At 39.9% G+C, this 144,179-nt stretch overlaps 5 protein-coding genes across 5 annotated transcripts; 2 read left to right on the top strand and 3 right to left on the bottom strand.

Moving 5' to 3' along the window:
- Positions 1-3,316: 3,316 nt before the first annotated feature.
- On the top strand, positions 3,317-22,822 carry LOC306957922 (trifunctional purine biosynthetic protein adenosine-3-like; the record flags this gene model as incomplete). The annotated part of the gene is made up of 21 exons (XM_079549272.1): positions 3,317-3,461; positions 4,242-4,337; positions 4,953-5,127; positions 6,812-6,923; positions 7,463-7,522; positions 8,357-8,482; positions 9,324-9,408; positions 10,816-10,901; positions 11,395-11,563; positions 13,393-13,624; positions 13,762-13,856; positions 14,505-14,614; positions 15,676-15,874; positions 16,415-16,666; positions 16,967-17,119; positions 17,574-17,780; positions 18,727-18,870; positions 19,195-19,325; positions 21,073-21,214; positions 21,762-21,877; positions 22,550-22,822. 21 exons carry the CDS (start codon positions 3,317-3,319, stop codon positions 22,820-22,822), a joined length of 3,108 nt encoding a protein of 1,035 aa, XP_079405398.1.
- A 3,538-nt stretch (positions 22,823-26,360) lies between these two features.
- On the bottom strand, positions 26,361-54,824 carry GART (phosphoribosylglycinamide formyltransferase, phosphoribosylglycinamide synthetase, phosphoribosylaminoimidazole synthetase; the record flags this gene model as incomplete). The annotated part of the gene is made up of 21 exons (XM_079549494.1): positions 26,361-26,543; positions 27,909-28,024; positions 30,929-31,070; positions 32,460-32,590; positions 33,204-33,335; positions 33,644-33,847; positions 34,738-34,890; positions 35,239-35,487; positions 38,984-39,182; positions 39,708-39,817; positions 40,989-41,083; positions 43,225-43,456; positions 43,983-44,151; positions 44,765-44,850; positions 45,181-45,268; positions 45,836-45,961; positions 48,021-48,089; positions 48,816-48,927; positions 49,598-49,772; positions 50,501-50,596; positions 54,680-54,824. 21 exons carry the CDS (start codon positions 54,822-54,824, stop codon positions 26,361-26,363), a joined length of 3,012 nt encoding a protein of 1,003 aa, XP_079405620.1.
- A 9,489-nt stretch (positions 54,825-64,313) lies between these two features.
- On the top strand, positions 64,314-99,673 carry SON (SON DNA and RNA binding protein; the record flags this gene model as incomplete). The annotated part of the gene is made up of 12 exons (XM_079544683.1): positions 64,314-64,449; positions 65,173-65,339; positions 67,603-77,304; positions 78,697-78,857; positions 80,983-81,123; positions 82,300-82,488; positions 86,571-86,681; positions 87,053-87,169; positions 94,592-94,739; positions 98,777-98,845; positions 98,935-99,050; positions 99,515-99,673. The coding sequence occupies exons 1-12, from the start codon at positions 64,361-64,363 to the stop codon at positions 99,671-99,673; spliced, it is 11,169 nt and encodes a 3,722-aa protein (XP_079400809.1). The 5' UTR covers positions 64,314-64,360.
- A 4,010-nt stretch (positions 99,674-103,683) lies between these two features.
- Positions 103,684-108,887, bottom strand: DONSON (DNA replication fork stabilization factor DONSON; the record flags this gene model as incomplete). Its single annotated transcript, XM_079549070.1, has 10 exons — positions 103,684-103,821; positions 104,076-104,291; positions 104,919-105,117; positions 105,605-105,709; positions 105,823-105,946; positions 106,047-106,225; positions 106,740-106,918; positions 107,308-107,511; positions 108,461-108,541; positions 108,633-108,887. 10 exons carry the CDS (start codon positions 108,885-108,887, stop codon positions 103,684-103,686), a joined length of 1,680 nt encoding a protein of 559 aa, XP_079405196.1.
- Positions 108,888-110,510: 1,623 nt separating this feature from the next.
- On the bottom strand, positions 110,511-129,233 carry CRYZL1 (crystallin zeta like 1; the record flags this gene model as incomplete). The annotated part of the gene is made up of 12 exons (XM_079538073.1): positions 110,511-110,610; positions 111,258-111,294; positions 112,890-113,019; positions 113,342-113,463; positions 114,111-114,209; positions 117,833-117,944; positions 118,725-118,858; positions 120,393-120,461; positions 124,932-124,976; positions 125,598-125,670; positions 126,211-126,288; positions 129,168-129,233. The coding sequence occupies 12 exons, from the start codon at positions 129,231-129,233 to the stop codon at positions 110,511-110,513; spliced, it is 1,065 nt and encodes a 354-aa protein (XP_079394199.1).
- Between the last annotated feature and the right edge of the window lie 14,946 nt (positions 129,234-144,179).

The following is a 144,179-nucleotide window of genomic DNA, read 5'->3' as shown; positions in this document are numbered from 1 at the left end:
CTCCAGGGACGGTGACTGCACCACCTCCCTGGGCAGCCTGTGCCACGGCATCACCGCTCTTGCTGAACAGAAATTGTTCCTAATACCCAACCTGAACCTCCCGTGGCACAACTTGAATTCGTTCCTTCTTGTCCTAAGAAAAATGTGGAATGCTTCATGAATCTGTGGAATGTTTCGGGACTGTGGGAATTTTGTTCCTGACTTAATTTTTCACACATCCTGGCTATTACAAGAAATCCTGGAAAGAAAGAGACAGAAGTGTTATTCTTTCATTTTATGAGAGATAAGACTCTTATTCTGGCAGTTTGCTGTTCAGTCATGGATAGAAAATGTGAAATAATCCACAAAACTAAAGAAAAGGGTCTAGAAATAGTTGTTAAGCAATGCTTTAGGTTTTTATGTGGCATGCGTGTCCACAAACCACAGCATTCCAGGACAGTGTCTGTCCAGCATACACCAACCATTAATTGCGTGGAATTTTTGAACAAACTTGGTGGGTTTACTTTGAAAACTGCTCTAGTGGTGTGAAAACAACATGCTTGTGTTAGTGTATTCTTTTGTTCACTGCCTGACTTCAAGAGGCAGAGGTATTGTCCAGCATTATGCTGGCATGCGCTAATTTGGTTTTCAGTGCTGACTGAGCTGTAACACGGCAAGCTTGGTTGTTGCTAACCAAATGGTTTCAGGTACTGTCATGACAGGACTAGGATGCTGAAGAGAACAGCATAGGACTTGGTGGAAAATAACACTACATGTTATCCTTGATGATGTCTATATTAAGTTCCTTCTGAAGGTAAAACATGTATTAATCAAGGGGGGGCCATGATTCATGTACATGCAAGACATGAAGGTAATTTTTGTGTATAAATCTAAGGATATATTTCATTACACTAAACAGAGATGTGAGAGTTTGGTGGGTTGTTTTTAACGTAAATAGTTCTGTTTAGACCACGAGTGCTGTTTTTTATTTTTACACACTGCCTTTGAGAATCCTCTCTTGTTAGAAGATGTAATATTGCTGTGAACAGCATGGAAACTGAGTGATCCCGCCTTTTTCATGTCTCATTGTAGCTCTTTTTTTTTTTTTTTTTTTTTTTTTTTTTTAGGATTGAATACTGTTAACATTGTAGGACTGATTGGTTGGGAAGAGTTGTTTCATCATTAGCTAAGGAAAAATGGAAAGAAGGAAGAGCAGTGCACACTACTGAAGTTTTTGGGGAGGTCTGTTTCGTACAGCAGGAGGCACTAAGGTGATGCTGCCAGCTACCATCAGACACGATAAGGGGACAGGACAGCATGCATGTCTGTCTGCTTCTTTCAGGCTCTCATCCTTATCTCTGGCTTTAGGGGATCAGAAGTCATTTGGATCTGAAGCAGGAGCAGAAGGAAAACTAGAATTCATCAGGAGGATTCCTCAACCTTTTGTGTGAACAAGCTGCAGGGTCTGATGTGGTAAGAAAAGATGCTCCAAAAGAGATACCCCTCTGCAGAGCCCTTCCCCTAGGACTGGCTCTCTTATGGCTTTCTTTTCATCCAGTATGCATGCAAGTTGCTTTGCAAAAAAAAAAAAAAAAGGGGGGGGGGGGTTTGTGTCCTCACTGTGTTGTAAAATGGACAACAAACAAATGGAAATGTTTTTTCTTTTTCTTCTTTTTTTTCCCCACAGAATAGGAGGCATTGCTTGGTCTCACTCTGTTCCCAGTTAGCAATTTGAATTTATTCTGCCTTCTAAAACTTTGGTGAATTGTGAAATGATGATTAAGAGAAAAACTATTTGGCTTTTGAAGACACTTGGCTTTTTATTAATTACCACTGAAGCTTTGTAGAGTGCATCTTTGCTATAGATACAGCAGTTCTTACTCCTTACTTTTAAGCTTACAGCACCTTCCTTGTGATTACAGAAATATTTGTCAAGCAGTGAAAAAAGAAAAGACAAAGGCTGACATACAGGACACTTGCACAGTATGAAGGAAAAGGAAAGAAAATTCTTTTGCCAGGAAATGGGTCTGGTGATTGATAGAGCATTAAGCACACTCTCCCTGTTTATGTGCATGAAGTACAGTACTTAAAATTTAAAATCTCTCTTAGATAATTTGCAGCAGGACAAGGCACCTAAAGTACTTATATTACACTTGGACAATTTAATAACTATGAAAATATATAGTTAAATTTTAGTTTGTTGATATTAGGTGAAGACATCTTAATGCTGTCTCGGGAATTAGGAACGTGATTATTGTTATATCACAATAATAACTCAGTGTCACATATTTAACTTTTGTTAACCTTTGGAAGCTACGTAATGAACTCAGACCAACAGTCATGATTTCTTTTGAAAAGGCTGACAACGTTGCCTACAAAGCAGTTGTTTTATGGTAACTTTAATTTATTATGTATTTCCTGGGTAAGGACTGCTTTATGCCAATAGCGTCTTCCTTAAAGGTCATGCTCTGAGATTATTTTTCTTTCTGACATTTGTCCACATTCAGCACATATGGAAAAATTAAATTTGCAGATGTTGGTATGATAATATTTCTGAAATAGATCAAAACTAATTTGCCTAGAAATATTATCGAGGAACTGTTGTAAATGTCAGTCTGGTAGTGAAATTAACAGTTATTCTTTTATTGAGCATGCTATTCTGCTCAAGTTACCCTCCTAGCAGTTGTCAAAGTATTAAACCTGTCTGAAAACTGTCTTCGCTATTTATTATTGAAGGTGTTTACACTCACGGGAAGTTCCCAGGTTGACCACAGTGTTCAGTTTGAGATACCCGCTAAATTACCTGGAGCATTTGTATGAAGCTTCCTGTCCTGTCTTCTTCAGTTGTGTGAAGGATTTGGTGAGACCTAGATGTTAGATTATTTCAGCCTGACTGCTCAAGAGAGGAAATATTGACAGTGCTGAAACAAGTGGAAGAATTCTCTGTGATTTCACCGTGTTTAAATCAGAGTGCGAATGATGCAACTATCCACTGTCACTACTGATACAGTCCTGGGCTCTCTGTTCCAAGGCTAGGTTGGATAGGGCCCTGGACAGCCTGATCTAGTGCCTGAACTAATGATTGGCAATCCTGCCCATGGCAAAGTTTTGGAACTAGATTATTTCTGAGGTCCCTTCCAAACAAAGCCATTCTGTGATTCTATGATTCCACGAGTCTGTGATTATATAATTGCAATGTCTTGTAGATATCTTTCTGATAAGAACTGGATTGCTATTACTTAAGGGATGTAACGCAATTTCTTTTGCTTATTTTTACTTGAGTTTCTGGAATAACTAGATAGTAATCAACATAATGACTCTGGGTTTGCACAGGCTAATGGCTGATCGAGTGCTTGTGATTGGCAGTGGAGGCAGAGAGCATGCATTGGCCTGGAAGCTGGCCCAGTCCCCACATGTAAAACAAGTGTTTGTTGCTCCTGGAAACGCAGGGACAGCCAACAGTGGAAAAATTTCAAATTCAGGTAAAAAGAGGGGAAAAAGTCAAATACTGTGGCAAGCAGTTGGCCATATGGATGTGGGAATTGAAACGGAACTGACCACATTTGTATTCAGTTAGTAGAATACAACGGTTCTTTTCTGTTAGCGGCACTACAAATTATTTAAGTCATGCCTTTTTTCCAGTATGTTTTGTTTCTGTATATTAGAACTGCCTAATAAAACATCATATTGTATCTATTTTTATCCTAACTTCTTAAGATAGTGAGGATTATATGAGACTGTGTATTTCTATACCTCGTCTCTTTCCTCCTATTGTTTGCTATGCTTGACAAATTTCATTCCAGCTTAACAGTGGAAGAGAAGGCTCAAAGATACTACCTTCTTATGGACAAATACTTCAGTGTCTGCCTAGGCTGCTCAGCTAAATGTAGTTAACTCATTCACTAACACTGATTAAATTTTAGCTCAGATCTTAAGCCTGAGTTTTCTTATGAACTTCAGGTTTCATTTTTAAAGTTTTTAGTCTGCTATGATTAGTAACTTCAAAAAGTTTGTACTGATTATATATATGAAATGGAAGGCAGGTAATAAGATAGTAAATGTATAATAAAGAGAACAATGTAAACTGGAAGTGTTTTAATAACTCTGTTATTATTGTATTATGTTTCATTTTGCCCTTCATGGGCTGCTAACTCAGTTTTTTAATCATACTTTTAAGGGAGATTGAACACTGAATCTCCTATCTTCCATTTCTTATTTAGGCTTTGTAGCAGTGTTTTCTTATATATCCTTTTCCTTTTCAGCTGTTTTAGTGAGCAATCACACTATTGTTACCCAGTTCTGCAAAGATCATAACATTGGACTTGTAGTAGTTGGACAAGAAACTCTTTTGGCAGCTGGTAAGGCTGGAGTAAATTATCTTGACAGTAAAAATCAGCACCTTGAATCTTGCTTCAAAATGATGTCTTTGGGATTTGAAGGCACACACTGACTGGATTAAAGTAAAGTGCAAGAAAATTTGGAGCATCTTGTAGATGCGAGTTGCAGCCACCTGAAATTTTTGGCTCAATAGCTGTATGCTGCTTTTTGTATGTTACAAATTGACTGGGGAAATCATGCAGGACTACAAGTCAATGATGGTTACAGGTATTCTTGTGTCTTCTGCTGTGTTTTTTGCTATAAAGATTTTCTTGCAATAGTCCCAACATTGCTGCTTTATGTAGCAGTACCAAAACCATTGCTGACATTTATTGTAATGTGATATTTAAGATCTCCGTGTCATAAACAGTGAGCAGAAGTATCCAACAGTCATATAGCCACGAGTTGGTAACTGTGACACTTCTTAGTAATAGGAAACAAAATTACTGGATATTCAGAACCTTGTTTTAAGGATGGATTAGTTGTTTGAAACAATGAGAAGTGTTAGCAAAATGCTGGAATGGCTACGTGGCTTTCATTTTGTCAGAATGTTTCTAGAGAGATGACTTGATTCTTTTGCTATTTTTGATAACTAGGTATTGTTGATGACTTACAAGCAGCTGGAGTAAGATGTTTTGGACCATCAGCAAAAGCAGCTCAGCTAGCATCCAACACCAGTTTTGCCAAAGCTTTTCTGGATCGACATGGGATCCCAACAGCAAGATGGAAAGCTTTTACCAATCCCCAGGAAGCCTGTAGGTTTATTATCAGGTAAATGCTTTGGTACAGGAAACACCTTCTTTGTTGGGTTATTTATGTGCTTGGCCTTTGCCCATAATAGTTATGTAGAACTAGTGAGTTAGTGTTTTGTTTTCAAATGTTCATCTTTTCAAGTGGTTACTGAATATTGTTGAACCAATTTTATAACCAGAGACAGGAAGGTGAAGGAGCAGGGCACTTAAACAGATTAATTTTTCTGTTTTTCTGTTGATTTTTCTGTTTTCTGGTCCTCTTCCCTTTAATCATCCTCATCAGGATGGTGCTAGTTAGCCATTTATAAGAAAAAATGTGGCAGAGAAAAAGACTGCAGTAAATTTTTGTGTAAGGGTAAGAAGGGATAAAAATCATTTCTATGCAGACAGATAACAGCAGTATCTCTATAGTGTGATTTGGGAGGAACTGGCTAAATACTGATAATTTAAAGAATCTTCATTTGTCATCTGCACAGTATCTCTCTCTACATGTGAGAGAGAAGTGACTGCAGATCTCTGCAATTGCTTTGATCAGTAATACCTCAGAAATCATGGGGGATCATATGGGAGAATAACTTTTTGCTGTGGCTATTTTGGTCCTGGGTCACAGCAGTGGCTGTATTCAGCTACATTGGACTGTGCTGGTGTCACATACTCTTTGTCATTGCTGTCACATAGTTCATGTGGTATATTCTGGCAGAACTTCCCCCCCCCCCCCAAAACAAAACAAAACAAAACAAAACAAAACAAAACAAAACACAACTACATTTTTATGGACTTTGTCCAGGCTTGTCCTGTGACAGCATTGTATGTATCATGGTCACCTAGAGAAACAAGCCAACTTCTATGTCTGTAACTGTGCCTAAGGCTTCAAAAGCCAAACAGTACCACAGTTCTGCGTATTAAGCTGCAGAGAAAAGGAGCTCTGTGTGAGCCTACTTTGGCTGCTTGTAAAAATCTAGAGTTGTGGTTTATCCTAGTATAAATTATAACATGAAAAAGAGGAGTGAGGTATTTCAGGAAGTATACTAGTGTGATGAATCAGCTCTTTCAAAGGGCCATTCCGTTTGACCACAAACTGGAGAGAAATGAATGGATAAAGCTGTAGTTAAAATAAGCTGCGCTGTCTTTTTGTTCTGTTTATTTTTTATTATTTTTTTCTCTTTCCAGATTTTGTTTGTGTTCAAAAGTATGCAGAACAATTCTGGGGATACAGTGTTAATACCCTAGTTCTAGCATAGCCTTGATACGTAAGACATAAGTCAACCTTAACCTTACAACCCTAGTCAGAATTTCCATGGTGGTTAATAGGTTTCTGTAGTACATTCAAGTGTTATTAGCCTACAAATCACCAATGAATTCATCTTTACAACCCTGCGACACAAACAAAATAGTAACCCAAATCAGGGAAAAGAGGAAGACACTGCACACAGTATTAATTGACATGTCCAAGTGTATACAGTGAGGTGGTATCAGAACCAATAACAGAATTCGCGGGTTTCCAATTCACAGTCCTATATCAATGACTACAAAAGCCTGTTCACCTCCATGATAGGATAGACTGGCTACTGGAATGCATTTTTTTGATGTGTTATTCCTTAAACATTTATAAAAAGGGAAGAACATGGGAAGCATTCATCTTAAAAATGTACCTTTCATGGGATGCAGTAGAGATGCCTGAATCTTTTGCTTTCCTTTTAAAGCACAGACTTTCCTGCTCGAGTGGTACGGGCAAGGGGCCCTGCAGCTAGAAAGGAAGTGACTATTGCAGCCAGCAAAGAGGAAGCCTGCAAAGCTGTCCAAGAGATTATGCAGGTGGTGAAGTCTTTAATTAAATAGTGGGAATGCAGTTCATGTCCTTGACTAAGAACAAGAGGAACCTCAAAATTGCATCTATCAGCTTGCACATTAAGGCTGGAAATTAGCACTGCTGCTACCTAGCTGCATGTATTCGTTAGGTTTGGTGCTTCAATCTGCATGTCTGATGTATTTGATCACTGTGGGACTTTCTCCTTGTTCCTCATCCTTGTGGGTACTGGGGAATTTCTCTTAGGTTGGCTCACAGATGGTGGGCACTCAGCAGGGCTCTGTGGAGTTTGTGGCTGAACTCTCATTCCAGCACTAGGTCCCACGTTACCAAACCCCCAGCTTTTCCATTTCCCTTTTGCTCCTGGTGCCTGACAGTGTCTCTTCCTTATCTCTGAATGAGATTCTAGAAGTTTTGCCCAGCATCCCAGGATTCAGACAAGCTGCAGCTTTGCATATCCATTGTGTTTTCCGATGAAAGAAAATAAATAGAGGATTTAGTAATTAGGTGCTATGTTTATTGACTGATGACTTTTTTGTGTGTGCAGGACAGAATGTTTGGAGAGATCGTTGTCATTGAAGAACTTCTTCAAGGGGAAGAACTTTCTGTATGTGATCAATTTCATAGTTATGTGCTTTTATTCCTTGGCATTATTGCTATGTTTTGTGCATAACCACACATTTATTGTTTCAAATAGTTTTGTATGTTTGTTTTATTTGACAAATAAATAAATACGCAAGCTAAGCAATTTGATGTCATACTAACCAATTATGATGTCAGCAGAATTTTTCCTACATTATGGTGCAATTATGGTGATCTTTTTATGTGGAAATTTATCTTTTTTTTTTCCCCTATGGTCACCTAAAACATTTTTATATAGACCTTATCTTGGTAATTCTTGTTACATCATTAATTTTGTGCTAACACTTAGTGCCCATCTTAGCACGTCTTCTACTGTGGGTTATTATTATTCAATGGCAAGATAAAACTTAATAATATGTGTGTTATCTGCTATGTGACTACTGAAAAAAAAAATATTTGTGAAAAGTTTGTTTTGCATTGAGAATACCTCACACTCATTCAGGCCTTGGATTTGCAAGAAAAGATGTTAAACTTCGAACATACAAGTAATTCCATTAAGCCTTACAGTAAGCACATGTCCAGTTATTCATGGATAGTTCAAGATCTGGTTCATCAGAAAGTCATTCTTATGAGGGCCATCATTTATCTTCATCATTTAAAAACAAGAAAAAGAAAGTTCATTGAATTCTTTGTGTCATCAGCCTTGCAGCGCAATGAATGGATCCCATGACTTTTTAGCTTGAATTCCTGACTTTTCCTGACAGACTCCTAAATTAACTTCAGCCTGTGACCAGTAGTGTTAACTTCCCATGGCACAGGATGTTGTCACTGTTCCTATGTCTTGTGCCTTTCTTAACAGTGCCTGTGTTTCACGGATGGTGTCACTGTTGCCTCAATGCCCCTAGCCCAAGCCCACAAACGATTATTGGATGGTGACCAGGGTCCAAATACTGAAGGAATGGGAGCCTACTGCCCGGTTCCTCAGGTACAGCAGTCTTCCTTGGCCTGCAGTAAAGCTGATCACACTTCTGGTTAATGCATCTTTAAGGCTCAACCTTGTTACTATCACATAGGCTGAATTTCTTGTGGAGTTGATTGATACTGTGCTTGTGTAAGAGCAACACAGGGTTGAAGCTTTATCAGTCCTTCTGTAGGATTTCTTTCGCCTGTGCTCTGAGGAATAGTCTCTTTTATCTTTCACATTATTCCTAAACTCAGTATTTTCCTTCTCTATAAACTTGGAGTTTATCTTTTCCTTCTTTCCAAACTTGGTATTTACCTTTTACAGGAAGCACCTGGATGAGGAGCTATGAGATACGGTTTAGTTTGTGGTAGCAATGATATTGAGAAGATGGTTGGATTAGATGATCTTATAGGTCGTTTCCAACCTTGTGATTCTATGATTTTATGATTACTTCTAAGCTTTGTCTTGTTTTGCTCCTATTAACATCATTTGAAATGTTCCAGCAAAATTTCCACGTGCCTGAAGTCTTTGTCTTGAACATAATCTTGCATTTATTGTTAATAGTATATGCTGCTCAAGTACATTATTGGTGTGTTTTTTACAAGTACAGAAACAATCTTACTTGTATAGCCTAGGTTTTCAGTGTCTCAAACCTCCTTAAAGTTGGCCCTGTAAAGAAAGAAGGAAACAGAAAAAATTGTGTGAGATAGAGCATCAGTATATCTGTCCTTCAGGGCAGTAACACCGTAATGTGAGGAGCATACTGGGTGGGACTGGCAGTTGAGGCATTCACTTACCCCGGTCCTTTCAGGACCAAGAGCTGGTTCAGCAAATGTCATTACTGTTTGATGTTGATTATCAGGTACCAGAAGTTCTAGAGAAAATCAATGATGCTATTCTTCAACATGTGATTGATAGTCTGAGACAAGAAGGAGCAGCATATGTAGGTAAGTATGCATTCAACTGAAAATGAAGGTAAAGTTCTATCAAGATTAATTTCATTGTTTGGGATTGCTCTTGAATTCTAAATGATCTTTATCCAAAAAAAAAAAAAAAAAAAAGTGAAAAAGGTTTACTTTTCGTGGAGTATTAAGCCTTACTGATTTGGTTTATAGCTCTTCCTTTGGAGAGAACTTTCTTCTTCAGATGGCATTTCAGGAGATGTATTGTGCCTCATTTTTTATTTTTTATTTATTGATTTATTTTGTGCAGTACAGGCTAACAGATGCATTTCTTATTAGTTATAAAAAACAAAAACTTCAGCCAGAATGTGGGAAACTTCTGAACTATGTGGGCCGTTGCATCTGATTTTTACAACTGTAACATTTCAACTTCACTAGCTTGAAAATACTCAATCTGAATAATGTTGGACTATAGAACATACCCTATTTTTATGAAATTAAAACGTTTTATAACAGTTGCAAGCAGATTCTTTGTAAATTGAGGTATAATCAGTCATACTGTTCACTTCTGTGTACAGCAATTTAAGTTTTCTTAAGATCTTTGTCTTAAGAACTTTTGGAAAAGGAAAGGGGATGCTCACTGCTGTCACTGTAGGCCAACAGCTGCTCTAGGTAACAACAGCCAAGATTACATACGAGAAAATAATTTTTTTCTACTCTTGAGAGATGCAATGTGTTCTCAGCTATTTGGTAACTTTTTTTTATCATGCTCAGTAAGATTTTACAGTGCTGCAGTAAGAAATGAATGTGTGTTGAGCATTTTCAGGATGATGCTGGAGGACCTGATGCTTTGTGGGGATTAATATTTAACACTTGTTACTCTCTGGGCATGACACAATGAAAGGCCCACTCCAGATTGCTGTATGCACATGTGTGTAGCAGTAGAAATAACAGAATACCAACTTCAGAAAATGTTTGTTTCTGTCTATTAGTAATGGTCACAAGTTTTGGTTTGTTTATTTTGCCTGAAATGCAGAGTAACCTTTATATTTATGGATAACAGTACTACACTCAAGAAAATTGCAAGATCTGCATCACAATGTTTTATGGAAATTGTTTCATTGTGGAGTTTCTGTTGTTTTTTCCTTTTTCATCCTATCTATTCCATTGGATCTTTGGATACCTACAATTAGAGGGCTGTAGCAGAAGGTTGCTTTCCATTGTATTCAGTCTAAAATGAGATGCAATATTTGTCATGTTGCTGCAAGCCACTTCAGTGGTTACTGTAGAACTATTACAACTTGTGTACAACTGCTTGCTGAATCCCTGCTTCTAATTTCTTACAGTTCACAGAAATGCTTCCCTCATTCCAAAGTTTCAGGTTGCATTTTAAAAAGTTGTTGAAAAATACACATTTAAATTCATTTTCCTGATTGTGTTCTTTCTTCTCAGGTGTGCTGCAGATGGGGTTAATGCTTACCAAAGATGGTGTGAAAATTTTAAACTTTAAATGTCAGTTTGGTGACCCCCAGTGCCAGGTGAGTGACAGACACTGAGAACTTACATGTGCTTCCTTTAACTCTGACTGTTACATCACACGCCTTGGGAAATTTGCACAGTATATTTGGATTTCTGTCTTTCTTCCCCTCGATGTCCAGATCTGAATGAGAATGTCTTAGACAGTGCATGAGGTAACTTAAAATTTTAGCTGGTAAGCTTCTGTGAATTATTAGTTAAAGAATTTAAGTTAAAGAGCTGCTCCTTCCATTTTATTCTTCTGGACATAAACATAGTAGGAGGGGCATGAATTCATGTCTCTTCATAATCTCTTGTTATGAATTTCTGCTGTTTCAAAAAGCTGCTGCAAATTAGTGTTCATTACTGCTTTCCATTCTACAGATACAGGGAAATACAGTGTTTTTGGTTTGGCAGGTACAGATTTTACTCTGTTACTTGAATTTTCCCTACATTCATTTTCAGTAAGTCAGCAAAAGAAGAATTAACTTCTATCACTACGAAAATTTTATGCAGGTAATTCTTCCACTGCTTAAAAATGATTTTTATGAAGTGATTCAAGCAGCAATTGATGGCAAACTCTGCAGCTTCATGCCAGCCTGGTCAGAAAACAGTACAGCTGTGTGTGTGGTCATGGCAAGTCTGGGATACCCAGGAGACTATGACAAAGGCATGGAAGTAACAGGTAACTTGAGCAGATTATTTACTATTTTCTCTAGCCCGGTACTTGGGAAGGCTTGCATTTACCTCTTCTCCCAGAATGTTGTCCTGCTTTCCTCCATCCCACTCCTCAGCTCTTCAGAATCTACCTTCATCTGTCACTGCTTGTCCATGTAGAAGAAATAACTGATCAGTAGGATTGTTTATCTGGAAAGCTTGCCTGTCCAAAGTGGCATAGGGCCTAAGTGTTTAACAGTGTACCATTCTTTGAAGTCTGTAACTGGTTGAGATAAGGTGATAGAGTGTTATAACCTCTTGGAAAAACTCTGGTGCATCCACATGGAGTATTTCCACAAACTGCGTTGGAAATGGGGACCACAGCATTATCTGGTCATGACTGCTTTGTGCTAGCTTTTGCTTTTGCCAGAGTCACATTATGTTAGGTAAGTGTGGAGATCTGAGGACCTTTACAACAGAAGTGGTTCATTCCTCCACTGTTAATTTGTTTCCTTGCTTTGTGCCAGCCAGTCTGGGTCACTGCTGTGTAACACATAAAAGCCCCTCTTTTTCATAGAGGTTGTAGGGTTTTTGGAAAGGTGGGCATGTGGGCTTTTAGATCAATACACATTTTCTTTGTTAACTTTATCATGTTTCAATGTTACCTTAAGATTTTTTTTTTTAAATGAAAAAAAAAAAAAGAAAAGAAAACAGAGGGAATTGTTGCAGAACTATTTCTTTCCCCCTTTGCTTCTACTTTGCCAGGCCAACACAGAGAGGTGATCTTGTATCAAGGACATTTCTTTTTCAGAACTCCTGTTATCCTACATCAGCCACGCAGGATGTCGTGTTATCTTGTTTTTTCTCTTTTCAAGATTTCTGCTGCCATGTTGTCATTGCTCACCCTCCCATTCCAGTTCAGCCATTACATTAACTTTGTTTTATGAGCAGTGTTCTGGAAAACTCTGCATTTCTGTAAGTGTGAAAATGCAAACCATATAACTGAACAAATCCCCCTGCTAGGTGAGTTTTCTTTCAGTAGTCAGGCTCTGGAACTCACATTGAATCTTGCATTTTAATAGCTTAACAAACACTTTATTCCTTAGGACACAAGGAGAGGGCACTAGATTTCCATTGTGGCAAAGCCAGCTTGGGCTCAGCTTGCCCCACAGTGCTGTGGTGGTGCAACAGAATTCCAGCAAGTTTAAAGGTTACTTTTACTCACTTATAAATCCCTCTAGGCAAAAGGAAAAGTGTGTTTTGCTTTGCTTTCTCCAGGTGATGGCAGCAGTTCCTCCTCTTCCCTTATTCTCTCCTCAAAATACTATCTTCCAAAAAATCCTCTAGCAGGAAAATACACAGACACAAAATAACAAAATGCAAACCTGCAGATATTTATAAAGCATGGATTGCAAATGTGGCAGGGTATTGTGTGAAGTGGTCATAACAGTGTGGATGGGGCAGTGCCATTAACGTTAATAATTTAATATCAGGGGGAGTCCAAGTAATAAATTGCTATGAATTGTGGAATGGTTTCATCTGGAAAACCGTGCAGAAATTATTCCCAGTTACAGTACAGCTTTTCCCTGGCACAGCGTAGCTGTATGTCCTGCAGTGGTATCTAGATCCCCTTTTTTTGTTCCTGTGTGATCTGTGTCCTTACCAGCTCTCTGAAAAGGGAATCTTTGGGCCAATGGGGAGTGATGCCCATCACTGGTGATGCTGTTTCTCATAAGAAAGGTAAAGTGGGAAGCCTTGTTGTTCTTCTCCCTTGACTGAAGAAAGGACTTCAATCTTCACTGCTTTACCAACGTAGTATCTGATTTAAAATACTCAGTGTTCCTTTTGCTTTTGTAGGGCTCCTTCCAGCCAAAGAGTTAGGGCTGCAGGTGTTCCACGCTGGCACAACAGTGAAGGATGGCAGAGTGGTTACAAGTGGTGGCAGAGTCCTCTCCGTTACTGCTGTTAAGGAGGATCTGATGACAGCACTGGGAGAAGCCAACAGGGGAGTAGCAGCCATATGTTTCAAGGGTGCCACATACAGGAGGGACATTGGCCATCGGGGCATTCGACTTCTCAAACAGTCTCTGTATGTAAGCAAAGGCACTAGTAGAAGTTGATGCTAGCCCAAAGTTATATCTGTTGTTACCCTTCGTACGATGAATGATGATGATCTATGCAGAAAATGTAGCTATTGCTGCTAGCATGTCCTTTTCTTCCCTGCAGGGGTTTGATATACAAAGAGAGATGTGTGGAAGCTGTAACCAGTGATGTTTTGTTTTACCAGCTGAAAAGATCAATTGTAAGTCGTACCAGATCAGGTAAGATTAGGAAAAAGAATATTTGAATTTCCTCAGTATAGCAAATGAGACCAGAACTTTTTTTTCCCCAAGAGTTGAGTAGACAGCCTCTTGGCACTGAAACTGAGTTTGAGATATTGGGCTGGTGTCACCATGAAAAATGAAAACTCATTTCTTTCTCATTCCTCCTTATATCTTACTGAAAAGATAGTTGGCTTATCATGAGAATGATTGCACTTCTTCAAGGGTAGCTTAGTGAGCAGAATAACTCTTGGATTCATTGAATGATTTTGGACAGAAGTCATCCTACCAGCTGTATGTATGAGCACAAAACCCAAACAATTTTTAGGATGTGGCAGACAGTTACTGAACTTGTTTGCCTTTCAGAACTCTATTTGCCTCTTTACTCTCAGTAGTGATCTGTTGAGGAAAATTTCTTCTTTTTTTTTTAGCCCTTAGAAAAAGAGAAGGAAAAAAAAGAAAAAGAGCTGTTAAAATTCAACAGCACCATGAAATATATGACTTTAGGGTCCAAGCTTCATAAAGCTATCTATGATTTGTCTGTTTTGTCTTGTCCAAGAAATCATAATCTGCAATACTTGCTTGGTGCATGCTTTAGGTCTTTTTATTTCCCTTAAAAACAATCCTTTACATATTTGTATTTGGCAGGCAGTCATTCAGAAGTAAGAGGCTTTGCTGGTTTCTTTGATTTAAAAGCATCTGGTTATGATGATCCTATCCTGGTATCTCAAACTAAAGGCCTTGGACCTAAACTTCAGGTAATTTGCAACTTGACTGTAGCAAAACTCATGTTATCTCCCAAGACTGTTTTAAGTGCCACAGTCAGTTGCACCATCTGCACCCTTCTGAGCATTACAAATATATCCCAAATCCACTGCAGTAGTCAATTGAGCTTTATAGATGATCACTTGAGCAAAGTGTGCACATGTGCCATTGAGAATGTGGAGATTTGGGATATTTTGTGATGATAATAAAACATTTAGTCATGCACTTGAGGAACTAAGAATTAGAATTTCTGCTGGGAAATCCAGTGGCTTTGAGAAAGATCAGTTCAGAGAGAAACTGGTACAGAAAAGTGCTGAAATTATTACTGTCAGTCTGAGTTTAATAAATTATATGCAGAGGTAGCCTGATTATTTCTGTCAGGCCACTGGGTGAAAAAAGGATTTCTGTATTTTTTAAATTCAATAGAAGCCTTCTTGAGGTTTGATAACATTTTACTCTATAGAAGAGCTGCTTATCAAGGAAGTTATAAACCAGGCCTGTGTTCTCCATGTAATGAGGTAGCTGGACCAAAAGACTCCTTGTGGAGGGTGGGAGTGGAGAATCTCATTCCTTGTCAACTTGCAGATGAACAAAACACTGTTTAACGAAATTGCTTCCATTTTGCTGTGTAGCCCAGGGAAATCAGCGGGCATTGCAGAACAGACAGTAATGTTTAAGCAATCTAGTATTATTTATGGAAATTGCTAAGGTGTTCTGTAGGTTGGATGTCCCAAGAATTCGTAATTGACTTAAGGTACCTCTTATGCCCTATTTGACATAGTATTCCAAAATAAACAAACAAACAACCCCAAATAACAATTTATGAGTAGCATAGTTAGAATTTGAAAGAATGCTTTTAAAATATATATTTATTTTCTCTTGAAGAAAATTATCTGATTTCTCTTAATTTAAACTAGATTATCTACTAGATGTCTTCCACCTGTATCTTCTGTTGTGATGTTTATCAAGGAAATGAAGATTTCTGCTTATTTGATTACCATTTGAGTTTTCTGTATCTCCCGTCAGCACTGCTGGTTCCTACCATGTTTTGCAGATTGCACAAGCGTGTAAGAGACACGACACCATAGGACAGGACCTGGTTGCCTTGTGTGTTAATGACATCCTGGCTCAAGGGGCAGAGCCCCTCTTCTTTCTCACCTATTTTTCCTGTGGCAAACTTGATGTCAAAGTGACTGAAGCAATCAAAGAAGGAATAGCTGACGCATGCAGAAATGCAGGATGTGCTTTCCTAGGTATGGACACACCTCTTCTTTGGTATTTGAAGATTCTGATGTTAAAATGATGATTAGTGAATAGAGTTTATAGGCAGCTCTATTATATAGCATTAGAACATTTGGTTTCTTTTTCGGGGGGAAAAAAAGGGCACAAAATCTTCTTGATTTATGAAACAAGTCAGCATGGAAGCATGATTTTTGCTTTTTGGATCTTGGGTCTCATCTATTCTTGTACAAAGAAAAAAATTGCCCATGCCTTACACTCTTGAGGTGCAAATGTTTTCATTCCCACTCTGATGTTCCTCATAGCAGAGAAGTGTCAGGTAAGTAGTGCAAAATGCAAAAAAACACTTTTCTTCTTTCAATAACTTAATGAAGCTTTGTTTTGTTGAAGCTATGAGGTAAGAAACAATGAACTTTTAAAAAGTGTCTGAATATGCTGTTTAGGCTGTAGACAGCTACAGCTGTCCTGGATATGTTACCTATTTTAAGAGATGCTATGGATTTAAAGTGAATATGCTGACTGCTCGTGCTGACTGCTTTTTATCCCCCATTTAGGCAGGGAGATTGCTGAGGTGACTAGCATGTATTCTTCTGGAGAGTATGACTTGGCTGGCTTTGTGGTTGGTGCAGTGGAGCGAGGACAGATGCTTTTGGGTCTGCAGAGAGCTGATGAGGAGGATGTGCTTATTGGACTGGCCTCTTCTGGGATTCACGGCCGAGCCTTTTCCATCATAAGGAAGATACTCTTAATGTCCTCCCTGCACTACTCCTCTCCAGCACCTGGCAGTTGTGGTGACAAGACTCTAGGTAAAATATCTTCCTTCTCTGAAGCAAGCCTCCAAATGGATCTTGCATAGACATTTTCATAACTAGGTGCTGCCAAGGGTTGTTTATTAAAACATGTTTATTAGTGTTAGTCAGTCTTTGAAATAGGTAGGTCTTGCTTTGTTAGTTTTGGAGGAGTGGAGCAGCACTGTTTGCTACTTTACAAATCTTTACTGTTTGCTGCCAGAAAGATCAAGGAGAACCCATTCAGAGAATCATTCCCATCAAAACACCTAATACATTTTTTTTAAAAACTCTTTGAATTGACACTTTTGTTTGCAGGAGATGTATTGCTGACTCCAGCAAAACTGTACAGTCCATCTTTGGTGCCTGTTCTTCGCTCAGGGCATGTGAAGTCTTTTGTCTTTATTGCTGAGGAAGGGTTGCTGGAAGGCATCTCTCGAATCCTGCCAGAACATGTCAGCGCTGTCCTGGGTAAATATCAAATATGGCTCTTTCTATTTGACAAAATTTATATTCCTACTCATTGTTTCTTTCAAAGACAAGAAAGGAAGCTGCTCAAGTAATCCAAAAAAGTCAGAAGTTGTTTTGTCATGTGGCTCCTTTATCTCTCATAGAAGAGGTGTAAGTCATCTGTAACTTTATCCTTATGGCTCATCGAGGATGAGCATGTTTCAATTTGCCATTTCCTATATGTTCTCAGAAAGCCTTGAAAGGCCTTGTCTTGCACAAATTATATCTAGAAACCTCTTACATAAGCAGCACCCATAAGTTGACTGGAAGTTGGATCAGTGTCCTCTTCAGGAAATATTCTTAAAATACCAAGAATTCACATGTATCAGCTCTTGTAATATACATTACTGTATATAATTGCAGGTGGGTAGTGCACATATGCTGATCAAGTATGTTTTTCCTATCTTTTCTTCAGATGCCCTTACCTGGAAGATACCTGAGATCTTCTGCTGGCTCTATAAGGAAGGAAACCTCTCTGAGAAGGAGATGGCCCAGACATTTAATTGTGGGATTGGTGCAGTCTTGGTTGTACAGAAGGAGTTGGCCCAGCATGTTCTCAGGGATGTACAGAGACATGAGGAAGCTTGGCTGATTGGAAAAGTTGTTGCCCCTTGTCACACAGGTAAGCAGATGTCCTAATGGGATATAAAGACACAAAAATCAAATAGTATGGTGTGACTGCATTCACTTCTCCTTCTTCAGAGGGGTTTCCATTTAAGTGCACATTATTTCCTTCTAACTTGATGCAGAATAAGTTGCTGTAGCGTGATTCTGTGAGGTGCCGAGCATCTCCTGGAAGGTTCCCGCTGTCCTTAGTTCTGTAGGAACTGTTCTGTTGCAAATTGTCTGTAGTACACATTTTTCTCTTGTTATGTCACTAGGCTTAAGGCTACTTGATGCTTTCACATCTACATTTCATTATTAAATACCATGAGGAGGCTTGCTGAATGACATTACTTGAACAGTTTCTTACCTGATGACTGTCTGTAAGGACTCTTAACATTATTTAGTCTGTTATATTCTAGAACAATTAAGTAATCAACATACTTCCTTTCCAACCCTTTTCCAACTCACATGGATCCCATGTAAAGACAGAGGATAGGCCACATGTGTGTACAGTCACAGGTTGACAATAATAAGTCTTCATTCTGGTATATATCCAATGATTATGTACAGCAAGACATGAGCTGGAATTCTTCTGGTTTCTGAACAGTTTGGGGAGCAGTTTTGGCAGTCAAAATAAAGTGTCAGCACTGTCACCACCATTGTTGGTTTCATTTCGTAACATGAGAGAAAAGGAGAAGTGTAAAAGATGGGGATAATCCTTGAAAGTACTATGCTATATCTAGCCCTTTGCAGCCCAACGGGTAGAATGAACGCACAACAGTGTGATTTGTTTATTTAATTAGTATCCATTTTTGTAGTTCAGTTGGTGCTAGCATAAATTTATTGCTGATAGGTTTTCTATTAACTGAAATTTATGATTAGTGAGCTATGTGAAGTAATTTTAGAAGGGAAAGTAAGATCAAAAATGTTTTATTTTTAATGTTTTCCGCACATATTTGGAGGAGGTTCTCACATCAAAGTTGAGAATCTTCTTGAAGCTCTGCAGCTGAGCAGCCCCCAGCATCTGCTGAATAACACTGTTGTAGAGAGTCAACAACAACCCAGAAAGAACAAAGTTAAAGTAGCTGTTCTCGTCTCTGGAACAGGTGAGATTTTGTTTATCATCGCACAGAGAAATGTTCGTACAAAGGGAGGTGAATTCAACCCTGGTATAAATGCATCTACCTTGACTTTTTTTGGTAGTCTATGGAGTCTTCTGAGAACAGGCTATATTTTAACTGGCATTCAATAATGTGGTTTTTTGTACTGCTTAACAAATGAGATTTATTAGTGCATAAATTGCTTTGTCCTCTTCAATTTGTGCATTTGTTGCAACTAGAATTTTTATTAGATAAACAAAACTGAGAGTCCTTTCTCAGTAACACAGGTGCTTATCCGTTTCATAAATATTTGCTCTCTTTCCACTTGAGGCACAAATCTTGCTGCTCTCATCAATTACGCAAAAGAACCAGGCAGCTGTGCTCAAGTTGTCCTTGTCATCTCCAGCAAGTCTGGTGTTGAAGAACTACGAAATGCAGCCCGTGCTGGAATTCCCACCAGGGTAAAGGCACCTATTTCCTTTCCTCTATACCACCACCTCACACCTATTGAATCTGTAGGCCTTTAATGTAAAGCTTGGTAAAAATTTGTGTTTCACATTAGTTTCAACCTTTTATGTAGATAAGCGAGTGTAGCACAAATCTATTGAAGTCATCAGCAGGGACAAAGCTGGAGGTTCTGTCGACCTTACACAGCACTCAGTGGAGGCTGTGAGCATGTTTCTTGTCTCTTCAATGGGTACTTCAGTCCGGGTTATGAAGAGATTTAAAATAAGCATGTGCCTGCACTTGAAGGTGTGCTTTAATCTCAGAGAAATTAGTGTGCTTACATTCTACTCTTGCAAGTGCTTTGATGATTTAGATCTAAAACTGTAGCCCAAGCAGCTTACATCTGTAACAGAATCAGCAAGACTTCAGGCTCTGTGAAAAATATAAGCATGTTGTCTCATTGGCTCATCCTTTCTTAGAAAGCCTCATGTGCACAGTCAGTTTCAGTGGCACTATCTAAGAATCTCCTGCTTTTGGTCAGTAAAGTAGTACTGTGTTGTGGAAATTTTCACTGGTTTGTTTCGTAAAACTAAGACACAGAAAGACAATAACATTATGTCATCATATTTTGTCAAGTTTCTTCTCCCAGGTGACAGTGAGAGGCTGAGAGATAATGACCTCAAATTGTGCCAAGGGAGGTTCAGGTTGGATGTTAAGAACAATTTCTGTTCAGCAAGAGCAGTGCTGCAGTGGCACAGGCTGCCCAGGGAGGTGGTGCAGTCACCGTCCCTGGAGGTGTTCAGGAGCCGTGTGGATGTGGCACTGAGGGACGTGGGCAGTGGGAGTGGGGGGGTGTGGGCTGGTGGTTGGACTGGGTCATCCTAGGGGTCTTTTCCAACCTTCATGATTCTATGATTCTATGATAGTGTAGAAAGTAGCTTTTGAAAACACTGAACAACTTGCGATTTCAAATGCAGCCCACCAGGAATTCTTCTGTCTAGTGTTTGATGATTTGGAGCAGTTATCATATTTGTACAGCTATGCACAGATGGCATTAAATGCTGTTAGAGGCTCTCCATCCATTAAAAAGTTTTCAACAACTTCCTCAGCAGCTGAATTGGATCCACATTACTTTTTTTTTCTGGCAGTATAAAGACTCTGGCAAGACAAAGGAGAAAAAAATCTACATGGTGTCAAAAATCATTCACATTTTCCTAGGTAAGAGCATGACAGCTCTGTCAGGACCTTATTTGAATGTCTTTGTGAACAGTCAGGTATAGTCAGGAATCAACACGTATTTGGGGACCCGGAGATAAGTGGTTGAGTAGAATTAAAACTTCACTCCTCTTCTTACATGGAATTTCTGGTCAGCTTGTTGTCTTCTAGATGAATACATTTCCGTATGGAGCTACAGACTGACTAATGGTGATGTTGATTTTACTTCAGTCTTTGGCCAGGCATTCTGGAGATGTCCTCCTTAATTTTGTCTTTTCCCTTGGCTTTTCTTAATGCAGATTTTGTATGTATATTACAGCATGCTGTGAGAAGCAGCCTGTGTTAACTAGCAAGCGATTGGGATGTTTCCAGGAATGCTTGTATAAATCACAAGTATCCAGAATAATGTGCAAGTTCATACCTCATTAAGTCTTCGAGTGAGCTCGAATGAATATGTTTTATTTTTTCTTTGTTGCTCAAGAAAATACTCTCATTCACATGAAGTTACTTCTTTGGTATTCTTGCTGATGTGTTTTAATGTTTTAGGTGATTGATCACAAGTTATATGGGAGTCGCTCTGAATTTGACAGCACAATTGACCGAGTTCTTGAAGAATTTGCTGTTGAACTGATATGTCTTTCAGGATTTATGAGAATATTGTCCAGTCCTTTTCTCAGGAAATGGAAAGGTAAGAAATTACAACTCTGTAAAAAAGAAATTAAAATGAGATGCTTGGGCTTACCAGAATTACACAGTTGCAGTTCTTCGTCTTTGGTTAAATCTCCCTCAGCCTTGATGACACTGAGGATTGGAATGTAAGTCAGTGGGGCTGCCACATGCTTCCTCCATTCATTCCAGCCATCAGCTCTGACTGTGCACTGGCAGTGAAGTGTCCTGTGCCGGCACAATTACTGACAGAGGGACAAAAAGCAATGTCACGGAGTTTGTATATCTTCTTGCTGGGAAGAAGAAATGCCTGTGGAGCAAGCAGAAGTTTTGTTTTCTGTGCAGGTAGTGTAACCATCTTGTTTTCCCAGGAGCTGTGCTGGAGAACCTCTTTTGGCTTTTAAACGTGGAAATGTCCCGCTATGTCGTCCTGACTGCTCTGCTGTCTGCTCTTTGAGCTCCTGAGGTGCTGAATGCTGTTTTGAAGTGGTGGTCACGTCTCACTTTTATTTTCAAAGGAAATTCCATTCAGATTGATTTTTCTTTTCTCCTCTCACCCTGATCTCTAGGGAAAATTCTGAATGCTTCCCCATCACTTTTCCCACCAGTCAAGGCTGGAAACGCGCATCAGCACTCCCTTCCAACTGGATTCAAAGTCACTGGCTGCGCTGTGCATTTTGTCCTGGTGAGTGTCCTCTTTTCTAACAGTGATGAAAAGGAATTTGTTTTTTTTTTTTCCCTCCCCTTTCTGAAGGCAGAAGAATGAAAAAGTGGTAAGAATGTATAGAGGTCTTAGGGTTGTTTCCAGTAAAACGCGAAGTTTGCAGGAATTACTTTGCACAGCTTTACTCTTTGTGGCCCTGCTCCTTCACCACATTTTGCTTCCCTTGTTTTTGTCTTTTCACTCACTTATCTGTGGTTTCTCAAGGTCCTGCCTTTTTCTTTCATATCACGGACATTACTTTTTTCCAGTGTCTCCTCACCACAGCAAGGTGCCCTCCAAGTCTTCTAGCCCATGTCTATCCCCACTCTACTCAGTACATGCAATGTATGCATTCCTAATGGAGGTGGCCCTCTTACGTACTTACAGCCTCTTGCACACAACTGTGGTTGTGCTTACTTGAGGTATCTCATGAGACTTTCTGTGTCCTGTCTTCATCATAGAATCACAAAAAGTTTTGGGTAGGAAGGGATCTTAAAGCCCACCCAGCCCCAACCTACTGCCGTGGGCAGGGCTGCCACCTACCAGCTCAGGCTGCCTAGGCCCCCATCCAACCTGGCCTTGAATATCTTCTATAACCTCACTGACAATGCAAACCAGCCTTTTCTAAGACTTCTTCCAATATCTCTGTTGTAGGAGGAATCTTGTCCAAAAGCAGTAATCCACCAGGAGCCGGTATCTGTGAAGGCAGACGACACTGAGGAGATGCTGTCAGAAAGGGTTAAGGAAGCTGAGTGCCGGGCTTTTCCCATCGCCCTGCATCTAGTGGCCAGTGGGGCAGTGCAACTAGGAGCTGATGGTAAAACCTGCTGGAAACAAGAGAGGCATAGTCTGTGTCTTCAAGAAGAGAAAAATGACTTCACTTCCTCTCTGGTGATGCCAGAGCCACAAGAAAATGATGTGGTGTAGCCAGGTTTTCCTTTCCTCCTTCCTTCCCGCCATGTGCTTCTCTTTGCAGGTGTATTGATGTTTCTGGTTTTCATTCTGAGCTATGATCAGTTTTTCTGGGCTTGCACATTTAGTTACACTTAGTTTTCAAAACTGGCTGTGGGAGCCAAACTCATTTCAGATCGTGAATTTCTATGTTCTGCAGCCAGGGATGGGGCATCCACAACTTCTCTGGGCAACCTGTTCCAGCACCTCACCACCCTCTCAGTAAAAAATTTCCTCCTAACATCTAACCTAAATCTCCCTTCTTTTAATTTAGAGTCATTCCCCCTTGTCCTGTCACTATCACTGTGTAAAGTTGGTCTCCCTCCTGAATATAAGTTCCCTTCAAGTACTGGAAGGGCACAGCCAGGTCTCTCTGAGGCTTCCTCTAGGTTTATCATGCCCAGTTCTCTTAACCTTTCTTCATAGGAGAAGTGCTCCAGTCCTCTGATCATTTTCTGTTGGAAGAGGGTGTGAGATGGTGTTTCAAGCCTCAGAGGAGTCAGTGAGGCCATATAGGAGAGAAGATGCCCTGCTGGTCCCATCCAGTAGGGGCAAGGCCATGCCCACAACTCTCAGACATCTGTGAAGCTGCTGAAGCCTTGTGCTCCCTGAAGCTGTGGCACCACCACCCGCTACTGCCAGTTGGGTTTCTCCTGCAAACTCAGTGTGGCCAGCGGCAAGCACCTCCAGCTGCCACTGCATATGATATGCCTTCACTCTGACCCTGGTGAGGATCGGAGGCAGCTAAGAGCCAAGAATAAAGCAGCAGCACTGGACATCAGTCATATTTTCAGTGTTTGCATTGGGAATAATCTATATTCATATATTCATTCTGGATTACTGTCACCAGCAGGGCCTTTGTGGAAGGGTAATGCAGAGCACATAGCATTCAGTAATTCAGCCTTCAACATGGTGAACTTTGTCCATCATCAGGAGTTCAAAATTACTGCTGCAATCCTTTTGATCTGGTGTTGTGCCTTTAAGTAGGCAAAAGCGAACATGGAAATTACTTTTGAAATGAAAATCTCTTTGTAGGCCCTTTTAACAAACAGATGTGTAGTGAGCTGCCAAACAGAAGAGCCGATGACCAGCAAGGCAGGAGCTCTTCAGAAGGCAAAACAAAGTGAAATAAACCGCCCTTCACGGATTTTATTGCAGTGTAATAGCACACAGCAAACATAAATCTTAACACTTTGCCCTATTCCTGGAAGGCACTGCACACAGATGTTCTCAGAACTTGGTGTTAAAGCCTCTGTATCTGGTGGGGTGGAAAATAGATTAGAAACTGTTAGCAGATTTCAGGCATTTTTTCTTCTTCAATCCATGAAATCAGCAGGACATCCCCAGCCCGACTTGCCATGTAGCCAGAGCTGACTTTCCTGGGGAGAGATCACTAACAACCATTGGATGCAGTGAAAAAAATAAAAGTAGTTGTTCTGGAATTATGCATCCTGTACTAGTAAGGGACATGCTGTGTAACTGCTGCTGGCTGTGGCGGGCTGTTTGAGAGCATGAGCCAGCTCCATTCAGAAACTCCTATTTATTTATTCATTTATTTAATTAGTGTGTATCTCAGTGGTGTTTCAGTGGAGGAGGAGAGAGGAGAAAGGGGAATTCCATTTCTTGCTGCACGCTGTGCATTTATGTACAGTAATCTGTATTTGTCTTTTGCACTTCAGCAGCAGGAGCAAGGAGCTTGATGTAGGAGAAATAGGAAGAACTGTAACGAGGAGAGATGAACAAATCTTTATATATATATAGTATATATATATTTATAGTTAATATTTATGATAAACATGTTGCTTATTTTGCTGTTGGCCTGTAGTTACTTCATGTTGTGTATTGTTTGGAATGCATAGTAAGCATGATGGATCATGTTTCAAACCAAACAAATAAATGGTTATAAGATTATAGAATGCAAGGTATTGTGCTCTGTAGTTCTCCCTGCTATCACCATCGTATCAAACAGCTTTCTCCAGTGGAGTTCATGGCATCCCTCTGAGACTGGGAGTGGTTGGTAGTATTTTAATCTGGTAACTCAGGTCCACTTCACAACAGATTTTCATTTTATGGATTTGTAGAAATGCAGATAAGTGCTTAAATCCCATTTTCATCAGACTTAGACAGCAGAATACCTCAGTCTTGCTCAAGATGTCTCTGATTAATTGGGATTTTGAATTTGGGGTTGCTACACTGTCTGCTTTTGGCTTTCCTGGCACTGATCAAACTGCTTTTACCAATGTTACAATTGTTATCTGTGCAATTAGTGACAGTGATTTCACCCCTTGCAAAACAAGTAGTACCACTGAGAGTTAGAATTTAAGTACGATATCTTAAAAGCTGTGCTGTGTCATGGCTGATGCACTGAGTTTGTGCAGACTGGATCCCAACCGGAGCAGGATGCTCCCTGCACTTTTACCTTCTCTCTGCAACAGGCAGATTTCAATTTTTCAATCCCATTTGCCTGGGGGATGACCCTTCTATGGAAAGGTAGACTCGTACAGATAAATGCCATGCTGAAGCCTCAGCCTTTATTCTTTGTCTTCTGTGGCCAAATTAGATTTGACCATGTAATTTTCCTCTGTATTCACCTGAGTTTTATCTTCAGTGACAAATGATAACAGGAATATTTTGTCAGCAAGTTTCTTTATCACAGACCATCTGCCCATAGCAACAGTAAGGTCACAACACTCTGGAATTTCACCTCAATCCTTGCACGTCTGTAACCTCTGAAACTGATTTACAGTTGTGGCATGGCAGATGAAGACAGATTCTGCTTCATAAATCCCTTCTTCATTTGATACCCTTGGAAGGGAATTCCAAGGAAAAATACTGATACATTCAAATCACTAACATTATTAGACTTTTATTTCAAATCCAAATTGAGATTAGGACACAGAAGAGAAACTGGTTTTCTCCGAGAGTAGTTCTAAAGAGTAGACAAGGAGCTGGAAGCAGATGCTTCTGGTTTATATGGAAGAAAAATGATACTTCTAGCAAAAAAAATTAAAACATTTTCACAGCTATACTAAAAATTAAAAAAGAAAACTGAGTGCATTTTCACAATAATTCAACTGTGAAAAATACTTTACTGTTTTCACTTATAACATTCCCTGGGTTTGCATCAGCATTATTTTAGGTGAAAATATCATTCCTAGAATACAGGCACTTAACTTCAACAGAAGTTTTAAAGAACGTCTCACAAGCAGAGAATGCATTTTGTATCCAGTCCTAATTCCCTTTCTGTTCAGGCCAAAGCAGGCTTTGCTCTTTTGGCTCTGAACAGATCTCTGAGAGGAACTCACATATGGATCGATGGGGGAATCCCTGAAGGCAAATGGTCAGCAGAAGTTTAATTCTATTTTGTGTCTGACTGAGAGCAGATTCAATATTTGAAGTCAGTGGATATGGCCAGAATCTGGGCCTCTTTGTGAAGAGAATACAGCCTGTGTGTTTTTCAACTGTGACCTCCGTTTTGACCAGTGGATGCACTTCAGCTGCCACATCCAAGGATCTACTTCCAGCAGATCTTGCCGGCTTCGCCCACCTGCACAGCCCCGCTGGCAACGAGCTGCAGGGCAGCAGGGAAAGCTCGATGCTCTGCCTCCTTCACCCGCTCAGACAGGGTCTCCACTGTGTCACCAATCTTCACTGGAACTGCCTCTTGGAAAATGATTGCTCCAGCATCAACCTCCTCCTGTAAAAGCAATAACCAGACAGTTGTGCGGTTGGAAGATGAAAAAGAGGAGCATGGATGTGTAACCATTACTGGAATCCAGCTGCTGCAGAGATTTGTTTGTCATTACTTTATTGCAGGAAACATGAAATGAGGCTAAGGTGAGGAGTACAGAGAATATGCTGACACACAGGCCTGTGAGGAACTGCCAGAAGTGTAGGTTGCAAAGAAAAAGGAGAAGTGAATATCAGGTCTGCTCCAGAAAACAAAAGCCGTGTTAACTGAGGACGTGACAGACTGGATATTGGGCCTAGCGATGCCATTTCAATTCAGAAAAGTGAATTAGCCAGCTCTGACATAGAGCTAGACCACAGGACTGGCAGATCTCTCTTTTGCATGTTAACGAGGCAGAGCTTGGCTGTTTGTTTGTGCTTCTCATTGCCACACAGGGAAGAAGCGGTCACGTTATGGAGCAAGGAATGCAATTCTTCTAACTAGAAAATGAGAGAAAAACTTTTTTTTTTTTCCAAGGGAGAGCCAAAGTCATGAAAACAGATACCAGGAACAGTGGAAAAAAGGCTGATAATCTGAAGTATGCAGTTGAAGACTGGAAAAGAGTTACTGTCAACTCTGATAACCAAACAAGATGGAAAAAAATCTCCCAGAACTGATACAAAGTACATCTTCCATGCTGAGAGATCTCTGGCATTTGAATCCTCAGTTTTTGACTTTTATCAGAGGGCTGGAGCACTTTTCCTACGGAGACAAGCAGAGAGAACTGGAGGCGCTCAAGGCCAGGTTGGATGGGGCCCTGGGCAGCCTGAGCTGGTGGGAGGCAACCCTGCCCACAGCAGGGGTTGGGGCTGTGTGGGCTTTGAGGCCCCTACCAGCCCGAACCGTTCTATGATTCTAACATTAAGTTTTTCTGTTTCCACAAACACAGGATTACTTCTTAACAAATCTAAAATTCTTGTGCCGCTTCCAATGTTTTTGTTTTGTTTTCATTTTTCTTCTTCTTGAAGGCAACAAATAAGGAAGGCTGTATGATAAAATATAAGAAGTTAGTACTGTTCTCTAACAAAGATTTTAGGGTTAGTCAAGACATAATACAAACTATTACAGCCTCTGCAACAGCTGAACTGGCAGCAGTGAGATACTTAAGGAAGAAGTTAACTAAGGTAAAGTTTTAACTCCTGTATAGACTATTCATTTCCAGTTCCTTTTCCAGGGACAGCAAATTAAAGCACTGTGTTGCCTAATAATGTTATGAATGAATGAAGGAGAAAAGGCAGTCAAGCAGGATACTGTAAGGAATTTCCACACAAGCTCCAAGGTGAAAATCTTAAGACCTGTCAGTGATGAGGGCTGGAGGAAGGAAATACTTACAGCCACGAAGTGCACAGTACAGCCTGTTACTCGGACTCCAGCTTCCAGCACCAATTTGTGGGCATTTGCTCCCTTAAAAGAGGGCAGTAGGGATGGGTGGATATTCAATATTTTTCCTAGAAAAGAATAAGTGAGGTCATTGCCTTTTAGCATTCAGACTTCCAAGTATATCAATAATCAACAGAGGAACAATACACATCTGCAAAAAAGATTTTTCTACACACTGACTTTTGCACTTATGCTTATTTTTTAATATTACTGCCAGATAACCAACTGAAAGCATTTCAGAATGTGTTGCCATTTCAGAAAATCAAAGACAGCAATCAGTTACAATGAACTCCACAACTAAAGCATAGTTCTCCAGTGACTAATCATCAATATACGTATCTTTTTTTCCATTGTTGTCCTTTCTCTCCTCATGTTGTTCTCCCTCTTCTTTCATCACAAGCACAATCCCTTCTTACAAACTCAATACCCCAAAGAAATTTGGTGCAGCTTGAAACTGAACAGACTCCTATGACAAGGCAAAAATTCTTTAGCTCAGACCTCTCCTTCCCATCTGTTTTGGCTTAATGAAAGACAGCAGCTGCTAACAGAGGAGTCCTTCGCTCTGCCCTTCCGAAAAGCACCTGTCTACCACTACTACTGTCCAGGCACAAAGTTGGCTAGGGGATCCTGAAATGGATAACATAACCTTCAATGCTCAATCAGGTGGGTCTGTGGTTAGAACCCTGGGAAGCTTGTGCCCTAACATTTTCCTTAAATGAGAAAGCATATGCCTTAGCTCCTGCGTTGCTGTACAGTGGGAGACAGTACCTATCCGTGCTTTTAAGGTCTCACTTAGAGCAAGTCATCATTAAACCATCAGAATACCTTATTTCTTCTAGCACACTTTCCCTGTCTGCTTTTAATATGTCTGTGACAACTGTCTTGCCAACTCTGGACTACGATGAAATCAAAAGGTGCTAAGCAGTGCTGGTTCTTCTCTTAGACTCAGTACAAACCCTTGCAAGATTAAAGAAATGACCATCAGCACTATTTATATCACAGTATGCTATGCCCACGCTATCTCCACATGCCTCCTGCTTAGGCTGACTGTGTGTCATCGGGATTCACTGAACACCACCTAAATGCCAAGCAGTAAGGCTGAGCTGACATATGCTGGCGGAGGCAGCAGTGTACTGAAATAGAGGCATGTGGTTTTGTAATGTGAAATGAAGGCCATTGCTGGCAGCGCAATACAAAACCTGCATTCTCACCGCAAGGATTCATGTGGATTTTGACTTGCAAAACATCGAGGCAACCATATCAACTGATCTGTAACAATATCTCAAATGTCTTTTGTATCTCAAAAATACCCCCTTTTAATCATCAGCATCTTGAGCAAAAGAGGATGAGCATTTGCATCTTGAGCAAATAAGTACTGAGGACTCTGAGATAAAAATAACCCTCTGCACTTCTTTTGGAGTTTCCCCAGTTTTTGCTTAGATCAGCAACTAGTGGGCATGGTAGGGATGGGCTGAGGGTTGAACCAGGTGATCTTAGAGGTCTTTTCCAACCTCAATGATTCTGTGATTCTGTGAAGTGCTCTAAAAGAAAGTGGCTTTCTGTTTGTTTATTTCTTTTTATCTGTCTTTTCTGTTAGGATTCAGAATTAACATCTCACTATCATTAAGCAAGAAGAGGAGTTTCACAACTAACTTTACGCCCTATGTGCTTGCAACTGCTGGAGAAAGGGAAATTAACAGCTTTTAGGTGAGCAGCAACAAAAATGGACTGTTTCTGGACAGTTCAGACTAGCAACAGCAGCTGTCTAGAACACAGACACCTGCATCCTGGTCTTCTGGACTCTACACTAGACAGAAACAAAACCAATTGACCCAATTTAAGTTAGTTGACAGCTTTAGTATAACACAAATTGTCTCAGGAATGCTTGTTTTTCAAGAGAGGTTTGAAAAGTAGCTCAGGTGTAAAAGGTGGTGTCACACCCGGAAGAAAACAACAGTCACCATGTGAACAACAGAGGTGGCCCAGAGAGCTGCAGGGTACAGCGTGACCAGCTGGCAACCAGTGTAAACATGCTTAAGTAACCATGACTAAGTCTGAAGTAAAGCAAATAGTGAGAGAAATAGCTGCTGCTGTGTGATTCAGAACTCCCTGCATGAAACTGAAAGAGAAAAGATAAGGAATGTAACAGCTGGAGGAGGCAGAGGCACTGTCAGCCCCTAACAAAGAAGTGCAAAATTGTAAAAGACGACAGAATCACAGAATGGTTTGGGTTGGAAGGGACCTTTAAGATCATCTAGTTCCAATCCCCTACTATAGGCAGGGACTCCTCCATGTAGACCAGGTTGCTCACAGTCCCATCCAGTCTGGCACTGAACACTCCAGGGAGGAGACATTCACAACATCTCTGGGCAACCTGTTCCACTGTGTCATCACACTCACAGTAAAAAATGTCTTTCTAATATGTAGTCCAATAAAAAAAGATGACTAGAATGGAGACACCAAACACCTCTGATGAACAAGAGCCACCCAAAGTTTCACACAGCTCCCAGGATGCCTGACCAAAAGACTATGAGATGTTAACTGGAACTACATATTGCCCTGCAGTTCAGCCTGCAGGCAAAGTTCATCTGGGAGACGAAGGATTTCTCCTTGGCTGAACGCTCTCCTTCCCACAATCAACACTTACTGCTTGGGCAACAATGTGGCCCACATCTCATGTCTGCAGAGGCCAAAAGCCTTCCTTTACAACATTTTCCAATAAATCAAAGACCACCATTTGAAGGTGGCTTCCTCAAGCTTCTGTGAAATGATAACAGAAGGGACTTTTTCTCTTTCACCACTTCCCTTACCAAATGTGAAAAGTCTCGTTTTCTTGCAAACTCAAAATTAATATGGTCTCTTTTCTATGGTTTCCCTTTTTTCCTGATTATAATTTATAAAAATGCTTTTTTTTGCTTTTTTTTTTCTTTTTTTCTTTTCTTAAAATGCATACACAATTATGCAGCACTTACCTTCCCATTTCTTGACAAAAGGACCTGACAGTATTCGCATAAATCCAGCAAGGCAGATCAGCTCAACTGAGAATTCTTCAAGGACTCTGTCAACTGCGCTGTCAAATTCAGTGCGACTTCCATACAGTTTATGGTCAATAACCTGTGACAATCCAAAAAAGGAAGAAACATGAGCATCGAGTTAATTTAATACAAAAGCCATAAAAATAGGATGGAATGGTATTCTGGAGTCATTAGCAAAAAAGAGAAAACAACCAGTAAATCCCCACGTGGCTACAGTTAGATGCCTATACACAGCAAGAACACTTCAAAAATGCATACAGCTAACAGACAAATAACCAGTCTTAATTCCTATAAACACAGGGTAATTATCAGAAAGCCAAGCTTTATCTCATTAGGCCCACAGCTACAGACCCCAGTGTTTGCATACAATTAAGCTATAAATGAAGGTCATTAGGATAATCTAAAGTCTAAGAATGATTTCACCTTAAAATATGATTAGTGTTAAGTAATTTGCCTCAGATTATATCACAAAACATTGAAAGAAAGGTCAATCACGACTATTTAAAAAAGCCCTTACTGCAAAAGGGCAGCATCATTGCATTATTTACTTTCCATCTAATACAGACTAATTAATTTCAACAGGAATAAGGTGTGCTACTTAACTTACTACAATTGTAGTTTTTTAAATAAAAGTACCTGTTAATTCCTACATCACTCACCATGTTGGCACATTTAAGTATCATAAAGTAGACTTGAAAAACCAGAACTAGTGAGCTGAAAAGGTGGCAGGGGGCACTAGGAAGAAAGCCTAGCTCAACCTGGGCTGAACTCTACAATGACACAACTAGGTAATAACTAGCAAACCACGTACAACTCTGTGCCTCTGTTCTGTCACTAGTCTTAACCACTGAGACAGCCCTCCAGGATGAAAGTGTGCACGGGGGCCTAATCTTCCATATCATCTCTAGTTACTGCTGAAAAGCGACTGTAAAATGCTCCTAAGTCAGAACAGTGGCATTTCCTATCTGTAATCAGTGGCATTTCCTATCTGTACACAAATGGCAAAGCAATGCAGTGATGGATCCAATGACACAAAGGGAATCACAGTTTGCTTTGAATGAATCCTGAAAAGCCTGAAGCAATGCCCAGGGAAACAATGAGAGGTCTCATTAAGTTCGACCTCTCTTACTTCATTCAAATGCTTCTTCAACATGTTACTTTAAAAATAAGCTCAGATAAAATACCCTGCTACTTCAGTGCACTTAAATAAATGGTGAAGCTTAAACTGTAAAAGTTTTGCACTGGTTTAATATAGTGACCATTCCCACCCCATCAGCATTAATAGTAGCATCTCTAAGAGTGAGAACAGGAAGTAATTTGCTCCCATGTTAGGTAGTTTGCCCAGGGGCACAAAGATCAAGACAGAACAACAACAAAACATTAAGACTTTTTTTAATCGTTATTTCACAGTACTTTTCTGATGTAGTCAGAGCTAATGAAGGTTAATTTTAAAAAGAGAAATACTTACCCTTGTAGGAATACCAGCTCTTTCAGCTTTCCTTAGCCCCTCCACACCAGCTTTGTTAGAAACAACAAGAACTATTTCTGCAAAACTGGTGGGTTTCTTTGTGCTATTTATGAGGGCTTCCAGGTTTGTGCCTGAGTGAAAAAATAATTCATGAATATCAAGCTGTTCCTAGGGAATAAATATAGTCAACAGCTACAATAGGTTTTAAATAAGTGGCAATGTGAGTGAGACTCAATCAAAAAACCACCAATGTCAACAGTAATCTCTCATTTATTGACATTACTGGAAACTAAATCTGATACCTGCAGTCTACAGGGCTTTTACTTGCAATTAGCTATGTAAACTGTAGTTGCTGAAATTGTCCTGATGGTTTACCTCTTAACAAGTGGAAATACTGGAAACTCTGGAAGTGACTATGGGGCAAGAGGAAACTGATCTGTTTGTAAAATAATGCTGCTGTCTCAATAGCAAAAAACAATAGCTGCTTGAATCTAGAGACAACAGAAATTTGTAGCTAAAATTAATATATGCAATTTATAGTTAGTTTGCTGCAGAGGGTAAAGATAATTTTGTTTCTGAATGAAATTAAGCTAAGGGCAAAATCTATGCTGCCTGTTACTGAGCGCTGAAAGCCTTGTTAGAAAGTGAAGCTTACACAACACAGACTTTCACAGACTTCAAGAGATTCTGATTCTGAGTTGAAGTTCCTTTTTCAATACTCTAGTAAATAATGTAAACTCTCACCTGTTCCAGAGATAAGGACAGCAACCTTCACTTTGTTTGTTTGGATTTTGCCTTGGATATGGCTGTGCACAGACAATGACCTATTTGCTTGCAAAGCTTGAAGCAGGTTATGGACTTTAACATGGGCAGAACCTGAAGACATAGAAGGAAAAAAGAAAGTAAATAAAGGCAGAAACACAGAGAGGAGGAAAATATCCATGAAAAGTCAACAGTGACACTGCTTTACTTCTCAATATTTATTTATAGTTCTGGTGACATTTGACATTGCTAAGCACATGTTCTACAGACTAAGACAGAAATCACTAGGACTGACAATTTAATACTCTGCACAAAAGCCATGGAGGTGCCAATTAAGTGTTTGTCAGTTGAATGGCATGGAGAAGCATCGATGAAATAATTTAGTTTTTCGTTTTTATCAAGGAAAATAAAAATCCAGTAACCTTTTTGTAGAGGGACAACTTTTCCAATCAGCCAGGCTGCCTCGTGTTTCTGCACTTCCTTGAGCACCTGCTGAGCCAGCTCCTTCTGAACGATCAAAACTGCACCGATCCCACAATTAAATGTCCGAGTCATCTCCTCCTCAGAGATGTTGCCTTCCTTATGGAGCCAACAGAAGATTTCAGGAATCCTCCAGCTAAGAGCGTCTGAAGAAAATTGAAAATACAGATGAAGAGTGGAAGGCACTACCTATGCACAAATACTAAAATTATTATAGTACTGAGAGGCAAAATCTAGATGGAAAGCACAGACTAAGTCTCACAGCAGCATTAGTGTGATTGAAATCAGTTTCAGATGCAGAGAAACAGCTTGTTTCTTTCTTTCCTTACTGAACACGACTAGGGAACAGGAATGAAGTTTCACTCAGACAAAATTAATCATACCCCTGCACTTCAAACTATTAATGAATAATCCAAAATGGGTTGTAAGGCAGTCTTTGGAAAATCCTCCTCTCGAAGTTGACAACCCTGCTTCTGGAGAAACTATTGTACAAGAACAATATCCTTAGAACTGTCACAAAACCCACAGTTCTCCCAGTTCTAACAAGATAAGGGTGGATATACAGCATCACAAGAAATGCTTCTGGACTAGTCTCTGTAATGGAACTCCAAAGAAAGTAAGTTTCTTTCTTGTCATGTTACGTTTAGTAACGGAAGCATGTAATGGAAGTAATGGAAGCATGATGTACACACAGTTGTAGAATTCAGAACTCTATGATAGTTACAACCCAACTGAACACTGCATAACTTGTAGTAAGTTGTTTACCTTTCCATATTTCACTTCCCTGTAAAAAGTGAAATAATATTTCTAGAGTATCTGATGAAATTGTGATGAGGATTAACTGAAGTCCACTGAATTGTAGGAGGTCTACTCCAGCTGGTAACCATATGTGAATGCCCATCAATAACATCACTAATGTTATATAATTACAAGTAATATTGCAGGTTTTTGCAAATGATGACAATTCACTTTGGGTTACTTCCACATCTATACATGTTAAGATGCAAATGTTTCTCAGCTTTTCTTTCTATCTTACCTAAAACGACACCAAAGGAGTCTGGGAGAACTCTGGGGATGTTTTCCAGCAAGCCTCCCCCAGTGATGTGTGCATAAGCTTTCACGTGGCCTGAGCGAAGGACAGGCAGCAGAGTCTTACTGTAGATCTTAGTTGGGGTTAACAACAGATCTCCTGTTGATGAAAGAAGATGAATGAAGACAATTACAATGCTGGAAAAAAAAAAAAAAAAAGGGTTACTCAATATAAAACTGGGGAAATCTCAGAATACTAATTTGCTGGATAGAAGTGAGCATTGAATAACAGAGAAAAACAATGCCTACCTTTCAGCATACAATTAGTTATTTAGCTTTGTACTCTTTCCTGCATACATGATTACAGGGAACAAAAAAAGATGAGAATGTGTTTGAGTAACTTTCTCAGTGCCTTAGAAAAATTACAAAAGCAAAGGTACAGACAAGAAAATTGTGTGAATTTTTCTGTTCAGAAGTTCAAGGGAAGAAACTGCATTAGAAACAGCACCTAATGTCTGATCACCAGAGACGCCAACTCGAGAAGAGAAATCCAGCGATGACTTTTCAACAATCCTCCTTACAAGGCTGTACCCATTGCTGTGAACCCCAGAAGAAGCGACTCCAATAACCACATCTCCATCAGCAATTCTCTCTAGCTGGGGCAGCATTTGCCCTCGCTCTACTGCACCGACAGCAAAGCCTGCCAGGTCATACTCGCCGGGTGGATACATGCCTGGCATTTCGGCAGTTTCTCCTCCTGTGAGAACCAAATAAAAGGTGAAGGGACTATTAGAAAACTACTGAAACCTGCAGTGTGTATGCAGGTTTTCAATGTTTTAAACTCTTAAGACACTAATAAACTGATTTTTTTAGTTAGATAAACAAACATTAGAAGTAATTAAAAACACAGCTTTGTCACAGGCCCTTCAATTAAGCTAGCAATAGCAAATTGTGAAAGAACGTTTCCCCTTTCTCTCTGATGAGTATCAGGTTGCTGTATATTCACATTTGAAAACCATAGCATATATTTAGAGCTTCCTATCTCCAAATTCTGCCAGATCTAATATTCCTCATTAAAAACTTACAAGATACGAGAAATTCATAAAAGAACCTCAAAAGCACAACATTTCTATCAGTTTTACTTGCTACCATAAAGATTTTATACATAATATTATTCTGACTTCCAGTCATGCCTACAACCCAGGTATCATTGTCGCCTCAGTTCTACACAACTAAGGTTTATTGACTGTTCTGGGAGAAACCTCTAAAAGACAGGCTTTCTACCCATCCATGCAGCTGAAACAGTAATCCAAGCTATTATCTTATGTTCATTTTTAGGACATCATTTTGTTTTGTTTTTAAAACCATGTTTTGTCTGGATGATGTCATTCAGAATGCAGTTTGAAAAGGTAATTCTCTAGGCTTACATGGAAGTGAGTAACATCACTCAAACATCATTCTCACAATACGCACACCAGCATTGGTTCCCTTAGTGCCCTTTGGGCATAAGCTGATGGTCTTTGCTATTGAAGACCTGTGTTCAGCCTGTCATATCTCATTCAGTCTAGAGAGAGTAAATCACTGTATTTAATGCAGGAAAGAAGCATTTACTGCTCTCTGAAGTTTTCTGAACAGCCACCCTTACACCATTCCATCATTCCAGGGAGGAACTCAAAGCCATATCATTATTATCTTTCAAATTCCTTCACTGGTCCTGATGTCAGCAAGGAAAGAGGTTGAAAATGATTAAGTTGCCATTATATTATGACATCTGCCTAACATATTGACCAGTACTGTTCTTGTTTGCTTGTTTGCTAGATTTCATTAATTCTTCATTTATTCATTTATTCATTTATTTAATTCTTTTTTAATTCAAAAAAGCATCTCTGAAGAGGTTACAAATTGCTCCTGAGCAATGGTGAAGGTGGCCTTCTGCTCAGTGCTTGACTGCTGCTCAATTCTAGATTCCCTCTAACTGTTCCACGTTTTCACAATACACTCCTGTAACCAACTTTAAAAATCAAAGTTCATGCTAAGAAGTGTCATTTGCTTAGAGAACTTTGGTTTTAAACCCCATTGAATAATGTGTGAAACTGAGCATCTAGGTATGTCCGTCAGTACCTCACTAGTAAGAGCTTAAGGTATTTGAGCAAAGTATTCAGCTATTGTAGATATGCATGGAAAGAATTCAGGAACATGCTATAAAACAAGACTCGCCACTTTGCTGATGAAGTGATTCTGTACAAAGACAGATCTACATGCTGCATGCATGCACAGTGACACAAATGTTTTAAGTCAGAGCCCAAACTGAAATTTATTTTAATGATTCTGGAGAAGAGGAAGCTCAGGGGAGACCTCATTGCCCTCCACAACCACCTAATAGGAGGTTACAGACAAGTAGAGTTGGCCCCTCCATTCTGGTAACAGAGATAGGATGAGTGGGAATGGCCTCAAGTTGTGCCAGGGGAAATTCAGGTTGGGTATTAGAACAAATTTATTTTCCAAAAGAGTGATGAGGTATTGCAAACAGGCTGCCCAGGGAATTGGTGCAGTCACTGTCCTGGAGGTGTTCAGGAGCTGTGTGGATGTGGCATTGAGGGACGTGGGCAGTGGGCGTGGGGGGGGTGGCTGATGGTTGGACTGGGGGATCTTAGAGGACTTTTCCAACCTTAATGAGTCTGTGACCCTAAGATTCAGGCTACAGAAAAACATTTCTGCTTTAGATACACAGTTTCTGCATCCTCTTTGTATCTTCCCTTTGGATAGTGTCAGAAATTTGGGGAGTAAATCATGGTTGTTTTATGTACAAGTTTTGACTTCCTTCAATTTCAGCACAAAAAAAGATATTTACTAACCATTTACAAAATTGAGATATTGTTTTCTGGTACTAATTTACAAGTCTTTAAAGCCCTCTGCATTTTGAAAGTCTTCCAATTGGAAATAAAATCTTGAAATTTCAGTAAATGGTTTAATAGCAAGATTTCACCTAGCATGTACTTAAGCTGAAATATGAATGGTTTGATTATATTTGATAACCTGAGAGAACATTTTAAGACAAAACATAGAACTGGCAAACACTTCATGCAGAAAAAAACAAACAGAACATAAATAGCTCCTTCTTCTAAGCTTGTAAACTCCATCAAAATAAGACATACTCATTTAGAAGCTACTCTTATCACCAGCTTTCTTAAAAGAGTCAAAAGAACAAAGTACCAATTATCAGGTGGTACATAAAGCAAGATAATCAAACAGTCACTTTTATTCTCAAATCAAAAGCCTTTTTGAAAAAGTATGGCAGTTCTCCAAAGAATATTTTTATAAAAGAGAAAAAAAAACAAACAACGGCCTTATTATGAAGAAACAATTTTCGGGGTTTCATTGCATTGGAACTTAACCCTGTATTATATTTCTTTCATAAATGAAAGACTTACAGAAAACATGTCTTTCCCACTGACTTAGAAATATTTTTATTGGGTTGAACAGTTTTAAATGTATATTTTTTAGGATTTATAAAGTAAAATTGTGTATTATTTTCCATGGAGAACTAGACTACTGTATACCACAATACATATATCATTTGTTAGTAAAATGTACTACGGACTTGTATCATAGGGCCTAAAAGGAAAATACTTAAATTTGAGTCTTAACAGCTTTAATTTTTTGTTTTGTTTTTCTGTCTTGTGGTTAATATCTGCGTCTTAAGAAGTGAGCTCCAACTCAAGTTTTTCCTGCATTTATAAACACGCTCTCTTGCTTTCCAGTTATATGATCTTGTGAGAATAGACTGAGCTCTATTTTGCTGCCAAATTTGTTTAAAATCAGCCAAGAGGTTCAAAAGGTATTATGTACACATACAGGGAGACATATATGCATAGTAACACATACAAATCTTGTTTCTAGAGGAAAACTCTAAAATTTTCTCTGAGTAAAAGGATAAAAAACAAGCCTATTTGGCATGTTCTCAAATTCATTTGAAGAATACAAAGAATTAAAATACATGAATTGTTAGTTTTCTAGGTACTTGTTATAGTCACAAAGTTAAATAAAAATATATGAATAAGAAAATGTATAATGCAACTTCCTGAGCATTTGTAAAGTACTTTCTTCTCTCAGTAGGCAGAAAACAAAGACGTGACCTTTTTTTCTCGGCTCTAAGATACTTTAGCAGACAAGGAAAACAAGCACATTAAAATCAATTATAAAGAAACTGCATACAATTTTTCACTCCCTTCAAAGAAGAAGTATGTCCATACCCAAAAGAGCACATCCTGCCTTTTGGCATGCTTCAGCTATTCCTGCAATGACACCCTGAGCCACTTCAACATCAAGTTTACCACAAGCAAAATAGTCAAGGAAGAAGAGGGGCTCTGCTCCTTGAGCCAGGATGTCATTGACACACATAGCAACCAGGTCTTGACCTATAGTGTCATGTTTCTTACACACTTGTGCAATCTGCAAAACACAGTGAGAGAACCTGTTGGTTAGATTTCAGAAACTCAAACACAAGCAAAGTCTGCAGTGGCAGGGGACTCATGTTCTTTCTTTAGAAGCTTTTTGAGGAGCAGCTTTAGCTAATAACACTTTTGTGTTTCGCTCCTACAGTTCTATTTTAGGAATTTGTACTTTCTTAGCAAGTACCAAATGAACTTTACTGAAGGAGACTGGAGTGAAAAGGATTTCATCATAGTTTGTGTAAAAGCTATAGCAACCATATAATTAAATGTTTTCTCTGTGAGTAATCTTCTCAAAGATTTTTCTACCTGTAAGAATGAGCTACTTTAAGCTTCTTCTCAAGGATGGCTATTTACATGCCAAAATGCACAGTAAATTATTTGGCATCAAGAAGGCAATTAAGTTTTTCATTTCCTTTCCAGAAATATAAATAGGTATTTTTAAGCACAACCGATCTTTTGTGGTAAAAAACAGATAGCTGTGTGATCAAGCAATTTCCATTCTGTATGTCAATTTTCACATTACCTTGAGTTTTGTGCCAACACCATCAGTTCCAGATACCAAGATAGGATCTTTGTAACCAGCTGCTTTCAAATCAAAGAGGCCAGCAAATCCTCCAAGTTCTGCATTGCAGCCTGCCAGCCAGAAAAAAAGAAAAAAGAGAAAATAAACTTGTATAGGCTTCTTCAGGATCTCTAACATCAGCAAATTCTCTCTGAAGTCTCTCAACATGACTTTGTCACCATGAGACTTTTCTCTGACACTTACAGCATCTTCATAGAGACACAGAATCTCCTAATTCTCTTAAGTTTGCTTTGTTTTTTTTTCAATATTATTATCTAAAGCTAAAAATATAAAACTTTGTGACTGAATATTCAATAATGACAGGGACTGCTGCATTTAGTACTTTTCTGAAATACAGGAAAGGAATTGTTGTGACAGTCCTAAGTCTACTGCTTCATAGGACATGAATACTAAATATTTTCCAATGGAAATCCCCTCTCTCTTTGTTACTAATGCCTATGGTACTTTAAGAATCTCTCATCCAAAGACTGGTTATGACAGGGAAAATACGGTAATCTTAAAACCGAACTTGGTTAAATCCTAAGATTGAAACAAACATGAGTGAAAAATACTATTAATGCTAACAGATGACTACTTCTACTAGTGTGTATCTCCATGTATTTGCCTCTCCACATATAGCTGAAATTATTGGAAGGTTCTCATATAATTTGAATTAAAAGTGATATATCATAAATGATTGATATTTTAATTTTACCATAAGAATTACAAGGACTTAACAGACCAAGATATTACAAAATAGGATAGCTGATATTACAAAAAAGGATGGGCTGATTCTGTTTGGTATAAGCAAAAGATATATGACATCTATCTCAAGAAATAGTATATCTGAAAGTATTGGTGAAGAATTCAATATCTTGTATCACTTGTATTTTTTTCTAAACATTTATCTACAAAAACTGTATAGCTATCTAAGCAGGAATGGATAATCCACATAATCAAAGTAGAATTTTTTGCTTGCATTTGCCTTTTTTGAGTAACAAATCATATTTTCTAATGCCTTTAATACATATGACATTTGGGAGATATATTTTAGAGTCATTTGACAAGAAAATCTGTAATCTTAAGGTGCTACATTTTGAAGAAATCACAGGCATTAGGTTACATACCACTACTATTTCTAGTGTAATCTAGACCTACACAGAATACGTAAGTATTTGGATCAAGATGATAAGCCCTGTTACTGTGAACCAACTGAAAGAGAAATGAAGGTCCATCTCTTACCGGATCTTGATGTGGCTGCAGCTAGAGGTTTAATTTTCTGAACCAAAATATTCCCTGCTGCGATGTCTACCCCACTGTTTTTGTAAGTCAGGCCTCTGAAAGAGTGTTAAAAAACGTTTCAACAACTGATTACTAAATGTAAATACATGTATTTTAAAATAATATGTATGTTTTTGTATCATTGTTTCAACAAGGAGATTAGCCATTCAAAATCCTATACTGCTGCCAGTGAAGCTTTTCAAGTATCACTCTTTTCCTACTTTTACAATAACTTCAATCACAGAAAATGATTTCTAGGTATTGCAGTACTTATTCCACATAGACTCAGTAACTCAAAGGTTAATCTTTTCCTGTTTGGATCCTGACATCACGTATATACCTGAAGAAAGGGACTATTAGACAAAAAATAAAAAAAAATCCCTCAGCCATGATGTAAGTGGATCAGTGGATCCAATTTTGTAGGCTAGCGCCATATAAGATCAATGTCAAGTTAGCTTCTCTAAATGAAAGTATCAAATAAGTTATTTCTCTGTGCCTTCTGGAATTTTACAACTGTGGCTTAAAGCTGCCTCTCCTCATCACCTTGAGTGATACCATCACAAAAACATCTGCACCTCTTTTCTTTTTACATGCATAGTACAAATGGCTGTATGTAACTTATCTGTTCCCGTATTCACAGTGGGACCTTTTCTTTTTGGAGATGATGCAATTAATGACTAATACAGATACAGCAAAGCAACTACTGTAAAAAACAAAGACCTGTGCTACCAAGCAAATACAAAAGTACCTGCACACACATTGTATCACTGCTAAAAATTTGCAAGAAGAAAATTATCATAAGCAGCAGCTGTTCAGTCTGTGAATAAGGCTCAATGAAATATCAGCTTTCAATAACAAGAGACAAAAGTCAGCCCCTTTCAGCCTGAACATAATCAATACTCTACATATTTTCACTTCATTTTGAAAAAGCACGATTCTTTAAAAGGAGAGCAGTTTTTTTTGAAATACTTATTAAATAAATCTTCTGTATATTTTCACAGAGGGAAATGCATAGGACTTAACCCTGCCAAGCTACTGGGGGGGTGGGAGGGGAGGGGAAGCTGCATCCCCAACCTCACAAAGCCAACCATCATGGCCTGTTCTTCCAATTTTAGGAGAGGAAATGATGTTGCAGACTCAAGGACAGTGAAACAAGCACTGACTGTAGGCAGCCTCAAGGAAACTCTTGCATAAGGTAGAGATCATCGGCATAGATGCACTCCAGTCAAGAAACTTCGTGGCTCTGGCTCATGAGCTCAGTGCTTTAGAGAACTCTTTGTTATTCTCCTCTCACCCAAGGACAACACAAACACAAATTACATATTTTCACACAAATTTGTCAAGAGACACACAGTGCTTGAAAAGGAAGACCAGGTAGGAACATCCTTGTTCATGTAGTGTGTTTATTGATTATTGATTATAATTTTACAATTATATTGATTATAATTTTACAATAAACTAATCAGTATACACTGTTAGCAAAAAAAACCTTACTACTAGCATGCTTCATAGGCTACAAAATAGTCAATTATCAAAAGTTATATTTTAAGCTATTTAGAGAATGAGCAGGCAGATACGCCTTATATTAGCTGAAAATGGGTATAAAATCTTGCAAAAAATATCTCAATAGCATCAGAGACACAGCAAGACACACTGCTTTAAAAAAAATACTCTCTTAAGACTGTATATAGTATAGTAATAATAATAGTATAGTATAGTAATAGTAATAAGAGTGATAAATTTTACCCAGGTTTTTAGTCAACTGTTATAATGTATATATCACAACTAACTGCTTCTAAAGACTCTAAAATGACTTGATAAAATAGCTCTAAATTTGTTCATGTGTATTTTTCATGATAGTAACATATGTTTGGACAACTGTTCTAGAGCAAAAGTGATGGTTGAAAGTGTAAGGAATAAAAGTTTTGTTTTACAAAAGCAGACAGAACACAGATTAAAGTTACTTTCGCTTGTCACTGTAGCTTAACTCAGACTTGGGAAAATAAGAACATGAATCAAAGAGCTATCAAAAAGCCTGTTCCTTCACTGGCTTGTCTTGCTAAGACTGCCCACTAGGATACCAGTTAAAACTTGTAGAGTTATGTATAATCAACATCTATTTATAAATGTAAAATAGTGATGTCTTTAAGTCCCTTTTACACCAGTTGTTTCCATTTCAAGAATTTCAGATATCTACCTGGATTGACTCAGGAAAGCTATAGCCCGATAACCAATGTCCTTCCTATAAATGGCACCCTTGAAGTTTATGGCTGCTACCCCCTTGTTGGCTTCTTGCAGTGCTGTCATTAGATCTTCTTTAATAGCAGTCACTGTAAGGACTCTTCCTCCATTAGTCACCACTTTGCCATCCTTCAGGGCTGTGCCTGCATGGAACACCTCCAGTCCTAGTTCTTTAGCCTCAGAAAGTCCTGTGATTGTTGTTTAATCAAATAAATCCAGGAGGGAAATAAATAAATAAATAAATAAAAAGAGATCATTAGGACATTTTTCAATTAAATACTCAACAATTACTCTTTCTAGAAACAATCCAATTCAGTGTAATCATTCTAGGGAGTACAAATAAATCTTTTAAATAAACTACATTTTGTGGAGAGATGAGTCTACTGCTTGCATGCTCAGAGACGCAGAAAGGTATTTAGCTATGATGGATTTTATACTTCAGTGACACAGAGACCACAAAACATATCAGCATCAATATTATATAAGATAGGCTCAGAAGCACTTCACTGTAACACATGTTAAAGAAATGCTACAAAACTTAACAATATGGTACAGAGATTTTAAAACACTATGGGTGCACTAGTAGTCTTTAATGTATGAAAATTCAGTTGACCCATAACCACAAGATCTTAAATTTCTATGAATGTGGGTAAAAGAGAGACTGGAGAGATGGGAGAGTAACCAAACTTCTGCAGTTCCTCTTGCTGTATTTACCTGTTATTTCCAAACCCTTCGGATACGTTCCTGGATACCCTTCACTAGCCATGACCACAGTCACAGTTGCACTGTCTTCAAACCAGACTGGCATGGAACTAGACAGCTTTTTATTGATAACTGCTTGCATAACTTCATATAAATCACTTTTCAACAGTGGAAGAATCACCTACAAAAATATAGATTAGCTTTTTTTTTTTTTTTTTTTTCCTTCCCATTTTCTTCATGGAGCTTTAAAAATATTACATCAACTGTAAAAATGAGCTTTCACATACTGTATTTTCACACATATATACATCTTATGCATAATCTATGTACCTCTAAAAAGACTTCTCCTTAGAGATTATTTCTCTGGATAAAATAACTGCTGTGTATGGAAAGGGAAAGGCAGAGGCCAAAGAAGCCTACTGTGCTCTGAAGAATGGAAAAAAAGAGTTTTGTTCCACCTGTCAAAAGGGAGTGGAAAAGGACATGCTCATTTTTTAAGTAAATATAGGGGGAAAAAAAAAAGACCATTAAATTCTGGAAGAGATATGGAAATACTGAGTTCACTCTTGTAACTCAGCTCAGTCTTGTAAAATCCATAGTTGAGTATAACCTGCTAAAATTTGGAATGGAACAAAATAATAACAGACTTTCTATCTTGAATCAACTATCAAATATTTTAAATCTCAGAGCAATTAGCTAATTATTAACCTGAAAGTTAGTAAAGAATAATGGCAGACAGTATATCAGACATTTCTCCTCCCATGATAATAAACTGTATCTACAAAATCACTCACCTGACATTCTGGGTCACCAAATCTGCAGTTAAACTCTAGAACTTTAGGGCCATCTTTAGTAAGCATTAACCCAGCATAAAGCACACCTAGAATTTAAAAAAAAAGAAAAAAAAGAAAAAAAAAAGCATTAAAAAAAAAAGCAGAAAAATGATATGAATAACTGTATAGGTCATTAACACTTTAACTGCTGTTTGTTCTGCTCTACTTCATTTAACAGCTATCCCCTGCTAAGGAACAGGCATTGATTATTGATTGATTTCAATGAACTTCAAATCGAGTCATTGATGCTAAACCCCATTTCCAAATAAATCAAAGTCATCTCTCTAACTTGCAGTGTGAGTTAGGCCTACAAAGACAACAAAGTAAAAAAGCTTTCTTCCCATTTATAATTAAAAACCCAAAACTTCTATACGTACCAAGATAGGGGACACCTTCTTTCCTCATGCCATCAACAGTCTTCTGAAGAACAGTTTCTCTTATTTTCAGCAGTAAATCTTTAGAAATCTAATAGGATTAGATAACTCTTTGTAATTTTTGAAATCCAAAGAGAAAATTAAATGGCCATAACATAGGTCAACAGGAAGCAAAGTAAATCCTTTTGCAAACAGACTATTTTCAGAATAGAAAACAAACAAACAAAAAAACTAGGAGCTACAGCAAGAATTCATCATTAGTTTATCTTGACGAAAACAAAAAATGTGGTTTAAGCATTTATTTCTAATGATGAGTATTTCATAACACTTAGCATCACAGAATCATTTAGGTTGGAAAGGACCTTCAAGATTATAAAATCCAATTGAAAAAGAAAACAAATCACAATATGAGGTTTCAGAAATAACTTCCATCTTAATAATAATTTAATAAAGATAATTTAAAATGATTTGGTAGAAATAACATCCTCCATAGAAAAATGAATTATCAAGTTACAGGCTCTGACTTAGTTTTAGACAACAAATTCAATCCACTGCCCCCACTGCTCTGTTTGCCATAGTGAAACTGAAAATCCAGATTGCTTTGAGTACTAGAGCTGCAGTATGGTTGTAGCAATACATCATCTTATTACATTTTTACCTGAGGTGCTGGAGAATAAGCTCCCATCCCTCCAGTGTTAGGGCCTTCATCTCCATCCTTCAGCCTCTTGTGGTCTTGCGCTGGGGGCATGGGAGCAATTGTTGTACCATCAGTGAAACATAAGCACTGGAAAACAGGAAGAATAATGGAATTCCAAGCATATGACTAACATTTCATGAAGTGCAAAAAAGAGAAAATCTTTTATTTTTGATGTTGCAAAAATGCATAATTAAGAGTACAAATTCTATCTCCCTAATAAAACAAACTACAGCAATCTGAACACTTTCTTCTTTTGCTCAGAAATCATTGCCTCGCTTTATAAGACCTTCCTGCAACAGCCACTTCTAATACAGCATGTAGAAAATTAAGTCTTTTCTACAATTTTAAAATTAATATATATATATATAATTAATATATAATAATTTAAGATAACACCCGTAGCTGTACTGAAAAGAAATACTCAAAAAGTTTAAAAAAAGTCTCTAAAATGCCCCACGGTGGAAGTTATTTCCTCACTCCTCCTCCCCTCTGCCCTGGAAAGAAGGCATTACATTCCTTTGAAAATTTCCTTTTCCTTGTTGACAAAACTCTGTTTGCTTTTACCTTACTTATAAATTACTTATATACCAGCTGATTTGAAGCTCAATATCTTCATAATAACACATCTGCTAGCATCTTACATAACTGGATAATGATACTCACTGTTTGGGCTTCTGATAGCACTACTACTCACAAAAATACTGTATAATGCTAATTAAAAGCCAACTCAGGAATCCCCTGGAAAATCCTAAGTGCGAAAATATGATAAACTAGCAATTTGTGGAAGGTTAATTATTTTGACAGGCAAAGTGAGCAGTATTTTCTTCTTCATTGTGATCAGTCATCTTAGGAAAAAGAATTTAATTTGCACGCTTACATTAATGTGTTCCGTTACAGTAAATCTGCATGCATGCTAACGACAACACATTTTTCACCAGAGAATGGAGATCTGGATAACCCGTTGGTCCCTCACAAGGTCAAACCAGCCAAGAAAGAATATGGATGACAAATGTCTGCAAATATAATTTTTCATATCCAGCAGGAAACCAGATTATGCAGTGACTGGCAGCAGTTAGAGATGATCGCTTACTTTACAAATGCCACCACCTCCAAGATCAAAGTTCACAACATCTAGTATAAGTCAATTGCAGCTTCAGGACTCGGGAACCCGAGATGGTATTTGGCTGTTCTACTTTGTGTGATGCCAGTGTCAAGTTCCCAAGCAACCTCAAAACCAAGCTCTAATTCTCCCCAAAACTGAGCTCTAATTCTCCTTTTCTCTTTTACACTCTGCTAATAAAATTTATTTTTTAAATCAAGGAACAGAATCATGTTTAAATGAAATTTTCTCTCTCCACCTGCAAAGTAAATCAGTGATGTCAAAACTTTTAGCAGCCTTTGGTTACATGCCCTTCAACCCTGAGTGCATTTCCCCACTGCAGTATTTCTGGCAATGAAACTGATTAAAGTGTCCCGCCTGCACCTGTCTCGTGTTGCTTGTTCCTGTGCACCAAAGAAGTTTACTGACACCTCAAGATATAGTTCACTATGTTCCTTTAATTAGCAAAGATGATTAAAAAGATTTTCATTTTCCCAACCACTCATTCTTCTGTTACTCTCACTTCACCACAGTTACTTATATCAATTTCATATGGGACTGGGCTAAAACCAGACCACAGAAAATATGCAAGTTGCTGCTGCTTTCCTTGAAAAAAGGTCTTCAGGCTATAGCCCTATGAACAAGTAAGTACTACAACTGAATCAAAGGCAAACAGCAGTGAAGGTGGAGGAAGAAGGAAGGGAAGAAACATCCTACACTGTCTTTATTGCCAGAGAAATCATAACACGGAAGTGCACACTGCATTATACTCAACATTTTTATGTTCTGATTTTTTTTCCCCTTGTGGTAGCAGCGGATTACTGCTTGAGCTATTCACTATTCATAATTTGAATTATTTTAACAGACAGCAGGAAGTTTGGTTCTTAACACATCTGCCTTTATTTAATAAAATGGTATTTATAAGTAGGTAACTGTTTTTAATGTAATAAAATCCTTTTAATCCCTGCTGTTTACTTACCTGTCTGGCGTTTTCTAAATATCTCAAAACATGTACAATCTAAGTGCAACAGTGAGATGCATACTTACAGAAACTTCTTCCCCCTCAAGAAGTTCTTCAACAACAACAGTTTCCCCAGCTGTGCCAAAAGTTTTATCCTGCATTAAAAAGTCAATCTCTTCAGACCTGTATTTCAGTCATTTTATAACAATCAAAATACAAGTGTTTCAGATAATGTCTCATACAAATCAGCATTGCACCACTGAACTATAAGATACTATGCTGCAGACACCAGCTAAGGACCTAACCTGAGTACATCTTCTTTTTCAGTTCTATGTTCCTGACTGTTCAGGTGGAACTGCTTTGTTTTGGTTCCCTTCAGATTTTGATGCTAATTTATTTCGTAAACATCCTAACCAAACATATGCTTAAATATATAACTCTACAGGAATTTTACTACACCTTTAAGTGCTGTGTATCAGGAGTTTTAAAGCTGATGTTGCATGTCAAGATACAGCTTAATTGCAGTGTTAATGTTAGAGCACTATAGCACCTGATTCATTGTAGCAGAGTCCCCAAGGACGCAGATATTAAAAGCAATTCATACTGAATTAAGTGCAGACCTTCGGTAAGAGCCATTTTATTTTAGCCTACATGTACTATACCTAGAAAGAGTACTTTGCCTCAAGCAATACCTATGACAGCTTTCCAAATAATGTCGCTGTCCAAATAATGGATAAAATATTTGACTTCTGCTAGCTAAATGCCTATTATATAGAAATAAAAGGAAAAAAAAAAAGCATCTCAGATTTTGACAGGGTTAACAACTTTTTTTTTTGTTTTGTGAGAACTCTTCCAACTGGTGCTTGTATGTTTCTACTCACCTGCATGATTTCATTAACAGCTTTACAGGCTTCTTCTTTGTTTGATGCCACAATTACTCCTTTGCCAGCTGCCAGGCCACTAGCTTTTACAACTAAAGCAGGGAAGTTTGCACTTTAAAGATAGAGAAGAGAGATTCAACAGTAAACACTCTACATTCCAATTATATATTTTAAGCATTCTGAAAAATGCTGACGGTTGCAAAAGCAAAATACTCATCAGTATTATAGTAATAACTTCGTGCTACCAAGCAACAGACAAATAAAATCCAGGATTCTCTTCTTACGCTGTCCTGAGGATTTCTGCTTCCTGGTTTGTTTACCACTGAATTTCACTATGGTTCTGAAAGGTTGCTGTTCTTTGAACAATTTAACATTGTAGCAATGTTAGGTCAGCTGGATCTTTCTCTGATAAGTAGATCACTATTCGCTGAGTAAGCCCACAAGCAGAATTTATACTCATGGAGGCAAGTACAGAAAATACAGAACATACTACGTCTTTCAGACTGGATTTCAGACTTTCAGATCAATTTCCATAGTTGGCAATCTGAAAAAAAATAAAAACTTCTCCCATATTTGCTCGTAGAAAGCTGAACTTTTAATTTTCATTAAAAGAGCAATAAATAAGGAACCATTAAATTATTCCTGAAATGTGACAGACAGATTATCCTTTAAACCTCTGCAGGTGTTCTATCACAGCTAAAAGTATTAATACATTGGTAAGAACTTGTTTGTTTTGGATAGCTGGCACATTGGAAACAAAAATCCACTACAAAGAATTTTACCTGTTAATGAAGCCACATGCTGCTTTCGGATCAGTAAAAGATTTCCACCTTGCAGTTGGGATCCCATGACGATCCAAGAAGGATTTGGTAAAGCTCTTACTGGACTCCAGCTGAGCTGCCTTTGCCGTGGGACCAAAGCATCTTACTCCAGCTGCTGTCAAGTCATCAACAATTCCTAAAAACACCAACACAGAATTTTTTTCAAATCACCAGATGATTCCTAAGTCATGTAGTTCAAATCTACAGACACATTAATTTGTTAGAGCAAGCATTCAGGAGTTAAAAGCCATATTTATATTTACCCTGTATCTGTTTTACAAAATGGGCCTTACATGTATTTTTCACTCTAACCAAGATCAAGTAACTCTACAGTATTTGGAGTTAAGACGACCTGTTGCATTTTGTAAGATACTACAATCTTTCCTCAGTTTATTACAGCTTTTAACCAACTAGTTGACATTAGTATTTCATGAAGATAACAACTCTTGATCATGCAAAAGGATAAAACTGAAATTATCACTGTTAAGGTTTTTTTGGTTTTTTTTTTTTTTTTTACCCCTGAATAATTCTTATATTTGAAAGAATGAAAATTCCACTGGAAAACCAATACCCTTTTTGAGTTTCTTACATGGAAACACTTCGATACCTGTTTTACTAAACTCAAACACTTTGAATGAAATTGAACAGTTAAGGATATTTTAACTGTTATATTTCTCATGCGCTTTGAACTTTATTTTCATCACAGCAGAATCCTGAATTTCAGGGAAACTGCCACAGAGGATCTGTTTCTTTTCCTGATGAAGATACTCAGATACTGTTGAGTGGTGGAAAAAAGATGGGGACTAGAATTTATTTTTCTTCCTAAAGCAAGAAAGCTTTCACTTTTAATTTTCTTTCTCTTACCAGCAGCAAGAGGAACCTCTGGACCAACCACAACCAGCCTGATCTCCTGATCTCTGCAGAACTGAGCAAGTGCAGCATGATTGCTGACTGAGACAGCTGTCAATGACAGAAAAGTGTGGTAAGACCGTATTCACTACTGTTACTTGGTAGTTATTTATCATATAAACATGAAGTAGTGTTTTCACAAGTCTCACATCCTTGAATGGCAAGACACTGTGAATCTGGAATAGAGGCATGCACTAATATATAAATACTCAGAACAACACATGTACACATACGGAAAAAATCCAAACAAAACAAACCACTGAAACCCCAAGCAAAGGTTGTAATTTGACATGCACCGTAAACCCATCTTGCTCTTGAAGGTGGAAAAAAAAGTTTCAGGTTTCCTTATACTGCCCACATGTTCTCATCTCTACAGACATCCTGTTTGCCAGCACAAGCAGCATCACAAAAGAGCCGAATGAAAAATAACTCACGGGCAAAACCAATATAATAATAATAATAATAATAATAATAAAAATTATTCAGCCAGTCTCTTCCTTGTTTAGGTTCATCACAAAGCTTTACATATGTTCATGCCAGAACAGTGCAGGGACAGGAACAAGTGGCTGCTGGTGAAATTGCAATTGCTTTTTTTCTTCACGTAGTGACAGTTAAAAAAATGCTACAATGAATGGTGATTTTGCTGAAATAAAGCAAAATCTGAACACTTGTTCTTACATTAGTAAGGAAAGGTACTTTAATTATGGGCAAAGATCTATTGGCAAGTTACAAAGATCTATAGCACAGTTACATTTCTGTAAACAAGCACTTAACATGACAATTGTTGCAATTCCAAAAACCATGTAAGCAAAATAAAAAGTTTGCTAGAAAGACCATAATGTCAAGTCTCTTGATAAAAAATTTGCGCAAAGGCAACACGAAATGCAAGTTCCACTACTTTATCAAAAAACAAATAAAGCCAAGGTCTGCAGAGGACTGGTACGTAAACTCACAGAGTCAAAATGCTGCAAGCGTGGCCCAGCATGGATTGGCTGCCTGCACTGGGAGGAAACTGGCACATCAGAGTACAGATCTGCAAACAGAATGAAGTGCAGATCCTCCCTGGTGATGGAATACTTGCAGTTTTGTCTGTGAAGTCATACTAGAGACCACATTGGCAAGTATGTGAAGAACTGATGTCCTCTTCCAGTCAAGTTTCCAGAGAAGTGGAGAGAGAGAAATGAGAAGCAGTGATAAAGCATCTTCTGTTAGACACATCTACACAATTATGTTGGTGCACACTTTGCTTTCTGCCATCCCACATGAATAAATTCTCCCCTTTCATGAGAGAAGCTATTATTCTAAGACTTAAAAGCAACTATCTGAAACTTCTCTTTTGATTGTAGATTTGCCCCATTTAGGTGGAGTGGTGGGGAATAAAATGCTAATAAAAACTACCTCCTTGATAACCATTCAACAGTTCAATTACTTTGTTCCATGAAGATGTGTAAGTAAGGAATGAAAGGCCTCTGAGACCTCTGTGCAACTTATCCCAATTGACTTCTGGCTCACAAGAGAGTAAAACCAAAAGCATAACACACTTGGCTTTATAGTACTGGTTAACATAAAGGTCAATACTGTCTTTCAGTCCCACATGGCAGTTGTGAAAGCAGTTCAAGAACAGCAAATCCCAGCCAAAGAAAATGGGAGCTCTGGTGAGCAACTGAAGAGGATCAATCTCTGTTCCCTTGACATCAAGCTACATGAAAGGGAACAGGGAAAGAGCCTGCAAGATGACTGTGCCTGTCATCCCAAATTGCCTAGCCTCAGGTCTCATCTACAAGCAATGTGAGGGTGAACATGGTAAAACATTTACTTTATGTGGAAATAAACAGAAAGGAATAAGTCACACTATTAAGATAAAATTTTAACTTCTACTCTAAACACAAATTTCCACATGATGTAAACTGAAGGGAGACATCTCTGTAGCAGTGGTTCTTTTTTCCTCAAAATGACAGCCAGACATACATCTCAAACCAAACAGAAGGAACTTAACCAAGATTTTAAAGCCAGAACATTTTAGTTAAAAGTATTAGCTAGCATGAGAGCTAAAATGCAGTGTTGTCAGGATGCTAAAAGACATTCACAGAAACACATATGTATACCTAAAAAGTCAGCATGACATTCTGTACAATTTTGGCACCAAATTTGCCCTGCTAGTTAAGTATAAAGTGAGTATAAACCTATATTTAGCCATTCAACCCAAATCTGTCTGTACTGTCAGGAAAGATTACTGACTCAAATTAACCATGAAAACTTTTCTGTGACTTCGATAAAGGCAACATCTGAATAATTAAAATTTATTTATAGTTTTAAGTTCACCTTTATATGTTTCAGAAATCATCTGAGAACTACAGCTGCAATAGTGATTAAAGGAAATCTCATGAACCACAGGGCAGGATGAATTTCCAGAGCCAAATCTTGATTATACCAAAACAATGGTAACAGTTTCACAGACATTGCTGCTCAGGCTTATACAATATAATAGGGCTCACACACTTCTGGAAATTTGTTTTCTATTTTCTCCTCTCATTTAAAATCTAGGCTCCAGTGCTACCATTAAAATGCCTGAGTAGATGAGACAAATCATTCCCTTTCAGTTAAAAAAAACAATCAACCTCTTCACAAATTTTAGATTCTTCCTGCCTCCCAGCTGGCTGAGGATGTCTTCCCTAAAGCACATAAAAGGACATTGCTTGGAAAAAAAGATTTTAGTACATGTGGTAGATTTCATGGACCTGGCTCAAGCATTATTATGCACAAGTTCAAATATTTTGCATTGTTGAAAGTGCAGTGTATTTTATGCAATAACAAAGTGAGAGAAAAGTGCAGCAGTTTTTAAAAACTAAACAAACTGAAATTAACATTCACGGGCCATGCAGGCTGGCACTTACTCCAGTTGGCATGAGTATAAAGATTTATATGTACACATATGTAAAGATCTTCTGGAACAAGAAGGAAACATATGAACATGACTTTCCTGTCCTGCTCTTGGTCTCTCTCCTGTGAGATCAAACAGCACAAAAAACTATGATGCTATGCATATTCAAAGAAATTATGGACAGGATTATTTAAGCTTTCTGTAATTAAACATTCCAGTGGAATTAAATTTGATAATTATCTGTTGTGTAAGAATTTGACACGAGATGGTAAAAATGAAGTATTTTACTCACATAGATGTAAAAACTGGAGGCATGTAATTTGTGTTCACATGTACACTATGTTAATTTTAATTCTGTATGTTCTCATGTGTTTTCAAGTAAAAGTTAAGTTGGTTCCTTAAGGCACTTATTCAGGATCTGGTATACAAAGAACAGGAATTTCTGAGTAATTATCCCTGGTTTCATACTGATGCACCTCCAGGCGAGCACCTTAGACAGGTACTTTTTAAACACAGCACGTAATTTTGGATGTAATTTTGCATTTGAAAAACCTTAGGCTTGATTTTCAAAACTGATATGAACAGCTTCAGTTACAGCTGTCCAGTTGCAGCCAGTCAGAGTTTACCTCAGTTAGGCCGGAAGCTCAAAACAAGCAGAGAGGAGTAAAAGCATTTAAGAATAATGCTAACTTCCCAGGATCGCTAAAACAAAGACAAATGTTTCTAAGATGGATCTTTTCAGGTATGAAAGTATTCTCAAGAAAGGTTGTAAGGATCACAAGCTCTCACTGCGCCTCTGAGAACTAAGTGGTGCTTCAGACCCAAAGCAATGTGCTCTGCCACTATCCCAGAAGTGCTGGTGTTTGCTGCAAACACTTTTCAGCTGTTCACCAAACAGCTGCTGAACTGCATTGAATACCAAGACGAGCCATCAGCCCTTTCCTGTGAGGGAACCACTACTGCTATCCCAAGATACACTCCTGCAGGAATTTACAGCAGGCAGATGGAGTTTTGGCTGCATGCCCTACTCCAAAAATCCAATGAATTAGCTAAAAAATAAAATTAATTGAGTGGTACATAAGTAAAAGGCTTTGCTCAGATACTTGCTCTTAGCTGCATCTGTATGATCTTACGTTTCCAAAGCCTTCAAATTATAACAAACTGTTCACATTAACAATAAGATCAATTAATGGATTAGGTTCAATTAACAGAATAATTTACTTGTTCGGTTATCAGATTTTGAAACTTTTTACCTGAATTTGAAATCTTTCCACTGTTGGCTGTCCCTGCATTTCCAGGAGCAACAAACACTTGTTTTACATGTGGGGACTGGGCCAGCTTCCAGGCCAATGCATGCTCTCTGCCTCCACTGCCGATCACAAGCACTCGATCAGCCATTAGTCTGCACAAAACCAAACACAAGCAACATCGCCAGAGTTAGAAGTGTCAGGTTAGGAAAGCAAGAGCATCACGGAACGTAATGTTGGGTGCAAGGAACTCTGAGCAGTGCTGAATGTCACTTTTTTTCAGGCAATGATGTTTCTATTGGGGTTTGTTGGTTAAAAAAAAAAAAAAAAAAAAAAAAAAAAGTACATGGAAAGACATAACTGACTTAATGAGGTGTGACAGAAAATAAATGTCAAACACTGAAATAACCCGCAGGGCTATCTTGTTTTTCTTTCATCAGACTGGCAACTGTTGTACTGAATCTGGGATATAGAAAAAAACTTCAATTGGCCAGGCTGTGATTTGTAACTCATAGACATTTCTGGTGAATACAAGCCTGCAAAAGACAAAGTCCTTGGTATTAATTAATTGTATTAATTGTATTTTCTTACAGAGTCATAGGAATTTAATTGGAACCTGAAACACTTTGGTGGAAGTATCGGAAAAATGTCTGAATATTTCATGAAAGGGAAAGATTAAGAGCAATGAGACAGGGTGATCAGCTCCACTCTTAACAGAACGAATTGCAGAATCACAGAATCCTTTGAGTTGAAGGAACGTCTGAGGCCCATCTATTCCAACTCCCCTGCGATGAACAGGTTGCCCAGGACCTGATCCAGCCTAGCCTTAAAAGTCTCCAGGGACGGAGCATCAATCACAACACTAGGCAACCCAAACAGGGAAGCAGAAACCTAACACAAATTTCCCTTGGGACTGAACGACTCTTATAGGCTGTCCAGAGTTCAACAAGGCAAAGTTTTGTTAGCCTTTGCTTTTTTAAAGACAGGTTTACCTCTACGTGTATTCTCTACACACTTATTGGTATAAGTCACCTCAAAATTGTCATCCCAGCAATGATACCACACAACTAGGAGGGGAGTAGAAGATGACACTAACATTGGGAAAGAACACTGGAATTCAAAAAGTAGTAAATAAGTACGTATTTCTTTATGTGGAGGTTCTTAAAAAGCAAAGGCTAACTCCCAGTGGTACTCAAAGAACAAGCTGCTATAGTCATGTTAGCTCAACCAAGTACAAAATACACACACAGATGATGGAACTGCACTGGTTAAGGTCAGTTTTATCAGCAGAACGCAAGGGATGCCTGGAGAAGCCATTCAGTGAGGCATGGAGTGAGCAGCTATGCACAGGTGTCTGGAGTAGTGTTCATTACTTCCAAAAAGTAATCTAAAAGCTCTAAGTCACAACACAGGCAAAGTAAGCATCTAAACACATCAAATGATTTAAAGCATGGCAAGTATCAAAAATAAATACAGCTTTGTGTGGAAACTGGCATGATCGACTTTGAGGACTTTGCAACGACAGCGAAGTAGTGCGACATGCCTCCCTGCTGCACAAATCACCTTCCATTGTTCAAGGGGAGGGACGTGGCCTTGGTAAGAGCCTCAGCTCCACGTAACACACAGCCTCCCTGTTGCAATACCAGCATACGTAGTGTCTAACCCTTGGTCAATGGCCCTTGACCCACGCTTGCCAGTGTGTGCGGAACCCTTCAAGGCAGGTGGGGGAAGGCCTCACACCACTGCTGGAGCACACAGAGGCGGCAGCTCCCTTTGAGGTCAGAACTCCTGTGGGAGGGTGAGAGAGCTAGCACAGTGTATATCCTCAGCATGAGGAGAAACAAACCTACCCAAACCAGACTTCTAAGGGAAAAGTGATCTTACCAGAGGCATACCAGATGTTCAGCCAATTGATGGGGCAGGGCATGTGCTTCTCCCCTATCCCAGCTGCTAGTAGGACAGCTGAACCCCCCAGCTCCAGGAACTGCCCAGATAGCTCTGTAGACCCCTCCCCCCCCCCACAAAAACCCAGCTGTCTTGAAAGCCTGGACTCCAAAGGAGATGGCTTCTGCTTTGAGGGCTCCCATGATGTGCATGCTGAGCCCCATTATTAAACCCAAGTCCTCTGTAACACAATGCAACCCCCACGCATTCTAGAATACACTCCCATGCCATTTCTTTAATCCATTAACAAAGGAATGATTTGTTCAGAGAATGATAATTTTAGGCAAAACATGCAGCCAAAATAAAGACAAAAGAAACATGAATAAAAGGACAAAATACGGACAATCAACACTGTGTTTTAACAATAAACTAAACACATCAGAGTTAAAATTGTTAAAATTTAAGAGTACTTTCAGGTTGGGAGAGTCCAATAGGTTTCTATTAAAATGTTTGGCAAAATACATACTGTAGAGTTGCAATAAACTTCTTAGATTCCTTAAAGTAAGAAAAAAAATACCTGGGAATAAAAATTAACAGTTACGACAAACTATTTGGGATGCAAAGTTATGGCAAAGCTCTTTGATATTGCAACTTATGCAAAAAAAAAACCCACCAACTACACATATATATATATTACATATATATATATAAAATAAATATATATGTACATATAAAAGACTAAGAGGTTGGCTACATTGAAAGGATAAGCTAGATGTAGACAGTAACCTAGGGCAAAAGAATGCTGTGTAAATGAATAAACGTCATGTAGCAGACAGCTGCCTTAACCCAGCAAGCTTAACCCAGCAAGCATGTTTCTAGTGCAGTTCACAGTCATCATTAAATAACAAGTTGAAATATACATGACAGTATTTTTTTGCAGGTGTACCAGAACTGAGAGCAGAGTTATAAACCAAAATGGAGAATATACTTACGCTATCCTATGTGTTGCTGGCCTGAGGAAAGTAATGCTCGGGAGTTCAGGAGTGAAAAGAGAAAGGAGAAGACCAGCCTCTAGTTAAAATGTAGCGCCCTGCTCCAGTATCACCACCCATTGATAACATGCATGCCTAGCCATTGGACAGGTCATTTCAGGTGGGAAAACAGAACAGAACAGAAACCAGCATACGTATGGTTGAGAAACAAGCAGCAAAAACTTCACAGAGCAGAAGCAGCCCACTTTGTTGTTCCTGCACATTCAGAATAAATTCTGCCTCACTCAAATTATTTTTTGCAGTCGAAAAATATTCACTAATCAGATCATAAACATCCTCTATTTAAAAATGATGCTGTGCATACTCCCATGAATATCAACAGCATGGAAGAATATGATGCATGATACATATTTATGCTCCATTAAGCCTCCTACATAAAAATATTAGGAAATGCTTCAAGATCCAATGAAACTGCTGTCAGCTGAAGTAAATCACCCTGCTTATAAATCAGTCAAACGGCCATTTTTCTTCCCTAAAAGTAGCATATTCTAATAGTTGTCAGCCAAAAAAAAAAAAAAAACAAAACCATAAAATGTTATACGGAAGCAGTTAATGGAATAAACCATGTGTCATATGTTCAAAAGAAAAATCATCATTCTGTAATAAAATATGAGAAAAAAAAAAGCGTTTTGCCATTTGTTTTATTTTCAGGAACTCAACTTATTTGTGCATCCCCCAAAAGGTATCCTAGCAACTTTTGTTGAGGGATGCAGCTTGACAAGAACTTCTGGTGGCAATTTCAGTTTCAGTTCAGGAAGCCCAAATAAAGTACTGGCAGCGTTTCTTTTTCACACTGACTGTAAAGATGCAGTGTAGGCCCTTCATTGCCCAGTAATATCACAGAATCATAGAATCCTTAGAGTTGGAAGGGACCTTTAAAGGTTCATCTAGTCCAACTACCCTGCAATGAACAGGGACATGCACAGCTACATCAGGTTGCCCAGGGCCTGGTAGAGCCTCACCTTGAAAGTTTCCAGGGACAAAGCATCAACTACATCACTGTTTCAGTGCCTCGCCACTCTCAACTGTAAAAGACTTTTTCCTTATATCCAATCTAAATCTCTCCTTTTTAATCTTGAAGACTGGGATGTTAAACTGAGCTCCTTAGCTGTATTAATGCAAACCTTACGAAGATAGCTGTGTAAGTGTATGAATTCAAACTCTTTAAGCTAAACCATAACGCCACCCATCCCCGTCTAAAAAGATTTCTGCCAGCTGAATTGACTAACTGTGCAATCAACCAATAACTAGTGGCACTAAAAGTAAAGAGATGGGACAACAGAGATGGGCAGAAAGAGCTAAATGTCAAGACCTGCCTTTTAAGCTGCAGCAATCTACTGCATCACTGCACACCTAACATTTAATCTTAGCCACTGCCTAATTAAAAGCTGCAATACTTTAACTTTTCAACACTGGGATTGTGGTAACCTGATGCAGACAGTCAGGTTTCTTTATACAAAATACATGTTCCAAGCCCACAGTGTCTTAACTCCTACTTTTCCCAGAGAAAACGTTATAAAACAGCTATAAAGCAGCTTAGCATTGATAGCTCTTAGTCCAAATATAGAGACTCCAAGCCTAGCATCACCAAACCCATACCTCCCAGTGCCTGGAAAAAAGCTTCTCTCATCAAACTTTGGACTAAAGGAGAAAGTTCACTGTTTCTCTTGAAGTTAGGCAAAAGAATAAAAAGAAATTGTGCCTCACAGGACACAGAAAGAATGCAAAATCAAAACGTTCTGCAATTCATGTGCCGCTCCACAAACTGTTGCATGCCCCCCCCCCCTTTTTTTTTTTTTCCCCATAATCAGTAGCAGGATAAAATATTAAAAGAATGGCTTGGAGCAGAAGCCAAAACCTAGGACTTTCCCTTATCAACTTCAGCAGCTGAGCTGCTCTGTACTGCCCCCCTGGAATCTGCCATCCTTTACTTGGCTCCTGCACTTGCCAGCACAGAGCCAAATCCTCAGCTCTTCTGCTCTCTGAATTAACACTAATCAGAAGGCTGAAAATAGAGTTCCGCTGCACATCATGATGAATAGACAAAGATCTTCGTACGCGTGAGGTAAAGGCTATGAGTGCACAAAGATCTCAGTACACACAAGGAAAGCTCTCAGCTAGCCTTTTCAGAGAACCTTTGTCAGCTTCTGGACCCTGTTCAAGCTTGGATTAAAAAAAGAGCTGAAATGCGCAGGGTTTAGGTTGACCTATCAGTGTTTCACAGTTGGCTTGTGCTGGTCCTTGCTACTATAGTCTTGCTGTGGGTCTTATTCTCCCCTCCACTTCCAGCCTCTTGCTTGAGCGCCAAATGTATGCCTTGTGTGTCACAAGGATCAGGAAGCCAATAATGCTGGAAAACTAACACCAAAACAGTAACTCAGAAAAGTCATAATTATAAAAAGGAAATTAACAGCACCCTCAGATCACTTGATTGTTCAAGGAGCCACAACACCCCTGGTAGCACATACCACTTCATGTGTACCTTCTCACCTATCTGCCTGTTTCACCTTCTCCCCCAGTTGCTTATAGTCCCAGGAACAGTCACATCAGGGAATGAGACTTGGGCAAGGAGAGGATGTTTCTAACAGGAATCAGTTTCCTGAGTGAAGTCACCGTGCCAATTGTGCAGGCAGCTCTACTGGTGCGATGCAAGGTGCAGAAACAAATACCCACGATGCCTGAGCCAGCAGAATGCCCAAAACACAGTGCAGCTGCAAGTTTTAGCTAGGCTAGCATGTAACTTCTACTTGTGGAAACTGATGCTGCCTTTAAGCTAACATTTAATTTCCTCAGGTTTCAGTACCAGAAAGAGATACTTAAAGATTTCAGAGATCTCTATAATCAGGTTCTTCATTTATGATCAACTTCTGGCCCCTAGAAGGCCTACATGCTAATTAGGAACAAGCCATGGATCTTCCATGGCCTGAACTGAGAACCTTTGAGACAGGCACTATACTCCAAACAGCCAGATTGTGCATTTCCTAGGCAAACCATCATCAGGTTATCTCCCCAGTACAGATAAGAAGCTAAATGGTGCTGTTATTTCCCCTGCCCCAAAGCACTAAATTTGGATGACTGGGACTGGGAGAAAGCCAAAAGCCCTCCATGTTTCCATAGAGGTCTGGAACTAATAACAGGAACTACTGTGCGAGAACCAGAAGGAGCAGGGAGGCTGAAATAAGGAACATCCTTTCTATTTTGGGTATAAACAGTGAAGTGTATACTGAATCTGCTCATTAATTTCAAGCTTCCACAAGATGAATTACCAGAGGGAAAAAAAACAACAACAACAAAACAACCCAATATTCAAGTCGGTTGGTGAGCCCCCAGCTTTGCAAACACCAGGGCTAGGAATTACAAGTCAATCAAAGTCCACAGCAAGAAAAGCCAAAAGTTGAATATTTACTTTAAAGCAAATATTTCACCACTTTTTTTTTTTTTTTTTTTTTTTGGAAGCCAAACAGAGGGAAAAGCACATGAATAACAGCTGCATGCACTTTAAAATAATTTAAACTGCGGCATATTTAGAAAAGTCAGAAAACAAGAGCCCCCAAAGTACATTCGGAGAGGAGGCAGGCATTTTAAATAAAAAGCTGACAGCCAGCAGCAGCCATCGCTCCACACGGCTCCTTATCGCAGCGGGCGAGGAAAGCGCAGAGCTCCAGGCAGGGGCCAGACCCCGCCATTTTGCATCGCGGGCAGCACATGGCCCCGCCGCCGCCTTGCCGCTCGGCTTCTTCTCGGCGGTCAAGGCCCAGCCGAGGGTGGCTGACCCCGAGAGCGGGCTGCGTGCACGGCCCGCGCAGCCCGGCCTTCTGCAGAGCGAGAGAATCACTTACTTTCTTCGGGGGGATTTTAAGGATGGGGAAGGCGTGCTCCGCCGCGCCGCCAAAACTACAGTACCCAGGGGGCGCCGCGTGGGCCCGGGGCGGGGGCTGAGGAGGGAAAGTAAAACTGTGGCTCGGAGACCAAGGAATGGGCTTTTGCTTTTAAATTCTTACGATCTAAAAATATCTTCATCTCCATCTCAGCGAGCTGCTGAGCTCAGCAAGCGAGAGATCCATCTGAAAAGCCGTACCTACACGGAGATGACTGTATGGTTTTGCCTTGAGAGCGTGGCTCCAGAGTGCAAAGGTGAACTTTGCTAAGTTGGTAGGATGGTACTGTGCAAAGATTGAGTTTGTCTTCGTGCCTTCTCAGCTAGAAACGCCCTGAACAGCTTTAAGTACTGAATAGGAGCAGCCCTCCGGTTTGTATTAATGAAACCAAAGAGCGCTGGGCAACTTTTAGACAATAATTTATCATAAAACTGTGCAACAACACATTAAGGAAAACAGATTTGATCCTTGCATTTGTTCTCCCCCGAGAATTTGTATGAAAACCTTGTTCTTTGGAACTAGTTTATGAACTACAGGTTTAATAAAGACTGTGTTCATGTTTCAGCTCAACTTTGGTTCTTGCTTCCAAAAGGAATGCAAAGAGATACTGGTAGAGTAGCACTGACAGCTTCAGAACTGCTGTGAGTGAAGTGGTAACACTTGGCTTTCAAACTGAATGCAAAATGTACCAGGAACAACACCCTGGTGTGGCAAGATCCAAATAAGGCTTCACTTAATTCATCAGAAGACAAATCAGCACCTGAGTAAAGGTGTATAACTGAGGATGTTTTTCTTATTTATCAGCAAATTAAAAAAAAAATAATAAAAATAAAAAAAGGAAGAATTACTTTCCTATGGGGCTGTGGATATTCCTTTCTACCAACAGTGACTTTTCTAGTTAATTGTCTTCTGTTCACTTTTAGGCAGCCAGAGTGAAAAGATGCAGCACTTGTTAAAATCCCTTTTTTTTGTTGTGCTCTTCTCTTGTTGACAGAGGCCTACTCTGATGGGGCTATTCCTGAAGTTAATCTACTTTGAATGAATTAACTTAGTTGAGAAGGGCTCCATTCCTGAAGACCATTCACATAAGGAAAAACTACATGTAGAAATAGATCAAGTGAAGCACTTTCACTCTAGCTTATTGCATATCAGAAATATTAATAATATCTAAATTCTATTAGCGTTGGCATGGCATTACAGGTACCATTAGTTGTAAAAATGCCTCTTAAATATAACTGCTTTGTGTTATAACTCGACATACAAGTAAGCAAATTGATCCCAATACTAAGCCTATGATTTTTACTAAGTTCATATCAAAACAGGCCACTTCCCAGTAATACATAGTAAAAAACAATGCTGCTATTAAAGGGTCTTATTATTAAACCACATTAAATTGGAGGTTGATGTTGCAAGTAGAAACCCAAGCAACAATTAAAAGTTTCCTCTAAGTTTTGAAGGTTTTAAAAAAAATATAATTTAGATAAACTAAACCCCTCAGTTAGCACTTCAGGGAATGAGAAGAAAACCTATGGGGACTGAAATGGGGGGGGGTCTTCCAGGACTAAGAATGGCAAAGTAATATTTGTACACACGTATACACGAGAACTGCTTTGGAAGCGACAGGAGGGCACCCCCACAACATCTGGACTCCAGCAAAACACCGCAGAAGAGTCACAGCTTTCAGGCGCTCCGTATTCGCGGCGAAGGGGGCATTCACTCCCCTCTCTTTCTTTGTTCCTTCTCCCCCATCCCGCGGGGCGCCCGCCCGGCCCCGCCGCCAGCCCCCGGAGCACATGTGCGTGTCACAGCCGAGCTGCCCGGCCCGGCGGCGGCGGGGGAGGGCGCCTTTCGCATGGAGCCGTTCGCTGAGTGAGGGCAGCGCGGCGCCGGGCCCTGTGATGCAGTACTCGTGCGCGGGCAGGCCCCCCTGCTAGGCGCTGCCTGCGCGCTACACGCGGGGCGGCGGAGGCGCGGGGCTTGGCCCCGCTCCATGGAGACCAATGGCATCGCTCCCACCCACCCCCACGGGCCCCGAGCCCGCCGGCACGCACAGCCACACGCCTCAGCCCACCATGGCCCCAACGCCGCCGCCGCCGCTCGGGCCCTCGACGAGGTGAGTGGCTCCTCCGCGGTGGCCCGGCCGGCTCTCGCACCCGGAGGCGACCGCCATCGCGACGGGGGGAGCGCGCGGGGAGGGTGGGGGGGTGTGTGCGGCGCGAGGGGGGCCTGGAGGGCGGCCATCACGGAGCCCTCCGTCGCCCCCCCTCCTTGCCGCTCTCCCCGGCGGCCGAGGCGCGGCGTTGCGGTTCGCGGGCTACGAGAGGCCGGCAACGGGCGGCGGGGGGTGCGCATGTATATGTGCGTTGGGGAGTTCTGTGTGGCGACGGTTAACGGTTTTATTCGTTAAGGCCGTTGGAGGGGTGGGGGGAGGGCAAGGTAGGACCGCGACCGTTCGGCGGGGCTATGTTTGTCGGTGGGGTCGAGAGGGGGGACTGTTGGCGGGCTGGAGGGGGAGGGTAAGAGCACCAACATGGCGGCGCGCTACCGCCGGGGGGAGGGGGGACGGCGGACTTCATTAAGACACGAGACAGCACCCCCGCCCCCCCCACCGGAAGTCAGCCAGGTCTGCCGCTCTATGGCTTTCGCTGAGTGCTAGAGCGACACTACGGGCGCCCGCTGCTACCCGCCCTCCCCTTTCTGCGTTACGTCTCGCCGTGATGGTAGCCAATAGCGTGAGGGCTCGCAGCGAGTACGTCAGCAGAGGCTCTCGTCCGCTCTCTGCCGCGGTGCATTGTGGGATAGCGGAGGCCTCGCTTCTCGGCAGGAAGGAGCGGCGCGGGGGGGGCCGGCGCGCTAACGCTGCTAACGCTGTCATGGCGACTAATATCGAGCAGATCTTTCGCTCTTTCGTGGTTAACAAATTCCGGGAGATCCAGGAAGAGCAGCAGCAGCAGCACGGCGGGTAACGAGCCGCGGCGGGGGAAGAGGAGCGGCCTGGGCCGCTATCGCGCCTGGGCCTAGGGCGCGGGAGGAAGGAGGGGAAGGAGGGAGGGCTGAACCGTGCGCGGGCTCCGCCTCGGGAAGGCGTGAGACGGTCTGGGCCTGGGGCTCGCACGGCTCGTATTAAGCTGCGACGTGGCTGACTCCGGGGGGTTGCGGCCTTGCAAACGCCTTCAGCGAAAGCAGCCGGGGGGGATGTAAGGGCGGGCGAGCGGGCATGCAGTATCTTTTTTTATTTTCACGGATGGGATTTCCGTGCTGGCCTCACGTCTGTGGATGGAGGGGAAAGGATGAGTGTGGTTTGTTCGGTTTGTCTTGCTGTTCTTATTCGTTTTAACTTCACCCCGTTGTTTTTCACAGCCTTATCTCGGAAAGCAAGCAAAATGTGCTAGAAAAGATTGGGTGATGAGTGCTTACTTTGCTTTGGGAGTTGATGGGCATGTATAACTTCCAACGTAAAGCATGGCGGCTTACTCATTAGAGGACACATTTTGCTCTCTTGTGCCTTGTACTGAGTTGTTACAAGGTGTTCTGTTGAAAGTTAATTAAAAAGGAGATGTTTCATTAAAAGTGTGGCATCTTCAGGAGGTTACATTGAAGGGCTCAGTGTTATAAATGTATGTGGATTTAAAGGTCGAAAAAGGCTCAAAACTGCTTGTATTATGTTGATATTTTTTTTGGTTAGTGGAAAGGTAGAAGGCCAGCCCAATGGTGACACAGTCCCAGCTGAGCAAGCCAACCCTTCAGATGACACTGTTGCTGGTGCTGGGAGTCGTCAGAATGATCAGATAGTGCAGAAAATAGAGGAAGTGCTCTCTGGAGCCCTTGATACAGAACTGCAGAGCAAATCAGGTAAATGAAAACACATTTGGCAAATACATTCTTGTTAAGAAGGCTGTCATAGTTCTTAAATCATTTTTACAGAGACAAAAAAGTACTTTTCAATGCTGCTTCTCTCACTGAGCTTCATCTGGCAAGTTGTGTGTTTACTGTAATGTTTGTTAAGTATTTTTTTTTCTCTACTGTGACTTATAACCACAAATGGGCAGAGAGATACATAACTGAAAAAAATGAAAAAGAAAAAAGAAGTTAATTTATGAAAGCATTACTTAGTGTAAAAATGTTAGTTTTCTGTCCCTTGCAATAACAACAAAAAGTAATGACAACTAGAAAAAATATGTAGAGAAAAATCTTTTTTTTTTTTTTTTTTTTGTACACTGTGATTTTATGCTTTGCTTTAAATGTATCTGCCTTGGGGTCTTGATGTGCAGTTCTTACTAAGAAAGCTGGTATTGATGTGGATAGAAGGACTGTTTGTTTTATTTTCCATCAGTATGTGAGATTATTTCTAAAAGTGATTTATTAGAATTCAGAACTGTATAATTGATTAAATGTTCAGTCAGAGTAAGATGCTTGTTGTTTTAAAATGGATAAGGTGCTTATCTTTAAGCTGTAGGTACTCAAATAGCAGTATTCCAAACGTTAAGAAAAAGTTATATAGCAGTTGCAACTTTTTTGAATAACAAACCCAGTAATTTACTGATGTATGCATTTGAGTATCCCTTTTGATGTGATTAGTCTTTTCTTTAAAATCTCCAAATCAAGACAGTCACTGAGATGAAGGTGTAATTATTGCACTTATGGGGTTTTTTTGTTTGTTTTTGAATTTAAAACATAGGGGGTTTCTTTGTACTTGGTAAGTATAGTTCCAGACTGATTTTGTAAGTGGCAGCGTAGAGAATAGTGACAGAAATTGTTTGTTTCAAAGATGTTATTTTCAACCTTTTGACATTCTTTATGTGCATAGTGGTTTGTTTACCTTGAACATTTTCAGTATTGTTACAGAGCTATGTTATACAAGTAGTGCTTACGTTGGTATCTGTTTTGTGTTTTTGTTGCTGTGCTGAAAAAGAGTGAGGCAAGCTAACATGGTAGTAAATGAGTGAGATATATTCATCTTGAAGTTGATAAACTTAATCTAAGGTTCCTGCAGTTAATGTTGCTTTTAGTCAGCAGGGATTATCTGAAAGTACTGTGCAGTTCATTTAAGTCTTTCATTATAATCTTCAAATGCATTCTCAGCAATGTTGTTGGAAATATCTAAGAAAAAAAAATAACCTGTGTTTTTTTTTTTTTTTTTAACATATGAGTGCTTAAAGCTGCCTAGGATGTGTTTATGGGATCTTAGCCATATTGGTTAAATGCAGTTGCCAACAATTTTTGAATGCTTTGTATTATTTACTTGAAAGATCATTCTTTCTAATCACAGATTACAATTGGAAAGCTTGTGTCTCTGCATTGCCTACTAAAATACAGTTACTCAACATGATGTACAGATAGCCTTTGTTACATATTAGCTATATGTTCAAGTCTATGGCAATTTACCAATGAAAAAAGTATCTTTCTCATGAAAACGTGGGACTAGATTGTGAGAAGAGTATGAACCTAACACAGCTGCTGCAGTCAGGCCTAAGCTCTTCCTTATTTACAGTTTCTTAAAGCCTATTGAGAATTGAGGAAGTAGTTGCTGTTTCATCAAAGACATTTGAAGAACTCTGTTGGTCAGTGAGGAACTTAATTAGTAAATATGTTTAAGGTCATTTCTAATGCAGTAATAGTATTTTACTCAGAAGTTGAGCGAGTGAGACTTTGTAAAGCAAACTAGGAGGTAATTGGCTGGCCATATTTTCTGCACTAAGCATGCCACCACTTAGATAATTTGCATGGAAAATTGGAGTTCTTTTTTTTTTTTTTTTTTTACTTTTATTTTCATCTCCAGCTCGCTGTAGTTTAAAAACGTGTCGTCCACCTTCTGGGAGAATGTATTGATGTGTTGTATGTAGGTCAAGATGCATCAAACTACTTGTTGGAATGAGTCGTATTCCCAGTGGAACACCAGGAAGAACTGATAAACTTTTTGAAACCAGATTTATTTATTTTTACTTACAGTGCAAAAGGGCAGAAGAAGGAATGTTTGTTGGTTTGGTGTATGATAGTTTAGTGAGGAAGGCATAGGTGTCAAGTCCTAATTTGTTTGTGCCTTTTCCATGTATTTGATTACTTGTCTAAAATAACTTTTAATAATATTTATAAGGAAAATATCATTTTTTTCTAGATGTAGACAAAACTACTGTGAGCAATAGTACTCAATCTACTAAAAGAAGCTCTACTGCTGAAGGTGAAGATGAAATTCCTAGAAAAAAATCAAAGAAAAATAAAAAGCACAAAAGCAAAAAGAAGAAGAAAAAGAAGAAGAAAAGGAAGAAAGAGAAAAAACATAAAAAGCAGCCAAAGGAGTCAAAGTTGAGTGCACGTCGTGGAGAACATGTGGACTCACAGCCGGCTTCTCTCTTGATTCCAGAGAAATCAAGCTCCGCACTGAGCGTGCAGCATGGGGGATTTGGAGATGCTAATCTGGCTGTCCATATACAGCCAGAAGGACTGTCCTTACAGGCAAATGTAGAACTTGATAGACAAGCTTTAGGACTTGCTTCTCCATTGATAACTGATTCTCAGCCATGTGTGGAAAATCTAGAAAGTGAGAAGGGGACTTTATGTGCAACGGATCCTCAGTTTAATTTAGAAGGCAGCCAATTTATTATTCAACAAAATGCTAGTATGACTCAAACTGAAATTTGCACTAGAGAAGAACAAATAAAACAATCTCATGAAAATATTTATCCTGTAGCTGTCAACGTGAGCGAAAAGGGTGATTTTTTTATTACTGGAAGTGTTGCTTCAACTAGCATCCCATCTGGAGTTGCCAATACGTCTGAACTTCAGAAATTAGCTTTACCTTCAGAAGTAAAAACCTTGGATACAAGTTTAGCATCTAATACCACGGAGGTATTGGCATATTCAGAAGCATCTCTGAAGACTATGGCACTGGGAGGCACTAAAGAGTTAGAAACAACTTCAGAATCGATATGTTTGACAAGTGATGTGACAACAATTCCTAAACCTGCAGATCTGAATACTGTGAAGGTAACTGACGTGTCTATGGCCATGGGAGAAGTAAGAATTCCAGGAGCAACTGAATTACCAGTTGTGTCTGATAATTTGAGAGTGACACAGCGCAGCTCCATGGAGAGTTCAAGTATCTTGAAGGCAGCCTCTGAATCTGTAGTTATGATGGGAGATGTGAAAAATAAAGAAGTGGACCCAGATGCAGCTTTGGAACATTCTTTTAAAGTACCTGCAGTGACTGCTGTAAGTCAGGTGCAAATTGAAAGTGCCAAAACACCCCTGGTACCAGGGTCTGTTGAGGTGAAGGATATTGAACCGGTTAGAGTCTCTCTGCCCATGGGAAATGTGAGACCTTTGGAAGAAGTTCTGCAACCTGTGATAAAGCCAAAAACTTCAGAAGCAGTCATGGTTGTGAGAGAAACTTCTGATTCTGCAACAGCGTTGAATACTTCAGAAGTGTTACTGCAGTGTACATTCTCAAAAGAAATGCAAAGCTTGACAGATGTGAATGTTGTTGCAGAGGCAAAAGGTTTACAAAGAACATCAGAACCTGTTGTCCAGACCCTTATTCCCCAGACAGTTCCGGTTGCTCTGCAATTGGAAAATAGTAATGTTTTGAGTGGTTTGGAAGCAACTCCCCAGTCTTTGCAGAAAGAAGACATGAAAAGAGCAACTTCCATTTCTTTGCAAATGGAAAGCATGAAAGCTTCAGAAGAACCTTCTAGTGGCAGTATGGAAGCAAAGAGAGAAACAGCACACCTGGAAACAGTTGCAGTACCTTTTTTTGCAAGCAAAACAGAGAGTTGTATAGTCTCTCAGTCTGAGATCGGGACAGGTATGAGAGGGTTGGAGGCAACATCACAAACTGTGTTTCCAGGGGAAAAAAAGGATTTTGAAGTAGCTAGAAGTTCCACCATTGCAGAAGTGAGAGGTTTAGACAACTTGGCAGAAGTTAAGGCAGTTGCAGAGGCAAGAGGTGCAGAAACAGGTTCAAAAACTGCATGCTTAACAGGGATGAAAAATTTGGAAATGGCTGTGGGGTCTGAAACAAGGACACAAATACAAGACTGGGGAACAACAGTGATATCTGACGTGGAAGATCTGAACAAAACAAAAGTAAGGAGCAGAGAAACAGTGCTAGAACCTGTGCAAACAGTGACAGTGAAAACTTCAGATACAAATTCAAAACCTGTATGCTTGGAGGAGTTGGGAGCAACTATAGCGTATGAGACTGGAAGTGAACCAAACAAAATTGAAGCAGAATCTAGGGCTGTCAAAGTAGTAGAGCATTCTAAAACTACTTTAGGTCCTTTGCAGGACCAAGTAGTAGGCAATTCAAAAGCAGCATTAGAGTCTTGCCAAAGAGTGGAAGAAACAGTGATGGAAGTGAGAAACTTGAAAGAAACTTTGCAGTCTGAGATTTTGACAGATGCGATAACTCAGGAATCTGGTACAGTTACAAGGAAGGCAGACAGAGAAAAAATTGAGTTTTCACCTGTGATTGATGTAAAAGGTTTGGAAGAATCTTCAGGAATTGAGAAAGGAATGAAAGCAAAATATTTGGAGCCAGCATCAGAGGCTGGAGAAGTGAGGTTGGAAAGCATGGAAAAATCTGCAGCAGCAGAAGTGAAAGGTTCTGAAACAGTCAAAGAACCTGAAGTATACATGGACATCCAAGGTTTGGAAACTTCCCAAAAGTATGGAAAAGTGGCAGAGATTAATGTTTTAGCGGATGCTTCAGAAGCATTCAGTATGACAAAACAACATATAGAATCTGTTCCACAATATTTGAGCGCTGGAACACAAGAACATGCACAAACAGTTTTAGAAGCCAAACCTACTGCAGAATGGAAAAGTACAGAAGAAGCTGCAGAAATCTGGGGAGCTGCTGAAATGAAATCTGAAGCAGTTCCAAGACCAGAGGACACACAAGATCTGGGGACAGTGCTGGGACATGAAGTTTCTGCAGAAGTACAGTATTCAGAAGGGCAGCAGTGTCAACAAATAGAGGATGTGCGCATTTCCAATCTGGCTCTGGAATGTGAGATGGTTGCTGAAAAGAATGATTCAGAGCAAGCACTACCATTGGAGCCTTTCATAGCACTAAGTGATAGGGAGATTGCAACAAAATCTGGAGTACCTGCAGAAACAATTTTTAGTTCTTCGCATGCTGCAGATGTGAAAGATTCAACAGGGACTCCTGAGTCTGAAATAATCAGGGATGCAAAACACTTAGAAGGTCCTCCAAGTTGCACAGCAGAAACGGAAGGTTTGGAAATGACTCATATTTCTGAGACTGTTGTAGAGGTGAAAGTTGCAGAAGCAGTTGAGGAGGCAGAGGCAGACACAAAAGATTTGGAAGCTGCTCCAGTACCAGGGACTGTTACAGAAGTAGTTCCAGTACTTGTGGAAGAGGCAAGCCAGTTGGAAGCAATTCCACAAGTAGAGGCTGACAAAGAAGTGGCTGCAGAAGAGGCATCTGAGACAAGAGATTCAGAAACATCGGATGTGCAACCTGATGTGGCAGCACGAATGAGGGAGACTTTAATGAGACTTGAGAAAGTTATTGAAAAGAGCAGCCATAGAAGCAGTGAAAAAAGTAAACATGATTCAAAGAAACAAAAAAGAAGTCGGTCTAAGTCCCAGTCCAGGTCTAGGAAGCGGAAAAAAAAGTCAAGGTCACGTTCTACTTCCAGGCGTTTGACCTCTAAGAGAGCACGATCTAGGAGCAGAAACTATTCAGATTCCAGAAAAAAGCATTCCAAATCTAGATCTCGGTCTGTGGAGAAGAGAGACAGAAGAGTGTCTTCCCGAAGGTCCAGACGCAGACGTTCCAGGTCATCTGACCGCTACCGGTCTAAGTCCAGATCAGTGGAAAAGACCAGAAGGTCCAGACGCAGACGTTCCAGGTCATCTGACCGCTACAGATCTAAATCCAGATCTGTGGAAAAGAGAGAAAGCAGGTTGTCTTCCCGTAGGTCCAGGCGCAGACGTTCCAGGTCTTCTGATCGTTACAGATCTAAGTCCAGATCAGCAGAAAAGAGAGGGAGCAGACTGTCCTCCCGAAGGTCCAGGCGTGGACGTTCCAGATCTTCTGATCGCTACAGATCTAAGTCCAGGTCAGTGGAAAAGACCCGAAGGTCTGGGCGCAGGCGTTCCAGGTCATCTGATCGCTACAGGTCTAAGTCCAGGTCAGTGGAAAAGACCCGAAGGTCTGGACGCAGACGTTCCAGATCATCTGATCACTACCGATCCAAGTCCAGGTCAGTGGAAAAGACCCGAAGGTCTGGACGCAGACGTTCCAGGTCTTCTGACCGTTACAGGTCTAAATCGCCATCAGTAGAAAAGAGAGGGAGCAGATTGTCCTCTTGGAGATCCCGGCGCAGACGTTCCAGGTCGTCTGACCATTCTAAGTCTAGATCCAGGTCATCAGAAAAGAGAGGGGGCAAAGAATATTCATGGAGGTTCAGACATAGAGGGTCTGGTTCCTCTGATCGTTCAAAATCTAGGTCTAGGTCTGTAGAGAAGAGGGGTCGGAAGGCATCTCTGCGGAGATCTAAACGTCGGCGCTCCAAGTCCTCTGACCATTACAAGTCTAGGTCCAGATCAGTAGAAAAAAGAGATCGAAAACAATCATCACGGAAATCAAAACGTCAGCGCTCAAAGTCGTCTGACCGTTATAAATCTAGATCCAAGTCAGTGGAAAAAAAGAAGGAGTCTTCACGAAAATCTAAGCGTCGTCGCTCAAAGTCCTCTGAACGTTACAAGTCCAGGTCTAGGTCTGTAGAAAAAAAACGCAAAGACTCTTCAAAGAAATCCAAGCGGAAGCGTTCAAAATCCTCTGACAGTCTCAAATCGAGGTCAAAATCTGTAGAAAAAAAAGCAAGTAAGTTAGCCTCAGCAAAGTGTGGTAAAAAACATGCGGACTCTTCTGAACAAGAGAAGGTAGATGGTTCTGAACCTGTCACAAGTGAAATCAGCTCCTCCAAATCCTCTAATGGTCCCATGTCAGTAGCTTTGTCTCTTGAAGGAATAAATGGCCCAGAGCTGCCACCACCATCTGGAAGTGGATTTTCCAAAACTGTTGAGAGTCTTGAGACAAGCTTATCTGTTGAAAAAATGGATGGTCAACAGCCTACAGTGATACCTGAACTTGATAGCTCCAAAACCTCAAATGATCAAGAACAGTGTTCCATACCTGTGGAAAAAACACAGGTTTCTGTGACCTCTGAAAATGGGTCAGCCACTCCTTATGACTCTGACTTAGGATCTGTGTCAGCAGAAAAAACTGTACCTCTAGAATCTTCATCACTTACTGAACTTACGTTCTCAGCATTCAGTTCAGTGTCCTCGTCGGTTGAAAAGAGAGATGCAGAGACAACTTCGGTAACAGAATTTCATCTTTCCACATCCCATCAAGATGAGTCACGATCTACATCTTTCAAAGAAACAGAGGGTGCAGAACCTCTTTTGACAAATGAGAGTGGATGCTCTGTATCTGCTGATGATTACAAGTCAACTTCCACGTCCTCGGGAAACATGGAGATTCAAGGATTTTCACTGATGTCTGAAAGTGTACTTTCTGATGGTTGTGAATTGAGGCACATCCCTGCTGAAAATGCAGAGCCCCAGAAGTTTTTGCAAGTGCCTCAAAGTGGATCTTCTGAGTTGGCTGACAGCACTGAGTCTTTTGAAACAGCAGAAGTTCGAAAACCTTTTTTAGCTCCTGAAGTAACAAGCTCTGAGTTGCTTGATGTCCATGAGTCAGTCTCCTTACTAGTTGCACAGGGCCAGATGGAGTTGCCTTCTCTGGCTTCTGATAATGTATGCTTCAGGACTCCTGACAGACATGAGTTGGGATCCAGCTTTGGTACACAAACAGGGGAGGTCCCATTGATATCTGAAGGTACGCCCTTACAGTCACCTGTTGGAAAGTTAAATGCTCCCAGTGCTTCCTTGACATCTGAGTGTGGTCCTGTTGAGATCACAGTTGACCACATTTCAACTTCATCTTCTGCAAAAATACAGGAAGTTTTTCAAACTACTGTAGGACAAAGCTGCAAGTCTTCTGAGGCTCATGAGTCCAGTTCATCTATTGAGAAAGATTTAGATGGTTCAGCATCTTCACAAGTACTTGGAGTTGGCTGCTTTGAGAATTCTGAAATGCATGAATCAGGACATCTACCCGCTGAAAAAATAGAGGTTACAGAATCAGCTTTGTCTACAAGTGGAATTCCTTTGTGCCACCGTGGCCATGTGTCAAAATACAGTTACTTTGAGAAAACGAAAGGTGTAGATACTGTGGAATTGGTAAGCACATCTGCTGAAAAATGTGAGGCCACAGTGCCTTGTCTGACATCTGAAGGTGGGCTTTCCATATTGCCTGATAGTCATGAATTGAGAGCTACTCAAACTGAAAATGTAGAAGGGCAGAAGTCATCCTCGTCCTCCGAACAGAAATGCATTACATCCCCTGATGAACATCAATTGAGATCCCCCTCTGGCAGAGAAATAGAGGTGCAGGAGGAACAGCCTCTGGTAGTAGAAAGGAGGCATTCTGTTTCTTCTGATGATCATGAGTTGACACTCACTACTTTCAAGAGAGTTGATGTAGGGGATCCTTCACGGATGCCTGGAAATGAAAACACAGTGGGCTTTTCTGGTCCAGAGTTGACATCAACCTCTGATAAAGCAGAGGTACAAGAACTTCATCTGATTCCCAAAGAAAGATGTTCAGTGTCTTCTGAGAACCAGGAGTTGCTGTCACCTGCATGTGAAAAGACTGAAGTGCAAGAGCCTGCTTTAACATCTGAAAACGAATATGCTGTATCCTGGAAGTGCCGGGAGTTGAGAACTAGCTCTCCTGAGAAGGTAGAGATGCAGGAACTTTCTGTAGTACCTGACAGTGAATGTGCTGTGTACTCTGGAGACCAGGAATCACAAACTTTGCCTGCTGGAAAAGCAGAGGTACAAATGCATTCTTTGATGTCTGAAAATGAATATGGTGCATCTCCTGAGAGCCAAGATATCACAGCCATTTCTGCTGAAACTGCACAAGAGCCTTCTGCAATATCAGATAATGAATATGTTGTGGTCCCCAGAGTGCAGGAGTTGTCGTCTCCTCTTGCTGAAAAAACAGAAGCGCAGGAGTGTTCTGTGCTCTCTGAAAATGAGTATGACATATCTCCTGAAGGTCATGATTTGAGATCCAGTCCTGTTGAAAAAGAGGAAATTAGGGAATCTTCTGAAACATCTGAAAGTGAAAGTTCAATGTCCACTGATGACCAGGAGCTGCAGTCTACTGCTGTTGGAAAAACAGAGGTGCAGGAGTTGTCTCTGATGTCTGAAGGTGAATGTGCCATGTCTCCTGAAGTTCAGGAGCTGCAGACTAGCCCTGCTGAAAAAGTAGAGAGTGAAGAACCTTCTCTGACATATGAGAATGAGCATGCTGTGTCCTGTGAAGAATATGAATCAAGGTCAACTCATGGCGATAAAACAGAAGATATGGATTCTTCTTTGACATCTGAACGTGACCATTATTTGTCTTTCAAGAGCCAGGAGGTAAGATTCACCACTGTTCAAAAAGTAGATGTTCATGAGCTTTCTCCAACATCTGAAAGTGAACATGCAGCATCTCCTGATAGTCAGGAGTTGAGATTCCTCGCTTCTGGACAAGTAGGTGATCCTGAACCTTTAACATTAAATGATAGAGGCTCCATGTCCCCAGATGTAAGTGACTTGAAATCCACCCCTGTTGAAAGAATGGATGATGCAATGCCTTTAATGCCTGAAAGGGGATGCTCCACATCCCCTGATGGCAACAGTGTGAAATCTGTTCCTGGTGAAGAAACTGGTGATCTAGAGCCTTCTTTGACATCTGAATGTATACATTCCACGTCCCCATATCATGAGAGCCATGAAGTGAAATCTCCGATGGAGGAAGATGGTCTAGAGTCCTCTGTTACTTTTGAACATAGACGATCTATTACCCCTGAGGGACATGATGAGAAATCTGTCATAGATGAGGAAATAGAGGATCGGGAGCCCTCTTTGACATCTGAACATAGGCGCTCCACATCCCCTGATGAGCATGAGTCAAGATCTAGCATTGGTGAGGAGGTGGAGTATTCAGAACAGCGTTTGACAATGGAGCATAGATCCTCCATTTCTTCTGATGAACATGATTCAAGGTCTACTGCTGGAGAAGAAGTAGAGGATGTGGAACCCTCCTTGACAGGGGAGCGAAGAGATTCCACATCCTCTGATGAGCATGATTCGAGGTCCACCACTGGTGAAGAAGCAGAGGACCATGAGACCTCCTTGGCTGCTGAACGTAGAGATTCCGTGTCTTCTGATGAACATGACTCAAGGTCTACTGCTGGTGAAGAAGTAGAGGATTTGGAGCCTTTAGCAGCTGAGCACAGACGTTCTGTGTCTCCTGATGGACGTGAGTCAAGGTCAACCACTGGTGAAGAAGCAGAGGACCAAGAGCCCTCCTTGACAGCTGAACGTAGACACTCCACATCTTCAGATGAACGTGAATCGAGGTCTACCACTGGTGAAGATGTGGAGGATGTAGAACCCTCCTTGACGGCTGAACGGAGAGACTCCACATCCTCTGATGAGCAAGATTCAAGGTCTACTACTGGTGAAGAAGCAGAGGATATGGAACTGTCTTTGACAACTGAACACAGACGTTCCACATCCCCTGATGGACGTGAATCAAGGTCTACTACTGGTGAAGAAGGAGAAGATGTGGAACCCTCCTTGACAGCTGAGCGAAGAGATTCAACATCATCAGATGACCATGAGTCAAGGTCTACCACTGGTGAAGAAGTTGAGGATATGGAGCCCTCTTTAGCTGTTGAAGATAAACATGAGGGGTCACCTTCCATACCTCTTGAGAAGTCAGAGGGACAGGACTCTTCTTTTATGACTGAAAGCAGGCGATCTGAATCTTCTGAACGTGAGAAATCTAGATCTGAATCAGCTGAAAAGATGTCTGACAGAGAGTCTTCACAAAGGTCTAGAAGTAGACCCTCAAAATCTCCTACTCGCCAAATGAGTCGATCCCCATCTGTTGACAAAACAGCAGATGAAGAATCTTCACGAAGGTCTAGACACCGACGATCCAGGTCAACGTCTGTTGAAAAAGCAGCAGACAAAGAGTCTTCACGGAGGTCTAGACATAGACGCTCGAGGTCCACATCTGTTGACAAAACAGCAGACAAGGAGTCTTCACGGAGGTCTAGACGTAGACGTTCCAGGTCCACTGCTCGCCAAAGGAGTCAGTCAAAATCTGTTGACAAAACAGCAGACAAAGAGTCTTCACGGAGATCTAGAAGCAGGCGCTCCAGGTCTTCTCAGCGCAGATCCCAGAGATATGATGCAGACTCTCGTTCTAGACGGAATCGCTCCAGATCAGTAACACGTAGAAGAGCATCAAGGTCAAAATCTAATCGTCGTTCTCGATCCAGCTCATTGTCACGTTCAAGGCACAGAAGAAGAAGTAGGTCAAGGTCAGCATCAAGAAGGCGGCGTTCTCTATCAAGAGACAGACGCAGAAGATCTCAGAGAAATAGATCAAGATCTGCTGATAGAAGAAGGAGAAGATCAGATTCAAGAGATCGTAGGATATCACTGAGATTGCGGAGCAGGAGTCGGACACCTCTTCGTCAAAGGCGATCGAGGTCAAGAGGAAGAAGGCGGAGCTCTAGTAGGTCACCAATTCGACTGCGGCGATCAAGGTCTTCAGGGAGAAGAAGAGGTTACAGCAGATCACCTGATCGTCGTAGGTCCAGATCATCAGAAAGATTTTCAAGCAGGTCACCAAAACGCCTTACAGACTTAGGTAAGTGAAAGTTTTATTTTTGAGAATCTGTGGCTAGGTAATTCTGTGTTTGTTTACGTAGTCTAATTTTAACATTTTTTGTAGCATTCATAAGGAATTTCTTGAAGTCATTTTCTGCATTATTTTTAAGCAGTGACATTCAGTGAGGAAATATTCATGGTGGAGCTAAATTTGTGCCATCCATTTGGATTAAAGTGCATTTAAAGCCAAGAGCATATCTTTTGCTTTAATGTGTTTATGCAGACGTAGTCTGTTGTAGTCTTGAGGAACACTTTCCATTTTAACCATTTAATAAAGGCCTAGAAGTCTCTAAGAAAGTTACGAGCTTCCAGTTTTCCTGAGAACTAGCTGAGTGAGAGACAGTAAGTGCCAGTTAGAGAAGCTTTAGCTCTGTTATCAACTATAACTCTTGTTTTTTCTGTTATTCTTTTATTCTTTTCCACTTGAATGTTTGTTATTTATAAGCTTTGCTGTATTAAGGGGGACATTGTTTAACTATTAATCTAGTATGTGATACGGAGGTTTGATGGTCTATACCGCACAATTCTATGGGCTTCAAAAAGCTTTTTTTTTTTTTTTTTTTTTTTTAAATATATATATACTTTTGAATTTTTAGATGAGATTACATTTTTTCTGTTTACTTATACCAAAATTGAAATTTTAGGTACTCCTAGCTAAGTTAATATGCTCAGTTATACTCTTGACCCCTAAGCTGGCTAGCTTGTTCAGATTCATTGTCAATAATGGCCATCCATAGGGTTTTGTAGATCGAGGTTTACTTGCAGTTGAGGCTTAAGGCTGCTGGAGTATGTGGTGCTGAGTGCTGGTGACATGGAAATCAAGATTAGACCAAGATTTGCTTCAATTCTTTTTCTCATGTTACATAAAAATAAGTAACATTCTGTGATGTTTATGGCCATAAGCCTACAAAAGCAAATGTTCTTCAGCTTGGGATTTGGAAATCTGAGGAAGAATCTAGATAGTAGAAGTTAAAAAGCAGTGTTGCATATCATTTTGTCATTTCTCTTATGTCTTTCATAATACCATGCAGCTTTAATTTCATGGATTTATTTTTGAAGAAAATGAAAACTTTTTGAGTATTGCAAAAGAGAGTTGGCATTCTTTAATTTCTTTAGCTTTTAGATAATTAAATAAGCATGGTTAAAAGCTGTGAACAAAACTCCACTGTCTGTCCAAACTACAGTAAACTTGCTTAAATGTACTGTAAGGTGTAGCTCTGGAGAGATGAACTGAAATTTTAATTATTCTCACAGAGCATAAAAATGCACAGTAAGAGTAATTTTTTACATGCTTTGCTTAGTTGATAAAAATATTGACAATTAGAACAAGAATTTGCTAGAATATTGATAATTTTTCTTTAACATTTTTCAGACAAGGCCCAGCTGCTTGAAATAGCCAAAGCTAATGCAGCTGCCATGTGTGCGAAGTCAGGCGTTCCTTTACCACCAAGCCTGATGCCTATGTTATCTCAAAAGAAAGACGACAAAGCCAGTCAGAAGTCGTCAAGAGATACACTAAAGGAGCTCACTGAGGTAAGTGAGAACAACCATACTGAACCGAAAATAAGCAAAGTGTTTTTTGTGACTGCCAGGCAAGCTTTATTCTGTGTTCTTCACTCACATGAAAGCTGGCACATGGTTTGAGCTTTTGCTGCTTAGAGCTGTGAGGTTTTGTTTCTTTGATTTTTGGGTTTTTTGGTCATTAAAACATGCCTTTGAATTCTGTAGAAAGGTGTGAATTGCAGTTCTTGTGCTTTTTTTGGTTTCTTTTCTGTTGTAATTTTTACATGCTTTAATTTTTACATACTGGTAGTTTTCTTTGCTATCCCTCTAATAAAAACCTCAACAAAGAGAACGGAACTCCCAGAAATGAATCAAGGCTTTCAGTTCTAGTTCTTGTTTGTAGCATTGTTTGTTAGTTCTGTTGTTACTTTGTTATCAAATTTCTCTTTGCTCAGTGTTCAATGTGTTAAAAATCCAATACCTGCTTCAGTAGTTCTGTATAATTTTACATGTGTTACAAAACATTTTTAGAGGGGAAGTTATTGTTGCAATGTGTCTGTTGCAATTTTAGTATACAAATAGGATGTTTTTGTTTTGATGGTGGGGAAAAATTGCTAGTTGTCTTTAGTGTAGCAGTGCTGCATTGTTAGTATGATAGTTCTGAAAACATTTTTATTTGTGGAAGTAAAATCTGAAATCAGGCAGCGTCAAATTGCTGAAAAGTAATCCTTTTGTTGGGGATAGTGGTGCAGAAGTGCTTGTTAGCTTAAAAACAAACAAAAAAAACAGGGAGGTTGTGCAGATTTGATGAGTGCTTCTGCATGTAACCTGACCCAAGATTCAATGCAACTGTTGTTCATCTGGGGCAAAAAAAACTTTCCCCTTGCTTGCCCTTTCTGTCTGTGGGAATTCAATGATTAATATGTTGCACTGAATCAAAAGCAACCTCAGAAACAGTCTAGATCATCATCCTATGAGAATGTGTCTAAAGGAAGAACCCTTGGAGAACTTGTTCTGTTTTCCAAGAAGTTGGCTGCTCTGCAGGTTGCATCATGTAGGAAAAAGACACACTGCTTACAGTTCAATGGGGGCCATCCAATGACTGTAGATAATACATTTGGTTGATTAGCCTTTTAAGTGATGCAGGCTTTTTCTGCTGCATAAAGTGTGTGCTTAAGTCATTGTTGAGAGGAGGCTTAGAACAGAAGAGCATAGGAATCTTTATTTAATAATGACTGATGAGAAGAGTGTCAGCAGTGTGTCTGTTTGCTCCTTACATACCAACAGTCAGGTTATCAGATAGACGTGACTTAAAATGGTATGAACTTGAACTGGAATGTGATCGGATGATGTACTCAGGTGTCTTGTAGGAATGTTTTGTAAATGGGGACATAATGGAAGCATGTCACTGAAGTGTTCTCAAATTCATTTTGGACTGTCTCAATAATAGTTATTACAAGTAACAACGAAGTGCAGTTGACTATATGGTTCTGGTCATAATTCTAGCCTTTCCAGAATTATGCATTCTTTCTTTGAGCTGCAGGATGTCTCTTGCACGTACATAGATATAATAGATATATATAGACATCTATCTATCTATGTTATATTTTAGTTTAACTGCTGTTGAATAGAACATAGGTCTTGTGTACCTGGCCAACCTCAAAATATTTCAGAAGAATGAGATGTCTTCCAGAGGTATTGCTGCTGAATAAGTTCCTGGCTTGTTAGTAGAATTTAAGCAGTATTAGTAATTGTTAATTCTCAGTTCTTCTGTGCAGTAGCTGCATGGGCTTATAGGCTATGCATATTGTATTTTCTTTGTATTATATAGGATGCTAGGTAGCCAGTGATCTCTGGAAAGCTTGCAGCCGTATACACGCATTATGAAATGAGCACTGAGCATCTAATTCTACAATACTTCTGAAAATCTTTAACAGTTTGTAATTATTTTCTACATGAGTGCCAAGCAAACTTAAGTGTTTGGTAAAGTGTGTAAGAAGTCAAATGGCATCTATATCTGCGACATTCCTATGAGGTTTTCTCAGAGTTATAGATCCCACTTTGTTAGATTGTTCATTTTGTCCATTTTAGTTCAAAGATCCAGATTTATTCCTAACTATTGTCTTCACACCTCTCCTTCTTTTTCCTTTTTCAGAAATGCAAGAAGATTGCTCAGAGCACAGATGATGTGATAGTGAATAAACCTCATGTTTCTGATGAAGAGGAGGAAGAACGTCCTTTCTATAATCACCCTTTTAAGCTCAATGAACCCAAACCTATTTTTTTCAATTTAAGTGTGAGTACTTCTGTAATTATTAATTTTAAAAAATTAATTTAATTTTAAAAGATAAAGTTTAAATTTAACTTTTCTAAAAAGGACAAATAGCTGTAGAGAAATTGAAACAATGATTGATAAGCTTGGTGAAATTAGGCTTGCATATCATTAAAAATACTCTTGTTAAAAAAGAAAATTATTTGCAGCCCATGATACTATGAAAGATTTCCATAATTGGATTAAAATTTTTTTTCTTAATGTTTTTTACAACATTAAAGCTTTAGCAACATAGAGGGGATCAGTTTAGTTTCACATTTTCATTGCAAAAAAATTTTAGTATGAACTTGCAGACAGCATAGGAATTGGAAAAAGCTTCAGAAGAGTATTAGTTTTCTTTTAAATGCAACACAAAATTCTGAGGGCATTGTGAGGAGTTCTGAATGACATTGTGCCATTAAGCTTGCTCAGCCTCTGCGTTCTATGTCTGCTACTGCAATAGGTCTTAAGTGTTAATGAAAGGAAAAACATGTTCCATTAATTTTGAGATTAGCCAATAGGAAAATCTGCTAATGTTGCCTGTTATTAGGAGGATGTAGAAGTCCCATTAAGTGCCTTTGTTTGAGGCTGCTTTTGATTTTGTTAGCATTTCTGTTGATGTTTTCAGGGTGCTGGAAAGAATAAATGAGGGACCTCTTATTATGCATCTGGGATCTGTGTGACTAAGTGTGGTTAGAATTTGTCTAGGAAGTTTTTTCAACGGCACGTTAAGAATTTTTTGTGCTTGTGGAAGTCTGACTTAGTTTTGCTGGTTAATATTAGAAGTATTAATATGCTTAAGTGAAAACAAAAGTTAATTGTAAAAATGCAGTTTATGGTGTTTACAAAAGAAATAGTAATACATAACTATGCAAGATGCAAGGTAGAAATAAATTTCTGCTTTCAATGGCACTGTTAGAAAGTGGTATGATGAAATTCAGAATATTCTGGGATTCCGTAAAGACACTGTAAAGGATTGTTCTTCAGTGGGCATGGGCTGCTTTACCTGTTCCTCACAGTTTTGATGCATTTAATGTCATCCTTTTCATTCTTCCTGGGTTCTGATCTTATTACTGTTCTCAGTCATGTCTTTGATATCAGGAGTTTACACAGCGTTTTCAGCTTCTAACCTTCCCTATCTTTTTTTTTGTTTGTTTTAAGACTCCCAGCATAAAACCAGCACCACCACCACAACCAAAAAATCAGGTCAGCCTGTCAAAGGAATTTCCTGTTTCATCTGGGTCTCAGCATAGGAAAAAAGAAGCGGATAGTGTGTATGGAGAGTGGGTTCCAGTTGAAAAAGGCAAAGAAGATAGCAAGGATGATGTTTTCCCCAAACCATCCATTGAGGTAAGGAAAGGAAGGAGAGCATACACTTTAAGGAAAAAAAAGCCATTGCCTGGTCAGTCTGGTGTCAAATCACAGTCTGTGAAAAAAAAGAAAGGTGTGCATAGGTAGTAGCTGGCACTTGAGAAAGCTGTTATCTGAACTGCTACAGCCTTCAGATTTACTCACAGCGTTCACGTGAGCAGTGGTGTAAGCATCCTGTACCAATATCGTGTGCTTTTGTCAACTAGTGACTTCATTGTCTCAGTAGAACTTAAAATTTTACTTGAAGATTGAAAAGCAAGTTTCAAGTTTTCTGCAAAGGTTGATACCATGTGTTTAGATTTTAATAATAATAAATTGAATAATAATTTTAAATTTTCTACCAGTGTTGGAGCATTAACATGGAATTGAAATGTTATTCATTAAAAATCGATTTGAAAGTAGTTCTTAAAACTGCCATTTCATCTGGTGTATCTACTCATTTTTCCAACTTTAGTCCCGTTTTCTTATGAAGCTGTCTTCCATGTGGCCTTCTGAAGGAAAATTTAATTGTATGTATAATAAACTGAAAAAAGGAAATGGTTTTTCCCCTTGATATGTCTTCAAAAGAATATTTTGTGGGGTTTTTGTAATTAAGTAAATTAAATATTTAAGACGTTACTTTTTTTTGTTTTTTTAAGTTAATGTCATATTGTTCCTTCTAAAGACTTGTTCTAATACCTTGCAAAACAAATGAATAAAAAGTTTTGCCTTCACATTTCTGATGAAATTGTTTTTCAACTTGGTGCATTTTGTTTTTCAATAATTTTCTGCGGTAGTACAGTTCACTTCCTGAAGCACAGGTGTTATTTACTTCTGTGTCTTTTGCAGCACCAAAAGCACAGTGAATGTAACCTATTCAACACGTGCTTTCATTGCACACCTCAAAGGCAGAGCTTGAGGTGTTTTTAGCAGGTGGTGAAAAGTCTTGTCCTTCATGTGATTAATGACAAACTTGGCTTGGGCAAGCTGTCTGCATTCAGGTTTCCAAAAACAAGACATTGTCGTTGACAGGTTTGGTTAGGCAAGTGCTGATGATTTGTTTATTGATTATGTAGAAGAGGCCTTGAAAAATGACATTGGAGTAAATACATTCAACATAGCTTTCTTTCCATTCTGTCACGTGTATCCTTATAAATGCTTGTAACTGTTTTGTCTGTTTTTATATTTTGTGAATAAATATTTTTATTTGCATTTACCTTAACGTGGTTTGTGTTAAGGGTGATTTCAAGGGTCAGTAACTGACAGCAGGACATACTGTTCCCTTGTGTTCGGCAATCCTTAACCTTGAAATACAGGAATATTCTTGTAGGAATAGGATCTCCATGTGTTTCTCTAGAGAGTTGGGAAGGTAATAGAGTGCTCCTCTGCTTAATGTTAGGACTAATTGTTTTAAGTGTTTGTGGGACTGCCTGTGGATGAAATTGCTTCTCTGGAGCAGAATAAGCCAGGTCCCTTGCTGCTGGAGCTGAGGTAATGAGGGAACTTGCTTGAATCCTCAGGAGGTTTGGTGTATAATTTCCCTCATTTCGTTTGCTTGCTAATTTTGGTAGCTGTTTGTCACAGTTCTGATTTCAAGTCAATTTCAGTATTTAAAAGAAAACACAATAAAAGCATAACAATAAACCAGTTATGCAGGTAATAGAATAAGTTATAGGATAATGTAGCCTAAAACGGCCCTGCTAAAATATTACAGGTGCTTTTAATAGAACGTTAAAACTATTAAATGCTGTTAGTGTAGGTATTTGTGGTGGTAGAAGATAAAGAGCTCTTGCCTCAATTAATCTCAAGTATCAGCATGTTTACAGAAGACAGAGGAACACAGAAGAAGCAAATTATGTTTGAAAACTTGAAAGTCCAGAGATAGAATGCTGTAGTTTAAGATACAGCAATGGCTAATGTGCAGAGAAGCCCTCTTGATCTAAAAGTGCATAAAATGCATTCACTGTATCAGTAGACTTATAAAGTGTGTCAAAATTGTCTTTTTACTGTCACCACTTCCTGCTTGCTTCAGTATTTGTCTGGGGGAAAAATGTTATTGAAACTCAAGACTGGAAAGACAGAACTCAGGAGTAGCATGCTGAACATGGAACTGTTTTACTTGACTAAATAATAACAACTTTTCATACTTCAAGCAGAGATATATATTTTTTTTTTCCCGAGATCCAAAGCTGCCATCGAATGCCTTGACATAATACAAAGCCATGACGGTCTCCAAAATGGTGACTGACCATGTGGGGAAAGTGTATGGGAATTCTAACTAACCAGGGTATCTACTAATAGGCCCCAGTCCGGTAAAGCACTAAAGTACACATGTGTATTTAAGTATGCGAGTGGTCCCGATGTGATTTCAGTGGACTACTTGCATGCCTATGTGTATTGCTGGATTGAAGCTTTTGGTGAGTAGAATAACTTTTATTTATCTCCTGAAGCAGTTTCGCAAATGAAACATAGAACTATTTGAACTGTACAGGGGGGATCTTCTTAACACGAGAAAGTGTACATTGCTGACAAGTGTTCTTCCACATACACGAATATCACGTGTTGAAAAAGAAAGAATTTCAGTTCTTCTAGTACCTTGTTTGTAATGTATGTTTTTGTCATCTGAGATGATAAATAAACATTGAAGTCAGTTTCATAGACATACAGGCTGTGAGGATTTCCGGTCTGTCTTTCTCAGTACCAGGTGGTTTAGCAACATGATATGGGATTAATTTACTGGAGGACATACTTTTTGTCTGAGGCAGGGAAAACAAATAAACCCATCTTTCCCCATTTGAAACTAAGATTTAATAGCCAGAATAATAATTTTAAAGAAATCATGTATTATGCTACTGTAGACATTTGTCTGCCTTGTGCTGGTTTTTCAATATTTAGTAAATTCTTGACATGTTTCTTATGATGGGAATTTTTGTGGATAAACTATATCTTTTCAGCAGAGACAATTCTAAACTAATTCCAGTTTCTTCCACTGGCCTTTTATTCTAGTTTAATGTGAGAGGCTAAGGTAATGAGATGGTGACTAACTTAAGTCTTTTGTAATACAAAGTAAAACAAAAAAAGACAACAAAAACAAAACCCTAAATCATCAATCTAATTAATGTCTGTATGCCACATGCTGTTTTGGCTATTGAGTTTCTTCTGTGCTTTCCAGCCCTTTACAGTCTCCTTTACATGCTTATATTCGATTAAATTTCATTTGTCTCTGATCACTGTTGCTTTTCTCCTTTCAAAACAGTATGGTCCACAAAATGCACGTCATTTAAAGAGTAAGGCACAAATACTCTTACATAAGGGTTGTATACAGCTCTTAATTTATCTTTACAACCTCAAATGGTTTGATTTTCCTTCTTGGTTCCTTTATGTGTAGAGGTTTGCACTGAACTTCTTTATTTATTACATATTTTTACCCACTGGATTCTGATCAGTTATATGCAAGATGGTTTCAATTTTTTTTTTCTTAAATTTTTGTTCTGGTTCAACAGCACAGATATAAATGATCTTTTGCATGCTATCAGTCTGTTTTCATTTTTATGTAAGTCTTTTTTAGGCTGAAGATAAAACATTTTAAGCACTAAAACCAAGTTTGTGGGATGCATGTGATTCTTGCTGTAATTCTTCTGCACATATAAGTTGAAGTCCTTAATAGGGTATTTGTGTGAACAGCTCAATATAAAGGCCCTTGCCTAAATTTTGTAGCTAAATTATATTTAATACTGTTAGTTAATAAGATTCCACTGAATTCTTAATGTCTTAGGCATTAAAACCTACAACTTTCAATGACCAAAGTATTTATTTGAAAATAAATCTTTAGATAATCTGTAGATGCTGCATTTGTACTTCAGATTTTGTATTTGTTTAGCAAACATCAAGAGTGTGTGTACATAATAAATAGTCTGAGAATTTCTTTTTGTTTTCACATTGCCATTTTGTATGTCAAGCTAACTATTTAATGTTTAGAACAACTCTATTGTATTTGTAGTGCTTATTCTACAACAGATTTTTTTCCAGGTCAAATGGGTGATACTTTGATGTATTTTTAAGAATCATATTTTTCTTCCTAGGGTGTGGACATAACTGCAGCTATGAATGATCGAGCGTTGGCTCAGAAAAGACTTAACGAAAACACGTTTGATTTAGAGGCCATGTGCATGTTAAATCGTGCACAGGAACAGGTATGTTGCTCTTTTCATCAGTGTTTCAATCAACTTAAAAAGTGTAAATGTTTGCTTTTCATATCACTGTTATTTCCTACTGTGTTTAAGTACAGTATTTGAAAGTCCAGCTTATAGGGATGTCTTTAAAAATTTTGCCTTTAATTTGCACTTCATAATACTAGTACTGAGGATAAACAAACCACGAGCCACAAACCTGCTAGACTCTGAGCTCAGCCTTCAGGGTTAATGTTAAAAGATGCTCAGCTTTTTTGAGATATCTGCTTAGAAATAAGTTTTGTGAATTTGCTAAGTGTAAGACAAGAATCATAACAGTTACTGAGAGTAGAAAAATAAGAAAAATTTTTCTTACGTTGATTTTTATTTTCTAGATTGATGCCTGGGCTCAATCAAACTCCATACCTGGCCAATTCACAGGAAGTACTGGAGCACAGATCTTGTCCTCGGATGAGCTAACCAACAGTGGTCCTCAAGCGTGGATTAGAAAGGTAGAAGTTATGCAGACATACTTGTCTGAATATCACGTACTAAATGTTAGCAAAAGTACTGGAACATGCAAAAAAAAAAAAGGCCTTAAAACTTATGGTAATGCATGTATCAAATGCAACAAACAGATTGAGTTAAAACTTTCTTTGATCAGTTTTACTACTTGCTGCTGCTGTGTTCATTTTTGGTATGCATTAAGATGTTGAACATGACATTTCAGTTGAGCGTCTAAAGTACCACAATAAGATGTGCGTCTGTTACTTGAGTCAGATTGGTACGTACATACTTACACTGAAATGACATTCATGATACTGGTATGGTTGCAATGGTAGGTCCATCACTACTTCTGTGGGATTGGGGCAGATCAGGCAAGGAGGTTTGATCCTGGTGTCATTGAAGTTGATGATGTTTTGGCATCAACTTCAGTGAGCCAAGTCCCAAAAAGCCCATTCTGTTTGACTTGGTTCCATTTGATGGTTACTGCTTTACCTCTATTTGCATCACCAGTGTTTTCTGGGATCCAAAGATTTGGAATATTAAACCAGGAGTTGCAACTGGGTTAAATAAGTATGAGATTATCTTACAGTGAAATAGTTACCTCTTACTGCAGAGTAATACTGGCTTATTTTGGTTGTGCGATGCGTCATACATACATGCGTTTTGTAAGTTTTATAAGTCATGCTTCATCTTTGAAAATGAATGCTGAACTGATACTCTTTCAAGAAGTAGAACTGAGGAATTCAAGCAATATCCATTTTGCAAGCAAAATGAATAATGAGTTATCATGGTTACTCTCACAAGTAATGTAGTTGAGTATGTGCTGTGTTTGCTTATCCTTCTGGAATTAAGATGACCCTCAGAACTGGTAGGTTAGACTTGAAACTTAGTGAAAGTTTTCCATAAAACTTTATGTGAACTGTGAACATGGAAGTCTGGAAATACGATGTAGTAAAACTAGAAATATTTTTTGTGAAGATGCATTAATTTATTTTTCACTTTGTGTAGCCAAGCAATACAGAGAGCCAGGCAACACAGAGATACAAATTACTTGTTAGATGGGAATCTTTTGGCTTCTTTGTATTAATATTGAGTGTAGATTATACAGTCTTATTTTAAAAATTATAAACTTCTGAGATTTTAACAAAATATTGATTGCAATAAATGTCCCTGCCACTGGAATTTAGAAATAAAAAGCACTCAGCAGGCAGGTGCGTTGATGAGAAAAGGAGAGCTTTTTTACCAAGAGGCTTGTGAAAGATTAGCAAGCCTACCGAGGGTTCTGTCTTTCTGCTTATGTTGAGTGGAATTTCAAGACAAAGGAAAGGGAGCATCTCTTTCCCAACTCTCCTTTTCTCATCCTCTTTTCCTTCCTTGAATTTCTGTGGTGGTGCCCTTCTGTGCCTTGCAGTAACAGGAATGTCCACTGACAACAACAACAGCAAAGTAGAGTTGTGTTATCTCTTGGTCTTTTAACTTCACTCTGTGGTCTGATTGGAGAAGGAAAAAAAAAAAAAAAAGCTTTATATGGAGAAAATTAAAGAAGAGCCTGGTGTCTGGTTTGTGGTGGACATAACTACTGTGAGGAGCAGAAGCATAAACTGGGGTGTTTTATTGAATCTAGAATTAAGAGTGAACCAGCAGAAGCACTTCTGTCTTCCTAGTAGCTGTAAAAATGTAGTGGTTTGCAGTAGTAGGCGTCCTCCCTAGCAAGCGTCGTGTGGTTTGTCAGAATGGAGGCTGCTACTGTAAACAAGAAGAGTTGTTGGATGAAGATGAGGAGGACACAGTCCTCCTTCCTGCTCGGCATTCCTCAGCTTGACTTCTTCTGCTCTTTCTAGGTTCCATATTTGCGCACACATTGCCATCATATCCACAGGATGACACGTAGTTAAAGCCATGCGCCCTTTCCAAAATACCTCAGGGCTAAAGAAGTCTCTTAATGTTTCCAGGAATGGTGGGGCCAGTGAAAACCTTGATAAAACTTAGGTTTGATTAACTCAATGTGAAGTCATTTCCTTTGGTTATAGGGTGATTTCACAGGAAATTAAAAAAAAATAAATGAATTAGGGATAATGAGTTGTGAATGCATGTTATCTTTCTCAGTGACATGAATACAACCATGAAATGCAAAGTACAGGTTGTATTTCACTTAGATACTTGAAATTGTGTAACTTGGTTCCTTTTTAAGTATGCAACGTAACACTTGAAGTTAGACTTCTATTCACTGTCTTTTTTTTTTTTTTTTTTTTTTTGTCCTAAGAAAATAATGTATTTTTAACATTAGGAAACAAAAGTATTTGTAAACTTCATCTACCGGTAGGGCTGTGAGATTTCTTCAGTTATGTGGCAAGTATAAATTAATGCACATTTCTGACTAAACATGTGGCTTACTGAAGGCATTTTTCTTAGGAGATAGCCATAAGCACTTGCTATGAGAGGACTCATGGACACGTTCAGAAGAGACAGAGCCCATGCCAGCTAGGTATTTGTGTATCAATACCCATAGAAAATCTATCTGCGTGTGCAGACACTGTGCTTCATAGAGATGATGACTAGACGAGGTAGCTGTAACAAAACGTAAGAGCAGTGTCAGGAGGGGAGTAAAGCTGAAGCACTTAGGGAACTTGTTTGAAAGGTGCTTTTGTCACTTTGCATTTCCTGGGTATTAGCGTCTTTCTTTTTCTATTCTTTTTATTGTTACTTCTTTTAAAAATGACGCTGGAGAGGTAATATGTACTCGAACAAAAATGTCTGCACATTTCAGTTTTACCTCAACAAAATTTTGAGGGCCTTAGTTATTGAAATGGTTAATGTGACACATTTGAAGGAGAGACACCAATTAGAAGTAAGGTTGGTTTGTTTAAGTTACGCACTAATTTGTGGTGTTTACTGAGCAGTATTCATAAAGGAGTAATATATCGTTAGGTTTCTCGTATCATCAAACAGTTATAAACAGTATTATCTTCTCTTCTGAAAAGTGATTTCTGTTTCAGTTCATCATCATTGGTGTAATCAGTTCACAAATACAACTTGTTTCAGGGGTTGCCGTTTGTTTTTTTTACTATTTATTTATTTATTTATTTATTAATTACAAATACACAGTGCTGATGACAAACTAGTGGAAGTGGTCAGAATTTGTCCAGGCGAGTTCTCTTGAGGTCTGCTTGTTCAGACTTTTCCAGTCACCCCTTGTTTGTGGGTTTACCAGCTATATAATTCTAATACCCTAAATTTGCCCTCCGAAAGGAGGTTTTTATGACATTTTACATGCACAGTGTAATGCTTGGGATTTGTTTCATTTGGTTGTGCTAAGGCATGCCGCACAGTTTCATAGTGGCTGCTAGAATGCTGTGTTTTGCATCCCAAGTTCTGAAAAGTCAAATCCTTTATTCCCTTCTTTCATAGTCTAGTCACTGCAGGCAAATAAAACACGACCAACAGAGTTAAAACTAAATCTTGTTATTATCATTCACACGCGAGGACTGGCATGTGTCTTGCCAAGCTCTCCTTCTAGCATGTCAGTCTATCAGAACGTTGATGTTTAGTGCCTTGCGTGACACAGTGAGCTTTGTTTGGAATTGAAGGCCAGATGGCAAGGCAGACCATGTGTTGGTTACACTGGACTGGCTTCCTCTGCACTCGGTCAGAGAAAAATCTTTCTTCAGTCAACCGCAGATGGGTTTTTATTCCTTGTATGCAGAAGCTGTGAAGAGGATTTCTAAGACCGATGGTGAGTGTAGTCTTTGCAAGGCATTTGTAGGAATTCTTCAAGAACATACCACAGAATCACAGAATGGCCTGGGTTAAAAGGACCACAGTGATACCTAGTTTCAACTCCCCTGCTATGTATGGGGTTGCCAACTAGACCAGGCTGCCCAGAGCCACATCTCCTTCTTGTGTCAGAGAAGGCATGTGGCTGCTGTTGAAAGTGTCACAGTGTCATGGAAACCTCAGCTACGCTGCAAGTTTCACCAAGTATACTTGTACTGCACTCGTAAGTTCTGTGGAGTCATACTTAGAGTAATCTCACAGACATCCCATGAGCTACAGCTGAAACAGTTCAACTAAGAACCTGTAAGGCTGTGTTGTGTTTTGTTTAATAAAGAATTGCTCAGAGAAACCTGCCTTCTGGCAGAGAGCTTGGGCTTTAGTGCCGTGTCAGCTTTGTGAGAAGGATATTTTCTTTTCAAACAGCAGCAGTCGATAATGTTCATCAAGATCTCTCAGATAATTGTGGCTTTACTATTTTGAGCTTCGCAAGTGCTGTTTTATAGATTATTCCATTCAATGCTGTATGTAATGTTTTTTTCAAAGACAGGTGTTGCAGTCAAATAATGATGACTGTCCAACTCATAGTGTCTTTCATCAAAAAGCTGTAAAATCATTTTTTACCTTTCTTTTTATTTTATTTTAAAGGCCTTACATGGTAATTCAAACTTTCGTGGTTTATTTTGCTGGTAATGTTGATTTTTCTTCCTCTCCCCAGTATGTTGCCCTGAGGTAGTTAAAAAAGAGGCAGTTTTTACTGACAATTACTGAAAAAATTCTGAAATGATCAGGTTTTACTGCTTAGCCTGCTTTTTAAAGAAAAGGTAGCAACACAAGAATTTGGCTTATTAGTTGTCTCCATCTGCTGGCGGAATTGAAGTGTGCTTTATTTGTCTGACTTCATGGAGTTTAGAGATCAAAATATGAAAAAATGACATCATATTTTCATGCTGCTCTACTAAAATTGGGATTAGAAAGATTGTAGTTATTTTCTGAATGATTCTTTCATTCTGACAACAGTAACCAAGTACTTCAAAACTTGGGGTTAGTTGTACTGACTGCTGTTCAACTTCATATCCTCCTTCTGGGATGGAGCTGCAGAGGTACCACACTGTCAGGTTATCTCTGTGGGACAAATCTTTTCAGTTTTAAAACTGAGAAGATCTTATTTCTCTACTTCTGTTAACATTCTAGTATATTTACATTTTCAAATGCCATTACTCATACTCCATTAAACCATGGAGTGAGTAAGTATGTCAGTACTAAACTGTAAGAAAGAAAAGATGTCCATGGAATATAATTGTACAGGTGGCATTAGAGATTCATATTTATTATTTGAAAGATAAATTTTTGAAGAAGTTTTTTCCCAGCTGACAGCCTTCTCTGTTTGATCAGTAACCTGAATCAAAGTAGGCTTCTTCTTGCTCCCTTCATATTGCCGTTAGAATTACCTTGTTCAACCCAGCAACATGATGCACAACTATGACTCTTCGGTAATGAAACAAAACTTAATCATTTCTAATTGTTGTTTCGGTTATGCTGTGCATGTTAAAGAATCAGCATATGTAAAAATTCCTACTTAAATTATCAGGTGGGAACACTAGGCCAGGTGTGGTTTTGTTTTTTAGAGGGTTTTTTAATTTTTTTTAATTATTATTTTTTAATGAACTGCATTTTAGAATTTAAAACTCTGGGTATTTCCAGTGTTTGGAATTTATTCGATCTCTGATCATTCCTAACATAGGAGCTCAGGGATTTAATTTTTGACTCTGAAGAGCACTATGTTGTTTTCCTTTTTCTTTGTACACCACCTCCAAGCCCCAGCTTAGTGCCTTGGAAGGTGTGCTGGGAAAGCTAGAGCAGCCTCATTGGGAAATTGCAGTCTTTCACTTGTGAACTGAATACACACTGGTGGTAATGAAACAGATGTTCATATTGTAAATTCTATTATTGCAAAGCAGGTACAAAAGAGGAATCGGAACCCAGGGTGACATTGACTGGGGTTTGTATCATTCTCGGCATGGTTGCCCTTTTCTTATGAGAGGTTCCTGCAAAAGAGTGGGGAGGATGAAAATGGAAGTAAGTAAAAGCTATTCTAGGCGCATAGCTTGAGGCAGTCTGTATCAAAGGAACGATTGTCTCTGTACACACACACTGCATGGTCTGCACCAGTCAAAAAAGTAATTTCATGGGAGAGGTGAGCTTAACCTCTTTCCTCTTCCACCGGAGCACCTTGATATTAAACGCAGCATCCAGTTGCATGATCAATAGGAGTTTACTTCATTGTTCAGTAGGTGAATATTCGGAGAAGTCTTACCACAATCTTCAGGAATTAGTCTTTTTTATTTTTTATTTTTTTAAACTTGCAACCACCATTGGATCGTGGGGATTTCACACATGCATCGTAAGTGTGTGTCAGTTGCAAATAATGGACAGTTAATCCCCTTCAAAATATATTATCCTTGGTCTCTGCAAAAGTAAGACTTCTGTTTTTGTTTACATACAAATTGAAACCAAGGAATTCAATCAGTTATTGTCCAAATCTTAGAAATTCTTACTTTTGCAAGCACAACTCAAAATTAAAGGGAAAAAAGAAAAAAGGTTCTATGAATTTGCTTTGAAAGTAAGTGAAAACTCTACAAAAATATTAGACATTGTATCCTCTAACCTACTATGAGAAATACCTGATGGACTTATCAGTGCCAGTGTGTAAACTTGTATATTTTAAGCCAAGCAGTTTTTTGCTGTGATGGAAATGATTGACTTACTTACTTGGGTCAGCGGGTGGGGCAGAAGAGAGATGATAGTTCACAGAATAACCTGTGAACTTTCACCCCTCTATATGGAAACTTGTTTCAGGGTCAAATCCTTGTAGCTGCCTTCTTGCCACGGTCAATGCCAGCCCTACTATTCACAACACTGCGGCCATCGAGGCCTAGGTACGTAAACATTTAAGGAGTTTTTAAAGTTCTTTACATCAAAACAGATTTTTAAAATTTCTGTTGATAAGCTTTCGACAGTTAACGACTATTGTATTAATTTTGATTTGAAAGAATGTGACGACTGCTGCTGCTAAGCTGTGTGGCTAAGCGCCTTTTTGCCTTTAAAAAAAAGAGGAAAGAAAAACCTGTATCTGTGTCATGTGGATTTTCAGAGTAGAACTTGAATGTGCAACTTCTGTATAATAAAACGGGGGATTTTTTAATATTTAAAATACGTGTAAACACTATTTGTATGTCATTACTAAATGTGCTTGTATTTTGTTCAATAAATAGGTACACTTGGCACGACTGTTGCCAGTTAAACAGTTAAACACTGCCTCCATTCACAAGATGAGAAGAGATGCATTGGAACCAAAGTAGTGTGTTTAAAACTGAACGGTTATTGTTTTATTAAGTGCATACGTCGGAAATGGGTCACTTGGCACTTTTGGATTGCGTTAGGATTTTCTTAAGTTGTTCTTTTTGGAAAATACTGATTTGTGTATTGTGTGTCTGCGTGAATTCTGGTTTATACAGCTGTATATAAAGCTAAGGTGTATTTTTCTGAATTGAGTCTGTGAAAGGTTGTTAGAAACGTTTTTGGAAGCTCCCACTTGTTTTTTAAAAACCCAGTCCTAACTTTAGGATTTGTCTTACTTCTCTTTTTCTGGATAGGATCAGTTCTTAAGAGCAGCCCCTGTAACTGGAGGAATGGGAGCTCAGCTGATGAGAAAAATGGGCTGGAGAGAAGGAGAAGGGCTTGGAAAAAACAAAGAAGGCAGCGTCGAGCCTATTATGGTTGACTTTAAGACTGATCGAAAAGGTAAGCACTTTTAAGACACTTTTAAGTGTTTTATGACAGTGTAAACTTATGCTTCTTTGGAAGGTAGGCAAAATAGCTTGAAATATTAAGCTTCTAGGTACAGCTTCCCTGCAAAAATGTACAGAACAATGTCTAGTTTTTCAGGGCCTGGATTACTTTTGTAGGTCCTGTCCTTATGCCGGTGAACTCTTCAAGAAGTTCATTGACTTCCCTTAACCTTTGCCTTCCACTTGAAAAAGTGCTTCTCTGTGGTTCTTAAACTGGAGATACGCTTCAGTTGGAAATACAGAAAAGGCAAGGACAGGGAAATGAATGGATGAAAAGCCTCTGAGGTTGGCCTAGAGAAAGTGGCTGAAGCAGAAATGGGGCAGGGTAGAAGGTGGAATGCTTGATTATCTTTAAGCTGTGGTGACAGCTGAAGTCCTGACATGAAGAGAGTGTCACACAGATTTTTAGCTCTTCTAAATGGGTTGTTTACTTTCTTAGCCATCGAATTCAACTGCATTTCCATTTCCTAGTTTGTTTGTGTAACAGCTACCTCTGCTCAACTGCAGTGATGTTTCCTTGCTTGCTTTCATTTATTATTTCTCCTCCTTTGTAATGTCCATTATTTCCTCTCCTTTATAAAGTCCATGGCCACAGGTGCAAAACTGTTGCACTTGTCTCATCTGATAGAAGAGACTTGCAGGCAGCGGCCTGCTTCTTAAACTGTCTAAACATGATTTAGACAGTTGACCATCTTACCAGCATATTCCATGTGACTTCTGTATTCAGAGGAGGTGTTTATGAAAAGCTTTCCATCTGAAATACCTACAGAAAATTTTAAAACTTCAAATAATATACATGGAATTTATCGTTTAATTATTCAATTATGCATGTTATCAAAGTAAACAAATTAACGTTGACTGCAGAAATCATCCTTGTAGTTGATTTCCTCATTATTAAAAATAGTGAAAACAAAAAATAAAAAAATCTCAAACTGGAGATCTTTAACGTATTACATGGATCGCAACTAATATTAAAGCATGAAATGCTTTGAATTATGGATTTGTGCCTGCTTCAGTCAGTGCTCATAATTGAAGAAAACAAAGCATATAAACGCAAACGTCATGAAGTTTATTTCTGGAGATGCTAACCTCAGTACAGAGATAGCCATGCTTACTTGATCATACCAGTGGTTAAAACACAAAATAATTCAGTTTGAATATTAAGGTAGAACAGGAGAAATCCTAAGTTAGGAAATGACCTATTGCTTTTCAAATTCTTAAAACCTAGCAGTATACTACAATTTTATAAGCAGAAGTGCAACAGTTTGAAATTGCAGGACACAATAATAATGTACATTTCAGTTTAACGTGAACGATGTGCAGACTTGCTCTTCAGCTATTTTTCTTTGCAACCTTTCCATTTAAAGGGGGAAAAGATACTCTGGTGACAGTGATTACCAAGGAAGTATCAGAAAAGTGTTCTTTCTGTAACTATTATTCAGTTGCTCTGGTCTTTGTAGGTGCTGTCTCGTGCTGGTAAGAGTTCTTTCAGTGTAGTTTTATGAATGTCAGTCAGAGGGAAGAAATTGAGAACAGTCAATTTGAATGTTATTTTTTTTAAGCAGCCTGCATAACACAAGAGTGGATTTTTGTGATGAGGAGGGAAGAGTTAGCTGTTAATTATATCGCTTGCATTGTTTCATATTGCAGGAGAGAGGCAGTACTGTTGCACAACCTGTGACTGTTTCATAAATTAAAACAGTTTTTGTGCTACACAGCTTTGTTACAGATCAAGTTTCTCATCTTAGAGTACACCAGGGTCTTCATATGGTTTCAGATAGAAATTTCCTTGTGGAATTTTCAATTGAAGTTTCAAGGTGTGAAGCAGGTTCAGATCCGCGTTGTGCTGGGCAATCTGTAACAGAGAGCTTGGTGTCTGCTCAGTGACACGGGGAAGCAGTGAGATGGAGCTCAAAGAGAGCAGTCTCTGGCACGTGGTAGATCACCTGTAAATACTGCTAACCCTTGTGATGGATGGGCTTTGCTTAATTCTTATCTTTTTAATACATATGTTTTTATATGTCTTTAATAGATGAAGTGTTTGATTTTCACCAAAAAAACCTGAATGTGTTGTGTTGATATAGAATACTTATTAATAGTGGGCTAAATACGCATTTGTAAGTGACAGCTTATTATGGAGAAGCAAGTGCTTCATGTGTTGTAAAGGAGTAGCTGAACAGTGATTACATATTTGAGACGATTAGGTGAAAAACTTCATACACAAGTGTTCTTAAATGTTTACATGTGTAGAAAGTCAAACCTTCCTAAGTTCAGTGTGGAGGCTTAAAGGCTCTTACAGGCTTTGGAAGAAACCACTTGGTATATGCATGCCACTGGAAGGTGGAAGTTTTTATACAAGGTCTGTCAGTAAGTAACCAGTTTGCAGATCAAAACGAAAAAACAAGCAGCACGCAACCAAAACCAAACCCCAACCAATCCGAAACACAAGCAGACAGAAACCTCCACGTTTTTAGAACTTATCCCCAAAATAAAATATTGTTTTTAGGTATGGGAACAAGCAGTTTGCTGAGGAGCTATTCATTGGGTTGTACTAAGACACAAACCAAAGGTCTGCCTGTGCCATGGCTTTTCATTAGACTTAGTTTTTTCTGGACACCAAGTCACATCTGTGATCCTCTGAGAGGCAGCATTGAAACAGAAGCCTTCTTGTGCTTTGCTGTCATCCAGTAAGTTGCTGTTGTCTCTGTTTAAAGGAGCTTGGTGCACCAGCTCTCAGCAAATAGCAGAGCTGATTGGAGTCTGTTGCAGCCTTTCTGAGAATCCACCGTGACAGGGGCGAGATGTGGAGGGAGGGAAAAGCAGTATTAATGCAGATGAATGAACTGAGAGTTTTTTGTTTGGGGGAAACTTTTTGGATGTTTTTCATATCAGCTTCTGTAAGGAGGGGGAAAAAAAACCAGAAAAGACTGTGTGGCTTAATGCCACCTGAGAAGTCATGTAAGAGCTGCATGAATATTGGGATGAAAATCTGGTAAGGAGAGGAAGGTTTTCTTTTCAAGTAAAACCAGTAAGCAAGCAAAAAAAAAAAAAGCTGAAGGAACAGAAGGAACTGGAAACAAGTGCAGTATCTCCATGTCTTTATTCACCAAAGCAAGGAACAGAAACAAAGAGAGGTAAGGAACAAAGTAATACTGAAGGAATGAAGTCTTGAGAAGTTTTGAACCACCATTCACCACATATTTAGTTCAGTTACAGGTATTTAAGGTAAGGGCAAAATGAATGGAAAGAAACCTGAGTCTCTTGGTAAGTACGGTGTAGTTATTGGTATTTGGTACATTTTTGACAGTTGTTATGCTTTATCCTTTGCTCTTGAGAGATTTCAAAAGCAAAAGCGTTTGGCTTCTGTGTTTCACAGTGGCTTCCACTGAAACTTGTTACTCCTGCTGGGCCCAGTTGCATGTTTATCTGGTACTTTGTATTTCAGTGTGACTGAGATCAATGTAATTAGGCTGTGAACTTGGACATGAAATATATACCCCTAATAAAGAAAGCACAATGTTGGAAGTGTTACTACTGTTTCATGTGATAAAAGGATGTGCTAGATACACTCTATATAGTCAAACAGAAATACTTCACATGCCTAGTATGCTTAAGGGCAAACTGTTAAGATATTGGATGGCTTTTGGGTTGCACGGCACACGTTAATAGTGAACAAGAAGATGTCTTTATCTCTTGTTCAGTATTTCTCCAAAGAAGATGCAGAAAGCCAGATGTTTTCTGACTTGCGTAAGTCTACCCAAAGTCTTTTACTAGCTGGTTGTGAAGAATGTTACTGGAGCACTCATAAGAATGCGTGTAGCATGGAGGGAAAAAAAATGCTGGATGAAAGGGAAGTTTGAAAGACTTCTGAAAAGCATTTGTATGATGTCACCATATTTTGTCTCCACTGATAACATGTCATGCTTTACGATTTCTGAATTTTCAGAAGTAAGGTGAGACTCACATATACAAACTTCATGTTTTTTTAAGGGCTTGTTGCTGTGGGAGAGAAGGCACAAAAGAGATCTGGACATTATGTTGTGATGAAGGATCTTTCAGGTGAGATTTTGATCATCTTTGGAAAAGCTCAAAAGGTTCATTGAAAATGAATAGCAGCACTGAAATTTCAAATGCATTTTGGCTTTAAGGCAAACATCCAGTTTCTGCGTTGATGGAGATCTGTAACAAAAGAAGATGGTCACCACCTGAGTTTGTGTTGGTGGATGATAGTGGGCCTGATCATCGCAAACACTTCATCTTTAAGGTGAGTCTGAATTTGTTTGTTTACTGTTAGCTTGTCTATTAAAGTGTGATATTAAATTCATCTTTATATTTCTGTATTCCAGAGGTGGCTGGGGTATGCTGGGCAGTGTCTCAGTGCTAGAGTATCAGAGCCCTGTTTCTGTGAAAGCCATATCAGGTCTCTCCAGCGCATTAATCTGCAAATCCATCAAGGAACTGTGATACCATTCCACGGCTTACTAAAATGATTAACTTGTGTGGAATCATATTCTTGCTTCTTGTTTGCAGGTGTGGTGCAAATACAATTGTAAAGATAGTGAAAAGACTCAGTCTTTTTTTTTACTTTTAGGTATCTTAGAATGTGATCTGTTTTGGTTTTTTTTCTGTTGTGCTATCTTGTGTTAACGATTTCCATCTGGAGGTGATTCTTGCAGGCTAGACGTGAGGCACTTCCTAACATGTCCTTTTTCCATCCGTCTCAAACAGGTGAGAGTCAATGGAAATGAATACAGGCCTACTTTTGCCAGCCTTAATAAGAAGCATGCTAAAGCCACAGCAGCAACTGCGGCTCTCCAAGCGATGGGACTTGTACCAAAGGAAAGCATGGTCAATACCACCATGTTTAGGAGTGCCTCACACCGCTAGATATTGTTTTTTATATTGACATTATTTCAGATAATTTTACTCTGCACAAAAATGGTATTTGCCCTTTCATGTTGTAAATACATTGGCAATTCCCACGTTGTAAAAACTGTACAGACACCTTCAGGTTTTTCTTTTGTACCATCAAAATGTATTTAAATCATACTTAGTTTTTGGTATGTTTATATTGTTTACATTAGTGATGTAATTATTTCTTAAATGACTAAATCAGATGACAGACTCTGGAGGCATCAGTAATCTAAACCCTTGTTTTAAAACTCATGCGGTCTCTCCTCAATATGGAATGTTAACACTTTCATACTGTTTTGTACTATGCTGCAGTTTTCCCTGGTCTCGGTAAAGCTACTCTTGCACTTTTGCCTGGTGAAAGCTGGTAAAAGACCACGCAGCTTACCTTAGTCTAGTCGAGGCTGGCGTGTACTGCTGGGCAGATACCGGGCCTGTACTGTGACCCCTGGGAGAGAGGGAGCCGTGGTAGCAGCCCTGTTGTACAGTGCTAACGCCGCCGCTTCTCTTGGAGTTTTGTTTGGGGTTTCACTCGGTGCTGCACCGCAGCTGGCCATGCAGCTCATCCTCTAGGACGTACGCGATGAGGCAGAAGTCTTGCTTTAAAAGGGACGGCAGAAAGTCCAGCAATGGAACCAGCGAGACTTTTGAGATGTAAAAGTGACTCTCCCTGCATGTTCTGAGAAGGGAGATGATGGAGTTGTCTATTCCAAACAAATTAACACACTGCCTGATGTTGATTGTATGGATTTGTGGTTAATGTGAATTTTAAAGTCTAACAAATCTACAACTGGACTGGGGGGAGGGAGGGAATAGAATGATGCTTAAATTGTTGTACCCAACTTGGTCAATAAAGCAGCACAAGTTCATAATCTTAATCGCTGGTCAGTAAGCAGTAATTAAAATCTATGCCAAAAGAGCTTTGTGACGAAACGCACAGTGCAAACGTATCGCTTAACAAGAGTAGCAGCAGCCATTAGAGCTGCGGAATCTGTTCTAGGCAACTTCACTTGCTTTGGACTATTACCAAATGAACTCCTTGAGCTTGCATTTTCTGTAACGGTACTCTGCCCTCAAGGAGACAATCTGATCCAGAGTTGTGGCAGTTTGATAAGGGAAAGGATATAGGAAGCTTTTCCTTTTATTTTTTTTTTTTTTTTCCTCTTAATTTAAGAAGTATTAGTTCTTTAGCTATGTGCACTTTGAATTGAAAAGGGCATTGTACACCTCTAGCCAGATTTGTCTGTGTTTTGAGCAGACTGCCGGGATTACAGCAGTACTTTATTACTGTGGTAGTTCAGGTGCTTATTTCCGAAAAGTCTTTGAGGATTTTTTTGTATTACATCAACTGACCAGAGCTTCATCGGGAACAGGAACAAATTACAATTTGTATGCAGTAGGACTGTGCTCAGGCCTAAAGTGAACGACCTTTGCAATGGCAGTAGGATCTTGGAGGTGGTGAATTAATAGTAGCTCTTCCTCCGCAGAGTAAATTATTTGTGTGTGCTCTCAGCTGTTACTGAACAAGGTATCTTCCTTTGCCCTCAGTGGACAAGTACCAGCATCTCGTTTTGCATACAGCAGAGAAGCAGTACTGTGTTGTCCACCACACACCCACAAAATAAACCCCTTTATTAGTCTATCAAAGCACTCTAGAAATGACAACTTTTCTTTTTGTGGACGTAGTTGTCTCTAATTAAAGTTTTCTCCCTTTGGCTTCTCACCTTCAGTCTCTGTGTAAAATTGTTTGAAGATCTCCTTGCCTCATTTTCTGAACAAGTTGTAAGGTTGAGAAACAAAGCTAAGCAGATGGTACAGCGATGGAAAGACGGACTGTGGGAGAACTGGGGATTGTATCCATTTTAGGCAAGTCCAGCTTTCTGATGTCTGACTCAAAGCTGTTAACTCAGGATGTGGGAGGCAGCTCCTATTCAGGCTTCTGTTCAAATATCTGCTGATACAGCTAAAACATCAGCAGTGCTGCTCGTGCTGTTCCGTCCGTGGTGTCCATATAAGCACAGGTTTTGGATCTGTTCATTATCTGGAACATAATCTGTTGTACTTTGTTAATTTTGTTCTTTCGGGGTTTATATTCTCCGTGTATATTGGAAAGAGATGTTTTGAGGAACAGATGAATTCAGTCCCATAGAAGACTCCATTTCAAAAGTAACTGTTCAGGCAAATTCTGGATTTCACGCCTTAAAAGACGTGGTACTGTATGTAGATCTAACCTTTGATTTTCAATACTTACAATATTAATATCTGTAATACTTCCATTATGACACTTCTTGACTTCGGGGTTTCTGTTTTAGTTTCATTCCTGTTGTTTAGAATGATAAATGAATTTAGTGCGGAGATGTCCTTCTGTTCAGTTTGTAAATTTGGTTGGAGTGTCCTTTGCATGCAGGAATAGACAAGTAGTCCTATTAAAAAGAGTAACTAGGAAACACTCTCTCGGGACCTGTTTATTTATGGGGCACTTCAGCTGTCTCAAAAGTGAATGGACTCCTGGAACTCGAAGGCATCTCTGTGCCTGCTGGGTTTTTGTTGTTGCAGGATTGCTTTCCTAGAAGTGCTTTCACTGATAGTGCTTCCGACTTCCCTGTGGTGCCTGAGCACGTAGAGCCAGCAGCCACCAGAACCAGTTCCAGACAGCCAACTAAGTGGTAGTTTTAAAATAGAGGGCTGGAGAAACAGCCAAGTCAAGTATAATAACTGCCAGGCTTGCCAGAATTGGTGCTGGTTTCTCTCCAGTTGTCTGACACCCTAGATCTAAAGATGCCCTTTTGTACTGTAAGGTAGGGACTTGAATTTGAGGTCTGTCTAGGTTTTCCTGATGCCCTGGTCTTCTCTGTACTATGACCCTGCCAGTACCATGGTAGTTACTATGCAGTAACACTGTAAACCTACACAGTACTCGTGTAACTGCCTCAGTCTGCAGTGATTTGCTTACAGAGCTGGTTGTTAGGTCCATCAAGCAGACTATCACTGCTTCAGAATGAACCACCACTGTAGTGAAAATAAAGGTTGCGTGACTACAAGTATTATTCTTTTCTGTGCAAAACACCAGAATTACAAATCTTGCTGGAGTGCATAAGCATGATGGTATTCTACTTACTGCTCTTCAGATCTACTATTTTTTGCTGCAGGAAGAGGCTCACCTGATAGCTGTGTGATAGATGACATTATACACGTCTCCAAAGCAGCAGTAGTGTAACAGATTACATTAAACCTGAACATAGGCTCTTGCTATGAACAGAGCAGCATCACCTTGATGCCTTTCATTTCCTCTGCTTCCATCAGGTGTCATAACCCTATTGTGTTGTTCTAACTTGTTCTGGTGCACACCCTATTGTATAAACTGCCTGTTAAAAATCTTATTTTAAAGTAAGTAAATGAAGATGGCAATGTTGGAGGATTATGGCCGCAGTTCTGGGGCTCCCAGCCTGTTAATCTGATTGAGATGCAATTGGAACTGTTTCTACCCATCTGATTTCTGGTTTTTGCAGTTGAAGTTACACCTCAACCAAGAGGTGTAAAGTGCTGAGATTTAGGCCAAACTTCTGGCTTAGTGCTGTAAGCAGGGCTCAGAGGTGATAGGAGAAGAATTCCACCCCTCAGAAGTGGCTACACATTACTGCACTGAGCAGTAGCAGCAATTCTGTGTTTCAGAATAGAATATACACATAGGTGAAAAATACAGGCCATCCACTCTGAATTCAGATCAAAAGCAGACCATTATATAAAATTTTATTTTAAAAAATGCTTTCTAAAATACAAAAGGAGATGTCCAGGGCCTTTTCCTCAATTTCCTCCGAGAACCCCTCACGGTGTTTTATTGCTGTGATGTGCAAGAGTTGGCTGTGACGTTGGACTAGGTTACTTAGCTCCTGTAACAGCATGGGTGCTGCCCCGCAGGCCTGAAGGAAGCACAGCAACTTCACACTGGAGAGCTTTGTGCTCCACCTCCTCCAAACGGCACGTACCTAAGACTTCCAGGCATATGCAGAGTCCTTCATTTCCAGAAACCGGAGGGAAGATTTTCCCAGTGTTGGCACCTGACTCAGTTGATCCAAAGTTTTAGAATGCAGCCCGCACTTCAGCAGGTCTTTACTTACGGTTTCCTGAAGAAGAGAAACACCTAATACACGTTTCTGTCTGAAATAGCTGTAGTTTTCGATGTTCATTTATGTATCTTTGGGGAGCTCCCAAAAAGCTAGTTTTCTGATGAGCCCATTTCTGAGCCACAGTGACTGCCATGTGGCGATCACAGTGGGGTATAAACCCACGCATTAAGTAGCTTATCTCTCAGCACCCAACGGTTTGTAATAAAGATAGTGTTCCTAACAGGAAAGGCTGTCTTCTCTAGTTTACTTACCTTCTTTAAGGCAGGGCTCGCACTATGGAGATCAGCGTTAAACACAGCCGTTGGCTCGTGCGTATACAGCACTGCAGAAAATGCTCCCTGCTGTGCAGACTGCAGCAGCATGGTCAGCAAGTGGAGAGAATGAGGCAGGACAGGGCCTACGATCTCCAAACTGAAGATATCTTCATATGCCAGGCGGACCCTGGCTTTTGCGTTCATACTACGAGCCTGAAACCAACAGCACGCAGGATTACATTTTGAAACCAAATCAAGATGGTTGTTCATACACCTTCATACTGCAGTGCCATAAGCCCATGAAAAGCTCAAAATATTTTAAAATATCATCAACTTCAGTACATACAAGTGTTATGTTTTTAGCATCTCTAACAGCTCCTAGAACTGTGATACGCAGGAGTATTTTACAGTATTAGGGAAATCATCTGCAGAAGAACTTTGCATGCCACATGAGCAGCTTCTCCAGTGGCAGAGGACTGCGCTATCTGCACGGGGAGCATAACAGTTAGTGCCCACCACCTCCCACAGTTACAGGTCAGAGGCTCTCATTGCCTGTTGAAATATCATCTCAGTAGACCCTGTATGATCTCAGGAGCATTCAAAGGTGAATCTTCTAAGAACATTTTTTACAATCTGGGAACTACTTAACAGCTTAGGATAGGTAGAAATCGTAGGATTTCAGTTCAGCACCACAGGTTACGTGGGTAAAGATGACTTTGGAGGAAGTCCATATTGCAGTCAATGCCAATTCAGGCTCTAGCATCAAAAATCACTCTGCTGTACCAGAAGAAGGTAGAGCTTTCCGCTTATTACAGGAAAAGAGATTGCTGCATTACTTACTTTGAGCGTTTGCATTGTTCCACCTCGGAAAGCAACAGGAGACAAGAGAGTGGGAGGAAGCCCTGCCTGTGGACCTGCAACAGCCACCAGGCTCTTACAGTTTATCAGGAAGTTCAATAAAGTGAACGTGTTTGTTCCTTTCACCACTGCGAGGGATTCAGGTCTGTGATCCACCTGCACTTCATGCTTCTCTTTACGACTGAATTGACCAGAGTTGAGGGAAAAACTTAAGCAGCACAGCAACTCCAAACAAACCCCACTGCCCCTCTACCTTTGACCAATCATTAAAACAAACAGTTTCTCCAAAAAAAAAAACAAGCCTTGAGCTCACTGAGATTTCTTACATCGATTACTTGGCAGCATTTTACACCTGACTGATTATTAAAGCTGTGAGAGAAGGAATGTTTTCAGGTCCAGTGTCTTACAGCTGGCAGGTAGCAGTTATTAAAACAAAGCTTGCAACTCCTACTTTTACTATGAATCTTGCATCAAAACATAAAAACATGAGCAGCTCAGTTTAGAGCAGGAGTCTGCTTTTGAAGGGATTCCCCTGATTCCCCCACTTATGATGCACTGGTGCGGGGTAAGTCTCAGAAGTTGGAAGGACATTCCTCTTGGATTCATCAAAAGGCAACAGCTGCAGGGCTTTCCACTGCAGTAAGTGGCGAGACAAAAAGGAAGGATACAGTTTAATAGAAACAGCATCTGGTTTTTTAACCTTGTCTTGGACTCCCATCTCCTCAAGCCAAGAGAAACCATCATCATCATCATCATCACTTGAAGCAGCTTCCCTAAGAAACAGGATCACTTTTAGGAGGATAAAACTTTCTCAGAACTTTTCAAATAAAATGTGCAGGAGTCCAGAAATGCCTCAGAACTGCAGCATTTTAGATTTATGACATACTCGCCATTCTCAGGGCTTCTACCCACTTCAGGGCCATGAGCAACTTCTGTTTCCAAATTCCCTTCAGAGTTTTTCTGTTTTCTGCTTCTACTTTCTTCTACCAAAGGTAGAGAAAACTCTATGCCTTGAAGAGAAGAGGAAAGAAAGCAATGAGTGGTTTTGGAATGCACAGCAAATGCTATGTATTGGTTATTAAAATGTAAGTCAGATTGCTTTCACCTCACCTTCATTTCTCATGGCTTCCCTTAAACCTCTGGTGGTGGGAGAAATCACTGCTGTGATAACATCACTTCCCGCCAGACCAGCTGCACGGAACAGGACAGTAAACTGGTAAGTGCACACATAGAAGTAGGGGCACAGCTTGGCTTTGAGCAGATTGTATAGAGAAGTAAAGCTGACAGACCTGCAAATGAGGGGAAAAAAAAAAAACAAACAAAAAACCAATTTTGTAATTGAAATCCTTTGCTGCTGATGGATCAAGCTGGATTTGGCTGGGTGTTATTGATGTGTGCTCCGGCCAGGCTTGAGACCACAATAAGTGATTAGTCTGATTTTCACATGCACTCAGCATCCAGGAAGTTGCTCTGAACTCCTGTGAAGCGCAGCCTATTTGCAAGTACTACGCTTTTCTTGCATACTTGCCATCCAACGTGCAGTTTTACATGGAGCACCAAAGGCAACCTACTAACAGGATTCACAGAAATCCGAATCAACTGCGGTCAGAGGAGGACATTAAACACACCAAGGTAGCTTTGGTCTTAGAGGCAGTCCCTAACCTGATCCTCAAACTAAGTGCAGACCAGCTAAAATAATTAAACAACCAATAAATCAAACATTTCTCATAAAAACAGAAGGAACTTATGCTGATTTAAATCCTAGGATCTTGATCTTACTACTTACACTTAGGCTCCACTTACCAGTCGCTCATCAGTGCTTGTTGCAAGGCCTCATCCTGTGCCCACGGACAGGCTTTTCCTGCTATCTTTCTGTCTGCTCCAATACGAGGGAACAGCTGCAGCCACGACAGTGATGGGTGAAGCCAGTAAACAAGGCTCTGCTGAAAGGCACAACGCAGTTCTGTGGACAGTTTTGGTTCCTAGATTACAAAAAGTATTTTAGGAGAACAGAAATACTTTATTTAAGGCAGCATCGCAACTGATGGAATTAAAAAAAAATAATAATACTGGATTAGGTGGTAAAAAATGGTATCACAGGTTTGTGATTAAGCCAGACTGAAGATGGGCAGTGACTGGAAACTGCTCACAGTTGAAATTAACAACCCACTCAATCACCAGTTTACCACAGATTACATTTTTGAGTACACAGTGGATGGAATTAAATAGCTGTCTACATGAGCCTTATCCTCTACACAAGTAAGACCAGAAGAAAACAAGCAAATCTTCACTGCCAGTACATTTAGGGAGAGGTGCAAAGGTTCCCCCTTATAAAGCAGCAGCTTCCAGCTCCCTTCTGAAGTTTCATTACCTGTACACTCTGTGGCAAGTTTATTTCTGCTGCTCTGCAATGCTGAACAAACCCCTGAGCTTCCTCCTGTGCTTTTAAATGCTCTGCCCAAGTGAAAGGTTGAGAAGATGTAAACAGAAGTCGTGTTTTGATACTCCAGTCTGCAGGAAACTCGTGTCTTGGTGAGGGGGGGACATCAGGGGTAGGAACAGGTAAATGAAGATCCTTTAAAAATGGAAACAGCATCAGTTAATCCATAGTCAATTAATAAAACCAAACAATCAATGATATAGCTACCTATGCACATTTTCACATGGTCAGGCTTCCTCCCATCCTGGCTCAATACACCCCTCCTGGCAGGCAGAGCAGATCCTTGACAGGACAGTGGCTGTTACAAGGCACTAGTGGAGCTGCACAGCCTTCACAAGGAGAAGGCGAACCTGCTGTTTCCTGTAAGTTTCTGTCCAACTCACTTTAACAGTACACTACAAGTCTCTCCCTTGTAAGGAACTACTTGCACTAAATTAGGAGCACATACTTAGGCTTCCCAGAGGATAACAAAAAATGCTGGAGTTCCAGGATGGTTTGGTCTGAGAAGTTTTTTTGTTCTAAGTTACTCTGAGCTTAAGTTTCTGAACCTATAAAAGCCTCTGACACCATCAGCCTGAAGCTCTGCCAAGGACTGTTTGTTATTCTCTTTCCTATTTAGGCAGTTCAGGGAATTTTCTCAAATGCTGACATTTTAGTACATCTAAAGATGTACCACCAAATTCTAAGTATGTAGAATCATAGAATCTTTTGACTTGAGTTGATCTTTAAGGGTCCTTTAAAGGCCATTTGGTCCAACTCCTTTGTCATGAGCAGGGACACCCACAGCTCCATCAGGTGCTCACAGCCCCGTCCAGCCTGACCTTGAGTGTCTCTAGGGATGGGGCATCCACCACCTCTCTGGAAAACCCGTGCCAGTGCCTCACCCACCCTTACTATAAAAGACTTCTTCCTTATATCCAGTCCAAATGTCCCCTCTTTAAGTTTGAAACCATCTCCCTGTGCCCTATCCCATCGGACCTCACTGAAGAGCCAGTCCCCTTCTTTAAGCAGTTAACCAGCTCGGGCTTTTCCCGAGGTCAATGCAGCAAGAGGCGTTTCAGAATCCTTAGGTGAGGCCCCGTACCTCGGGCAGCGCCAGGACGTCGGTTCCCTCTGAGAGCTCCACGTTCCGGGCCGGCTTATCTTCTCCTGCAGACTCTAAAAACTGAAGGAAAAAAACGTGAGATTGACAACGTTAAAACAGGCTTTTTGCAGAGGAATCTCGTGAGCCCCTTCCCCTCAGAGCGGATCTCTACCTGCCAGAAGGGCACAGTGGAGGCGGGCCCCCGCCCGGGCTGCGCCGGCTCCTGCTGCCGCCAGACCGGCTGCCGCGGCGCGTTGTCCAAGCTGGAGAAGGGGTTACGGCGGACGGACGCCGAGGGGGCCCTCGGGGCCGCGCCGCAGGGCTGGGAGGCAGCGGGCTCGCTTCTCCGCGGCCGCTTGCGCTTCAGCCGCAGCGTGGCCGGCGGCTTCTTGAAGCCCGGCGAGTAGCCGGGCACGGCGGCCGCCATGGCTGGGAGCGGAGCGGCAGGGCGGGAGCCGCCGTCCCCGCTTGGCGCCAACGGGACCGGGCTCCGCCCCTGGGCGGCGCTGAGGTGTGGTGGCGGCCGCCATTTCCTCCGGCCCCTGGGGGGCGCGCGGCACCAGGGCGAGCCGGGCTGGAGCATCCTCAGAACCAGGAAAGCCAGGCTAGCTCAGCTTGGGCCGAGCTCAGTTCTGCCGGCACTGCTCTCATCCCGATATGCTGCAAAGCCTCAGGCTGCGTTGTGCAGTCGGCTAGGCACCCAGCTAGCACTGGGGTGTGTACCTTTCTTGGCTTATTTTACAGCTCCAGGAGCTGCACCATCTTGCTGTCAGCTCAAAACTGCTTACATCTGTCAATGGACGTTTGAAAGAAAGAGTTGCATAGGGGTCCTTATGAACCCTTTTCATAGAATCATAGAATCACAAAGTTGGAAAGGACCTACAAGATCATCTGGTCCAACCATCCTCCCATTACCCTCGCTACCACAAACCACTAAACCATTTTGTTCAAGTACATCTACATCTACAGCTAGCATTATTAAAGAACATTAGAAAAAGCTGAGATATCTCAGCCAACTGCAAGCAGCACTGGGCAGCTTAATGCCTTAAATGAATGGACATTTATCTCAGGATCTGATCCAGCTGGAAGCCTAAACACAGGCAACTCCAGCTATGGCTAGCACATCTGAAACAAGTGTGATCTTAAATAAAAGCAAGGAGGAAGCAACATGCTTTGAGAAAAAACAACAGCCTCTACCACAGAAAAATTTTAAAAAAAATCACAGCAGTTCCCTCTCTGCCGATCTGTTCTAGGAATAGGACCAAGGTTAAAAAGGAGAAGTGAAAGAGCACAGAATACAAGGATCTCATAGGAAAGAAAAAAAGAAATGTAACGTTACAGTAACAAGATACATGAAGTATCTGAAACTTCAGAATCACAGGACTGTATTAGCTGCTGGACTGCTGATAGTAAGTAAGGTTTACTGTTTCGGGTTGCTAAAATGAAGAAAACCAGCAATGAGGGAACTCCTGCTCTCAGTACCATCTCTCCCCTCTAGGATCCCTGCCAATCCTGATGGATTTCCCATTCTGCCTTTCAGCTACATAACAGCAATTTTAAAGATAATTTAAGACCTTCAGCACACTGCAGACACTGCTCAGTCTTAATGCAGCCAAATAAAAGCAATTCGGTGTGGATGGGACTATTGGCAGGGGACAGAGAAGGGAAAACTTAAAAAAACAAAAACAAAAACCTACAAACCCAAACAAAAAACACTACTAGCATTGCTTTTTTCCCCTTTAATTTCTTATGGGTGAAAAACAGCAGCAAGGGAGATCACCCATAGATGTTATTGACATTTATAACGAGGGCAGGGCAGCCAAGATTTGTGCGTCAAGACCGCCCGTTTAGAAATTGCTGATGGGAACATTTTACTCAACTGGATCAAAAAACCTCTCAAGTCCCAGGAGCTTCACAGACCATTTGTGCTGAGGTACAGAAGATCTTTAAATTCTGGTTACAGAACTACTTGAAAGTGTACACTAGTTTACTTCTGAAATACATTACATTTCTTTATCTTCCATGGGTTTAGAAGTCAGGAATTCGTGTGTTAGAACTGAATGACTTGTCTTTTTCTTGTTTGATTCTTCTGAACTATTTCCATAGAGACTTTGGCTTCATACAGTGGAATTGGTTCATCCAGCTGAGGCCTAAAATGGAACAGAACGTCAGACTGGTTTGCTGAGCATGCTCAGATCAATAGCAACATTCTAGGACTACTGCTATAGACTTTACTTTCACTATGTAAACTTTGCTCCTTAAACATAACGAATGTTTTACTGCTTTGCTTGGATAGGCAAAAGAATGAAAGGGCCCTAAAGCAAATAGGAATCAGAAGATAAATATATATCTTTCTAATGATGAGGAAAAGGTGGTGGTGGGAAAACTTCTGCTCTACAGCAATACTGTTAGCCCACATTAATAGGAAGGATCTTTCATTCTCACCTCATTATGGCTCTATCTAATAAGGCTGTCACTCTTCTTACAAAGGAATATCAGACAGAGCCATTGAATTTTACAGTCAACCCCATTTCTCAGTCAGACACACTGCTGAGCAGTCAGATATATGCTCTTCCTCCACCAAGAAAAGAATGCGCTGCCTCTGCTAAATTTTGCCATCAGCAAAATCAGAGATTTTACCAAGTTTCCCCAGGCTTAGCCTGCTACATTATAAACAGATCACAAACAGTTCTACATAAGCTATTTGAGGCATCCTTTCCTCAACATCCCAACTTAGATCTGCTATGCTGGCAAGAGATTTCTACTCAATAAAAATAAAAGCGATCATCTTTCTTACCTGAAAATACCGCTTGATAATTTCTCCATTATATCTTCTAAGATGCGTATCTACGAGCTCTGTCAAGGTAACAGCATATCTACAGATAATTCTTTCAACAGTTGGGTTTGCTGCTAAGAGCCCACTGTTCACATGAAACCAGCAGGATCGAGACAAAACAAAAATGAACTGTAACTCCGTTAGACCTGATCTACGCAAGGGTTGATGTATCAGAATAACCTTTCCTGGCTTGTAGAAATGAAAAAAAGAATTATTATAAAAAAGATAAAGCAAAGAGTTACAGTATGCAAATGCAGTCTACAGGAAGTAAAGTAAAGCACAGCACTAAGTAATGAGAATGGCAACTGCACACTTGTTGCACACTGAAGACAACTGACTTTGGTACTGATTAAACTACCCCTACCGTTCGTGCAGAAGTTTGAGACAAAAAAAAAAACTGCAACAGAACAAAGTTAGGAGTGCAGCAGAGCTTATAAATCCTTGGAGCAACATTGTACACCTTTAAAGGAATCTCCGTGCTAATGCATAACATTTGGAGCGATGCAACAGATGATTTTGTATTTAGTGCCCACATGAAACTCTGAAAAAATAATCTTCCTTTTTTCATCTTAAGAGCAACCTGGTTAACATTTGAAGCTCAAGGCATTTGAAAAAGATCACCTTGTGATTTCTTCAGGTAAGGCGTCAGTGCCATAGGGTCAAGAATTTCACAAGATACAGAGCTATCAAAAAGCAGACTTTTTCTTTGCAGCTTTTAAAGAAGTGGTGATGAAAGGTGCTGCAGTTATTAGGAGAGACAATAGAAGATGTGTTTTAGTCAGCTTACTTTAAGTTCAACAAAAGTACCAAAAGATAACACTATGTTTGATAACCTATATCCCATAAATAGATCCCTCAGTGTGCCTGCCCTTGCCTAATCTACTTTGCAGTTCAGTGGAGGAGGGGAGGACTTCTTCACAGTATAGTCAGTCCTTTGACAAGCCTAATGACTTAATCCTCACCTGCCTCTGCTGCTCTGCTAAGCTGCAAAAGTGATTCAGCAGATCTCAATCTGCAGTGCAGAACAGGGAGGGTCCTTAAAGCCACAACCATTCCAGGAAGCAACCCACTGAGCACTGCCCTGTCAGCAAAAAGCTCCAGGTCCACCTTCTTAAAGGCCACACGTTGGTAATGCAAATGAAGGCAGCACACCTCTGTCCACACCCACATCTTCCCTCAATTAAATGTTACGCACACAACACTGCAGATAACAGAGAGATTACGAAGCTGAAATATTTTAACATTTACAGTTAATCTGATTGCATTAACATTTACAGGTGATACATCTCAACACAACCAAAAATATACATATGTCCAAAATACTTCATGTACAATGTAAAAACTTGTAGGGCTTCACTTAATTGCCTCAAACAAAACCACTGTTTTTTCCAGAATGCATTTTTGCCTTTCACCATTACTTTTTACTTCCTATTTAGAAAGTATATAGAGACTAGCTTTAAATATTTTCAGTTACACTGAAGTTACACTGTACGTTGCTCTGTGCTGACCTTAAGCCTGAGGTCACAGGAGGGAACAGAAGATGATTTATTAGTTAATGTGTTACATTTCCATCCATTCCTTAGCAGTCACTACTCAAAACTATCATCAAAAGGATATAGAGATACTTCCCCTGCTCTATATTGGACAAGTTCCATATCTCCTCATTTAGAAAGGAGACTGTGGCTCCTTTAAGAAACAAGGAATGACTGTCTGGAGGATCCAGCTTAAACAGAATGAAGAAATGTGTTATTTAGTTACATTTTCCTGTACAAAAATAAAGATTAAATGGTTAATTTACATTTATGGTTATAAAACAAACAGACAATAGTTAATAGCCAAGCTATTAACTTATTACATTAGGGAAGGGAGCTCCAAAATTGTCACGAAGGAAAATATTAAAAAAAAAAAAAAAAAAAAAAGAGCATTACTAAACTGGAATGCTTTTCATTTTCTGGCCATGAAAATTGATGTCATTTAATAGAGGGTAGCCATTCAGCCACATACTGCAGTATAAACAAACCTGGTGATCGATACAGTCTCTTTACCTGAAGATTTCTCTCTGTTGTTATCCAGTTTCCCCCAACACCAAGAAGAGTGATGATATCATGCTTATGAGGCAATAACTGGGATTTTGAAGCTGATTCATCTTCAGCACTATATAATTTTACTGGAAAAATAGAAGGACATTCAAGCTCAGAAGAAAACAATCGTCATCAAAAATGAAATGCTTATCTTTTCCCATATGAAAAACATGCATCTTGGGGTTCTTTCAGTCTCATGACTTCAGATACAAAAGAGTTGCAATATATTCACCTGAACGCACACACTGCGTGACGGCTGCCTGCAACAGAACTAGAATTCAGTTCCGCTGTTGGCCTCGTGGGGCTATCAGAGACAGCAGAAGATTCAGGAAATTCAATACAATCTGCTTTCAAGATATTTCAGTGGGACTAAGTAGTTCTTTAATTACTGCAACCAGACTTCTCAGCTATTCCGACTGTTGTAGAAAGATGATCTCTAAGGTAGTGTAAGCAGTGATGTCACAGATGTACTTCTAAACACCACTTCTTTTCAGCTCTAAGTAAAGAAGAAGCATTTCAGACCAATTTACTGATCCCTAATATTTCGAGATACTTCCACTAGAGGTAATACAAGGATCTTTCTGAAGGAGGTCTGCTGAGTAAAGACACCTCCATAAAATTACATGGGATCAAGTGATGACAAGGTTTTGAGGTGATGTAACTTCCACATTTACTACTTGGAAATAAAACACTTGGTGCTACTCTGAGGACCATGTTCACATCAGTTACATACCTCCAGCATCTACAACAATATCCACTCCCAGGCCACCTGTTTCTTCCAAGCAGCTTTCTGCCACATCTATCTTTCCATTTGACACATCGATCACCCGAGCTAGACAAAGCAATACATTCAGCTGGTTACAAGAAAACCACAGAGCCACAGAGTTCAGATTCACAGCAGAATGAAGATCTCCCATTTTCTGTATTATGAGTAAGTTTGTAGCTAAGTCAGAAAGCCCAATCAATGTTCTTTTCATTTCCCAAAACAGGGAAAACCAAAATGAAAACATTGATTAAATTTAATTGAGAAGAAAAACTTCATTTACTTTTTTTTTTGTATAAACAGACTTCAATATTTCTTCCTAACATGCAATTTCATCTTCAACATCAGAAGTAAGTGCGTAAAACCCAATAAGCTCAGTCACTAATGAGCTGCTGACTTGACTTTTCTGATGACTGCAGCAAGATTTTTAATCTCATTATATCCATCTTCTTTTTAAAATAATGCTTAGCAGCATCACCCCCTATCTCATGGCATGGATAAGCTGATTAAAGGTATTACCTAATGCATTATTTTTAAAATAAGTGAACGGCCCTCTGGGTCATTAAATAAATATGCAGCTAGAAGTCTCTGCATCTCCTTTTGAGATATTCCTGATCTGAAAGTCACTAATTTTTCTCAGGTATGAACGACATCGTACTTACAGATGGATATGAAAAGAAATGAAGGCGCCAGGAACAAGGGCAGAGAAGTAGAAGTTTCTTCTATAGAAACTATAAAGGCCAAAGACTTCTTGACAAAATGACAATTGCAATAATGAAATTTAGAGGCTCATTTCCAAAGCACAATGAACTAAACTCAAATTTGCCAAGTGCACTTACTCACTAAAGGCTGCTGCATACCTTCTTGAATTTAAGCATGGGGACGAGGAATGAAAAGAAGAAAGATTGCAAGAAACTGATCATTCGGAAGAATATTAAGAAATACTCCTTTTCCCCCCTCTGTTCAAATACTAAGGTGTACTCAAATTTTATCACTTAGTATTTTTCATTGCAATCAAATTATCTGGCCAAAAACAACAGACATGGTCATAACTTCATAGTAATTTCATACCAACATTTCCTGTATTCAAATTAAAAACAAACAAACAAAAAACCCATAACTTTCCAATACTTGAAGGGAGCATATAAACAGGAGGGGCATGGCTGTTTATGAGGGTGGATAGTGATGGGACAAGGGGAATGGTTTTAACCTGAGACAGGGGAGGTTTAGGTTAGATGTTAGGAGGAAGTTTTTCACACAGAGGGTGGTGATGCACTGGAACAGGTTGCCCAAGGAGGCTGTGGATGCCCCATCCCTGGAGGCATTCAAGGCCAGGCTGGATGTGGCTCTGGGCAGCCTGGTCTAGCATTAGATGTGGAGGTTGGTTGCCCTGCATGTGGCAGTGGGGTTGGAGCTTCATGATCCTTGAGATCCCTTCCAACCCAAGCCATTCTATGATGAGCCTGTGTGGATTTACATATTTCTTACATAAATCTTTCATTTTCTAACATTAACTTATCACATTGTTTAATATTTTGTCTCTAGTCTGAAATGTGGGCATCAGCATACTTCCCCCCTTTGTACTGTAAAAGTATTTACTCCACAGATTACTGAAAAAAATACAAAATATAAAAAAATCTATACACACAAATCTGCAGGGTTCTAAAAGGAACAATGACATTCCCAACACAACACTTGGCAGCACCCTGCTGAAGATCATTAAGGTCAGACAGCAAAAAGTGCCTCTCTCCCTCCTGTTGTGCAAGAACCTCTGCACAGCACTTCATTTCCTGCTGCATTATCAGCACTCCAAAGCTACTACGGGAAGAGCTACAAGTTTGCTTGGTAGGCTAGAAATGAATCACTCTCCAGCAGTGCAGATGTGTGTGAACGTGCAGCCCCAGCATGCACATGCATTCTATGTTGGCTCTGTGCTTCCACTGCCAGTTTTGTTCTCAGGAGCCAGAAAGGAATTCAAATTGACAAGAACTCTGTTCTCTCAGTGTCTAAAGAACAGCTGTCTGGCTTATTTCATCGCTCTGCTAGCTTATGATTCTTGAGCCAGCAGGGAGAACATAGGGACAATAGGAAGTGCACCTGCATGTCAGCAATGCCTGGTTTTAACAAGTCACTCAGACCTAGAGCTGGGATTTGAGAACAGCTGTAATTCTCCACTCGGAAAGCCAAGACTGCAAATAGTTTTGCTAAGCAAAACAACAAAAGAGAAAGGAGTCGGAGTCAGAGACAATTGGCATTATCTTCTGAAATCACATCTCGTCTTAACTCTTATGTATTTTCACGTGACTGTAATTCATGCAGATGTAACTGACTCCATGGAACTACTCGTAAATCAAGACATTCTTACAACAGCCACCACTGCTTTTATGCATACTTCTTTGAATGACAAAAAAAACCCAAAAAATCGTGCATTTAAGAATTTAAACCTGTTGATTATACCGTATCAGACTCATCATTTTGAAGAGGAAGCATCAGAAACTAGTTTTAACCTCTTGTTCACTTTACATCAGACTTCATGGGCTGCAATTAATCTGGAATCTGTGTATCTAATGTAATGCTATCCTTTATTTTAGAACAGTCTGGATAAAGAAATATTCTACTCTCCTCAACTCCGCAGCACTGGAATACAAAAAGTTGATCAGAAAAGATGCTGGTAGCTTTTACTGAGGCTTTTCCCACATTTCAAGTAGCATTCTTAATTTGAAGGAGAAAAAGAGAAAACCTGAAGTATCAGGATAGAAATAGAAGTCATGGGTGAATGCAAGTATTTTCTTTAATGCAAAGCTCCTTTAGCAAACGAAAAGTCATAGAATCACAGAATGGCCTGGGTTGAAAAGGACCACAATGATCATCCAGTTTCAACCCCCCTGCTGTGTGCAGGGTCGCCAACCAGCAGACCAGGCTGCCCAGAGCCACATCCAGCCTGGCCTTGAATGCCTCCAGGGATGGGGCATCCACAGCCTCCTTGGGCAACTTGGTGCCCAAGTGCATTCAGTGATCCAGTGCATCACCACCCTCTGTGTGAAAAACTTCCTCCTAACATCTAACCTAAACCTCCCCTGTCTCAGTTTAAGACCATTCCCCCTTGTCCCATCACTATCCACTCTCATAAACAGCCAACAAAGCATTTGAGCATCCAACTACTGTAAAACATGCATCATTTTACAGCTGCAACAGTACTTGAAACAGCTGCCACACAGCTTGATAAAATGCTACTAGAAGAAATTGGAGTCTGATTAAGAATTGATCTCAAGCACGTAATTATATGTGAACTCTGGTTCGGGTACATAGATTACAGCCTGTGATACTTGTGATCATAATGCTTTCTTCTTGTTCACAAGCAACAATTTTATCAAGTGAAAAGGTTTTTGAGCGGCTAGGCCAAAAGTCAGCACTAAAGTCAGCACTACGTGAGATGGAAAGTACTCAGAGAGTCATCACCATAATGATGAATAATGGAGAATTAAAAATTAAATTAAAAATAAAAATTCCATTAAGTACTGAAAGAGAATTTAAATATGTATAGAGTACAAAATAAGTTTTAAAACTATTTAATTAAACTATTTATAAACCTGTGTTTCAGTTTTCAAGCTATTGAAATAAGCCTCCAGAGTAAAAGAATTTCAGGAAGTCCTCCTTATGCTTAAACTTCAGTTCTGAAGAACACAACTTACCCACAGCAGGTCTAAGCCTCTCCAGGTACTGCTTATCTTCAAGACTGTAGGCAGTAGATATTACTTTAGCTCCTCTATGCTGTGCTAACTGAATAGCTATCGTACCAAATGGCTGGAGAAAAAACAAACAACAACAAACAACAAAGAAGCAGATAGGCTTATTTACAGCAAGAATTTAAGAAAAGTTATATTGCAAGGACAGTCAGGAGAAGTCAGAAGAATATCTAAAAGTGAATTAACATCTTGAATAAAATCTGAATATTCACAGACCTGCCTTCAGTTTCAAGTGAAGCCAAAGAGTCTTCTTCCTTGACTGGAAAGCTATGAATACATTTAGGAGCTAACTAGGTCTCCTCCTCAACAAAATAGCTGAAAAATGTAAGTACTGTAGCTGCAATTGTAACTTCTAGCTTTGCACTCGCTTGATTGTTGAAGGAACCAAGAAAACAGCTCCATCTGCATTTACATTAACAAATTTCGGCTTTGGCAAGCTCCACATCCTCATCAGCAGTAAGGATTGCAGAAATGCAAATGAAATTATTTATATCTAAAGAAAGTTAAAAAGCATTGGTGGGATAGGAATGAAAACTTAAGGCACTTTCCCCCAATTTCACCTGAAGGCTTAGCGTAAAACTATGTCAAAGTAAAACAGCAGAAAAGAACTACCTCCTCACTGCCAACACAACATGCAAAGATTATATTCTTGACTCAGCATCTCATGTGGGAGGGCCCTTCCACTAACCCATCAAGCTCAGGGCACCGACAGGACAAGAATAGAGTTTGATAAGCTCAGTATGCTGTAAAAAATCCAATGTTTCTGGTGATAAGACAGTTGCTATGGCAGAGGCCATCCCTACTGAAACTGTTTTATTATGACACAGTTGTTACCTACACTGGCTCCGTCCATGACAAGGACACTTTTTCCAGGAGAGACTTGTGAAAGGTAGTGTAAAGCTGTGTATGCTCGGACACCATCACGAACAGTTGCCGCTGCTTCCACCCAGCAAACTTTTTCTGGTTTATGAACTAAATGACAGAAAGAAAAATAAAATCAGACACAGAAAAAGAGAAAAGCAACAAATTCCCAACGTTTCACTCGAGATGGTAAGAGTGTTTTCCAGTTTTATCCACATGCTTAAACACGTAGAGAGGTAGAACTAGTGAACAGCTTTGTAAACTAGAAACCCCAAGTTCGAGCATCATTTTTAATGTAGGCAATTTATATGAGTTAGCAGAAAGCTTGACAATAAGTGAGAAAATCACCACAGACCAGCCAAAAGTCTGGCATAGAACTGCACAGGCAAGCATCATCCTTTTGAGGCACCAGAAAGGAAGATTTGAAAAGCCTGGTCTACCTCTACAAGCTCTTTAGAACTGACAGTTACGTCTGAACCAGAGGAGCTATGTAACAACATCAGCAATGCAATCTCCTGAGAACATTTATCCACATGCAGGAAAAAAATTCTAGGAATTATCATCAGCACCAACTCTCTTGTGCCAGTTACTACCTAGCACAAAGTAAAGCACTGACAGCTAAAAAAGGGGAGGAAAAAAACAGAAAAGAAGAAAAAGGCAAACATTTTCAGCCTATAGCAATTGCAAATAGTTATAAGACAGCAAAGATCTCTGTATTTGGACTTTTAAGTATTAGAAGGAACAAAGCTTTTGCATCCCCATGAGTCCATAGTTTCCTGTGCAAAAACTGCCAAAGTCAGTCAGAAAGACTTTTTTCCCAAGCAAGTTCACATAAACAAGTATTGTTTATCCCATGCATATTAAAAAAAAAAACAACCATGGAATTGATCTTTTATCACATTTTAAACAGTAAAATAAGGATTTAGTATTGACACAAACAAACTTAAAGGAGTCCCCTTCTAACTGTAGAAACTGAGATCACAGATAGTCATAAAAATACAACAGAAACAAAGTTGAACAAGACCAGCTTACTCAAAGTAACACAACAAGTGGTTGGGAGAAGCACAGAGATTCCTCAATTCAGTGTTCCATACATAAAGACACTCAATGCCCAAGAAGTGGGAACTGGAAAGTCACAGCAGTTGAAAAGAACATTTCAATATAGGGTTTTCCAGGATCCTCAATCCCTAAAAATTCCTTTCTCCAATTTATAGCCTCCTAATTTTATCCCATCTGTTAACATAATCACAACGATGATTATCATCGTTCAATCATGACGATCCTGGATTGGATCAAACTGAGGAAAAAATGCAAATTTTTTTTACTTAATTCTTTTTGATAGGTGAGGCGTGGAAAAGGAGGAAAGTAAAAGTCAAGCAATGGGAAGGGAATTTAGAAGGAAATAAAAAAAGATGAGTCTGCTTGAATGGCTTAGGCAAACATTAACCCATTAAATGATAACAGGAAAGAAAAAGATTCTGAAAGTACATGGTGTTCAATGCTTTTATGAATAGGTAGACAGGATGCCTGAATGCTGCTAGAAAATGTATTTAGAAGTTGAAATTACTTAGCTCCCTATTAGAAAAGCCAAACTGAATGCCAAAAGTACAGTAAGATATATTAGCAAAACATATAAACGACATACCCAAATAATGCTCATGAACTAGAACAACTTCACAAAGACCAGACTCTTCAGAATCCAGGGGCAAAATTCCTGGGGAAAAGAAGAGTAAACATATTTAATTTCAAACAGACATACACTATAACCAAAATGAGCTGCCAGAGAGATGGTGGAGTCACCGACCCCAGAGGTGTTCAAGGAACATTTGGACTTTGTGTTGGGGGACATGGTTTAGTGAGAGCTATTGGTGATCAGTGGATGGTTGGACTGTGTGATCCTGTGGGTCTTTTCCAACCTTGGTGATTCTATGATTCAAAACAAGCTCCTAATGAAACTGTCCGTTCCACTTGGGCTGTGGTTCTATTATTCTCTTTTCAGACTTACAGTAGTTTAAGAAAACTTGGTAAGGTAAGAGCCTGTAACCTCAATAGGGAAGAGAGCACAAGACTGTTTCAGAGGTACTCCAAACAGCACTTTGAGGTCAGGGAGATAAAGAATTGGGACATAATGCTTTTTGCTACAAGCACTGCTAATTTTTGTCAGGTCATGTTTGAACACACTTCGCATTCCTCTCTGATTAGTGCTCTGCTTTCTGCTTTGGGCCATGGCTAACAGGAAAGAAAATCAGGCCCTCATATTGCAGACCAAGCAACACTACGGCTACAGTCACCAGGATGGAAGACCAGAGGTAAGGATGCCATTGGCAAGAGCAATTAAAAAAAAAAAAAAAAAGGGACAGAAAGGAGCAGAGGAAGAACAATCAAGAATAAGTGACAATAAGTTTTAAAAGTTAGAATGCAGAAGAGGAATCAAAGGTAAAAAACACCTGAAGATGGCAGAAAGCAAACACAGAATGGACAAGAAGAAGAGTTACGACAAACTTTCGGCCAAAAAAGAAGGTGCATAAGCAATAGTTTCTGGCAGCCAATCAGTCTTCTGAAGTTGTGTGTCCTTTTTCCTTGGTAAGATGCTTAATACTGCCCCCTTTATCCCCCATTCAAATCTTACGCTTCATTTAGATCAAAACAAGGGCTTCATCACATAATCCTCAGCACACCTGGCTGATATTTCCACCAAACTGTCATAACTTCCACTAAAAAATGATGGGCTCAGGATTCATTTTCAAATCTCTCAAAGTTTTTTGTTTGTTCTTTAATAGAACGACAATAAAGTGCCTAGAAGATCGCTTCAGGAGCTAGTAATAATGCAAGAAGGGCAAGAATCTCAGAACACACTTTCTTTGCAACATTACTATCAATTCCATTTTACTTTTACAACTTAGTTATCCCCTGTTTAAAGCAATATACAGAATGCTAACATCTATGAACAACATTCCTAAGAAATCCCTCCTCTATCCTAAAGCACTTAGATTTTGATGATTAATACAATATCGTATTTTAAATGTTAACAAGGATATCCTTATAGTAAATTAAAATAGCCTTGGCACCTTGAACAGTTTGCATTCTAAACCTCAAAATAGGAAATGCAAACCAAATAATACATGAAGACGTTCCTTTTCTCAAGAGATGCAAAAGATCTGGTACAAATGTGCTGAAGTGTTAGAAGATAATGTATGTTGCAGCCTCCAAGACACATCACTGTCCACTCACACTGATTCCAGCGTCTCTAAAACCGTGCACAAAAATATGACCCTTACACTGAGCAAAGAGATATGGCTTCTTAAATAACTGCACCCTTAACTCAACATCCGTCAATAATGCTTCCAGAAGCTCCAACATCAAGTAGAGACCTAAAGGTTATGCATGCTATACACACCAAGCATTTGACACAAGTACAAAGTCAGATTTTTCTCCTTATTTGTCAGAAATACTCAACACAGTGTAGGGCTTTCATGCCTTTATTTATTCATTCAGTAACGAGGCATGTAGAACTGCCACTCAAATTGCTAACCATCATAATATTTAAACAGATATATACTGTATTTAGGTTCATGTCTGCAAGTAGTTACAGCTGATGTAGCTCTGTTTTCTCCTGTGCTTGTTTTAATGACTAGCAAGGCATAATTAATTTCTAAAAAGGTTCTGAGAGGAAAAAAAACAACAACAACACAACTAACTTTGACAAGTCAATAATGAATCTCAAAACGGTTGGTCTGAGTTCTCTCTGTTTATTGGAACCAAGCATAAGGCTATGAAAAAAGAATACATTATATAGATAAATAATCTTATCTGGAAGTTCAAAGAAGGATTAAAAAACCTTCAAAACAGAGAAACACTTGCTATGATTTTAGGTACAGATTAAAGATGTAACATACCAGGTAGTTGCAGTGAACACAGTATGATTTCCACACAAAAGAGTAGATTTATAAATAAAGCCAATCTCACCACATTATTTCTCATGAACTCAGAAGCACATAGCGGGACTGTAGTTCTTGACAGTAGGACAGGCTTTTTCATGCAATTTAGATAAAGATACGTTTCTGACAACTTGGGACAGTTTGATGTTATTAAATACAGACATAACCAAACCATTTGGTGGTAGCTATATTCTTTTTTTCAAATCTGTTCATTTATTAATTAAAAATAAGCTCTCAACAATAACTGGGAAGCACAGTTGTTAGAAAAAAGATTTACTGTAGGAAAAGATATTTCACTCCTGTGTTTCATCTTTACAGCATCTATATTGGATACATAAGGATGAACAACTGTTTGATAAGCAATGCTGCGAGATTGTGTTTAAAAACAAAGAAGAGGGCTTCTTTTTTTCAGAGCTAAAAATATTTAATGCTGTTTTTCTTTGCCTTCCCCTTTCCAGAACTGTAATTTCGATTCTTCTGTAGCTGCATTTGCAAACATTCAGTATTGAAATATAAAAAAAAAAACCCAACACAGTCAACTTGGATAAACACATAAATCAGACAAAATGAATCTGCTTTTCTCACAAACCCAGAATAGATTCCATAACCGATTCCATTCCCTTACAGTCAGGCTGACACTGAAGCAGCTCAAATGCTTCAAATCACTTTTCCGTATTTGAATAAGAATGAAATTAAGTCTTATTTCACAAAATAAATAAATAAATAAATAAATAAATAAATAAATAAAATACCCACAGAAACAAACAAAAACCTTAACACCTTCCCACAGTCACTTAGACCGTCACTCGTGTCGCTTGGCTTTCTCAGACACACAGATTGGTTTTCTGGGGTGTTTTTTCCTTAATTACTTACTGAAACTGCATTCTTTCAGCTACCACAAAAGGTGATGGAAACAAATATTTTAGAACATTCAACAGATGCAGCATGTGAGTCAGATTTTTAACCAAATGAGCAATGCTGTTCACAATAATGATACTACTCATAGTTCAAAGTAATTTGTGTTACAAGACTTGAAAATGCTTTGCCATAATTGTGCTGCTTTAACATTGGCAAGCCATTTCTGCATCCCATAATTGGAATGCTATTTCCAACCTTTTAGAATTAGACTTTCTATGGTAAATTAATAATAATAATAATAATCCAAAATTCTGCTAAATCTGAAGCCAATTATAAGAAAGCTCTGCCAAAGTTCTAACAGGAAAAGCCCCAATCGCCTCCCATGTGATTGACTTGGAAGTCCATTCTCAACAGCAAAAAACCAAACCACAAAAGTACAGTGACTACCACTTGCCCATCTGATGGGCTTTTCTGATAACAATATGTTAGCCACCTCCTAGAGGGCTCAGAAAACAGAGGCTCCATCTTAAGCAAAGGAAGTGAGGAAAAAATCCACTTTCATGAGCTGCAATAAGTATTTTAATGTACAGTAAAAACAAAGACTCTAAAAAATAAGCAACTTGAATTAGCGTTTCTATTCAAATGTTAGCAAAACACCTGAGAACGTGCATTACTTTTGTTAGCTCAGAAAATCCAGAAGAACTACTGAACCTACCTGTATATTCAAATTAGAACCGCTCATGACTTTTTTACCTAACCAGGAACTCATTGTGGTGAGCGGTGTGTGCCAGCAGTAGATGCTGATTTTTACAAGTGTGGCATACATACAGGTTCTTGTTCATCAATGGAGAGAACACATTGCTAATGGTGGCAACTATGTCAAAAAAGCGCTTTGGAGCTGACAGTTTGTTCTGTCCAATGGTGTTATTGTGCTCTTTGTGTCTGTAGTTTCAGTGGAAATAAATAGGCAGCATTACTTTTGGAGAAACCTACATACAGCAGGGTAGTGTTATAAAAACTAATCACTGTCTATCCATTCAGACGTTGCCTCTACAACACTCACCCCGCATGGCTAACCGGCACATATATTTTATATACATGAATATGCATGCTCGCTGTATATTCTTCAAGATTCAGTGGATGTAGCAGGACTACTACAGATCACGTTAGCTGGAGACCTGAACTTCTGCCTCTAATAACCAAAAACCATCCCTAAGAGAACACTTTCAGATTAAAGTCTTCATTTACAGGAGCTGATTCATGTGATGGCAGTTAGAACTTTGAAAATACACGTTCAGTTGTAGCTTTAGCAATGACTATAACCTCAGCCATTCATTATAAAATGATTATTAATTGTATGAGTTGATAAAGCAAACGTGTTGACTTACCTGCTACTTCATCATCAGGCTGAAAGAAGGACACCTTTCTCCCAACTCACGAAGAATATATGAACAGAAGGAAGAAAGTACCAGCATAAATATTTACAGCTGAAATTAAGCACACATTTGACAGCATTGCTTATCGCTAGCACACACAATTAAAGATACCCTAATGCTAGTGAGGAGTGCACCTTTTGTATTGAATATGCACACACTGAAAATGAACCTTTCTTTGGCAGCCCATTCCCAGTTAGATGCAAGCAGACACACACATTTGAAAGATGCAGTCTTTAAACTACACATCAAAGATGGATATGCAAATGAATCACTGCTGAAGTTCCTGAATGCCTTCACTACTCCAACAAATACTTTTTACTAATTACTTAAAGGTTGCTGCAGCATGCACAGTTAAGACACTAAGATCTCAATATATTTTCTCTAGAAAGCTGCAGTGCATTTTTTTTTTTAAATGCTCCAAACAGATATGAAGCACTACAGTTTGGTTCCATTACTTTCTGTTCAGTACCGTTACTGATCTAAGGAAAGTCTAATCAACGAGACAAACAGTAGATCCTGTTATTAAAGATGTGTACTGTGCAAACACTATTTCTTTATCCTGGATTAACAAGCTTTAATTCTTGCTCCGTACTCTCACAAGGAGACTGTACTACTTACCTTCCAATACAACTCCAGAAATTTCTCGACCAACAGGCAGAAGCTCCTTTTCCAATTTCACTTCTGACAGGAGCTAAATGAAAATACTGGTTTAATTTTCTCACCACAGCTCAAGATTTGCATGTTTGTTATGATATTAAAGTGTTTAAGATTTGAAATAGGAAAACTGGGCCACTACCAAAACATTATTAGGGTTAAAAAGCAACAACAAAAAAAGAAGCACACACATTCCTCATTTAATATTAAAAACTTTATTTCTGCATTTAAATTTAGAAGTGTATAAAGGAAAAGAAATAAAAATGGAGCCATCAGCTGACAAGCCAAACTGGGACTTAAAGTCAGTATGCAGGGGATGATAAAAGGGTTTTACTTTAAGAACTCAAATGAAAACTGTGATCTTTCTCCATAAATTAGTAAACAAATTCAGGTGCCTTTTACTTAAAGAGACGTATAAGAACACCACATCAATCCCGCCCCTTGTTTCTCAGCAGTAAAGCCATATCCTCAGATGGCACGCATGGAATTGTGCCAGTTACCAGCTAAGGCATGGGCTTAGAACTCCAATGGAAACTGTAAACACTTCTGGCTTTTACAAAAAAAAGTAAGCAAATACCTTTGTGTCTATCCAGCTCAGCGCACAGGCTCTAACTTGTACTTTCACATCATGGTCTCCTGTAGGAGGAAGGTTTTCCTAGGACAAACAAACATATATCATACAATGTAACATGAATGTGCCAGCAGAATCCTTCTCAAGCTCTTAAAAACACTTTGCCACAGTCCTGACTAGGAAACAGACTGGAACGAGAACAATAATTTGTTTTCCATAGAAAAGAAACTGATACCACACTGGATTTACAACAGCATTTCAAGAACATGTATAATACTGTTACAAACTGACAACAAGATCTTTCTAAATCTCCATTGGTAATGAAGCTTTTTTTTTTTTTCCTTTTTCTCCCTTGCAAGTTAAGTATCAGATTCTTACCCCAAACCATTTTAATATGTAGTTACCTGTCTAGCAAATACAAAGAGGCAGACTTATAATCTTAAAACTAGGCTGTGGGAGTGGTGGAGAATTTTATGATAATTTTGACATGTGTCTGAGATAGTGGGCAATCATATTGAGGTAAATGTTCAAGTAGTCCCAATGATGTCAATGAAACTGCACCAATAAGGATTGGTGTTGTGTCCCACAAATGATGGGCATCTAATATACAAGAAGGTCTAAAAAAACCGCATTGATTATCCCAACTTTTGGTTTTGGTAGAGAGATCTGCACCGATCTTAAGCAGTTGAGTAGTGCTAATTTAAATCATTTAATTAGATACACTGAGTTCTGAGCTGCTGACTTTGTGCAGTTTTTAAAAAGCGACGTAAATTACTGAAGGCAAAATCATCTATTTCTATCACAGACTGCAGTCTGTGATGTAAACTTCTGTTGGAACTGAAAGCAAAACACGTACCAGAAAGCTGTTACAGCTTTGTTTCTACAGGACGTCTTTCTAAACGTTTAAGCTTCCCTTTATTTATTTTTAAAAATCATTCCCATCAAACAGCTGCTGCCCTTCTCCAAGGCTTAGCAAGGTGAAGGGGAACTTCAGGAAGAGGAGTATTGAGCTGCACTTTCTCCTTACCACCGCTCAGTTAAACACATGGTGTTCATTTGAAGTTGGAAAGGATTTTGCCGGTGAGACTGACCTCCTTCTCCTCAAACAAACCAAAGTGGGTTCTCATTCTTTGTTCCACAAAACAGCCAAGCCATTAGACTGCTGAACTACATGAGTACTGCATTTCTGATTAAAAAAAAAAAACAAAAAAATAAAAACAACACAAAACCTCAACACTTAGAATCTAAGGGATTTACGTAATTTATGTAAATTCAAGATCACATTTTCTTTTGGATGCATTGTATCTATGGTGCATTTAGGTCAGTGAACCAAAGTACTGTTACAATGCACAGAGTAAAATTGCTTTTCTTTAGGAAAAGATCACAAGAATGCAAACCTTGGGAACAAGAAGAGACAATGAAATGTTTGTGCTGTTAACTTGTTAATGACTTCGTAACTTAAACATGTCAATATTACAATTTGACCAAGCACCATTTAGGGTACTTTGCTATGTAAATTCTTCATCTAAACAACTGTCTTCTCATTACCCAGCTGCTGTTTCATTAACATTTCCTCAGTCAACTGGTTTTCCTTCTTATTTTTTCCAAAATTTATTTCTATTTGGGATCAGGATTCCACAGCACTGTTCATGGTACAAATATCTGCAGAATTAGCTCCTATCTGAAGAGCTTAAAATAAGCAAGCGGACAGAAAACTAATATATATGGGATTGCAGTCTAAAGATTTAATTTAGCTTGCTTATGGCTATACCACAGCTGATGGGTTTGCCTGTTGGCAGCATCTACGTCTACTCCCTTCCCTCTTCAGTGTTGGAGCCAGTAATCACGAAGCCACCACATAGATGTAAACTAATCTGTAAAAATTAGTAGTTCTCAGCTGGGTAAGTAAGCTGATACGTCACCTTATAACTGCATAACTCTTGGAGTTATGAAGTTATGAAGTCTTCTTAAAAAGAAGAGACAAAAGATGTGTTGCTGAGAGGTGAAAAAACCTTTTCAGCTAAAGCACTATTTAATGATCAGTGTAAGTGGATTTAAGATTGCTCACTGAATATGCATCTTGTTATATCATAATCAGCCATCTTATTGCATGCTTCTCTTCCAGCAACTCATTAAACATGCTTCGTTACTGTGAATTTACATCTACTCAAGCAAGATTCTTATCAGAACTACGTTGTTTCATTTTGACATATGGCTCATAGGTATACTTAGCTATCTATGTGACATAAATATACATGGGTATCTGTAGCAATTTATTTTGTGCCTGTAAGAGATTCATTTAAAAAACATGGGTTCACATCCTCAAAACCACGTAAGCATTTTTCTACAAACATTCATACTGCATCAATATACATGTGCCAGAATCCTGTTTTAGTCTTACGCCACCAACTTCCATGTATACTTATTCAATTAATACTTACATCAAACTGACAAAGACTGGTCAGCACAGTAGTTTCAACTAGATCTGACAGACAAGTAGTAGTCTCCTTGCTCTTTCAAGTTGCAGGAAGATAGGTTAGCTAGACAGAGGAGACCTACCAACGCTTCTAAGAGAAAGGCTGCACTGTGATTTCAGTCCCCGGAAAGAGCAAAGAACTTACGAGAAAGAAAATTAACAGCAGAGACACTTTGAACATGGTAAATTTCTCAAGCTACATTTCTACTTTTTCAGTTACCAGAAAATCTACTCAAGAGAAGGGAGCATAAAATAAACGAACTCCAGCTTTGCAGCAAGGCAAAAAAGCTGTTTTTAAACGCAGACAGCAAACTGCAAGCAGAAATGTAGCACAGCCCTTGCTAAGTGCTGCATCATGATGGTAAAATGCTTATCTCCTACCTTTATTTACCTGCCTGCTTGCTCAAGGATAACACCAGTTATTTTTTTAAGTTTCACTCCCTTCTTCCACTGAATGATTAATTGTGCTGTTATGATTAGAACTCACTCTTTCCTGGAAAATAAAGGTCATTTCCTCTCCGGATGAATTCTGCTGACAATACAAGGCCTTCATGGTGACCTGGAAAAAAGACACAGTAACTGTAATCATGCAGTAAGTACAGAGAAAATAAGCCACTAAAGCTTTACATTAATTTCCAACCAGAATAGCAATTGTTTGCAAGCAACAGAGACACAATGAGTCTCTCAAATAAATTTTAAAACAGATAAAGAGATAAAGCTTGATAGAATCACAGAACCATAGAATGGCTTGAGTTGGGTTGGAAGGGGCCACAAAGCCCACGCCGCCCCAACCCCTGCTGTGGGCAGAGCTGCCCCCCAGCAGCTCAGGCTGCCCAGAGCCCCATCCAACCCCCATCTCAAGCGCCTTGAGGGATGGGGCACCACAGCTTCTCTGGGCAGCTGTGCCAGTGCCTCAGCTGTTACCTACAACGCATTACATCAGTGTTGTTGACAACAGTGTAGCAACTGCTGGGGACTGAGATGCGCTGCATAAGGCAATGGATGATGTGTTAGCCCAGCAGTGGATGGGGAGCATGTCACCCAGCTGAAAGGCACGCAGTTAGAGCAACTCAGATAAAGACAGCACAAAGGGAAATAAAACTGCTGCAGGAACACCAGGAACCTCACACACAACAAGAATCACAACTCAGGTTTTAGCTCTCCTCTCTGATATACACTGCTCGCGATGAAGAAGAATCTTTTTGAAAACAGGTTTCTTCAAGTTCCGAGGGGAAGGAGAGCACAGACAGAGGGGGAGCCAGCCCGGCCTCACGCTGGCACCCATCAAGCGGCCCCATCACAGCCATTTCTGTAGCGCAGAGCAACGCGGCTGCCGCGCCAACGCCCGCTCACAACCCGCAGCCGCACCACCGAGCGCCCTTCTCCGGGTACCGCCTGCCCCTCGGGCCGCCAAACGCCCCTGCTATCTCCCTCGGTATTTCTGCACGCGGCAGTCCCCTACACAGAGCCGGAGCCCGACCCGGGGTCGGCAGCCCCACCCGAGGCTCAGGGCCTAAGTACACGGCCGCGCCCGACAGCTCGGGCCCCGCGCCCGGCCGTTGCCATGACGAACCGTTGCTTCCGCCGCGCTCCCACCTCAGCGCCCTTCGGAGAGCGCGGGTCACGCCCTCACGCTCCACCCCACCGAAGCAAGCAGGTTCGCGATTGGGCGCTCGGCGTGAAAGCGGAAACGGGATTGGCTAGGCGCACCATCACTCACCTCTGGCGGGGAGAAGGCGTGAGCCGCAGCGCCCTGCGCGACCCAGCCAGCAGCAAGGAGAATGAAGAGGCGCTGAGTTAATTCCGCAACACAAAGCCGCGCCTCCTCGCGGCCGCGGCCCCGCCCCTCTCCCCGCCTTTTGGGCGCGTCCCACTGGAGCCGTGGGGGAAACGGGCTCGGCCACCCTCGCCCCCGTCTCCCCTCGCCGCGCGCTGACCCCCTGGGCGCGAGAGCGAACCCGATTGGCCGGCGGAGGCGGAGTCCCCGCGGAGTTCGCAGCCTCTGATTGGCGGCGATCTCCTGCCCGTCACGGGGCTGAGCGGCGGGCCGCGGCCTCGCGTCACTACGGCGGCTGGGAGGGCGAGCGTGGTGCGGGCTCCTCCCCTCGCCGCCCGCCAGACGGCGGCTGAGGAGGCAGCGGGAGGGGATGGTGCGCCTGGCGGAGGCGGTGGCGGGCGCCGCTCCGGCTCCTCCATCCCCCCCGCCGTCGCCATGGGTGTGAGCGGGGCCCGGCGGCCCGCGCAGATATGAGGTACGGGTTGAGGGGGTACCGCCTCGCTTCGGGCCGACGGCCGCCGGCGCTCGCACCCTCCCTCGCCGTGGGGACAGCGGCGCCCCCGGCCCCGCAATGCCTCCGCCCGCTGCGGCCGCGCTGACACGCGCCTCGCTGCCCTCTCCGCCTTCCGTGCCCCCAGCGCGGTGCGTGGAGCCCCCTGAGCGGCCTCTGCTCGCCGGCCTCGGGCTCTCTCTTTTCTTTTCTTTTTTTTTTTTTTTTTTTTTTTTTTTTTTTTTTTTTTTTTGGTATTTATTCTTTCCATTGCGGCCGTGCCTGGGCGGGGGGAAGCGGAGCGATGCGGTGCCGGTTGGCGTGCGCGGCTCAGTCACACGGCAGCCATCGCGCCTCGGGGGGGGGGGCCAGGGGCAGTGTCCCTCTGCGCGCACGGAGTTGGGCTCGGCGAAGGCACTGCACCGAGGGACCGCGGGACCGCGGGAGGAGGACGGTGCTGCGCCGTCGGTGTTCGGTCCGTCCGTTTCTCGTTGGGCGTCGGTAACTTTCCGGACAGGTTTTCCTTTTTGTTCCGAATTGACCGCTCCGTTATTTTGGGAAGGAACGATGGTTTGGGTCATAGAAAGCGGTGTTGTGAGCTCTGCTTTCCTTTGGGGTGCGGGTGTTGCGATAGGGAATCGCATCTGTGGATGTAAGAGAGTGATGTTGAATGAATACTTTTTCCTTTTAAAATAAGTGGCATCCCATACGTGATGGTGTGGTACTTCTTAGGGCAGGGAAACTGCCCGTTTTCCCTTCCCTTTTTCGCCCTATCGGATATCAGGAAAAGGTTCTTCACCAAAGGTGAAGGGCAGTGGGCGCAGCCCCATGTGCAGGAGTTTGAGGAACGTTTGAACAGTGCTTTCAGACATAGGGTTTGATTTTAGGTGGTGCTGTGTGGAGTCTGGAGTTTGATTCAGTGGTCTTTATGGATCCCTTCCAAATCAGGACATTCTGACCCTGCACTATAGCTGTAAGATACACTGCTTGTTCATATCTAGTATGGCAATATATGCTTAAGGTGATAGTTAAGTATTTTAACAAAAAATATATTTAATGGAAACCTCCACATATGTGTATTTTCTCCTCAGTCAAATAAACAGACTCTCGGTGTCCATGTTGATGACTCTGGAGAGTGTTGGGCTGTGCAGTGTTATTGCACGCTCGGTCCTAATCTTTTCTTCTTCCTTTTGTTTCTAGTCACCTGTAACCTCCCTCAATGCATACAACTGGATGGCATTTTTATATAGTGTAGTTCCTAATGCAGCAGTTTTGATTGCTGAGTTCTTTCCATTGTGAAATGAGCACACTCTTTCTCCCAAGCCCCCATTAGGAGGGTATGGTATTGAAGGAGGAGCCTTATATCAGCTATATTCACGCTCCCAGCTGCAGCAGCCAGGAGTTGTACTTGCCTGTGGTGGGAGTTAGATGTGCTAGTTGCCTATTGGTAAGGAGAACAGTTGCCTTCTTTTCATTAACTTTACATTTAGGCGAGGCGGTCATCCACATTTAGGCAATCAGCCTGGACCATTTTAGCTCGCGTGATTAGCACTTGTATGCCCTCACTGGTTTTGGCAGCCTTACAGGGGTCATGTTTCGTACAGATGAACTGTTTCTGAACAGTTTCTCCAGTGTGTTAGGCTCAGACTTCATCTGAGCCAAGCGGGTTGCTCTTTGCACTTGCTTCTCAAACCGCACTTAATCCTTTCAGTCCTGGTACTCCCACTGTAATATCTGGAACCGGAGACAGTAAGATAAGTTGGTTTTCAGAGGAGTTGTGTTGTTTTTCTTTAATTTTCCTTTATATTGCTGTTCAGTGGAATGACAACTAAGATACAGTTAAGTGCCTATTCTGTCCATTGCTGCTGTAGTTAGCTGGTGGGAAATCTGTGTGCTCTTTTGTTAATACCTCTAATCATGCAATTAGGTTAGATTTGGATTCAGGAAAGAATGCGAATCTAGCAAGTAGATCATTGTGAATGATGATGCCAAATAGCCTTTTCTGATGTACCTTTGTGCTGTAACCATAGATTGTAATTTTAGTTTTTGGTAGGATAACACCAGGGTAAATAAGAATTTCCGTTTGTAGTATGGGATGAAAAACAAAGAATTGAAATGAAAGTGTCAGCAATGGTTTGAGGAGAGGGAAAAAAATGATAATTGAGAGTTACCAGCCTTGAACATGTGCTTATGTTGCTTGTAGTAATAGGTGCAGTAGAATAAATCTCAAGCGGGAAGATGTGTTTGTAGTATGCATTTCAGGTAGACATGTCTCACAAATTAATCTGCATGGAACCAAAGAGATGAGAATTTTTTTTACCATTAAAATAAAGCCAGCATAGCTTCTACCCAAGTAGTCGGCTAGGAACATTGAACACTTGTTGCTATTGTATTTAATGCAGCTGCTGAACTTGAAATGGCCCCTACTCCCAGAGTTGGTTTTGTTTTTACTTGCATAGCATGAAATTGGCTGGTAGAGGAGACAATTAGAACTTTGGTCTAGTCTGAGGTCTAATGATACACTATTTGTATGCATAAAACTTTCCTGTGAGGTGCCAAAATTTCAGTATGGTACGTGCCAGAAGTAGTTGCCCTGCATTAAAGAGCACTCTTTCTGAAATTAAAGAATAGTATACCAGATTCCACTGATTATTTCTGAATGTTATTGTTGCTGTAGGTATGTTATGACATACTGCAACTGGCAATTAGAATTCCTGACTCTGTTTCCCGATCCTTCATACAAAAACAAAAATGGCTGTTTACAAGGGTGGATAGTGATGGGACAAGGGGGAATGGTTTTAACCTGAGACAGTGGAGGTTTAGGTTAGATATTAGGAGGAAGTTTTTCACACAGAGGTGGTGAGGCACTGGAACAGGTTGCCCAAGGAGGCTGTGGATGCCCCATCCCTGGGGGCATTCAAGGCCAGGCTGGATGTGGCTTTGGGCAGCCTGGTCTGCTGGTTGGCGACCCTGCACACAGCAGGGGGGTTGGAACTGGATGATCATTGTGGTCCTTTTCAACCCAGGCCATCCTGTGATTCTATGAAAAAAAGGTAAGGTGCGTGTGGATGCAGAGCTGATCCCCTGTCTACAGTCAGTTTGTCTGGAATGCTACAAGTGTGTGCAGGAGGTAGAGGTGGTTGCGTTCTTGGCAGAGCAGGCACCATTTGTGTAGGAGAGATTAGTTTCTGATCTTAAAGGCTTTTTTGTAATTGAAACTGGAGTTTGTCAATGTATTTTGGAGTATCAGTACGACATTTTGACCAGTATAGAATGTGACCACCCATAAAAATACTTGTGTTTGGGGAGGAGTGAACAGAGAGATCCTGCCAGTTCACCAGAAAAAGAAGAATTTATTCTATTCTTCCTTTTATTTCTGTTGCCAAAGATGTGTTCTGATGCAGAAAAGTTAGATGACATGGTAATACTCAGTTTATTTTTTTTTCTTATGAAATATACTAAACTTGCATGCGTTGGATTTTACAGTTTCCTTTTTCGAGTGTTGTTTATAAGATAAATGCTAGCGTCGTTTCAGAGGTCACCTTCCTTTTTTTCTCTAAGGCTAACTTGTAACAGTTGTGCATCTGTAAAAAGTGCTTGGACTTTCAAAACAATAGTACTATTAATTGCCTAAAACCTAAATCCCTACAGCACATTTCTCTTTCACAATACTTCTCAATCTCCCCCCCATCGTTGTGGTTGTGTGTGCCCACAGGATATGTGCAGTGACCACAGTTTTGGCAGTTGAAGTCTAGATACTATAGATTTTCTGGAATAAGTCTTATGGGTTGTGGCTATCCTTGAAAATCATTGGCTTCATGGTACGGTTTAGGCTAGATGTTAGGGAGAAGTTTTTCACTCAGAGAGTGGTGATACATTGGAACAGGTTGCCCAAGGAGGCTGTGGATGCCCCATCCCTGCAGGCATTCAAGGCCAGGCTGGATGTGGCTCTGGGCAGCCTGGTCTGCTGGTTGGTGACCCTGCACACAGCAAGGGGTTGAAACTGGATGATCATTGTGGTCCTTTTCAATCCAGGCCATTCTATATTCCCTCACATTTCTCAGTACTAATAGTGTGGATGAAGCAGGCCCTAGAAATGCTATGAAAATAATGTCACTGAAGGTCTGTTGGCTCAAGAGTCCAGGTTTTCTTTTGTATTTTGATGGGATCCAATCTGCATTGAAAGGATGTAGACTTACAAATCACTGATTTGCTGTAAACAATTGGACAGGAGTTTTCTTTGTGTTGTTTGTATTGTAAGATACAGTTTAGCTTGCTTTGTATAAATGTTCAATTCATAGATATGTTATTAGTACACTTTAAAAATCATGTTTTCTTTTGCCTTACCAGTTGAACTGTGAAGGAGAAATCCAGTAGTGATTACCAGCAGGCTAATTCAGTCATGTGTCTCTACAAAACAGGAGAGTCTTGGGTGCCCATTGAGCTGAACAAGTTTGGTACGAGATCAGCTGCACGTGTAACTTCAAAAGATCAGATTGAATTTATGCAGAGTCATTCAGATGCTTGACAGGCCGAGAGAGAGCTGGGGCTGTTCAGCCTGGAGAACACAAAGCTCTGAGGTGACCTGATAGCAGCCTTTCAGTATTTAATGCAGAAAAGAAGGGGACAGAGTCTTCAGTAGGGTGTGTGGTGACAGAACAAGAGGAGATGGCTTCAAGCTTAAAGAGGGGAGGTTTAGGCTGTATATAAGGAAGAAATCTTTTCAGTGAAGATGATGAGGGACTGGAACAGGTTGCTCAGAGATGTGGTTGATGCCCCATCTCTGGAGACTTTCAGGATGAGGCTGGATCATGCCCTGGGCAACCTGATGTAGCTGTGATGTCCCTGTTCACTGTAGGGAATTAGACTAAATGGCCTTCAGATGTCCCTTCCAACCCTAAGGATTCTGTGATTCTTATCAAAGATGGCTGTTTTCATGTTATGTTACACCTTGTGTTTTGGATACGTAGTGCTCGTGGATTATGTTTTCATGCATACGAGGGATCTGAAAACTCTAAAGGTTCAATGTAGCGAAGTTTGTGTTTTCCCGTTATCCTTTCTTTACTAAAAAAGAAAAAAAAATTATCATAACTGTCCATGAAACATGTATTTTTACTTAATTGTAGCTTTATATTTGAAATTCACAAGCACAAGACAATGTGGGTTGGCCTGTAAATCTGGTTGTAAGAGGCAACACTTAACATATTTTTTAACAGGTCATGGTGGGATCTGTCAAAATTTCAATGTTGGCTTTTCTGGCAGTCCTGCAATGAAAGAAGATAAAGGCTGAACAGGTCAGTTCAATTGCCTTGTTCTAGTTATATTACACTGTTTAGACATCAGCTTCACATTGTTAATCCCTGATCCTGCAAGCTGTTCAGTGTGAACACGTGCTTGTAGCCATGCAGAGCTGAGAGCTGACAAGAATGTCACCAAATATAGATGCACCTGTGAAGAGTTCCTCACAGACACATGGCTTTCAGCTATGTGCAGGTTCTGTGGGGATTCCACAGTTAATGGAGAGTTAGACAGAACCTCAGTTACCTGGTTTTGCTTTGTAGGAGAAGTTTAAGTAAGGTCAGCTGGAGGAATTGCCCCGTTTTAGGACTCTGTCGTGCTGTTCTGCAGGACAGTGGGCTCTTAAAATTGCTTCTACTACATTCCTGAATTTTTTTTAACTTCAATTTATCCTTTTAATACAGTTATATATTTGCAGCTTTCAAGATTTGCTGGACTTTCAGGAGCATTCTTGCACTTGGAAAAATTAAATGGGAGTTTAAATGATGCTGTAATTCTGTATGAAGGTTTGCAAAGAGCAAATTCTGGAAAACACTGCTGTCTAAATTGTAATTATTTTCCTCAAATGGTTCGCGTAGATAAAAGAGGTGATTGTATGTTGTAATGAGTTCTTTGTCAACTGAAGAGAATAAACAGTATCATTTAGGTAGAAAAGAGCTCATTTGAAATCCAGTGTAGTGTTCACTGTAGTGGTGTGAGGTTGCAATAAAATGATATTGCTTCAGGGCAATCTGTACGATGATACGGGCAGGGGAAGATGACAAATGTCATTTCCTTGTTTGTGTTTGGTGTAATGCTGGCACTAAGGATGAGCTTTGATTGCCTGTGGTGAGAAGTCGGCCGCTTTGGTGCTGTTGGCAGTCCTCAGTGTCAACTCATGGCTGAAATCCCTTAGTGCAGTGGTGGTGTAGTACAAAGAGGGTGATCTTGAACTTTGAAAGGAGAGCTCTTTAGTCAGTGTGAAACCAAAGTTGTGGACTCCTATCGCTTTTATGCTTTTATAATCTTTAAGTCAGTCTTGCTCATAACAAGTGTCCTGGCTCAGGCTATGTTTGATTATGCTCTTACTGGAATAATCTGAATGGCATTAAGGCTTGTGCAACATTTTCTCTTTAACCATTCCATGCTTTTTAGATTGATTAGTCACTCTTTTTTACATAATCAGAATAGATGGATGAACTGTGCACAGTAACTGGAATCCACTCTTGTGAAACAAAAATATGAAATCCTCTGGACTCAGTGCTGAATTTAAGGTATCAAATGCGGAAATGAACCGATTCCGTAAGAAAGACGCAAGGATGTTTGGTGGTACTGTTTAAACTCAGTGCTTAAATGTGATGGGATGGCATGCAACTTGCATTGTCTGTAGATGATGCAAGTCAGTTTTGCTGTGGGAGACTTTGGAAATAGAAGGGGAAAAGAAATATCCTCTTGAGGATGTGGACAAATGCTATTGCATAGCTTCTTAAACACTTGATGATGGGTATTAACTAGTTGGGTGAATTTAACGCAGAGTTTAATCTGCTTCTATTTTAGAGTTTGTAAGCAAGAATGTGATTACTTAAAGAGCAAGTCTGGGTTGTTACTAAGTTAAGCTATCTTCTAAATTGAAACAACCACCTCTCCTTCACTCCAAAGAAACAGGTGAAGAAAAAATGACCCATCCACTCTTTTGGAACTTACCTGATGTATCCTGGGAACTTTACATAGAACTTGATTCTTTGGTACCCCTTCCAGTTCTTGTTCTAAGAAATCTAGCAGTTTTATTTCCATCTCTTTGTTCTACTTGAGATTTGGATTATGCTGTGAGGAAGATCTTGGTGAAGACTGTGGGCTAATGAGTGATAGGTTTTAAACTCCGTTCATTAATAAAGCTAAATTTATGCTGGAATCCTGGAGTCCTGAGCCAGCTGGTGGTGTTTGATGTGTGTGAATAAGGAGGAAAAGAAGTAATATTGGGGTTAATAAAATCAGCACAGTATTCTTGTGCGCGTGAATCTGGCTTAGTGTCAGGTCATCTTAATGCTTCCAGAGCAGAGCTAAACATGCTGTGGGAGAAAAATGGGACAGATTGAAAATATTTGATGAAATCTTTCTTTACAGCAACAAGGAGGAAACTTGCCATCAGCTGGTTCACGTGAACATCACCTGATCTTACAGCATCTTAGTTTGAATGCAGCCTTTGTACAACAAGGGCTACTTTTGATGCGATGTAGCATCTCTGGGTACTTAGACACTTCCATTTGTTTCTGTTGTTACTTCTTACTGTTTCTGCTGAAAGTAACCAAAGAATGTTTCAGTATTGGAACTCCAAATTTCATGGGCAGGTGGTTGAGTCTGGGCTAGTTCTACTCTGCTACTGTGTCTCGATGCAGCCTTCTGAGTTCCTGCTGAGGAAGGAGAACTGTAAGGCTAAGAAAAGCAGGTATATGTACGATTTTTTGTTTTGTATTTTATTTTTATTTAGTTTCCTTACTGGTCTCATCACTAGCTAGGAGACAAGGCTAAGAGAAATGGAGCTTTGACCTTTTGGTGTTTTTGGCTCTTGCTAGTTGCTGGCTTGAGGAATTTGAACGTGTTCCAGGGATGACATGCTAGCTGAAATTTCAGCAGGCTGAAAGACTGTAGTCTTTTCAGCTGGTAGTTGTTTCTGGGTGCTTGGTAGGCTTCATTGATAGCTGAATAATAAACCCTCTGCCTATTGTGCTACTTTTTTTTTTTTTTTTTTTTTTTTTTCTTCAGAGAGTTTCAAGTACTTCGGTGTAATAGAGAGGATTCTTCCCCCTTCCTAATTGGAAGTGGTTCTGATAGATTATAATGTTTCTGTGATCAGAAATAGCATGAAGCTTCAGAAATCACTTTGCTTTCTTTCTCCTTGCTGTACGTGCTTTGAGCAGAAAAGAGCTATACCACAGAACCAAGGAAGATGGGGATCTCTGCTGAAGTTGCTTAATTCCTAGAGTTCCTTGAATTTGCTAAGGCAGCATCAAGTTCCTGCATTTCCTGGATTACCTTGATCCAGTTCTTAAGTAGACCATCAGGGATTTGTTAGGAAAGGCAGAGTGCAGGCTGAATGGGACAGGGAAGCTGCTACATTAAAATATCTTTCCTGAATATATACACGAAATATCTTCATGCTGAATCTCTTAGATGCCCATTTTCAACATCAAAATGTGGTGTTCTGCTTGGGAAGTGACAGAAATTTAATTCCCTTATTTAAAAAATAAAAGTAAAAACACCCCCCCAACCAAAATTCAGAAATGTGTCAGCATCATGAATACAGAGTGCTGATACAGCACAACTTTGTATGCAGAAATGAAACTTAGGAAAGCTGTATACCAAAAGCCTTGTGAAATTTCTTTTTATGTGGAGGCTTATTATTGTGCTTTGTTATCCTTTCCCAGATTCAGGAAGGGGGGGATGGGAATGGGGAAAGGCTACAAATAGTGCTGTGTACAGGTTTCCAAGCTCAGTATGGTTATAGTCTTTAAGATGTCAGTAAGAGCAGTTTCTGGTTCTGTGCTGGGCCATGTAAAAGAAGAAGCACTTGGCTTTTGGGATGATGCACAGGGATCTCTCTGAAGTAGAGGTACACAAGGTACTTAGTTGAGCTGTGCTCTACAGCTGGGGAAAAGAGATGAAGCGCTTAGTTAACAAGACTACACTGCGAGAAACCTAGATGAAGAGGAAAAATAGGACTCTGTTTTAACTATGATGTTTTAAACATCTGCCTGTTGAGTTCAGCTCCTATCCTTGTGTACATAATGGAAAAGGTGAACATAATTAACAGGTTGCCCAAGGAGGCTGTGGATGCCCCATCCCTGGAGGCATTCAAGGCAGCCTGGTCTGGTGGCTGGCACCCTGCACACAGCAGGGCAGTTGAAACTGGATGATCATTGTGGTCCTTTTCAAACCCAGGCCATTTTGTGATTCTGTGAATGGTTACATCTGAAAACGGACTACTGAAATAGTGCTTTCTCTGAAAGACCGTAGAACCCAAGTGATGTACATGTGTAACTGCCGCTGGGGACCTGATGTGTTCACGTGGCTGTGTGTATCTTTATATTTCCAGAAGATTCTTGAATAGACTCTTACAGGGGCATGAATGGATCTGTAAAGTTGGCCTGCTGGTGATGGGAGTAACCAGTGCAGAAAAAAAGATCTCACAGAATTGCTAATCTGAAGAAGAGGCCTATAGAGTGGCGTCTGTCCCTCTAGTAATGGCAATTTGCCTACCTACAGTTTGTATATTTACCTATTCCTGAATGTCTGAATAGGTTTATATTCCCCCAGTTTTGTAATGACCTCAGATTTACACTGGATCTTGATTTGCGGCAATGAACATGCTTTCCTGCTCCCACTAGGAATGGACTAAATTTGTTGGGAAAGTATTTGGCAGTTCTATTCAGTTCATTCTCTTTGAAAAATATTTCAGCAGCTGGTTGCTATAGAATCACTATATCTCTTCCAGATTTTAATGTTTAGTGGGTTGGATACAGTGGGGAGATTATTGGCAAGGTAACTGAAAAAATGCAGTAAGTTCTTTCCCTCTCGGGAAGATGCTGGCTTAGTGCCTTTTTGTGGAACTTCTTTATTTCTGTTTTTCAATGGCTTGCATGAGCAGCACCTCTGGTGGATGCTGTGACCTTTGGCACTGTGTATCTGGTTACTCATATTTTTGGCCAGGCTGCAGCATTTTTGTGTTATGGCTCGTTTTCCTTCTTGGGTCTTTGTGTGTCTGTTCAGCTGATATGCCAACCTAGAGATAAGTATCTCAGAAATGAAGTTGAACTCAGTTTCAATTATGGGTCTGCAATACTTCACTTTGGACTGAGACCAGTAAGAAAATTAGGTGTGCCTTGCAACTGTTACAGATCACTTGGAGTATCTGCAGTCACCCAATCTTTGTATGATCTTTGTATGAACCTCAAATTGCTGTTTTCTAAAGCTGGCCAATTCTTACTTCACAAAAAGAATCTTTTCCACGATTTAATTAAATAGGGATGTGCAGTCTTCTAGAAAAGAGAAATATTGAAGATTTGATCCGTAATCAAAGCTTTTTTACTTTTTAGAAAAAAAAAAAAATCAACCTGAAGTGTAGGCAATTGCCAAGTTTGTCCATGTGTGTTATCTTGTGACTGGTGTAAGCTGTGTGTGTTGTTGTAATGCCTGTTTGGTATTCAGGCAGGTATATCTTGTTATATCCTAATATTCTAGGTAGTTTAAAAGCCAGCTGATAGCTTTCTTAATAGTCAGTAATGAAATGAATTTTCCAGAAAATGGTAGCCCATGAAAACTATGCAAGCTTCAAAATAGGCTGAAATAAGAGAATAGATAAGTAGAACAGAAAACCTGCTGATTTCTGTGTGGTCTGATGTTTCCCACCACATGTCTCTTCTATCTGTAGTTGTGATGTGCCGCTTGAGAACGTTTGTCTCTTTCTTCCATTGCTCTTGTTAGGCAGTAGGTTTCTTGCTGATGTTTCCCAGCAATTAAATAAAATACATTTTCTTGAGGTATTGCATCTTCTTGATAATGCCCTATGCTTTCACTATTACTCAACTTGATTGTTCCTCTTGGTACTTTCAGTTCTCTGAGGACTTCAACACTGCATGGTTTGACAGTGTGCTGGCTGCAGGCAATCGCATTTCTTGAGGGGCTCTACGAAGGACTTATTCTGGGCTGCTAAGCCATCAGGAGCTATTCAAAAGGCTAAAGGAATGACAGCAGGGTGGGAAAATGCTGTGGTTTTTTTTTTTTTTTTTTTTTTTTCCTGCTGAGCCTACTGCAAAGTTCTTTCTCTGTTGTTTGTATCTTGAAGGTGCTGGTTTTTGTTGTTGGAATGCTGCTCAAGCAGTCCAGTTCTTAGCTGTGCAACTAATGATTATAAATAGAATCACAGAATTGCTCCGTTTGGGAAAGACCTTAAAGGTCAGAAAGTCCAATCACGACCTAACCATATTACCCTAACTCTAACAAGCCTCTGCTAAATCATGTCCCTGAGCACCACATCCAGTGTAGACAGAGAAATGTATATGGCAGATATTTGTGTTTTTCTCTGTTCTTGTCATGTTTTTAGCATTTAAGAGAAGAAAGTCAGAGTGGCAGTCAAATAATTAGTGAGATTTTTCAGCAGGTTTTTAAAGTAAGAACGTGAATTCTTGCTATGTATGTGAACTCCTGTAGTTCAGGACAGTTGGCTTGGAAGTTGTTAACTGGAGGATTAAAAAGAAAAAACAGGAGTATAAATGGTCTATTCAGTCTAGAATGTCAGTGCATCTCTTGGCAATGCTTGCTGAGAGGCTTTGAGGATTACTTGCTGCTGCTTTTTTCTTCCTAGAGCACATGAACTGGCACTTCTTCCTGGAATTTTTTCTTGCATAATTTGGTGTTTCCTGCTTAAAAGTTGTGCTAAAACAGCTGTGCATTTCAAGGAGTATTTTGAGTACTTGGGTTCTGATTCTGTCAGCAACTGTATTTAAGCAGATAAGAGCTGAAGCTTGTTGTTGCTATTTTATTTCTGGGGGTACTTCATTGCTTATTTATGTGAGAAGGTAAAGTTGATTTGTTAGAGATTTATGTGATTGCTTCTTTGGAAACCTGTGTGTCTTGGTGCCTCAAAAGTGACAGAAAATAGCACTGCAGCTTTCGGAAAGTTAATTACCACTGGGTTTCTAGAGAAAATTAATTTAACAATCTTATTCTTGCTCTGTCCCACACTTCTCATAATTTTCTGCTTAATGGGACCTGTTACATCTGTTCACAACTTGGGAATGGAATGTGTCTAATAGAAAATGCTGTGCTATCCTATTTGCTGTATTTAGTGTCTTCTCTGGTTAAATAGCACTCTAGTTGTTGATGAGGCATGTGTTCATTGTTCTGGTGTCAACTTCATTTTGATGTTAAATGTCTTTAGCCTAACAGATGGTTAAGAGGAAAATCTTACTTGCCGTTTTAGAAGGTAACTTATCTGCAATGATTGGAGAAGGCACAGAAGCTTCAGTATAAACTCAGATTTCATATTCGTGTCCTAACTCAGAAGGTAAATAATCAGAAATGTATTTTTAGAGTCCAAAATTTATTTTTAACATCTTGTTGCTTGCCAGCATTTAGACTATGCTGTTCTGTACAGAAGCTAGCCAGTGTGTGTTAAAAAGCTGGTGCTGAATGTACTGTCTCTGTAACGCTAGCCTCTGCTTTTTCAAGCTTCCTTCACAGCTGTCCACAAACCTTTTTGTATGAGGTCTCTGCTGCAGAGCGTGGCCTTCATGGTATCTTCTGCTGGTGTCATAAGACCTGGTTTTCAAGGTACACTTGTCCTTGTTTTTAACATACCAAATTAAGAAATGTAGTCCTGTTCAGAGTGAGATCACCTTAAAAGCTGCAGTAGGTTCCTGCTGAAGTCAGTTGAATGAATGGTGATGGTAATCATTTGGCTGTTAGGTTTTTATCTGCTACTGCAAGTATGAGCTGTAAGTCTGCATACATAGATTCCTCCTGTACCATAAATAGTAGAAACTTTTTGTATCTATTATTCTCACATGAAGGTATGTTAGGATTTGTGGCTGCTAGAATAAATAAATGTAGTTGGTAATCTTAAATCACAGATTTCTAATGCATCTTCCTGTGTGTGTGTGTGTGTGTGTGCCTGTGCCTGATTAATGACCTGCATATGCAATCCTGGTAGCCAAATGAGGTGGGCTCTTACTATTACAATAAAATGAGGTTCCCCTTTTTCCAAGCATTTGTTATACCTAGCAATATTATTTGATTACTGTATTAATACTAAGTGCCTGATTAAATAACCAAGAAGTGGAGAATGTTGAAAAAGTAACATTGCTTACTCAATCTGTTTATTGGAAGAAATTTTATTAGAGTATTGTTTTCTGTTTGTGAGAAATGATGAGTGAATTAGATGTGACAGATGTCTGCCA

The sequence above is a fragment of the Tetrao urogallus genome (genome assembly GCF_951394365.1).
Source record: "Tetrao urogallus genome assembly, chromosome: 1".
NCBI lineage: Eukaryota > Metazoa > Chordata > Aves > Galliformes > Phasianidae > Tetrao > Tetrao urogallus.
The sequence above is the reverse complement of the archived record's forward strand: the minus strand, read 5'-3'. Positions and strand labels throughout refer to the sequence as shown.